Consider the following 144,179-nt stretch of genomic DNA (forward strand, 5'->3'; position numbering starts at 1 on the left):
CATCATCACCGTTATCAAATCAGTCAAAGACATTACAGGAAAAGTAAACTACATACCAATGTAGATATTCACATAATTTTAGCAAATCATCAGAATATACATGAAAAGGACGATAAATCAACAAGTGGAGTTTATCCCAGCAATACAAAGTTGGTTTAATATTTAAAAGTCAATCAATGTAACTCACCATATTAACAAATTAAAAGAAAAAGTTCTTAAGATCATCATAATACACGCAGGAAAAAAAAAAAACATTTGATAAATCCAAGATTTTCTTTATATGGTTCCTTTGAGAGTGATCCACCTTTTCTTATCTGTATAAATCACACATATAGTGCATCCTCTTGAGTTTCAGTGTCTGTTCCATTTTTTTTTTTTTTGTGAGGAAGATCAGCCCTGAGCTAACATCCATGCTAATCCTCCTCTTTTTGCTGAGGAAGACCGGCTCTGAGCTAGCATCTATTGCCAATCTTCCTCCTTTTTTTTCCCGAAAGCCCCAGTAGATAGTGGTATGTTGTAGTTGCACATCCTTCTAGTTGCTGTATGTGGGACGTGGCCTCAGCATGGCCGGAGAAGCGGTGCGTCGGTACACGCCCGGATCTGAACTGGGGCCGCCAGTAGCGTAGCATGCACACTTAACTGCTAAGCCACGGGCCCTGGCCTGTCTGTTCCTTTTGAGTGGAGTGAGAATTTAAGAAATGTGAATGTAGAATCCTTCTGGATGTTGATATTATTTTTACCATGATTTTACACTTGTCTAAACCACATTTAATTTGACAGGTTTTTTCCCTGAAATAACTCCCTTCTATTAGGTTTTTCCAAAGCATTCTATGCAGTTTCCATGGAAACAACCCCTTTCTTTTCATAAAGCTAATATAATAATCCACTAATTTGTGTAATTATAATAATAAAAACAACTCACACAGCTTTAGGATCAAATACAACTGACTCTTGGCAACATACAGCTGAACAGTAGGGAGCTAGATAGAGACTAGCCTGCTGATGCACAAGGGTACATGTGCTGTGGGCATCAAGCAAAATTGGAAGATTTTATGGCAGTGATGAAGAATATTAGTTAAACTAAGGAATTGACTAAGTAAAAGAGAACAGGTATATTGTTTTAACTGTTATAATTTTAGTGTCGATTTTTTTTAATTACTGGTGAGTTTTTGTTGTTGTTTATGATTTATTTCCTCTTTGTTGTTTATATCACATTTCTTCTTTAGGAGCTCATTTTTCTTTATGTTGGAGAAAAATAATGTGTTATATTTTGTTCGTGTGGTTTGTTTTTCAATTTTTTTTCAATGAGTGTCTCTTAGTCTTTGTATATCTGCTGAAATTTTCTTCATTACTCCCTCACTCTTGAATGACAGTTTAGCTGAAAATAGAATTCTATTTTGTGAGATATTTTACCTCAGCAGTTTGAAGACATTATGTGATTGTCTTCTGACATTTATTGTTGCCGATGAGAAGTCTGCTATCAGTCTGAATGATATTTCAAAATTAATCGCTTTTGATGCTCTTCTACCTTTTCAGTTTTTCCATGTGCACTTATTATACCATCTTGAAAAAACTCTAGATAGTTTTTTATGTGCTGAAAGTTATAAACAAGTAGAAAAACAATAATACACAAAAATTCATTACCCAGAGGTAGCTGCTGTTAATATCTTGGCAATATTTTTTCATGTTTTGTATATTATATCATAGTCAAGATCATACTGTGCATACTATTGTGTCTTGTATTTTTTTTAATGTAATAACATAAGCCTTTTCTCATATCATTACCGTCTTTTTGGAAATACAATGTTAAGGCTTAGTAGTATTCTACTGTATGGTGTGGATTAATATATGTAACCACTTTCCTATGTTTTATATTCCATTGTTTCCTGATGTTTTTGGTACATAAATAATGCCATAATAACCAACTTTGCCTGTAGGTCTCTTCATCTCTATTTCTCTTGAATAGATTCATAAAATGCGGCAAGACTACATTAAATGGTATGAATGTTTTCAATATTCTTGATATGCAGTGTCATATTGTTTCCCATAAACATTTTCCTAATTTATAGCCTCACATGTTATATGAGACTGTGTGTTCATCAGGCTTACTATCATCCTCAAAAAGATCCTTGCAATTTTTGTTACTGAAAAGGATATTGTATTGTTGTTTTCATTTGAATTCCTTTATTATAAATGAAGTACACTTTTTTCTTTATAATTATTAGATCTAGGTCCACACCTCGGGGTTGTCTTTGGGGTGGGTTCCTGGACACCCTCATATTTCAAAGGTCACTGAAGGGACCCAGGACGTATGCTCTGACTGATAATTTTTCTTTCCCTTATTTTTCTATGCATTTGTATATTTCTAAAGAGATCTGATATCCTTTTTCAATTTGCCCAATTGTTCAAAGGTCTTTCAAATTCTCAATGCTTCCAACAGAAAGTATTCCTGAATTTCAAGGAATTGGTGAAAATAGTTGCTTGTTCTTTCCAGATATAGACTATTTGGGGTATCTGCACTGATCTTTGCTTATCATACTTCACTGAGCTTTCAGAAAAAATACAGAGAAATTTATGTAATCAAAGTGGCCTTACCATCCTGGATTCCATTTATGTTGCTTCATGGTTTTAAAACATTATATAATAGATCTTGCCAATGTTTAAATAGGATAAACCATTGTGACCAATTAGGCTAGTTTGCAATTGTATGAGTCCTCTCATTGTGGTCTTTTATAATAATTGACAAAAGACTAATCTTTTAAAAATTGGTATAGAGAATCATTTTTAGTAATAGTAAGGACGGCAAACAAGTTTTATCTATTGTGTGAAATCCAATCAGTTGATACTAGCTGCCTGCTGCATAGGATTGAGAAGGATTTTGAGACTTTGTCAAGTCTCATTGGAAACGATAGTCATGATTGATTAGCAATGTCACTCACAGTTAGGGGTGTGTGTGTGTGTGATTGGAGGTTATGTACTTTTCATTCCTGAATTAGAGTTAACCAAGCTTGAAAATAACATCTCTTAAAATATACTAGTTATACATATTTCTGGATTATATATATTAAAAAGACTAGCACATTGTGTTCTGCCCATTGTGCAAGTGGCAAACAGCCATTGATGATTAAGTAGCCAGTAACTAAAGTTTTTTTTTTCGTTTTTGCAATTACTGATTATAGTTTTTATTGTTCACCTGCTCATTGCTAACTGAGTTTCTTAGGCAATATGCTATCTGACTCCCACTAGGTTCCTCTAGATGACATCTCCCGGGCACCTGGGTCACCATGGTAATGGGTGTTTGAGCTGTTTTTCAGGAATTAGAACCCCTTGTTCACTTCAGGCCGGTTGAGACCACCAACCCATCAACTGGGCCCGCACAGGTAAGTCTGATAAGTGACCTTTTGACATCAAGAGGCTAAGAACTCCACTCTCAGGTCATGCTAATGCCACCATTTTGTGAACATGGGTCCTATGAAGAGGCATGAAGTCTGACTACGCTTGTGCAGATCATCAATTACCTCACCTCTCCTCACCTCCAGTCATCTATCTCCCCATTTCAGACCACTTTGCCCCCTACCCCATAAACATCCCTGAGTCCCCACTTTTGGGGAAGCAGATTTGAGACTTGTTCTCCTATTTCCTCGCTTGGCTGCCTAGTGATTAAACTCTCTCTCTGCTGCAATATCATTGTCTCCATGTTTGGCTTTCTGGGCAACGAGCAAAAATGAACCTGATTCGGTAACAATTGCATGGCACTTAGGATATGTTCAATAAATGTTGAATGGATATGTGTACTTATACTCACAAAAAATAATCCAGAGGCCCCTTATAATAGGCAAGGTAATTCTGCATACAGGAGAATATGGATTTAAAATGGGTTCACAAATATGAGCAAGGGATATCATTGATGTTTTGATGATTTTACATTATTTTATAAGAATCACAAGGTAAAACCCCTTTAAATGTCACTTGGATCCCTAAGGATATTGAAGGGGAGGAGAATTTACCACACCAAAATATGTCTTATTGCCTTAAAGGATTATTTTGAGCTAAAGGCAATCAAAATCCAGCAGATTCAGGAAGAGCTCTTTCCCTCTACCTCAACTGCCTAAATTTACATTAGAAAGGGGGCCTGTACCAGGAAGAGAGCTATTATCAGAGATACCTTCTTACCTAAGAAGATTATCTGCATAACAGGGAAACCTTTGTTCGCCAAATATCTCCTCCCCCTTCCTGTAAATGGCTTTCCTCTCCTTTGTATCCCCAGACCCTACCACTTTCCTTAGCTCAGGATGGTAGGCAAGCCTCAATTACCTGGCTGACTTTCAGTCTCATATTTTTATGGGGCTTCTGTGCATACAAAATTAAAGTTGTTTTTCTCCTGTTAATCTGCCTTATGTCAATTTGATTATTAGACCAGTCAAAGAACATAGAAGAGAAGAAGAGAAGAAGGGAATAGTTGTTTGCCTGTACAATACTAAAGCAGCCCAACTGAGTGTGCTAAGCATGAGGTAAGTTGAAATTTCTACTCCTTTAGCATCACATATTATAAAAAATATTAAACAATATTTTCTAAATACTTATTTCATATGCAGAAATATGATTTTCTATATTTCTTTGCTTTGAAACAAGGATTAAACAAAATAGGATTGTTGCCAGTAAGGAAAAATGAAAGCAAGTTTTAAAAAGGGTATTATGCTTTTTTTCCTGTGGTGGTAGGGCAGGAAAGGAAAGAGGATGGAGAAGGTGGATTAGAGAAATAAAGCCTTTTGGAGAAATGAGATTTTTGAGTTTATTGTAAAAACTTAGCCAGGTCAGATGCCTAAGGAGAGAACTTAATGAAAGTCAGTGGAGACTTCAGTAACTGAATCCATATAAAATAATAATAATGTGGAAATTAAAATCATTTTAAGCAGTATTCTGTTGAAGAAATTATAAAACAATAAGAACCAAACATTCATCGTTCTGAGTGAGCTATAAATTTCTAGGATCGAGTATTTTCCTCTAGGCACTAACAAACTTTCAAATGAATAATGTAGAACATGAGGATGATTTGTTGATGTTTGGCCTTAATGCTTGGTAAAACTTAAAAGCAGCTACTGGTTTTTTGCATGCAGGCAGGCAACAAATTGTCTTAAAATTTAAGATATGGGGGAAAGCATTGAGGGTAAGAGTGAAACTTCTAGGTTCAAATCCTGCCTCTACCATTTAATAGCTCTGTGATCTGGGACAAGTCATTTACCTTCTTATCTGAAATTTTTCATCTGTGAACAGGGGATGTAGATATGTTACAAGGAATAAATGTGTTAACATGTAGAAAGCACTTAGAATAGTGCCTGGAACGTGGCAAATGATCTACAAATAATAGCAACACCCCCTCCTCCTCACACACACACTCCCACCCTCATATGCTTAGTCTCTGGAGCATCTTATTCTAAAATGTTCATAAATGTTGGAGGTTAGGAAGAGTGACACACATGATATGAGTAAATAAGATTGCCTCATTATTATTATTATGTTAGTATTAAGTCCATTTGACACCTAAAGAAACAAAGGCTCAGAGATGTAAGTGATTTGCCCACAGTCACACGGCTTGAAATAGCAGAGGCAGGTTCTGAAACTATATGACAGCCAAACTCAAGCTCCACACATACCACCATACTTTCTGCCTCTCTTGTCCCTCTCAATTCGCGAGAGGCTGATTATCCCTAAAGCCGTCCCTTTTCATGATGTAAATAACACTGGTGAGTAATACCCAGAGAGAAGAGAAATAAGCCGGACATTATTGGAAGTATATTTTCAGCTTTTCCTCTTCCTCTACTGCTTCCCGCTCCCAGTACTCTAATTGCTAACATACTTAAAATGCCTCTCCTAGTCTCATTGTGGCTGTTAGCAGTTGTCCTTTAGTCATGGATGCCCCCCAGATGTGTCTTCCTTCCCTGAGGTGTTGACTTACATTTGAATCTGACATTGTATCCTGCTTACTGCTGCCATCAGTGTCACAAGCGATGTTACTGTCTCTCTAGTGCTAGTAGTAGCAGCAGCAGCAACAGCTAAAACCAAAGCCTTGTTCAATTGACAATTCTCTTTTCATATGTTCAAATGCCATCTGTTTCAGTATTCAGACTCTCTTGCCTCTTCATGACAGTACCCACAACAGCAGGGAGGATGTGTCTCGAATATTCACACTGGATAAGTTGTGTAAAGAGGCTGATAAAACGCCCAGCTAAATACAGGTAACCTTCATCATTTAAGGAGTAAGAAAAACAAAACAAAACCTTTTCAGATTTAGGGAAGGAGAGCACATGGGCGGGAATCGGGAAACCTAGATTCTAGTCCTGGCTCAGTCAATAACTAGGTATGTGATCAAAGACAATCACTACCCTTTTTCCTAATACAAAATGGTTTTCCTAATGCAATTAGGTATCTCCTAATGAAAAATGGAAATCCCAATACCTGCTAACATCCTGAAAATTTTGTTGTAAGGATCCACCAGGTGAGTTGTAAAGAATTATACACCTGTAAAGTGGGACGTGTGGCTGTTGTAAAGGTGTTTATCTCTGTTCTCTAAGGACGTTTTGAGAATAGGAGAATAGTTTGCTTCTTACTACCAGCACATGCTCTGCTTTCTTCTAAAAAATTATCTTGCACGTAAAAATTGTGCCTTGAACTCTTAAGTGGAAGTTGAGGAAAAAACAGGCAACACGGAGGAACAGAAATAAGATTGATTTTCAACCAGTACTTGCTTTTTCACCAAGGATGGCTAATGCTATATTATTACCATCCAAAAATCTCCTTGGAGAAAATGCAGTTTCTCTGGGCAATTAAAAAGAGAGTTGTCAAATACAGGGGAAAAAAGAAAGGTGGAGGTAATTCAAAACGAAGCTAATTGGACTGCCTGAGTAGGCAGAAATGTAAGGTCATAGACAGAGGAACCATTTTTAAATAGGCAAAATGTGATCTTGGCTGGCCTTCTGTTATGTTAATTATGCTTCTCTGACATATTAGGTGCATTGTCCTTTAATAAAACTCTCTGAAATATACTTTGCTTTTTCTAATCCACCATGGAAATCTTACATGCTTTTATTATTAATACATATTTTTTCCTCACTAACAATAGAAGTTAAAATTGCTTGTGTATTTAAGGCAAATTTTCTGAATGATTTTCTGAGAGTAGAGCACAATTTTATTTTCATTTTCTTCAAAGCACATCTACATTCCAAAAAACAAAATACAAAACATATCAATAGCATTGGTAACAATAACAAAGGGACCAAAAATCCTGCTTTATCAGAAGTATATTCACTTTGCAATTCAGCTCTTCTCCCATCTTTTGCATCTCTCTTAGCTTTGTTCAGATCAGCACGTCCTTATAGGTTATCACCTAATTCCTTCTGAACACTCTTAATACTCTTAAAGTTAAATTCAGTGAAGCAGTCAACCACAAACCATTTATTGATTTGAAAAGACTAGATGCATTAGACTTTCTGATGATAGATGATTCATGCCCACTAAGTATCACAGTGGCTTTAACTATGAACTGTCAAAAGCAATTAAGCTCAAGTTTTACTGGACGTTTTTCATATTTTTTATTTAACACCTGCTATCAATGTATGCAAAAAAGAAAACATTCTAATTACAATGTATTTCTGAGTAAATTGAATCATAAGGATATGCTGTACAATATTATTGAAATGTAAAGTTTCAGGCTCAAGGAAATAGGTCATGCTTTTTAAAAAATAATTCTTATCTTTTATTTAACTCATCCAAAGATAAACTCTCCCCCAGTAAAATTTTCAGACTGGTTTGGATATTAGGCGGAAATATAAAACCCACGTGTAATAGTAAAAACAAAACAAATCAAAACAAAAAATAAAACAATAAAAACCCTGTTTTCCAGCTTCACCATGTCCTTCCCTACCCTGTTGATTGCTTTGAATAACATTTTTTAAATGTTTGTTTCTTCCTCTTCCTCTATCAGAAATTTAAATGTTGAAGATCTCCAGAGTTCTGTCTCCCACCCTGTTCTCTCCTAGTCTTTTTACTCTCTTCCAATTCTGCAGCATCCACCACCACTCATACAGAGTGCCTCCGAGATCCTTCTCTAATGATCAGACCTCTTTCCTGAGCTCCAGGCTCATTTCGATGAGCCTGCTGGGATGATTAGCAATTTGATTTAAGCAGAAAAAAAGAGAGTGCTTTTGGGTTAACCAAGGATGTCTGATTGCAAAGCAAAAGACATCTGGAATAATAAGAACAAGGCCAAAGGAATTTCTGAAGCTAGCAACAGCACAAACTATACAGACACCAAACAAAGGAAGCAAACGACGGAAGAAAGGCCCACTGATTTATGTGCAAAATGCATAGGATTGACACACGCGTTCAAACAACTGTAGTTTTTGTGCCTATTTCCGGGAATATTATGGGAAGTTTTGTTTGCATGGAAAGAATTCTATATAAATATATGTTATTGAGTAAAATTGTTCTTAGTAAGATAGAATTTTTGTTTATCAAATAATTGAATATATATACTTTTGAAATAAGTATATAATATTGAATATACAAATAAATATATGAAATATATCTATATAAAATATAGATATATTTACCTTGCATTAGACTATTCTTAATTTCTCTGTGGCATAAGACATTTTAATGTAAAAAAACACAGAATACCTCATTTAAATAAGTCAATAGACAATTTATAAAAATAGTTTTAAAGTAGTACGGTCTTGTACCAGGCATTGTTCTAAGTGTTTTATGTGCAGTTATTTATTTAATTTTCGTAACGATCATATGAGATGAGTATTTTTACTCTCACCCTCATTTTACTGATGAAGACATTAAGGCCCCGTAGTTTGTAAGTAATAAAGGGAGGAATAGAACTTATGTTGTCTGGTGGGAGAGTCTACACCCTTAACCATTACACTATACTGCTCTCTAATATGCAAATTCTTCCAGAGTATGAAAAAAGAGGGAAAGTTTTCCAATTTATTATTTTGAAGCTATGAAATAACATAGCAATGACAAAGATTTATTGAGCCTTTGCTCTTTGCCAGACACTGAGAATTTACATGGATTGTCTCATTTAATCCTCATCAAAAATTTATGAAACATCTATGTCTAGAAAATAGTGGGCGATCAACATGTATTTGTCAAACGAATGAAGTCAGTATTATCCTAAATTTACAGATGAGAAAATTGAGGCCTATAGAAGTTAAATAAATTTATCCATAGTGATATAGCTAATAAGTGGCGGAAATAAAATGACTCTGATTATACAATATACAAAATCAATTCACACTCACTGCAGCAGCTAGAAGGATCTTTCTGGAATACAGATCTGATCATAACAATGTTCTTCTATAAACTACTGCTTGAAAGATAAAGAAAAAAAAATCCTCTTCATAGTCTCCGAGGTTCTGGGTAATTTGGACCATGCCAACTTTTCCAGAGCCCTTTTATGTCATCCCATCTTGCTCTTTCCCCTAGAATCATTCTAACCCGCTTTCACTTATCCTTAATCACAATATTCCCTCCTTTAACATCACTTTCCATCTGTTCTGCCTTCTGTCTGGAATTCTCTTGCCACGTCCATTCACATATCTAACGGTATTCATCCTTCAGCTCTCAGCTCCAGCATTACTTCCTCCCTTGAGGATAGTTTCCCCGACCATGCCATTATAGGCCCTCCTGGCACTATTGCAATTGTGTCAGTTGTAATATGACGTTTGTGTAGGTGGGGAGGTATTGTACGTGTGTGATTATTTGACTAACACTTGTCTCTTCTAATAGACAATAAGCCCAGTCCTCAAATTTCCACTTTTTCCCACACAATGTTGATGATAATAATAACTCTTTTTATTGAGATCAAATAATTTAATAGCTGCTGTGTTATGAATGTGGCTAAGAGCTAAAATGATACAATGGAGTTAATCCACATAAAAAGATTACAACAGTGTCTAGCTCATAGTAAGCACATATAAATTTGTTAAAAACCTTATTGTAACACCTAATTTAACACACAGCAACTCTCTTAGGGAGGAGCTATTATTTTGTCCATTTGACAGACGCTGAAACTGAGCCTTTGAGAGTGGGAGTAACTTACCCAGCATTATACCCTAATAACCATTAGTTTTTTAAAAAGTTAAAATATGAAATAAGAATGCTCTAATTAAAATATAAGGAAATAAAATTCAGCAGTGTTTTAACAAAATTATATGTCATGGATATATTTATATAATCTGGAAATGTAAAGTTGGTTTAATTATTTAACGTAATATGATGCATAACTAGGACAAGGGAGAAAAATATGACTATATTGATAAATATTAAAAGACATTTAACTTTTTATTAAACCAGGAATAAGGTGATTTAAATATTAATCATTCTTTGAACTGACTAAAATATATCTTTCCAACAATAGCCGTAGTACATATAATGTTGGAACACTAAAAACGACGTCCCTATTTAAGTCGGGAATAAGGCAAGGACACATATTATGATGGCTTATTTGACATCACTTCAAAAGTTAAAGCAAACACAAGATACAATGAAAAGAAAATTTTAATTATCAGATACCTGGAAACAATATTATTATTAATTGAAGATGATTTTAGTCCTTGCCAAAACAAAACCAAGAGAATCCATTGATCCAGTATGAGAAATGAGAAATGAGTTCCACTAAGGCAGCAATTCTCAAAGTGTGGTCCCTGGACCAGCAGCATCAGCATCATTTGGGAGTTGTTAGAATGGAAATTCTCAGGTTCCATCTCAAACATACTGAATCAGAGACTCTGGGGTTGAGGATGAGAAATCTAGCTTAAGAAGCCCTCCAGGTGATTCTGGTTAATGTTTATCTCTTGAGAACCACTGATCAGAGAAACAGAAATAAAAAGTAAGGAAAACCTTCTCTAGGTCCCCCTCAATTATTAGCTAAAAATATAATGGAAAAGATCACATTCCCAATAATATAGCATTGCCAGATATAATCAAAAGGAAAAAAAAATCCTCCAGGCAGCCCAGTCATATCTGAATTTCACATAAATAACAAATAATTTTTTTAGTGTGTGTCACAAGTATTGCATAGAACATAAATTATTCATTGTTTTTCTGAAATTTAAATTTAGCTGGGTATCTTTTATTTTATCTGGCAACCCTACCAATAAAAGCAAAAAACAAAATTCCAGTTGTAAACATAACGAGAAATGTGTAGGGGCTATATGAAGAAAACTATAAACTTTACTAGAGGAAATAACAACAAAAACAACATAACACAGTTTTTGAGCACTCATTATGTGCTAGATGCTGTTCAAACTATATTCTATCCTAGAATAGAAAAAAAATAGGAAGAAATACACCAAAATGTTAGCAGGGGTTATATGTGGTGAGGATTTGTGTAATTTCAATAATTTTCCTTTGTACTTTCTGTTTTTAATTTTCTGTGAATATTTTGTATTAATTTTAGTGAGGAAAACATATTTTATCTGAAATAAAGCAAAACCATCTAAGAACAAATCAAAAAGCCTTGAATTTTATGCTATTCCAAGGTCCCTAGCAAAGCCACACATATCTGGAGCGGAGTGATCTTGATTTTAACAGACTTCTCTGTCCGACTGCATTACTGGAACCTCAAAAGTCTCAATAAATCCAACGCATGTATATTTTTAGCTTCTATTAAATGGGCCAGTCATTGTGCAGAACACACAACAGACATTTTCTCAAACTTTTCAACAATGCTGTGAGGTAGTGCTGTAATTAGACATGTTATAGATGAAAAACAAACAAATGAAAAATAAAAGCTCAAGGTGGTTAAATAACTCGACTAAGATGTAAGTGGCAAAATTGGGATTCAAACCCAATCAGGTTCTCATCAGATTCTATTCTGCTCTCAGAATTGCACTCCCATCACCTCTGGACCTGCTCCTGTTCATGTATTCTCTCTCTGGACAACTGATGCCAACATTCAGCCTGACAACCAATTGATTTTAAACATCATTCACTCTCAATTTCTCCACCCATCTCCTCCTCTCATCCCCGAATCCAGTCAGTCACCAGGTCTTATTAATTCTATTGAGATTCTCCAAATCTCTGTTCTGTTTACTTATCTCCATTACTTCTAATACTTCTGCTGCTAAGTGAAATGAATCCTTTCTCTGCTCCAGTCTGAACTTTTCCAATAACTATCTAGGTGGTTTTGCTCCTCTCCTTTCATTCTCCACACTGAAGCCAGATATCTCCAAAATGCAAACCTTATCTTTTCATTTCCCTGAACAGAACCCTTCAATGGATCCCATTGCCTAGGGAATTTAAACTCCTTAGCCAGGCATATAAGGTCCTTTGTGTTCTAATCCCTGCCAATCTCTAGGTCCTTGAGGCACCACTCTCCCACATGCAAACATGAACTTCAGCCATACCAGTTACTTGTATATCCTTGAATGCACACACCAGATCGTCAGTCCTCTTTGCCTTTACACATGTGAAGGCATACACATGTGCATTTAAAATACACATATTTTAAATATCCTTCCCTGCCCTGTCCTCTTGGAAAATGCCTCTTCATTCTTCAAGAGTTAACCCAAATGATACATTTTCCTTGGGGATTGCCCTAACCTCTTCAGGCAGAATAAGACCCCTCCTTTCATCTGTTTGCACAGTACCTACCATTTTTTTCTTGCAGAGTATAACGGAAAAAGATTAGACTTTGGAATTACAGGAGCAGGGTGTGCATCCAGAGGCTGCTGCTTTCTAAGTATACAACCTTGGGCAAATTATATCAACATGGGATGTAATGAGACTCTTCAAAAACCATTTGACCAAAATATTTGATTCGTTAGCTCCTCAACCTTAAGACTAAACATGAAATGATTCTTCACTGAGTAGATATAAAATTGTTTATTTAGGAAATTTTTTTCAGAGGTATTTTAACTTCTATTAAGTTTGCTAGACACTCATCATTCCTGAAACCTTTCTACCTAGACATTCACTTTCCTGCCTGTTTTACCTTTTTTAGCTTACAGAGATTTTTCCTTCTATTTCCCAAAATGCATTCATTCTCTTATTCCCCATGAATATATCCTTTCAACAAAGTTTTAGTGAGTACTCATTACGTACAAGACACACAAAAAAGATAGTGATAAGGACCATAAATAGAAATGAAAGAACAGTTCCCAGGTAATCTAATAGAAGAAGCCTTTACAAAATTTTAATCTGATGTATTCCAATAGAATATTAGTAAGCCAAGAAGGTTGTGTTGATATTGATCTACTCCCATAACTCAGCTTCACATCTCCCCTTGTGGCTGGTGTAAGTTCGAACTACGTGAATTCTCGGTTATTCTGTTGGAGATTTTCTTCCAGTACCCAAAGCAGTCCCCACATCAGAGGAGAGTTGCTTCAGGAGCTATCACTATATTTCCTTTCATTTTACCATGTAGAGTTTCTGGGGGCAAGTGAGGGGGTATCTAGTTCCATTACACAAACTATGACTTTTATTTCATGCATCAGTGTTTCTTTTCTTTTTTGAAGACTGAAGCATACTGATTGTTCTTTGTAGAATGTGTTTGGTAAGATAGTGAATGTCTCCATCTAAAAGTGGCCATTTCAAACCCAGTTGTGTATATAGGACACACAACCAATATTTTCTTATATTGATTAGTCATGTAATCTCATAAGCTTGTGATCATATCTCAGGTTGAGTCTTGATAATTTGCTCTGTAGTCAGACATTTATGAAGGGAAAATCACATAGTGGTAAAGAAAATGAATTTTATAGCCACTCAGACTTGGATTCAAATTTTAGCTCTGCAGCTGGAATGCCCATGGGGAGGTTACTTAACTTCTCTGATCCTCATTAAACAAAAATCTTTAACGTATGTACCTATCTCACATTATAGTCAATGAAGGTTAAGTTATTGAACCCAATGCATGACTTAATAACAATGACAATAGCTAAGGTTTATTGAGAGGTTACTATTATTACCTAATGTATAGAGGTCACTGACCTAAGTACTGCATGGGAAGATGGGAAAAAATGGGCGATTCCATGTGGGATATATCATTAAGTGGATCTAACATCTCATTTAGTAGATATATGACACGAATGCTGCTAGTCTGAGATACATTTGTGGTGTGAGATATTTAGGGTTGGGGAAGAGAATATGGAGCATCCTCAGTCTTAGAGGTAAGGGTTGATTGGAGCCACTGGAGGGCAGAGGTAGAATGTGGGAGAGGACTAAGCCTGCACCTGAGGCTTTGCTCCTGGGTTTGTGCATCTGCTTTGAGACTTCTGTGAAGGCTAGGTAAATCACTGTCATAGTAGGCAACATAAGGCCACTGATTCCTTTGGAAAAGTGACTTCCAACTGCCTAGTAACAGGGATTGTGGAGAGGGTGATTGACATCAAGGTCAAGACCAGGAGAAAGCTGAAAGCCAGGCCCTTAGCTGAATCACTGCATATGTACAGAGTACAGGAGAAGAGGAAGAAAACTAATATCCACAGGATGATTGGGCAAGGGTGGGGCAGAGGGATGAGCACAGACATGCCTGATGGAAAAACACTTGATAGAAGCTTCTGTAGTAAAATATCCTGTGAGTAAAGTATTGGAGGCATTGGAATGAACTGTTTCCAAGAGTACTTAGTGTGAGGTTGCTGCTATGTGTGCTGTTTACAGGGTAAACTAAGAACAAAATAGCCAACCCCAGGCTTCTGCCTAGTGCAAAAGCTTGCATTTGAAATGTGTAGTAAGGTATAGGGCTTGGAGAGGATGACTGACCGCCAATGCCAGTTATTTTAATAGGGACTCACTCTTCCTGGGGTAGTAGGTAGATCTCTTCACTTGGAAGGAGTATTCCAATTATGTTCTTTGTAGGGGCTACTGCTGTGAGGGCTGTAGATCAGGTAGATAAATTACAAAGCAGCCAACTTCAGTCTTCTTTTTGGAAGTTGGACTTCCAGCTGCTGCATACAGACATACACAGCCTAGGAAGGATGAGTGACAGCCAATGACAGTAAGCAGCCTTGGGAAAATGTGAGCATTTGTGTTGGAGAGTTCAATATATTACTAGGAGGTTTTATGTAGCGAGGGGTGAAAGTATTGAGTTGGTGGGTGCAGAAATAAATATAACTGATGTCTGTCTGCATTTGGATGGCAGGCTTGAAACTTCACATACCAAGAAATACACTTTCTACTTTATACAAATATACCACCTGCAAGTAATACGAGCCATTAAAAAGCAAGATAGAAAAGAGTGGCAGAACAGCTCTTTCCTTGAACTTTGTCTTTTGACGAGATTCATGACCCTTTAGAGGTAGAATGGACTCTATAAAATGTCTAGTCCCATTGCCTCAGTTTACCCACAGATGACTTGGGGCTCGAGTGAGCACAGCACAGGTGTTAAGAGCCTGGGCCCAGCAGTCCCATGCAAATCCCAGCTCTAGGACCCACAAGCTGTGTGAGCTTGAGACAGTCCCTTGAGTTCCCTGACCCTTACTCTCAACCAGGTCAAATGGACTAACAGGCCTGATCCAGTGCCCAGCGGGCACAGGCGGTAGGCTACCTTGTCCTTGGGAACCAGCAAAAAGTCTGGTCCAGGAAGCTTTGAAAGTGACCCTCAGGGAGGCATTCCTGAGCTGGAGGCAACTAAGGGATTTTGTTTATTTATGTATTTCTACCCCCCACCCCCCCTGCAAAAAAAGCTGTAGAGCTAGGTCCTCAGTCTGAGGTGTTTGGTCCTTCATGCTCTGGTTTGCCTACTGAGTGCCACAGCCATTTAGGGAGGAAGGAATTATGGGTTGCTGGGAAGGTCATGGGGCAGAGTAGGAAGCTCAGCACAGGGCATTCACATTTAAAAGGTAATGCCTTTGTTAGCACGTCCTTTGTTAAGGAACAGTAGAAACACAAGGTTGACAGTACCTCATAAAAGGGGTAGAACACATTTATAAAATCTCCTGGGTATAATTTAGGAGGAGCTAGTGGAGATGGTGAGGTGAGGTAACATCAGGCTACTCCTGAACTGCCTGAATAGGGGCTGCCTGAGGCAGTGTAGCTATCCATGCAACTGTCCCCTGAGGAAAGATTCAGATCTGGGGAGAATCAAAGCTTCTCTGAGATACTGGAGACACAAGCATCTGAAATTACAGCACTATCTCTTGGCAAGGCATGACGACCATGAGCATATATTTGCAAAAGCATTAAATAATAGATGCCAAATTCTTGACTAAAGTTCCCAATAGGTCTTGCAGTAAAGGACTTCATAAGATTGGTGAGATTATTTAGGAGTTTGCTGTTTTCATAGTAGAAGGAGGAGGTGTGAGGGATTGGTGGAATACAGAGGAAATAAAATGTGCAAAAGCCCATAAGCAGAATGAACAGTTGTGTTGAGGCCAGTTCTAGGCAGAGAGAAAGCATCAAGGAATGGAATGTTGAGAGTTTTCATGGATGGTGTGAACTACAAACTGAACTTTGAAGGGCAGGTTTGATTTGGAACACTAGAGTGTGTGTGTGGAGAGGTGGCAGCAATTGACTGAAAAAGAGCTCAAGCAAAGGTCTAGAATTCAGAATAAATATGGCTTCCTGAATGGACAGTAAGAGACCTGGGCTGATAAGAAAGATGTGGAGCAGAGAGAGTGAGAAGACAGACACTATTGCATGGACAGGATGGGGTCTGATGAGGGAGTATCTTGAAATTCATGGATGGGAAATTGAGTCTGACAGGATGGGCAATAGGAGCCATTAAAGATTTCAAACCAGGGGAACGTGATGAAAACTGCTTTGGTTGGAGAGTGAAGAGTCTCAGGTTAGTGTGGACTATTATAAGTTTATAATTGGTCTGAGATCTAAATGTATCCTAAAGGAGATTCTCAAAGGTCCCAAAATTATTTCCATTGATGCACTCAGTAGTGACATATGCATATTTATTGTTTGTTTGTTTCTTTAATGTGAAGTTTTTAAGTAGTCTTCAGGTTGTAGTTTAAAATGTATAAAGCTATAATTGAAATCATTTATGTGCATTTCAGTAACACATGAGAGACTGACCTAGGCAGAGTATAAAACTTGAAGGGTAGAGTTTTACTTAGAATTATGTAGTACTACTTGTTATGGCAATTCATCTATGTGATCAAGCCTGAGGAGCCAAGTTCATAGCCCCAGGATTGGCAGAAATTTAGGCATACAATATTATTCCTAAATATAATATAGACATTTTTATATTGTCTATATATAGACACCCCCGGCACAATGATTCCATCATCAGAACAACTCACAGAACTCAGAAGCTGTTATACTCACAGTTACAGTTTATTACAGTGAAAGGAAACAGATCAAATTAGCAAAAGGAAATGTGTGAGGGACAAAGTCCAAGAGAAACCAGGCACAAGCTTTCAGTTGTCCACGAAATAGTACTGAATTTCAGCAGTACAATGTTGCCTATGTATTATATTGTCTTTTCCACATAGTTCTGCACAAGATGAGATGTAAAATTGCAGAAGGGAGTTGTAGCATATGAAAGGTAAGCCACACCAATTTCCTGGCTGTTTTACTTTCACATATGTTGACTTCTGCTGCTCCCTCTGCTTGAGCTCTCTCTCCTTTATTTGACCAAGTTCCACTCTTTGTCTTAGGTTTTCTTCTATTGTCTTCTCTGTAACTTAGTGATTCCTACTTTGGATCTTCCACAGCACTTTTTTTAAATTTAATTATTTTATTCAGGTCATGTTGCCTGTAACATTGTGCAATTTCAGGCGTACTTTATAATATAACAGTTTCTGTATAGACTGCGTCACGTTCACCACCAATAGTCTAGTTTTTATCCATCACCATACATATGTGCCCCTTACCCCTTTCACCCTTGTTCCTACTCCCTTCGCCTCTGGTAACCACTAATCTGTTCTCCTTATCCATGTATTTGTTTATCTTCCACATATAAGTGACATTGTCTTTCTCTGTCTGGTTTATTTTGCTTGATATAATACCCTCAGGGTTCATCCATGTTGTCGCAAATGGCAGGATTTTGTCTTTTTTATGGCTGAGTAATATTCCATTGTATATATATATATATATACCACATCTTCTTTATCCATTCATCAGTTGATGGGCACTTGGGTTGCTTCCACATCTTGGCTATTGTGAACAATGCTGCAATGAACATACGGATGCATAAATCTTTTTAAATTGTTGATTTCATGTTCTTTGGATAAATACCCAGTAGTGGCATAGCTGGATGGTATGGTATTTCTATTTTTAATTTTTTGAGAAATCTCCATACTGTTTCCCATAGTGGCTGCACCAGTTTGCATTCCCACCAGCAGTGTATGAGAGTTCCCTTTTTTCCACATCCTTTTCAACATTTGTTATATTTTGTCTTGTTAATTATACCCATTCTGATGGGTGTAAGGTGATATCTTATTGTAGTTTTGATTTGCATTTCCCTAATAATTAGTGATGTTGAATATCTTTTCATGTGCCTATTGGCCATTTCTATATCTTCTTTGGAAAAATGTCTATTCATATCTTTTGTGCATTTTTTAATTGGGTTGTTTGTTTATTGTTGAGATGTATGAGTTCTTTATATACTTTGGAAATTAACTCCTTGTCAGATACATGATTTGCAAATATTTCCTCCCAGTTGGTAGATTGTGTCCTCATTTTGTTCCTGGTTTCCTTTGCCTTGCAGCAGCTTTTTAGTCTGATGTAGTCTCATTTGTTTATTTTTTCTTTTGTTTCCCTTGCCTGAGTAGACATGGTATCCGAAAAGATAATGCTAAGACCAATGTCAAAGAGTGTACTGCCTATAATTTCTTCTAGGAGTTTTATGGTTTCAGGTCTTACATTCAAGTCTTTAATCCATTTTGAGTTAATTTTTGTATATGGTGTAAGATACTGGCCTACTTTCATTCTTTTGCATGTGGCTGTCCAATTTTCCCAACATCATTTATTGAAGAGACTTTCCTCTCTCCATTGTATATTCTTGGCTCCTTTGTCAAAGATTAGCTGTCCATAGATGTGTAGTTTTATTTCTAGGTTTTCAATTGTGTTCCACTGATCTGTGTGCCACAGCACTTTAATACAAGTCTTAATCCTATTTGATATGTTGTCATTAGTTGCGCTCATATCCATTTCCCCTACTTCCTTAGTAGTTACTATCTTATTCAATTAATAATGTAATTGGCACGTAAATGATACATACTATGTACCAGATAGCATTCCAAGTGTTTTATATATAATCACTTAATCTTCACAATGACCCCATGAAGTATTGTTTCCTATTGCTGCTGTAACAAATTACCACAGAATAAATTACCACAAAATGAAACACATATTTATTAGCTCACAGTTCTGGAGGTCAGAAGTTTGAAATGGGTCTCACTGGGCTTAAATCAAGGTGTGGACAAGGCTATGTTCCTTACTGGAGGTTCTAGGGGGTAATTTGTTTCTTTGCCCTTTCCGGGTTCTAGAGACCACACACATTCCTTGGTTTGTGGGCTCCTTTCCTCCATCCTCAAAGTGAGCAATGATGGGCTGAGTCCTTCTCATGATGCCATCTCTGGTTCCTTCTCTGAGCACAGCCAAGAAAGATTCTCCACTTTTAAAGATCTACGGAGCCCACCCAACAATCCAGGACAATCTCCTCATGTCTTAAAATTCTTAACTTAATCACATATGCAACATCCCTTCTGTCATGGTAAGTAGCATATTCACCGGCTCTGGGGATTAGGACATGGACATATTTGGGGGGTCATTATTCTTCATTCTACAGATGCATAGTACTGTATAAAAGATGGGGCTCAAAAAAGTTTAGTAACTTACCAAACTACTAAATATCAAGACTGGGATTCAAACACAGTCTGGCTCCACAGACCTTCTTCTTAAGTATTACCCACCTATCAGGATCCCCTAAAGAAGACAGCACAGTATTTGGCACTCAGCAGTTGCTCATTGTGTGTTAACATAATTGATTGTAGTCTGAAGATGGTATAATAATGAGTTGGAGGTGGGAGAATAGTGAGGGAACCATAATCCTGCCCACCTACCTTCATTCTTTCCTTGATTCTCCTGTCACTAATAAGATTTATTGTAGTTTTCCAATAGATGTATGTATTTCCTTGTACTTTACCATTACAGTTTAATGTGAATTCCATTCTAACATGACTTCAAGGATTGGGGTAAGCTCAGAGTGGTTCCTGAGGAAGACTTCCAATTGTAAGCAGATCTAGACAGATACAAAAGACCTGTGTCTGTCTGGGGGATTCGCAATAGGTTGCCAACCACACAAGATCTAAAAGGCCCTTGAAAAAACAGGACACGGGCTCTGGCTCTGACTTTCCTGATGACCTCAGATAATATTGTCAGCTTTCTTGGCCTTTAACACCAGCCCAAAACCCCTGTTAGAGTATTGAAGCAGAGGACAGAAGTCTGTAAAGCCCTTGCCTATTGCAGTATGTTTTAAAATATGTATTATTCTTCAGGGTCCTTTTACCAGCCAGGATACAAGCTCTTGGGTGTCTTCTGCATAAAAGCTGCAATTAGAATATTTATGTATTTTTAGGGCAATAAAGGAATAACTGAACATCCATATCTAGAAAACACAATATTTGCATAATGAAGGCTTCTCTTTCTCTCAGTCCCTAGACAGCCTTCTTTGTGTCTTGACAGTTGCATTCCCTGGAGGTCAGTCATCACTATAAATTTAAAGTGACTTTTACGAGAACTCAATTAAGAACAAACTCAGCAGAAGTTAGTATGCATGTAATTCATGTATTTACTTGGTTACACAAGTAGCATAACAATGACTAGCAATGTGTAACTTCAGAGGATACAGTACTACATAGTTTTTAGCAATTCCAGAAACTGAGCAAATGTAAATAAAAATTAATCATAAAGTCTTTCCAGAGAAAGCATCCTGGGCCTCCTTTCCCACCTTTATTATAGGGCTTAAAGTGTGCAGGATCTCAGATCCAAAAATATTTTTTAATGATTTCCTTGAGTACCTGTGTATGGACACAAGAAGGAAACCTATTTGGCATTGAGAACTGGTGGAAGAAGTATAGTAACTATAGTTAACATATTTTCTATGGAATATTTGCATACAAAGAAATGTACTTTTAAAGTCAGTATCTATAAAACAAATCTGATTTTCTTGTTGGTTCCCATTATAAAATCAGAGAAGTAGTCTATGGGGAAAATAACCAACGAGTAAATGATTTATTGGTTTTGTTTTTGGACTTTTTTTCTTAAAAGATGAAAAAGGCATGCTCCGCACCTAGCCTTTTTCTTTAGTGTTTTCAGAATTGGCAATACTGTACAAAGATTGTTCTTCACCTCTTTTCGTCCCTCTAGCACATTTACAAAAAAATGGAGTAAAATTCAAAGCAGTCAATGTTGATATTTTTATTAGCCCAGATAGAAGAAGAGATTGAAATAATTGGCTAAGGTCAGATATGTAGATTTTAGTTAACCATTGTTTTTCCTCACTTAAGGAAAAAAAATAACACCTCTGCGAGATAACCTACTACCTCTTATGTCTAAGAATTGCTTTTTAAAAAATTAAGACTATCTGTTAAATCATTTATTAATATGTGTCTCAATATGAAACATTTTAATCTAATTAACTGTATGAAATAAAGCAAATCGTATGGAGGAATGCTGATATACAAAATTTCCAATTGAATATAAAAGTAGGAAATATCAAGAGGTTTCCCTAATATTAATGGCTTGCTGCTCCTGCTTTTTATCTTACTACGGTGATGGAATAGATTGCAACTGGAGAAGTTAAGATGAAACAGTCTGACTCCCTGAAAAACTAACCCATAAAGGAGGAGTTGTAACATCAGAAGGACTGTTGCAGAGCACTTGACCACCTACAGTCTGGCAAAGGGAAATGCAATGCCTGAATATGTGTCCTGCATATCTTTGGAAGTCAGTTGCTCCGTAATGATTGTCTCCGATTTTTATGCTGGTGTAGAATGAAAATCTTTCTCATTTCTTTTTCCAAATAAAGTCGTGAAGTATTGGAAGTCACACTTAGCATGTAGGATAAGTTAATTACTAAAATAATCATAGCATTTTAGTCTCAACTCTTCAATTTGGTGAAGTTTTTAGCTCTGAGTCTTAAGAACTTTTAGAGACATGGAGAAATAGAAGTCAGGACTCCTCACCTCCTTTTCACTATATGATGCAACTGTCTTTTAAATTTGCCTTTGGCTTGTTTGGGAGGACTAGTACAGCATCCCATTTGAGAAATAATTGGCTTTTCCCCCCCTAAGCTTATTACGAAGGAAAACCTATGAGCAATGGAGTTTCCTAAACACGGAGTTAGTGAGTGTTCAATACATATTTGTTTGATAAATGAATGCACTGGTCTAGGCACTGGGCTAACAACTGTAAGTATGGAGATGTATACAGCATAGTTCCTATTTTTTAGGAGTTTACATTATGGTGGGGAGAGAGACACATAAGCCGATAATCGTAATGAAATGTTGTAATGCCTTGCTAGAGACATAAAGAGGATGTTTCAGAAGAAATGAGGAGGAGCACTTAATCTGGATTTGGACAGAAAAGAGAGTGGTTTCTAGAGAAATTAACATAGGTGAGGCCATTAAAGTATATTAAAAGTTTACATTTTCTTGAAAAGCATCTACTTATAAATAATCTTCCTTTTGTAAAGGTGAAAAACAAGATAATTATAAAATAAAACTGAGGACATGAGTTATATTGTTGCTGCTCTTAGTTTATCTCTAAATATTATCTTTATCAAACCAAACAAGGAGGTCAAGTGTGCATTGTTGTTATTGTTGTTGTTTAGTGTGTGTGTGTGTTTTGTTTTGGGGAGCACTGTTGACACAAACCCATTCAATTATCCAATCATGATGATTTTATTAATATACTAACATATATTGATTAGTATAGTGATTGGTGAGCACACCCATACAAGCTTCTGGCCAGAAAACACATAGTGACTTGCTTTTTCACACTAACACTGTTTTCCTTTTATTGCTTCTGTTTGTATGACCACATCCTTTCACGCATGCCTTATGTCCTGTGTAACTCACTAGATCCTCACAAATATCCTTCCCTGGTTCTTCCTCTCCCTCCTAAATGACAAAAGTTGGAGTGCTCCAGAGCTTAGTGCCTGGTTCTCTTCTCTTTGCTCTCTACACTCACAACCCTGGCGATTTCAGATTTATAGATTTAACTGTCCTCTATATGCTATTGTTTTCCAAATTTACATCTGTGTATTTGACGCCCCATTTGAACTTCACACTCATATATGCAACTGCCTACTTGACATTTCCTCTTTTCCAAAAGTGAACCCTGAGTTTCTCCCCAAGAACTGCTTCTTCACCTCAGTAAATACCATTCACACAGTTGCTCAGGACAAATGTGTTGTCGTTCTTGATTACTCTCCTCAGCACTGCCCCTCTCCAGTGCATCAGCAAATCCTGTTGGCTCTAGTATCAAAACATATCCCAAATTATATTATAAACTAATCCAAAACTATAAACCAATCCAAAATTTATCACTCCTATAACCATTTCTACTGCTCGCTCACTAGTTGGAAGAATCATCATATTTTACCATAATTATTGTAATAGCCCAAACTGGGCAATTTGTGTTAATTTAGTTTTTGCAGTGGAGCAGTTAGGGTATAACAACTTTAAGGGTAGTATTGTGCAATGAGTGGCCAAGGTGGAATGGAGGACAAGACCATTGGAAGTGAGAAGGTCAAGGAACTAAGAGCCCAGGGTGTAGAAGGATCATTTATGTCAACTTTAAAATTGCCAAATTGATGACAAGCATATGGCTAGAAAGCAACATAGAGATTTAGATGCCAAAATTTAAAACTTTAAATGAATGAGAGGGAGAATCTTTGGTCCCATGTATTTCCACCTTCTTTATAACTCTTCTCTACTTATAGTTTCTGCTTTCTCATAAATCTCATAACTCTCACCTGTTCATGGGTTCTCTGTATAGCCTTTCACATTTAGCTCCTGTTAATGACCTCATTCCCTGTATTGTTTTTCAGTTCAAATTCTGAAGAACGAGAAACAGATTGGCACAGCCTCTTCCTGTTTGGGTAGTCACTTTTTTTTTCTGTGTGTGGCAGGTCACATCATAGTTTACACTTTTGTCATGTTCCTGCCTCTGATCTGATTAATTGTAGCCAGAGGGCGTACAAGGAATGATAGAGCAGGGACAAAGGGATCAGAACTACCTAGGATTGTAACATCAGCAGAAATTGGGTTGGATGGTTTCTCTTATATGCTAAGGCTTTGAAGGCACTTTGGACATGATATATAATTATTCAAGTATCCATATGGTTGTGTCAGAGACTGAAGTAGTGAAATAGCAGAAAAGAGGTAGACAGTATGGGAAAGTCATTTTACAAATTACTAGCATAGGTGTACCGTCATTTCAACAGAACAAAACAAAAGAAAAACAAACTGAGAATGTATGTGACTTTAATTAGTGCTTGATGCATCCTAGATATCAAAATGTGTTTTATTTCCTTTCTTTCATTCATTCACCCAATATTTATTAGGCAGCCACTCTTGGCTGGGTAATGGTATGCAATGAGTAGAGAGTCCATGTAAGAAAAATTAGGAATTCTATGATGTTGCCCTGACACCAATACTCTACTTGCTATCTCAAAACTCAGGCCACCTTAACTAGCTCCTAACTCATCAAGAAGGATTTGCAATGCTTTTTAAGTGATTTCCTCATATTACTCCACTTTCTCTTAATATAAAGTTGAAAGAAGGATAGAACACTTACTTCATAGCAAATTAGAAAGGCTAATTAAGTCAGGAGGCAGTGCCTTGACGATTAAAGTGGTTCCTGAGTATTAAAGTATCCAACAATTGTGGCGCGGGTGCAGTCTGCAATACCATGCCGTCAATTGAGGCACACCATAAAGCTTTAGAATTACAAAACGCCTTTGTGGAAAATTCAAGTGATACAATGAAGTGCTTGAAGGCCTTGGATTTCCAATAAAGTATTACTCTATTATCAAGTATATGGTATCTAAAAAAAATACAAAGACATATATTTGGGATGAAAATGGGATTTAAGTGGGCAGAATGAATGAAATAAGGAACCACATCATGGTACACATCGCAATGTTCAGAATGTGTGTGAGGTAAAAATCCTCTACTGCATCACTTGATCTTGAGTTATAAATTGCGGAACAAAGGGGTTTGGAGGAAGCGTCCACTGGGCATCAAACATACTCCCAGAATCTGAAAAGTTAGGTGAGATGAAGGTTGAATGTAGTCTGAGAACATTGATTTAGAGAAGTCCTATTAATACTTCCTACCTGGCTTGGTCTTGTCAGGGTTGGGGAAAACAGAGTGAGGCATGATGTGAGATCGTAGCTTGTTTACTTATTTATTTATTTGCTTGCTTACTATTTATTTATTTATTTATTGTACCAAGTTTTATGGGTTGAATTTTTCCCCCTCAAAAAAAGATATGTTGAAATCCTAACCTCTAGTACCTGTGAGTGTGACCTTATTTGGAAATAAGTACATTCTTTGCTGATGTAATTAGTTAAGATGAGATCACCTTGGAGTAGAGTGGGCCCCTAATCCAATATGACTGGTGTCCTTACAAGAAGACAGAGACACACATGGAGAATGCCATGTGACGGCAAAAGCTGAGATTGGAGTCATGCAGCTGCAAGCCAAGGAGAGCCAAAGGTTGCTGGCAAATCACCAGAAACTAGGAGAAAGGCATGAAACAGATTCTTCCCCAGAATTCTCAGAAGGAACTAACCTTGGCAAACTATGAGAAAATACATTTCTGTTGCTTTAAGACACACGGTTCGTGGTACTTTGTTATGGCAGCCCTAGGAAACTGATACACTAAGGATGAGGAAATATACAATTAAATATATGCATATACATTTATTTTTCTTTCAAACAATTCTGTGGTCGCTGGCTGCATGGTGTAGGGCAGTGGTTGGAAAGCTTTCTCTGAAAAAGGTTAGTATTTCAGGCTCTGTGGGCTGTAAGTTCTCAGCGGCATTTAGCTCTGCCATTAGAGCATAAGAGTCACAGACAATAAGTAACAAATGGGTGTGGTGGCTCTGTTCCAAACAAACCTTCTCTATAGACAGTGAAATTTGAATTTTATGTAATTTTCAACTTGCATGAAATATTAATCTTCTTTTGGTTTTATTCAACCATTTAAAAATGTAAAAGCCCTTTTTAGCTTGTGGGCTGGATTTGGCCTGTGGGTCATAGTTTACCAACCCCTAGTGTAGGAAAAGAAGATAGGTTCTGAGTCAGACAGGCCTGGCTCCACCACTTCCTAGCTGTCTAATTTTTGATATTACTTTACTTCTCTGAGTTTGAGTTTCCACCCTTGCAAACTAGAAATAATTATGGTTTCCTCAAAGGGCTATTAAAAGAATAAATTAGCTCTTAGCAGGATTGGTTTTATGGGTACCTGATCTGTGTAATCGCCTGGGGGCCCGCATTTCACTTAATTCTCTGTTGTCACCATCTTGAGATTTTTAATAATTGTGAACATGTTCAATATTTTCATTTTGCACTGGGCCCCACAAAATAAGTAGCCAGTTCCAGCTCCTAGGAGCCCAGACTAGGGCTAGGAGCCCAAAAAGAATCGCTATTTTTATTACTACACATTGTAATGTGGGAATAAGTATAGATTAATGAAAAGCTAAACTCTATCCTTGATTAAGCAGCTGTGGCTTCTTTGGGAGAGGGCAAGGATATTCTCTCACAAAACAGAAGCAGTGATTACTAGAAAGGCAGACATACTCGGAACAGATGAGCAAACTGACATGGAAAGTAAAGACATAATGCCCCAACTCTGTAACATGACAAATTAGCAGCCAAGAGGAAATGCTCCAAAGACAGCCAATTTCTGTGGGGGACCTAATTATTCTATCGTGACGAAAGTTTGTGCTCTGAAATAACTTTGGAAATGTGCTGGTTTTGCAGGAATATGTGCACAGAATGTTAAACAAATCCTTGCAGTTGATTCTTGTGGCAGCCTTTATTTTGAGCAGTGACATCAGAGCATTTATCCAAACACTTGTTTAAATAGAAATGCAAAAAGAGGTACATTGCAGTGTCTGCTGAGCAGTGTAAATCTTACATTGGTAGAAATCTGGGACTCTGAGGCTGTCTTGCCAAGGCAGCACAGGGTCTGACATACTATTAATTTCTTTGCTCCTTGTACGTGACCAAATTGGAAAACTCAGAGCTCCAAATTAATTAGATGATCACCGATTTTTTATTCCACTTTTAAGAATTACTGCCCAGGTAGAGGCAAGCACTATATGATTCAGAAATAAAGAATCCATACCATTTTTTCCTTTATATCTGGGAGAACACCCTTGTTGATGAGAAAGTTCCCTTTGACAGTTTTCCAGCATGTTTGGGTTTATGTCAAACAGCATTTCCAAATCTTTTGGCTGACGCAGGAATTCCAACTCTAGGCTCATAAGCTAAAGCCAGCTCTTCCCAGCTACTGTGGGCTGGGAAGGGCTTTAATCATGGTAGGGCTTTGATCATGAAGACACATGTAATAGGAAGTACAGGTGGTCCATCCAAAAAGCTTCTACTCAGTGACAATTCTGCCAAGGCCATACACCCACTCTGGGGAGTGGCTTCAGCCACTGATTAGTTATATCTTGTTCAGAATTAGTTAAGTAAACAAAAGCATTATAAAATAAATTATAGCATTTACTAAGCAGTTTATATTATACAGCAATGACAATTATGTACAGACCTTACTGTAGCATGGAACTGATGTAAACTTCCATCCTCCCCCAACTAAGGTATTGGTGAAGCCCTGAGTTACTTATGTGTGAAGTGTGCTGATCCTAAACTTAGATGGTTTGCTTTCTTTTGTTGTCTAGGTGGCTGGGCTGGCCCTGAGCCACTTCTCCATTTCTTGCTGATTCCCATTGGGCTGGTAACCTCCCTGTAACAGCACATATTCAAGGGTAAGTATACCAGGCCTTATATCTTCACATCCCTAGCCAAGAAAGTGGATGAGAAATACAAACCTTATTAACCAACAAGTTCAGGTATCTCTGCTCTGCTCCTCCCCGGGCCTCCTCTGATGGTGCATTGAGCCACTTTGCTGTTCATTAGCGCCTCCAATATGCACTGCTCAGGGATGGAGAGAGAAGAAGATCAAATTAGTCAATTTGGCTTCTTATTAGTATCTCTGGCAAAAGACTTGGAGGACGGTTTGCAACTAATGGCTAAAATGAGAGGAAATCATCCATGCTATTCCTACTTTGGATTCCCGAGTGAGCAGAAGGTTGGCTGATTTCCTCTTTGCTAAATAGTGTCCTGAGGGTTTGAAGGCTTTGTAAAAATGCCTGCCTTAAACTATGTCTACAATGGGAAACTAATCAGTTGGCTGGGATCAGAGAGATTTGCTAGTTAAGTTTAAAAGACAAAGTAGATTTAACTGATTCTCCCTTCCACTTAAATGACTTTTTTAAAATTTCTGTTTTGGGTTTTGTTTTATTTCATTTTTTAATATCAAAAAGGCATGGTCTTTGGGAGTAGGATGAGACTGAAAATAAACAAGTAAAAAATTAAGCAAATAAATACAGTAATTTTAGATAGCAGTAAGGGCTAGGAAGAAAATAAGGCAGGATGAAGAGTCAATGACTGGATGGGGACATGATGTTATTTTAGATAAGGTGGTCAGAGAAGACCTCATGAGGAGATGGCATTTAATCAGAGACCTGAGTGATGAGAAGGAGAAATTTTGTGAGGATCTAGCGGGAGCACCTTCCAAGCAGAGGAGTGGCAAGTATAAAAGCTCTGAGGCAGCAAATAATTTTGGCTGCAAGAGGAGCTTCCATTAGGCTTGTGTGATTGAAACATTAAACAAGGGGAAGAGTGTAAGAGACTAAATTAGAGGTGTAGACAGAGATCAGAGAACAGAGTCCTGAAGGCTCTGCTAAGGGTTTTGGGTTTGATTCTAAGTGCAGGGGGAGCCACTGTCGAGTGTTAAGCAGGGAAGAGGCATGGTCTCATTTATGGTTTATCCTGTCTGTTGTGTTGAGAACAGATAGTAGGGCAGTTAAGTGTTAAAGTTGGGGAATCAGTTAGGAGGTTGTTTAAATAAGTCAGGTGAGAGATAAAGTGACAGACTTGGACTAAGGTGGTTATGGTGACAAATGGCCTGAGAAACTGTGTGACTTTGGACAAGGAACTTAATGTCTCCGAACCTGTTTCTTCATCTGTAAAGTGAGACTTACCCACAGCCACACCCCATAGTCATTCTTGCATTGTGTACTTAAATAATATTAGTTCAAGGCCTCTTATATGTCAGGTGTTTCGCTGTTGCTTTACATTTTTTATCTTAAGTTGGCCCTCACAAGGATTCTAGAAGGTTATTAAAAGACATTATTGCCATTCTACACACAAAGAAATTGATGCGTAAAATTGCAAAGGTTTGATATCACGTGGCAAGTAAGTGGCAGATGCAGGACTTAAATCCATGTCTGTTTGCTTCAAAGCTTGTGCTCGTTCTGGTTAAGTGCTACCCAGAAGTGTGATGATGGACTGAACCTCAGAGACATGACTCTATCTTAAGGACCTACAACGTTATAATTGAGAATCCAAATAGGAAGTAAAACTCTCAAACTTTACAGAAAGCAACAAGCCCAGAGTTGCTCTTCTAATCCTCTGGAGCGCCTTCTAGGAGATGGAATAGGAAAAGGCATTCTGTTGAAGTTTGCCCAGAGTTGTCAACATTTTTTTATTTTTCCCAGTTTAATTTTAAACTGAATGTTATTAAGCAGATGGGATCCCACTAGCAGTTTAGCTTGGAAATGCAGAACGCCTAAAATGAGCTAACCCAAAGCACTCGCTGCCTATTTCATTGCCAGGATAGTATAAATATTAAGAAAATGGATTTTTAAAATGTGAGAACAGCAAAAAAAAAAAAAACCCAGAGTCAAATGATGCTAAAAATGAGGATTATATCCTTTTCAAGACAAAGGTTTCTCTATGTATAGACCTTGATGTGGAATTAAAGAGAGATAAAAACTAAGAGTGTGGAAATGTTCAATCAACCAAGTTAATCTTTATTTACAGAGAAGAAACTGAGGTTTAGCACTTTTAAGTTGCCCAACCATTCCTCCAACAGAAGTCCTCTGGTGTATATTACATATATTTTTCTTCTCTACCATATATTTCTAGCTTCTAGAAGAAAAAGGGAAGTTCTACTCATATCTACCAGAGCCTAGTGTCACACAAAATTGGGAGACTATGAAAGATCTTAAGAAATGACCTGATGCTTCCCTCTATCTCCAGACTAGCATTCAAATCATTCCAGAAAACAATCTATCTTCCCTTTCTCTTAACATCGTCCAGAGGCAGAGACTTCCTTGGGTAATATGACCTTTTGCCTCTCATGCACATCTTCACTTGCATAAATGTCTGATCCCATAATTACTTTCCGTTCTGCTGTACACTGGTGTGATGCAAGATATACCAAGAGCAATTCATAGATTGTTAATGGGCAGAGGTATGGGTCCTCGGCCCTGGGTTTCAGCTTCTTATTTGTTTGTTAGTAAAAGAGAACAGGTTGTCTGATTCAACTGCTTGACTCAGCTTTCGAAAAATAAAAGACAAGCAAAATGAAAGAATGCTTTTCCTTAAAGTAACAATCCGAAAACTAGTATTAGAAGCTGCCTTAGTGGAGATATTAAATCTACCAGAACATTTGTTGCAGGTAGCAATTTGGGCTTTTTTGGTATCCTTTTGGGGCAATAAACTTGGCAAAATGAAGACAAGTGATCATTTCAGGGCAGAAATAACATCACAGCAGAAGACTCAACGAGATTGCTTAGTTATTACATTGTGTTTTTTCTTCTAAAAATGAAATACTGTAGTTTAAAAAACTACTTAGCTGAAATTTGAAGTTGTGTTAAAGAAACATTTCATAGTTAAGTTAAATTAGTCTTCAGGGACTGAATTTTAACTAAAAGATCACAAAATTTGGTATAATACAGCATCAACACTATTGGCTAATGAAAAGGCTAATATAAAGGAAAATTATGAAATAGATGGGTTATGTAACCATTGTACATACTATCAATTCTCATCATTAACAAAGAAAAAGTTTACATCCTATAGAACCTTATAAATGCTTTCTGGAAAGGTGGATATCTAATTTGAGGATGAATTTCTGAATGATTCAAGTGTGTGAGCTTGTTCTTGAGAATACATGGCATTTATAGTGTCGTTAAAGTTGGCTTGGCTTGTTCACAGTAACTTTCTAGCTGTCAAGCAGTAAACAGGCTAGAGCAGTGAGGAGGTCCAAAGGCTGTGGTTGCCCCAGTGAACTATTTGATTCTATTATGGAGCCTGAGATCTAATTTCTGCATCTCTTAACATATACTCGGGGAAAATGAGGCCTAGAGAAGGATAAATTCAGTGCCCCTCTCTATGCTTACTCTCAATCGTATATGGATTGAATACTTCAATCTTTCTTGGTCAGGTCTAGTAGACAGAAGAGAGTTGATCAATAAGATTTGCCTAGCAGGTGTTTTTGACTATTGTCCAGCTTGTTCTAGGAAGTGGGAGGGAAAAAAAGCTGGTAGAGATGTGACAGGACAAGGCAAGGGTGGGAAAGAGAAGCATTTTTCAAAAGTAAGTGGGCAAGGTAGTATGTCCCTTGTTTTAAGTATATTGCTGAATATCCTATGTACAATGGACAAATACCTTATTTTCAAGGATGCAATGTTAAGAGGTATTTTTATTAAAAAACATTTTGCAAGTGAGTAGCTTACAGGTGAGTCAAGGAACAACTACACAAACTTCAGAACCTCAAAAGTGCCTTAATTTACAAAAATCTGTTTAAACATGCAGCATAAATTTGTAGTGCATGCTAGATATGCAATTTCTAAAAATTTAGACTTATCCTCCCCCCAAATGAAGCCACCAGTGACTGGAAAATCATAAAATAAGACCCAGTTGTCACCTCAGATATTCTTTTTCTAAGTAAAAGCAAAATCTTTAAAAAAATGTAGTCCACAAACATTTCTTTAAAAAATATTGAATTAACTCTCATTTAAAAAAGACCGCCTCAATTCTATTAAAGCTATCTTCAGCTATATTTTTTACTACTTTTGTTACTCCCAGACACCCTATAATGTGAATGGGCTAAGGACTTGAAATGATATTTCACACACAATAAAATAAAACAAAACAAATTCCAAACAAACACACACAGCATTTTATTCTTACTGATATTAAAGAAAAAACAAAGTGAAATAAAATAATAATAATAATGGTACAGTTTGAATCAGCAATTAACAAAAATAAAGTGATACAAACTGAGACTCCTGTACTTAACACAGAATTGGGTCACTCAGATTTTACTGGTAGGCAGGGAGCAAGGGTATACCCTTTTGGAAAGTAATTTAGCAATACATCAAGAACCATGCAAATAGTTTCATTTGATCCACAAATTCTGACCCTGGAAATCTGTCACAAAGAAATAATCTAACTGAAGGAACAAATATATTCTAAGACCGTAGTTCTCAACCAAAGGCAATTTTTCCCCCCAGGAGACATTTGATAATGTCTAGGAATATTTTTGTTTGTCACTATTGTGAGAATGCTAATGGCAGCTAGTGGGTAGAGGTCAGGGATGTTGCTCAACATCCTATAATGCACAGGATAGCCCCTCACAGCAAATAATTGTCAGTAGTGCCAAAGTTGGAGACCTAGCTGTAATGTGCGAATTGCAGAATTATGTATAATTAAAGACACATTGAAAACAACTTAGACGCCCCTCCCCTGACAAAGACATGGAAGTTTAGTATGTCAACGTACATCCATCCACTTGATAGACTATTATATAGACATTTAAAAGGTTACGGTGTTTCAAATAAATTTTTTTAAATGCAACAAAAATGGAACCAAAAATCTCTAGTACAGTCAATGAGGAATACTAGTGGATTATTTGGTTAGTAACAGAAGTTCATTGCCATATTTTGGATTTGTTGAAAAACAATCAGTCTTTTATTCATATAACATAGTATACTATCTCAAGGGGATCAGACATGTCTATTCAGGGCAAATGAATCAGTCATCTTCTCTCCTACTGTGATCTCTGGTCTAAAAAAACTTGCTGATTAAGTGAAAAGACAATGCATCAAATCAAGGAAAACACCCCAAGAATCTTTATATATTTTGCTGACATGAAATTTATCCCCATCAATTGCAAACTGAAAGAAGTTCATCTCATTCACTCTGTTCAAAGAACCAATTAGCAGTAACTCATCCTCAGCAGGGTTTAGGACAATCAATTTCTTGTCATCCAAGCCTGCATTTCTAGGTATTACTAGGTCAGAAAGAAAAAAAACAGGAGCAAGATAATTTGGAGTGACATCTGTATAGTACTGGAAAATAAAGATGCCCCAACTGAAAACTACTTATGCGTGTGTGCGTGTAAAGTAAAGTGAGGATGGTATTATGCTTTCTGTATTCTTAAATTGAGCATAGGCAGTGCTCAGTATGTGTGTGCTGGGGGAGCACATGAGTGCAGTTTTATCCTCTTTTTCTTCATGATAGCCCGTGCTATAGGGAAATGTTACTTTTTCAAATAATTTTTTTTTCGGTGACTGATTATGTGCTTCCCCTGCAACCAAGCTTCTCCTCTGGCCTCTATGGCACCCAGAATGCAAATGTGGAGCAAGGACACAAGGAGTAATTTTTGAAGTTCTTTGCATTAAAAGAGTGAATTTTCTAGTATTCAGTCAGAGTGAAGGAAGTACAGATGTTTTGAGATGAAGAAATAAAAAATAAAACAGTACAGTGTACTAGAAAAAAATATAAATTTTGCAGTCAGACACATCTGTGTTCAAATCCTTGCAGGAATATTTTGAGTGACCCAAGGCAAGTTACTTAACCTTTCTAGATCAAAGTCACATTGTTTCCTACCGGAAAAGTGACCTGCCCACTACAAATCCTGCTGTGGACTTGACATGTTTACTGTTTGTGATATATAAAAAGGATGTTCTTCCAAGTATAGGGTTCTAACAGTAAGATACCCTGCACACTCAATCTTTGGAAACTGTTGTGAAGAGCACAGCTGGAGTAATACGTCTAAACTTCAAATTTGACCATGGTCCTCCTTTGCTTTAAACCCTTCAGTAGCTTTCTATTATCTACGACAGCAGCTTTCAAACCTTTTCACTTTAGGACCTCTTTACATTCTTAATAATTATTGAGGACCAGAAAGAGCTTTTGTTTATGTGAGCTGTATCTATTGACATTTACCATATTAGAAATTAAAATAAAAAAAACTATAATAAACCCATTATAAGTTAAAATAAATATTTTATGAAAAATAACTATATTTTTCAAAACAAAGAAAACAAAGCAAGAAGAGTGATGTTATTTTATATTTTTTACAATTTTCTTTAATGTCTGGCTTAATAGAAGACAGCTGGATTTTCATATCTGCTCCTGCATTCATTTTGTTGCAGTATATTGTTTTGGTTGAAGTACATAAAGAAAAATCCAGCCTCCCACAGATATGCAGTTGGAAAAGGGAGGATTATTTTATTAGCTTTTTCAGGTATTTTTGGTTATTCTTCTTTGATACTACACAAAAACTAAACAAGTGGTAGTTTCTTTTTTTTGATTGTGATAACATTGGTTTATAACATTATATAAATTTCAGGTGTACATCATTATACTTCTATTTCTGCATAGATTACATCATGTTCACCCACCAAAACAAGTGGTAGTTTCTTAAAGGCTAGTTGCATTACGGACTCTTAGGTCACATCAATGAACTTTTTGTACTCTGTTTCATTAAAATTCCTTGGTCTGTCTTACACTTTGAATAGATGTTTTATCCATGCATGATTTTGTCACATCAAGCACTGGTCATTTAAAAAATTTTGGTTCACTAAGTTATGCAGGTCTTTCAAATGTTGGCACATTTCATTATAAACATCAAAAATTCACATTTGTTAATATCATCACCAATCTCATCAGAAAAGTATTCAGGTATGGGGAAGCTGTCAAGCTCACTATGGTGAGTACACATTTTCCAAAATTATAATTTTCACTAAAACTTGAATGTTATCATTGGAAACAAACATTATCAGCTGTTTTCCTTGAAGTGACAGACTCACTTTTTATTCATTCTTGAGAAAATATCTGCCAAATACCCAATCTGAATAACCAGACTGTCAGTCATTCTTTCAAATAAAAACAGTGTTTCATGGAAAAATCAGCTCGTTCAGCTCACAACCCAATCACACAAGTGCTTTTCCTAGAGACAGCCATCATACTTCAGTTTGCAGCAGAAGTGATTTATGCATACGTCCCCATTCGTCACACAGAATGTTAAAAGTTTGTGTGCTTAAGGTTGAGATTTAATAAAATTAATAATTTTTGCTGCTTTATCAAAGGCATTCCTAAGTGAAAGTGGCTTTTTCTTTCTTTCTTTCTTACTTTTTTTTACTGTGAGTACCTGACAGTGAAGAGTACAAGATGACTCGTACATTTTGTAATACACTTTGGTGCTAGTCTTGATTTGTGGCAAGATGACAGGAGTTTTACCCACCATTGCTCTTGCACCATTGGTGCAAATGTCAGCACAGAGAAAAGGCAAATGATGTCTACATATTATTTTGAAAATAGTTCTGGCTTTGCATACCCCCTGAAAATGTCTTGAGTACTCACATGTGTCTGAGGACCACACTTTGAGAAACACTCTTCTACTGGATAAATTACAAGTTTCTAAGCAGGGCATGAACAGCTTCCCATATGTGGTTTCTAGCTTTATCTCCAGCCCTGTTGCACTTTATGTGGCAATAATCCTGAAATGCCTCTAGTCCTGAATAGGCCATGCTCACTCATGTGTCTCTGCTTTCAGGCCACTTGATGCGCTGTGATACCTAATGCCTTTCTATTTGCCTTTCTAACTCCTAGTCATCATTTGAGATGTATTTCCAATGCCGGTTCCCTCACAAAGCCTTCCTTAAAATCCTCCTCTGTACTTCTTAGTACCTTCTGTACATCTCCATCACTCATATTCTCCTATCACAATAGTCTCTTTCCACTTTATTCTCCATCTTCCTTATGAGATCAGATCTTCTTGAGGGCAGAAACTTTTCATTAGTGATGGTTGTAACCCCATATTGCTCCCTTCATAGATTGGATTTTCAATAAATGATATTTGAATGGATGCAGTGATCAATGTAAATATACTCAACAAGACAAGCTTGGGAAAAAAGAAACAATCCAAATAAAACATGTTTTTGTTTAAATTTTACCATCTGCACCACAAACAGATTTTCACTTTAACATAGAATTCAACCAAATAACAAAATGACAAGATCTTCCATTTATTTGATATCTATTCAACAAACATATCAAATGTCTACTTTTTCTTGTCTCTATACCTCATGCTAGAAGAGATGAGAGCCACTGGTTATACAATAATAATTAAGCATTGCTATGATTGAAAGTAAATTGGACTTGGAATCAAATGATTTATTTTTATTCCACGTCCTTCATTTAATAACTATATGTGACCTCGGAAAAATTATTTCATGTCTCTTAGCCCCAGTTTCCTTAGCTGCAAAATGGAAATACTAGTACATATTTAAAACAGGTTATAATAATCACATGAGGGAATTTAAGTAAAAACTTCTATTACAGTTCCCAGTATAGAGTAAATGCTCAATAAACATTGATTTAAACCAATGGTCATGGCTTTTGTCCTCAAGGATGCTACAAACTGATTGTACCATCATATATGTGAACAATTATTCTTACTTAAGGCAAAATGAAGTAAAATTCAAAATAACTATGAAAGTGATATGGTTTGAGAGCACAAATTGAGAAAGTACATTGAAGAAAAATGGGGAAATTAAGTATGGTTGCTAGGGCCCTAAAATCCTTTGATACTCAAAGTGTGATCCATGGACCAGCATTGCTATCACTTAGGAGCTTGTACAGAATCATCTGACCCATCTATGACCTTTTGAATCAGAATCTACACGTTACCAGACCCCTAGGTCAATCCTTTGCACATTAAAACTTGAGAAGCACTTTTATAGAGAGACAAACCTCATGTCAATAAGATTCACTACAAAATAATTAATGTTGGGTGCAAATTTGAGCCCATTTCTTATTATTCAGAGGGCTCACTTGAATCTTTGTGAGCTTTTTGAGCACTGTACTTGGTGTTGATTTCACCCTGCTCATTTCATCTTGCATGGAAGTTAAAATCCCAAATTATCTTACTTGCCTAAATAAAGCTAAGGACCAGATAAATCTCCTTGTAAAACAAGGAAGTGAACCTTGGACTTTGGGTGCTAAACAAAATACATGTGTCATATTTCAGTCTCTTGTCAATCTTAAAAGAGAACCAGTGAAGAAGAATTCTTCCTTGCACTAGCATAAAAGACTTGGATTTCAGTGTTTGGTTAGGGATTTCATCTGTTAAAATGTTTTCTGAATATTTAATAAACACAAATGAGTATTTACCAAAGATAAGCTCTAGCATATAAATGTCCCTATATGTTAAGAAAGATAGGCACAGGAGATGAATTTTACAAAAGTTATCTATCAGTGAGGTAAGCCTTTTAAAACCTAGGAGTATTCTTTATCATTAGATATTATGGAGAATTGCAGTGGTTCTCAAGCTTTGCTTTGCATATGAACCATTTAAGGAGCAAAATAAAATCCAGATTCCAGGCAGTGCCTCACCCCTAGAAGTTATGATTCAGTAAGACTGAAATCGGATGAGGACAATTTCATCAATGTCTCCAGTTGATTGCTTGAAACCATGCTTTGAGAAATGCTGAAAGCCAACTAAGTCAGAATATTGAATCATAACACCTGGGAAATGGAAGAGCCAATATGAAATAACTGAGTATTTAGTATGCACCAGGTTAACTAAGAATATCATTACATTTCATCTTTACATTTTCATTTTATGGAGGAACTGTTATCCCCACAATACAGACTGGAAACTAGGTCACACAGTTGGAAATAGTGGAGCCAAGATATGCTCCTAAGTCTCTCTGACTCTAAGTTATGCTCTTCTCACCACGCACAATGTAAACCTTTAACCTGGGTTTGAATCTTGGTTATATAACAATTTATTTTTGCAACTATGCACAAGATACTTAATCTCCTTGAGTCTTAATTTTCTCATCTGAAAAATAGGGATAATAGAAGCTCTGTCACCATCACAGGATTGTTGTGACAATCAGAGTAATCATGGATGTGATCACAAATGTGAGTTCTTGAGCTTTTATTTCCATAAAATATGTCCCTTGGTCTTGGTTGGTCATTGAGTGGTCCAACCCTAATTTGACATCTGAGATAAGTGTAAAAGTATGTTATTTGCCTGCAGCAACAAATCAGACCAGAAGGAAAATGACAATTCTCCAGAAACCAACCCTGAAGACACAGAAATTTACAATCTGAATGACAGAGAATTCAAAATAGCTGTCATAAAGAAACTCAAAGAGCTACAAGAGAACACAGAAAAACAGTTTAATGAGCAGGGGTAAAATGAACCTTTTCACCCAAGAGATTGAAATTGTAAAAAAATAATCAAGCAACTGTAAAAAAAAAAAAACAAAACAAAAACAAAACAAAACAAAACAAAAATAATCAAGCAGAAATTCTGGATATGAAAAACACAATTAATGAAATAAAAAATAATCTAGAATCCTGAAAGAATAGAGCTGATGTTATCAAAGAAAGAATAAGTGATTTAGAGGATAAAAACATAGAAATGCTACAGGTGGAGATGGAGACAGAACTAAGATTTAAAAAAAAATGAAGGAATTCTACAAGAAATATCTGATTCAATCAGGAAAAGCAACATAAAGTTTATAGGTATTCCAGAGGGAGAAGAGAGGGAGAAAGGAGCAGAGAGCTTGATCAAAGAAATAATAGCTGAGAACTTCCCAAACCTGGCGAAGGAATCATATTTACAAATACACAAAGCTCATACAACGCCTAATTACATCAATGTTAAAAGACCTTCTCCAAGGCATATAATAGTAAAGCTGGCAAAAGTCAATGAAAAAGGAAAAATATTAAGGACAGTAAGGCAGAAGAAAATAACCTACAAAGGAACCCCAACCACGCTTTCAGCAGATTTCTCAGCAGAAACCATACAGACTAGGAGAGAATGGAATGATATATTCTAAATACTGAAAAACAAAATTTTTCAGCCAGGAATACTCTATCCAGGTAAACATTCCTTCAGATATGATGGAGAAATAAAAACTTTCCCAGATAAACAAAAGCTGAGGGAGTTCATTGCCACTAGAACTCTCCTACAAGAAATAATTAAAGATGCCCTCACTCCACAAACAAAAAGGCAAAGGCCTACAAAGCTTTGAGCAAAGAGATAATTAGACAGATAAATTTAAAAAACTGCAGCTCTCTATCAGAACAGGGAAGCAAATACTCAATAATAACTTAAACCTAAAGGGAAGGAAAGCTTCAAAAGTAACTATAAACACTTCAACTTAGTCACAAACTCACAACATTAAAAAAAGAATAACTTGTAACAACAATGACTCAGAAGGGGAAGAGGAAAGAGATGGAACCTACTTAGGTTAACAGAGATAAGAGGCTATGAGAAAATGGACTACTTCATCTATGAGCTCTTTTATACAAACCTCACGGTAACCATTAAACAAAAGATCAGAGCTACAATTCACAAAAAGAGAGAAAACCAGCAAAATGAAATGGCAGTCAGAAATACAAAGGAAGAGAAACACCAGAAACATGGAACAACCAGAAAACAAGGGATAAAGTGGCAATATTAAGCCCTCATATATCAGTAACCATTTTAAATGTAAATGAATTGAATTCTCCAATCAAAAGACACAGAGTGGCTGGATGGATTAAAAAACAAGACCCACCAATATGCTGCCTGCAGGAAACACATCTCAGCTCAAACAACAAACATAGGCTCAGAGTGAAAGGATGGAAAATAATACTCTAAGCCAATGGCAAACAAAAATACAGGTGTTGCCATACTTATATGAGACAAAGCAGCCAACAAATTAAAAAAGACAATGAGAGACAAAGAGGGGCAGTGTATAATGATAAAAGGGACATTCCACCAAGAGAACATAACACTTATTAATATATATGCAACTAAAACAGGGTCACCAAAGTACATAAAGCAACTATTAACAGACAAAAAAGAAGAAATTAACAACAACACAATAATAGTAGGGGACCTCAACACCCCACTTACACCAATGGACAGATCATCCAGACAAAAAGTCAAAAAGAAAATAGTAGATGTAAATGAAACACTTGATCAGATGGACTTCATAGATATATACAGGGCATTCTATCCAAAGGCAAGAGAATACACATTCTTCTCACAGGCACACAGATCATTCTCCAAGATAGACCATATGTTGGAAAACAAGGCAAGCCTCAATAAATTTAAAAAGAACGAAATCATCTCAAGCATCTTTTGTGACCACACTGCTATGAAACTAGAAATCAACCACAAGAAAAAAGCTGGGAAAGTCAGAAATATGTGGAGACTAAACAACATGCTGCTGAACAACGATTGCATCAATGAAGAAATCAAAGGAGAAATAAAAAATTACCTAGAGACAAATCAAAATGAAAATACAACATACCAACTCTTATGGGAAGCAGCAAAAGCGGTCATAAGAGGGAAATTCATAGCACTACAGGCCCACCTCAACAAACAAGAAAAATCTCAAATAAGTAACCTTGAACTACACCTAACAAACTAGAAAGAGAAGAACAAATAACACCCAAAGTCAGCAGGAGGGAAATAATAAAAAGCGGAGCAGAAATCAAAAAATAGAGACTAAAAAAAACAGTGGAAAGGATGAATGAAACTAAGACCTGGTTCTTTGAGAAGATAAACAAAATTGACAAATTCTTAGCCAGACTAACCAAGGAAAAAAGAAAGAAGGCTCAAATAAATAAAATTAGAACTGAAAGACAAGAAATTACAACAGATACTGCAGAAAGACAGAGGATTACAAGAGAATACTATGAAAAACTATATGCCAACAAATTGGATGACCTAGAAGAAATGGAAAAATTTTTAGACACATACAACCTCCCAAAACTGAATCAAGAAGAAATACAGGGAAGTCAAGATGGTGGCGCAAGCAGACTCTGAACTCACCTCTTCCCACGGACACAGCCAATTTACAACTACTCGTGGAAACATTACCCCTGAGACAGAACTGAAAACTGGATAAGAGGAACTCCTGCAACAAGGGACAATCCTAATTGAGGTGGAAGAGGCAGAAATTCCCTTTTGGAGAGGAAAAACACTACCTTCACAAGCTGCAGCGCCTCACAGCCGCCAGGAGAGCCCAAAGGTACACAGCCCTCCCTGGAGGCATGGGGCCCTAAGCCAGGGAGCACCCCCACTGTGGGCGTTTTGTGGACCCACCACAATGGAGATGAGTGGCATAATATCTGACTTTGCCTGCTACTAAAACATTGGGGAGTACCCCCAGAAAAGCTGGTTCAAAAGAAATTAAAACCAGCTCTTAAAGGGCCCACGCACAAAGTCATCCATTTCAGAAAGCAACCTAAAATCACCAGAAAGAAAGGTGCAGAGTGCTTTGGTGAAAAGATACTGACCTGATAGGCCATGAGTGCATCTCGGTGAGAGGTGAGACCTCTCCAGAGATTGGGACATGGGCAGCGACCATTGCTATGGCCTGGTGTGGGCGTGCTGACACAGACACCATTGGAGTTCTCCCTGGGGCCTGCTAGCCCAGGGTCTGCCCCACCCACTAGAGCACCAATTTAATCCAGCATAGCCAGGGCAGGCAGCCCACCTGAGAGACTGGCCCCACCCGACAACAAGCCCTCAGGCAACTTGTGGGCCTGCATAGATTGGTGACTGGATTCTCAGCAGCCTGGCAACTGAGCCCACTTCAGTGGGGCAGGGCATGCATAAGGAGTGGGTGGAGAGTGTGGGGCAGTGGTGGAGTGTGTGGGGTTCCCGCCGTGGAGAGACTGGGTCCACTTCAGGAGGTAGGGGCGCACACATGGGGCAGGACTGTGTTGACTGTGTGTGTGGACCTGTGGATGGCAGGGCTTATCAGCTGCAGAAGACTTGTGCTTCACAAAGACTCACATAGGGGGTTTGCCCCACCTTCCAAAGCCTGAAACAGTTGGGTGCTCCCATGCCTGAGGCCAGCCCCACACATCTGCAATCCTCAGAGAGCTGACAGGAGACCTAAAGGCTGGAGGCTTATAGCAATTGTAAGGCCCTGAGCCTAACAACCTGCCACACTGGTTGACTACTCACTTAAAAGAAATAGTGCACCACAAATGTATTAGAACTTGCAGCCAACTGTGCTGGGGCTCCCCACACCTGATAAAGAGACTGAAGGGCCCACAACAACTACAAGCAGCTGAGCATTACAACAGCAGGCCAGGAGAATAATTCTGCCTCCCTGGGCACCTGCAGGGAGAGCAAACAGGCCACAACAGAAGGACACAAGTAGCCCACATAGGGGTCACCCTGGAACATTGAGAACTGAGGGAAGCACACTGCAGGCCTCCTAAGGCATCACTTATATAAGGTCACCTATCCAAGAGTGGGAGACATAGCTGACCTACCTAATACGTAGACACAAGCACAGGGAAAGAGGCAAAATGAAGAGGCAAACAAATACATTCCAAGTAAGGGAACAGGACAAAATCCGAGAAAAGGAACTAAGTGAAACAGAAATGAGCAACCTACCCGAGAGAGAGTTCAAACAAAGAGTGTTAAGGATGCTTACTGATCTGGGGAGAAGAATAGATGAACTCAGTGAGAATGTCAACAAAGAAATGGAAGATATAAAAAAGAATCAATCAGAAATGAAGAATACAATACTGGAAATGAAAAATTCACTAGAGGGACTCAAAAGCAGAGTAGAGGATACAGAAGAACGGATCTGCGAGCTGGATGAAAGACTAGAAGAAATTACTCAAGGTGAACAGGTAAAAGAGAAAAGCATTAAAAAGAGTGAGGACAGTCTAAGGGAACTCTGGGACAACATCAAGCGCACTAACATCCATGTTATAGGTGTCCCGGAAGGAGAAGAGCGAGAGAAAGGGGCAGAGAATCCATTTCAAGAAATAATAGATGAAAACTTACCTAACATAAGGAAGGAAACAGACATCCAGGTACAGGCAGCACAGAGAGCCCCAAACAAGATAGACCCAAAGAGGCCCACACCAAGACACATCATAATCAAAATGTCCAGAATTAAAGATAAAGAGAGAATCCTAAAATCTGGAAGAGAAAGACAAGTTATGTACAAAGGAAACCCCATAAGGCTACCAGCTGATTTCTCAGTAGAAACCTTACTGGCTAGAAGAGAGTGGCACAATATATTTAAAGTGCTAAAAGGAAAAAACTTACAGCCAACAATACTCTACCCAGCAAGGTTATCCTTCAAAATGGAAGGAGAGATAAAAAATTTCCCAGACAAGCAAAAATTAAAGGAGTTTGCCAACAAGAAATCAGTGCTAAAGGAAATGTTAAAGGGACTGATTTAAGAGGAAAAAAGAACACCACGAATAGGAAAAATTATATATTTCCATGATAAGAGGGTAATGGATACAAATGGACAAAAAAGAGGTGAGATATGATATCAAAAACATAAAATGAGGGAGGAGGGGAGTTAAAGAGTAGAGCTTTCAGACAGAGGTCTAACTAATGCGAACATCAATTCTGTATAGAAGGAGAAAGGAACAGAGAAGGACTAATAAAACACAGAGAAAAAAAAGTTAAAAAATGGCAGTAAGTACATACTTATCAATAGCTATTTTAAACATCAATGGACTAAATGCTCCAATTAAAAGGCATAGGGTGGCTGATTGGATAAAACAACAAGATCCATATATATGCTGCATAAAAGAGACACACTTCAGACCTAAAGACACGCACAAACTGAAAGTGAAGGGATGGAAAAAGATACTCCACGCAAATGGCAATGAAAAGAAAGCTGGGGTAGCAGTACTCACATCAGACAAAATAGACTTTAAAACAAAAACTGTAGAAAGAGACAAAGAAGGGCATTAAATAATGATCAAGGGAACAATCCAACAAGAGGATATAATACTTGTAAATATCTACGCACCCAATGTAGGTGCACCTAAATATATAAAGCAATTATTAACAGACATAAAAAGAGAAATAGACAGTAACACAATAATAGTAGGGGACTTTAACACTCCACTTACACCAACAGATAGATCATCCAAACAGAAGATCAATAAGGAAACATTGGACTTAAACGACACCTTAGAACAGATGGACCTAGTAGATATATACAGAGCATTCCATCCAAAAACCGAAGAATACACGTTCTTTTCAAATGCACATGGAACATTCTCCAAGATTGATCACGTATTAGGCCACAAAACAAGTCTCCATAAATTTAAGAAGATTGAAATAATACCAAGCATCTTTTCTGACCACAACGGTATGAAACTAGAAATCAACTATAGGAAGAAAATCAGAAAAGCCACAAATACATGGAGATTAAACAAAATGCTACTGAACAACGACTGGGTTAACGAAGAAATCAAAGAAGAAATCAAAAAATACCTGGAGACAAATGAAAATGAAAATACGACATGCCAGAATTTATGGGATACAGCAAAAGCGGTTCTAAGAGGGAAGTTTATAGCGATACAGGCCTATCTCAACAAACAAGAAAAATCTCAAATAAACAATCTAAAAATGCACCTAAAGGAACTGGAAAAAGAAGAACAAACAAAGCCCAAAATCAGTAGAAGAAGGGAAATAATAAAAATCAGAGCAGAAATAAATGAAATAGAGACCAAAAAAACAATAGAAAAAATTAATAAAACCAAGAGCTGGTTCTTTGAAAAGATCAACAAAATAGACAAACCTTTAGCTAGACTCACCAAGAAAAAAAAGAGAGAAGGCACAAATAAGTAAAATCAGAAATGAAAGAGGAGAGGTTACAACAGACACCTCAGAAATACAAAAGATTATAAGAGAATACTATGAAAAACTATATGCCAACCAATTCGACAATCTGGAAGAAATGGATAAATTCTTAGAATCATACAACGTTCCAAAACTGGATCAAGAAGAAGTGGAGAATTTGAATAGACCAATCACCAGTAAGGAGATCGAAACAGTAATCAAAAACCTCCCCAAAAATAAAAGTCCAGGACCAGACGGCTTCCCTGGTGAATTCTACCAAACATTCAAAGAAGACTTAATACCTATCCTTCTCAAACTCTTCCAAAAAATTGAGGAGGGGGGAAACTCATTCTACGAAGCTGACATTACCCTGATACCAAAACCAGACAAGGAAACACAAAAAAAGAAAATTACAGGCCAATATCACTGATGAATATCGATGCAAAAATCCACAACAAAATACTAGCAAATCGCATACAACAATACATTAAAAAGATTATACATCATGATCAAGTGGGATTTATTTCAGGTATGCAGGGATAGTTCAACATTCGCAAATCCATCAACGTAATACACCACATTAATAAAATGAAGAATAAAAATCACATGATCATCTCAATAGATGCAGAGAAAGCATTTGGCAAGATACAGCATCCATTTATGATAAAAACTCTGAATAAAAGGGGTATAGAAAGAAAGTACCTCAACATAATAAAGGCCATATATGACAAACCCACAACTAATATCATCCTCAATGATGAAAAACTGAAACCTATCCCTCTACGAACAGATACCAGACAAGGATTCCCACTGTCACCACTCCTATTTAACATAGTACTGGAAGTCCTAGCCAAGCAATCAGGCAAGAAAAAGAAATAAAAGGGATCCAAATTGGAAAGGAAGAAGTGAAACTGTCACTATTTGCAGATGACATGATTTTATACATAGAAAACCCTAAAGAATCCACCAGAAAACTTTTAGAAGTAATAAACGTATACAGTAAAGTAGCAGGATACAAAATCAACATACAAAAATCAATTAAATTTCTATACACTAACAACGAACTAGCAGAAAGAGAAATTAAGAATACCATCCCATTTACAATTGCAACAAAAAGAATAAAATACCTAGGAATAAACTTAACCAAAGAGGTGAAAGATCTGTACACAGAAAAGTATAAAACGTTGCTGAAAGAAATTGAAGAAGACACAAAGAAATGGAAAGATATTCCGTGCTCTTGGATTGAAAGAATTAACATAGTTAAGATGTCCATACTTCCTAAAGCCATCTATAGATTCAATGCAATCCCTATCAAAGTTCCAACAATATGTTTCACAGAAATAGAACAAAGAATACTAAAATTTATATGGAACAACAAAAGACCCCGAATAGCTAAAGGAATCCTGAGGAAAAAAAAAGACAGCTGGAGGTACCACACTCCCTGATTTCAAGACATACTCTAAAGCTATAGTAAGCAAAAAACTGGCACAAAAACAGACACACAGATCAATGGAATAGAATCGAAAGCCCAGAAATAAACCCACACATCTATGGACAGCTAATCTTTGACAAAGGAGCCAAGAACATACAATGGAGAAAAGAAAGTCTCTTCAACAAATGGTGTTGGGAAAACTGGATAGCCACATGCAAAAAAATGAAAGTAAACTCTTACCTTACGCCAGACACAAAAATTAACTCCAAATGGATTAAAGATTTGAATGTAAGACCTGAAACTATGAAACTTCTAGAAGACAACAGACAGTATGCTCTTCGACATCGGTCTTAGCAACATATATTCAAGCACCATGTCTGACCGGGCAAGAGAAACAATTAAAAAAATAAACAAATGGGACTACATCAAACTAAAAATCTTCTGCACAGCAAACGAAACCATCAACAAAATGAAAAGACAACCTAACAATTGGGAGAAGATATTTGCAAGCCATACATCTGATAAGGGCTTAATCTCCAAAATATATAAAGAACTCATGCATCTCAACAACAAAAAAACTAACAACCCAATTAAAAATGCACAAAAGACCTGAACAGACATTTCTCCAAAGAAGATATACAGATGGCCAACAGACACATGAAAAGATGTTCAAAATCACTAACTATCAGGGAAATGCAAATCAAAACTACAGTGAGATATCACCTCATGCTCATCAGAATGGCTATAATTAACAAGACAGGAAACAACATGTGTTGGAGAGGATGTGGAGAGAAGGGAGCTCTCATATACTGCTGGTGGGAGTGCAAACTGGTGCAGCCACTATGGAAAAGAGTATGGAGATTCCTCAAAAAATTAAGGATAGGGGGCGGAGTCAAGATGGCGGCGTAGGCAGACTCTGAACTCACATCCTCCCGTGGACACAGCCAATTTACAACTACTCGTGGAAAAATTACCCCTGAGACAGAACTGAAAACTGGATGAGAGGAACTCCTGCAACAACGGACAATCCTAACTGGGGTGGAAGAGGCAGAGACTCCCTTCCGGAGAGGAAAAACGCCGCCATCACAAGCCGCCAGCGTCACGGCCGCCGGGAGCAGCTCACAGGTACGCAGCCTCCCTGGAGGCGCGGGGCCCTGAGCCGGGAGCGCCCGCTGTGGGCATTTTGTGGACCCAGCACAATCGACACCAGTGGCATAATATCTGACCTTGCCTGCTACTAAAGCATTGGGAGCACCCCAGAAAACCCGGTTCACAAAGAAACTAAAACTGGCTCTTAAAGGGCCCGCGCACAAACTCACCCGTTCCAGAAAGCATCCTAAAATCACCAGAAAGAAAGGTGCACACTGCTTTGGTGACAAGAGACTCACCTAATAGGCCCTGAGTGCATCTCGGTGAGGGGTGAGACCTCTCCAGGGACTGGGACATTGGCGGCGGCCATTGTTGTGGCCTGGTGTGAGCGTGCTGACACAGACACCATTGGAGTTTTCCCTGAGACCTGCTAGCCCAGGGTCTGCTCCACCCGCTAGAGCACCGATTTAATCCAGCTCAGCCATGGCAGGCAGCCCACCCTACAGACTGGCCCCACCTAACAACAAGCCCTCAGGCAACGTGTGGGCCTGCATAGATTGGTGACTGGATTTTCTGCAGCCTGGCAACTGAGCTGACTTGAGCGGGGCAGGGTGTGGGGTGGTGGCAGAGTGTGTGGGGCTCCCGCCGTGGAGAGACTGGGTCCGCTTGGGGAGGTCGGGGCGCTCACACGGGGCAGGACTGTGTTGACTGTGTGTGTGGACCTCTGGGCGGCAGGGCTTGTCAGCTGCAGAAGACTTGTGCTTCTCAAAGACCCACATAGGAGGTTTGCCCCACCTTCCAAAGCCTGAAACAATTGGGTGCTCCTGTGCCTGAGGCCAGCCCCACCCAGCTGCAATCCTCAGAGAGCTGACAAGAGACCTAATAGGCTAGAGGTTTACAGCAATTCTAAGGCCCTGAGCCTAACAACCTGCCACACTGGGGGCCTACTCACTTAAAAGAAATACTGCAACACAAATGTGGTATTAGAACTTACAGCCAACTGTGCTGGGGCTCCCCACACCTGATAAAGAGACTGAAGGGCCCACAACAACTACAAGCAGCTGAGCATTACAACAGCTGGCCAGGAGCATAACTCAGCCTCCCTGGGCGCCTATAGGGAGAGCTAACAGGCCACAATAGAAGGACACACGTAGCCCACATAGGGGCCACCCCTGGAACATTGAGAACTGAGGGAAGCACACTGGAAGCCTCCTAAGCCATCACTTACATAAGGTCACCTATCCAAGAGCAGGAGACGTAGCTGACCTACCTAATACGTAGACACAAGCACAGGGAAAGAGGCAAAATGAGGAGGCAAAAGAATACATTCCAAGTAAGGGAACAGGACAAAACCCCAGAAAAGGAACTAAGTGAAACAGAAATGAGCAACCTACCTGACAGAGAGTTCAAACTAAGAGTGTTAAGGATGCTCACTGATCTGGGGAGAAGAATAGATGAACTCAGTGAGAATGTCAACAAAGAAATGGAAGATATAAAAAAGAACCAATCAGAAATGAAGAATACAATACTGGAAATGAAAAACTCATGAGAGGGACTCAAAAGCAGAGTAGAGGATACAGAAGAACGGATCAGTGAGCTGGAAGAAAGACTAGAAGAAATTACCCAAGGTGAACAGGTAAAAGAGAAAAGAATTAAAAAGAGTGAGGACAGTCTAAGGGACCTCTGGGACAACATCAAGCGCACTAACATCCGTGTTATAGGTGTCCTGGAAGGAGAAGAGCGAGACAAGGGGGCAGAGAATCTAATTCAAGAAATAATAGATGAAAACTTCCCTAACCTAAGGAAGGAAACAGACATCCAGGTACAGGAGGCACAGAGAGCCCCAAACAAGATAAACCCAAAGAGGCCCACACCAAGACACATCATAATCAAAATGTCCAGAATTAAAGATAAAGAGAGAATCCTAAAAGCCGCAAGAGAATGTCAAGTTACATACAATGGAAACCCCATAAGGCTATCAGCTGACTTCTCAGCAGAAACCTTACAGGCTAGAAGAGAATGGCACGATATATTTAAAGTGCTAAAAGGAAAAAACTTACAGCCAAGAATACTCTACCCAGCAAGGTTATCGTTCAAAATGGAAGGAGAGATCAAAATTTTCCCAGATAAGCAAAAATTAAAGGAGTTTGTCACCAAGAAACCAGTGTTACAAGAAATGTTAAAGGGACTGATTTAAGGGGAAAAGAGAAGACCACAAATAGGAAAAATTATCTATTTCCACGATTAGAACGTAATGGATACAAATGCACAAAAAAGAGGTTAGATATGATATCAAAAACATAAAAGGAGGGAGGAGGGTAGTTAAAGAGTACAGCTTTCAGACAGAGGTCAAACTAATGTGACCATCAATTCTGTTTAGAAGAAGTAAGGAACAGAGAAGGACTACTTAAACACTGAGGAAAAAAAAATAAAAAAGTTAAAAAATGGCAGTAAGTACATACTTATCAATAGCTACTTTAAACGTCAATGGACTAAATGCCCCAATTAAAAGGCATAGGGTGGCTGACTGGATAAAAAAACAAGACCCATATATATGCTGCATACAAGAGACACACTTCAGACCTAAAGACACTCACAAACTGAAAGTGAAGGGATGGAAAAAGATACTCCACGCAAATGGCAATGAAAAGAAAGCTGGGGTAGCAGTACTCATATCAGACAAAATAGACTTTAAAACAAAAACTGTAAAACGAGACAAAGAAGGGCATTACATAATGATCAAGGGAACAATCCAACAAGAGGATATAACACTTGTAAATATCTACGCACCCAATGTAGGTGCACCTAAATATATAAAGCAATTATTAACAGACATAAAAACAGAAATAGACAGTAACACAATAATAGTAGGGGACTTTAACACTCCACTTACACCAACAGATAGATCATCCAAACAGAAGATCAATAAGGAAACATTGGACTTAAACGACACCTTAGAACAGATGGACCTAGTAGATATATACAGAGCATTCCATCCAAAAACCGAAGAATACACGTTCTTTTCAAATGCACATGGAACATTCTCCAAGATTGATCACGTATTAGGCCACAAAACAAGTCTCCATAAATTTAAGAAGATTGAAATAATACCAAGCATCTTTTCTGACCACAACGGTATGAAACTAGAAATCAACTATAGGAAGAAAATCAGAAAAGCCACAAATACATGGAGATTAAACAAAATGCTACTGAACAACGACTGGGTTAACGAAGAAATCAAAGAAGAAATCAAAAAATACCTGGAGACAAATGAAAATGAAAATACGACATGCCAGAATTTATGGGATACAGCAAAAGCGGTTCTAAGAGGGAAGTTTATAAGCGATACAGGCCTATCTCAACAAACAAGAAAAATCTCAAATAAACAATCTAAAAATGCACCTAAAGGAACTGGAAAAAGAAGAACAAACAAAGCCCAAAATCAGTAGAAGAAGGGAAATAATAAAAATCAGAGCAGAAATAAATGAAATAGAGACCAAAAACAATAGAAAAATTAATAAAACCAAGAGCTGGTTCTTTGAAAAGATCAACAAAATAGACAAACCTTTAGCTAGACTCACCAAGAAAAAAAGAGAGAAGGCACAAATAAGTAAAATCAGAAATGAAAGAGGAGAGGTTACAACAGACACCTCAGAAATACAAAAGATTATAAGAGAATACTATGAAAAACTATATGCCAACCAATTCGACAATCTGGAAGAAATGGATAAATTCTTAGAATCATACAACGTTCAAAAACTGGATCAAGAAGAAGTGGAGAATTTGAATAGACCAATCACCAGTAAGGAGATTGAAACAGTAATCAAAAACCTCCCCAAAAATAAAAGTCCAGGACCAGACGGCTTCCCTGGTGAATTCTACCAAACATTCAAAGAAGACTTAATACCTATCCTTCTCAAACTCTTCCAAAAAATTGAGGAGGGGGAAACTCATTCTCACGAAGCTGACATTACCCTGATACCAAAACCAGACAAGGACAACACAAAAAAGAAAATTACAGGCCAATATCACTGATGAACATCGATCTGAAAATCCTCAACAAAATACTAGCAAATCGCATACAACAATACGTTAAAAAGATTATACACCATGATCAAGTGGGATTTATTCCAGGGATGCAGGGATGGTTTAACATTCGCAAATCAATCAACGTAATACACCACATTAATAAAATGAAGAACAAAAATCACATGATCATCTCAATAGATGCAGAGAAAGCATTTGACAAGATACAGCATCCATTTTTGATAAAAACTCTGAATAAAATGGGTATAGAAGGAAAGTACCTCAACATAATAAAGACCATATATGACAAACCCACAGCTAATATCATCCTCAATGGTGAAAAACTGAAAGCTATCCCTCTAAGAACAGGAACCAGACAAGGATGCCCACTGTCACCACTCCTATTTAACATAGTATTGGAAGTCCTAGCCAGAGCAATCAGGCAAGAGAAAGAAATAAAAGGGATCCAAATTGGAAAGGAAGAAGTGAAACTGTCACTATTTGCAGATGACATGATTTTATATATAGAAAACCCTAAAGAATCCACCAGAAAACTTTTAGAAGTAATAAACGAATATGGTAAAGTTGCAGGATACAAAATCAACATACAAAAATCAGTTGCATTTCTGTACACTAACAACGAAGTAGCAGAAAGAGAAATTAAGAATACCATCCCATTTACAATTGCAACAAAAGAATAAAATACCTAGGAATAAATTTAACCAAAGAGGTGAAAGATCTGTACACGAAAACTATAAAACATTTCTGAAAGAAATTGAAGAAGACACAAAGAAATGGAAAGATATTCCGTGCTCTTGGATTGGAAGAATTAACATAGTTAAGATGTCCATACTTCCCAAAGCCATCTATAGATTCAATGCAATCCCTATCAAAGTTCCAACAACATTTTTCACAGAAATAGAACAAAGAATCCTAAAATTCATATGGAACAACAAAAGACCCCGAATAGCTAAAGGAATCCTGAGAAAAAAGAACAAAGCTGGAGGTATCACACTCCCTGATATCAAAATATACTACAAAGCTATAGTAACCAAAACAGCATGGTACTGGCACAAAAACAGACACACAGATCAATGGAATAGAATCGAAAGCCCAGAAATAAACCCACACATCTATGGACAGCTAATCTTTGACAAAGGAGCCAAGAACATACAATGGGAAAAGAAAGTCTCTTCAACAAATGGTGTTGGGAAAACTGGATAGCCATATGCAAAAAATGAAAGTAGATCCTTACCTTACACCATACACAAAAATTAACTCCAAATGGATTAAAGACTTGAATGTAAGACCTGAAACTGTGAAACTTCTAGAAGAAAACATAGGCAGTACGCTCTTCGACATCGGTCTTAGCAACATCTTTTCTAACACCACATCTGACCGGGCAAGAGAAACAATAGAAAAAATAAACAAATGGGACTACATCAAACTAAAAAGCTTCTGCACAGCAAAGGAAACCATCAACAAAACGAAAAGACAACCTAACAATTGGGAGAAGATATTTGCAAACCATACATCTGATAAGGGCTTAATCTCCAAAATATATAAAGAACTCATGCATCTCAACAACAAAAAAACTACCAACCCAATTAAAAAATGGGCAAAAGACCTGAACAGACATTTCTCCAGAGAGGATATACAGATGGCCGGCGAACACATGAGGGGATGTTCAAAATCACTAACTATCAGGGAAATGCAAATCAAAACTACAATGAGATATCACCTCACGCCCGTCAGAATGTCTATAATTAACAAGACAGGAAACAACATGTGTTGGAGAGGATGTGGAGAGAAGGGAACTCTCATACACTGCTGGTGGGAGTGCAAACTGGTGCAGCCACTATGGAAAACAGTATGGAGATTCCTCAAAAAATCAAGGATAGAACTACCATATGATCCAGCTATTCCACTGTTGGGTATTTATCCAAAGAACTTGAAAACACCAATTTGCAAAGGTACATGCACCCCTGTGTTCATTGCAGCCTTATTCACAATAGCCAAGACTTGGAAGCAACCTAAGTGCCCATCAAGGGACGAATGGATAAAGAAGCTGTGGTATATATACACAATGGAATACTACTCAGCCATAAGAAACGACGAAATCCAGCCATTTGTGACAACATGGATGGACATTGAGGGTATAATGCAAAGTGAAATAAGTCAGAGGGAGAAGGCCAAATACCGTATGATTTCCTTCATTAAGTAGTAGATAATAACAACAATAAACAAACACATAGGGACAGAGATTGGATTGGTGGTTACCAGAGGCTAAGGGGGGAGGGAGGAGGGTGAAAGGGATAATTCGGTACATGTGTGTGGTGATGGGTTGTAATTAGTATTTTGGTGGTGAACATGATGTAGTCCATGCAGAAATAGAAGTACAATGATGTACACCTGAAATTTTTGCAATGTTATAAACCAATGTTACTGCAATAAAAAAAAAATAATAAAAAAAAATAAAAAAAATTAAGGATAGAACTACCATATGATCCAGCTATTCCACTGTTGGGTATTTATCCAAAGAACTTGAAAACACCAATGCGTAAAGATACATGCACCCCTGTGTTCATTGCAGCGTTAATCGCAATAGCCAAGACTTGGAAGCATCCTAAGTGCCCATCAAGGGATGAATGGATAAAGATCTGGTATATATACACAATGGAATACTCCTTAGCCATAAAAAACGATGAAATCCAGCCATTTGTGACAACACGGATGGACATGGAGTGTATTGTGCAAAGTGATGGAAGTCAGAGGGAGAAGGTCAAATACCATATGATTTCCTTCATCGAGTAGAAGATAATAACAACGATAAACAAACACATAGAGACAGAGATTGGATTAGTGGTTACCAGTGAGGAAGGGGGGAGGGAGGAGGCCGAAAGTGATAATTCGGCACATGTGTGTGGTGATGGGTTGTAATTAGTATTTGGGTGGTGAACATGATGTAATCTATGCAGAAATAGAAGTATAATGATGTACACCTGAAATTTATACAATGTTATAAACCAATCTTACTGCAATAAACAAAAAATTAAAATAAAAAACTAAAAAAAAGAAGAAATATAGAATCTGAATAGACCAATCCCAAGTAAAGATATTGAAATAGTAACCAAAAACCTCCAAAAAAATAAAAGTCCAGGATCAGATGGCTTCTCTGGAGAATTTTACCAAACATTCAAAGATGATTTAATACCTATCCTTCTCAAACTATTCTAAAAAATTGAAGAAAGTGGAAGACTTCCTAAATCATTCTATGAGGCCCACATTACCCTGATACCAAAATCAGACAAGGACAACAAAAAGAAGGAAAATTACAGACCAATATCACTAATGAACATAGACACAAATATCCCCAACAAAATATCAGCAATACATTAATACATTATAATAAATAATACAGCATAATACATAATACAGCAAGACATTAAAAGGATCATACACCATAATCAAGTGAGATTTATTCCAGTGGCGCAGGGTTGGTTCAACATCCACAAACCAATGAATGTGATACATCACATTAACAAAATGAGGACCAAGGATCACATGATATCTCAACAGACCCAGATTTGACAAGATCCAACATCCATTTTTGATAAAATCTCTCAATAAAATGAGTATAGAAAGAAAGCACCTCAACATAATAAAGGCCATATATGACAGACCCACAGCCAACATACTCAATGGTGAAAATCTGAAAGCCACCCCACTGAGAAGAGGAAAAAGACAAGGGTGCCCACTCTCGCCACTGCTATTCAACATAGTACTGGAGGTTTTGGCCAGGACAATTAAGCAAGACAAAGAAAGAAAAATAATACAAATTGGAAAGGACGAAGTGAAACACTCACTGTTTGCAGCTGACATGATCCTATATATAGAAAACCCTAAAGAATCCATCAGAAAACTATTATAAATAATCAATATCTATAGGAAAGTTGCAGGGTGCAAAATCAACTTATAAAAAATAGTTGCAATTCTATACACTAACAATGAACTAAAAGAAAGAGAAGTCAAGAATACAATTCTATTTACAATTGCAACAAAAACAATAAACTATCTAGGAATAAACTTAACTGAAGAGATGAAAGAACTATGCACTGAAAATGATAAGACATTATTGAAAGAAATTAAAGAAGACATAAATAAATGGAAAGATATTCCATACTCATGGGTCAGAAGAATCAACATAGTTGATTCTACCTAAAGCAATCTACAAATTCAATACAATCCCAATCTGAATCCCAATGACATTCTTCATGGAAATAGAACAAAGAATCCTAAAATTTATATGGAACAACATAATACCCCGAATAGCCAAAGCAATCCTGAGAAAAAAGAACAAAGCTGGAGGTATCACACTCCCTGATTTGAAAATATACTACAAAGCTATAGTAATCAAAACAACATGGTACTGGCACAAAAACAGACACACAGATCAATGGAACAGAATTGAAAGCCCAGAAATAAAACCACACATCTATGAACAGCTAATCTTTGACAAAGGAGCCAAGAACATACAACAGAGAAAGAAAAGTCTCTTCGATAAATGGTGTTGGGAAAACTGGGCAGCGACATGCAAAAGAATGAATGTAGATCATTATCTTGCACCATACACAAAAATTAACTCAAAATGGATTAAAGACTTGAATGTAAGACCTGAAACCATAAAACTCCTAGAAGAGAATATAGGCAGTACACTATATGACATTGGTCTTAGCAGCATCTTTTCAAATACCATGTCTACTTGGGCAAGGGAAACAAAAGAAAAAGTTAAAAAATGGGACTACATCAGACTAAAAAACTGCAAAGCAAAGGACACCAAGAACAAAACGAAAAGCAACCCATCAACTGGGAGAAAATATTTGCAAATATTTTATCTGACAAGAGACTGATCTCCAAAACATGTAAAGAACTCATACAACTCAACAACAAAAAACCAAACAACCCAATCAAAAAATGGACAGAGCATATGAACAGACATTTTTCCAAAGAAGATATACAGATGGCCAACAGGCACAGGAAAAGATGTTCAACATCACCAATCATCAGGGAAAGGCAAATCAGAACTACAATGAGATACCACCTCACACCCGTCAGAATGGCTATGATCACCAAGACAAAAAGCAAGTGTTGGAGAAGATGTGGAGAAACAGGAACCCTCATGCACAGCTGGTGGGAATGCAAACTGGTGCAGCCACTATGGAAAACAGTATGGAGATTTCTCAAAAAATTAAAAATAGAAATACCATACGATCCAGCTGTCCCACTACAGGATATTTATCCAAAGAACTTGAAATCAATGATCCAAAGAGACTTATGCACCCCTATGTTCATCACAGCATTATTCACAATAGCCAAGATGCGGAAGCATCCCAAGTGCCCTTCTGTGGATGAATGGATAAAGAAGATGTATATATATACACAATGAAATACTACTCAGCCATAAAAAATGACAAAACCATCCCATTTGCAACAACATGGATGGATCTTGAGGGTATGATGTCAAGCGAAATAAGCCAGATAGAGAAAGACAAATACTGCATGATTTCGCTTATATGTGGAAGACAGCAAATACATGGATAAAGAGAATAGATTTGTGGTTACCAGAGGGAAGGGGGTTGGGAGGTGGATGAAAGGGGTAATGGGACACATATGTATGGTGATGGGCAATAATTATAGAGTACTAGGGGTAAGCATGATGAAGTCTATCCAGAAACTGATAAACAATAATGTACATCCAAAATTACACAATGTTGTAAACCATTATGAGCTCAATAACATTACTGGAAAAAAAAGTATGTTATTTGGTTTTGTATTGTTGCTTGCTTGTTTCTAGTGATAAATAAATGCATAATTATTCCAGAAATTTTTGAAAATATATAAGCAACGAACAGCCAAAGCACCCTTGACAAAAGAGAACAAACCTGGACTTCAAAATATGCTACAAAGCTATAGTAATCAAAACACCATGGTACTGGCAGGAAAACAGACACATAGATCAGTGGATTAGAATTGAAAGCCAAGAAATAAAACCACATATCTATGGATACCTAAACTTCAACAAAGGAGCCAAGAATATACAATGGAGAAAGGGAAATCTCTCAATAAATGGTGTTGGGAAAACTGGACAGCCACATGCAAAAGAAAGTAAGTAGACCATTATTTTACACCATTCACAAAAATTAACACAAAGTGGATTAAAGACTTGAATCTAAGACCTGAAACCATAAAACTCCTAGAAGAAAATATAGGCAGTGCACTCTTTGACATCAATTTTAGCAGTATCTTTTCACATACCATGTCTACTCAGGCAAGGGAAACAAAAGAAAAAATAAACTAATGGGACTACATCAGACTAAAAAGCTTCTGCACAGCAAAGGAAACCATCAACAAAACGAAAGGACAACTAACAATTGAGAGAAAATATTTGTAAATCATATATCAGAAGATAAGGGGTTAAAATCCAAAATATATAAAGAATACATGCAACTCAACGACAAAAAAACACTTTATAACATCATGAATACTTGTGGGAATCGGAAAGCATCTTGCTTAATCTTGTTTTTCATAAAACTGATGGACTAGTGCTTGATACAGCAGTACTGGGAATATTATATAATATAATCCCCCTCAAAATTTCCCAAAGACATTGTTTTATTAAAACCACTTATTTTTTAACCTACAACTTTAATTCTTAAAGAGTCACAGATCTTGTGTTCACAATACTCAGCATGTAGCTGAAAAGAACATAATTAGGGAAAGATACACAGCACTTGACATATCATATCTCGGGAGTTTGTTTCCCATCACCAAGTTACTGTGGAATCCTGTGGTGGATTTGAGTTTCATAAGTTTTGTTTTTGAATTTTTAATAGAATGTAATGCTTAAATATATGCAGCCATTTTAATACCATGTATTCCTAGAGACTGCGGGAAAGAGAACTGCCTCACTAAGGACACTGAATAAAGTAGTCATGGTAGTAAAGCTAAAATATGACATAAAAGCAAAGTCATAGGGGCCAGCCCGGTGGCATAGCGATTTAGAGTGTGCACTCCACTTCTGCAGCCTGAGGTTCACAGGTTCGGATCCCAGGCATGCACCAATGCACTGCTTGTCAAGCCATGCTGTGGAGGCATCCCATATAAAGTAGAAGAAGATGGGCACAGATGTTAGCCTGGGGATAATCTTCCTCAGCAAAAACAGGAGGATTCCATTGGATGTTAGCTCAGGGCTAATCTTCCTCACATACACGCACAAAAAAGCGAAAAAGCAAAGTCATGGTAAACCTTCATAACGTTTAAGATGGAAAAGTGTGCCTCAAGTTGGACGTGAAGAACACTGTGGCTGTAGTTCCACCCTTGTTTTGAATCCTGGCTGCTATCTTGAGGAGGTCACTTAACACCTTTCACCCACATTCATAAAAGAAGGATAGTGAAAGGCACTTTACATGCTCAGGATGAGAACTGCACGATGTGAGTGCAAGAGTGGATATTCAATTACACTGAGAGCAGCATTGGTGCCAAGAAAGGTTTTGGTGATCAGAACTTATCTCAGTGCTTTATAAATAGGAGAGGATAAACAAATAGTTGAGAAACCAAACAAACTAGCCAAACTCATCATTTCACTAATGAATAGTCTGTCTCAAAGGTTCACAGTACTAGATATTGCCAGATCTAGAACTCATACCTAGATTTCTCATCTCTTAGATTAGCAACTTGAATATGCAGCAAGTGAGCAATGTTTGTTGCTCATGGCTTTAGGCAGCTAGTGAATGTAGGATTCTGAGCTTTGAATCACATATATATGATATAGATTGTCATATATATATAGATTTACATTACAAACACGCACACGTTATATATATATATGTAGGCTGTTGATTCAATGTTTTTAGCAACTTTTTTTTCTAAGAGTAAAGATAGAGGATTGGGGATGAAGTGATTTCATTAGTAAACATCATAAGCAAATTCTAATTGCAATTTCTTATTAAACTACAGTGTAATTAGAATAGGACTGTCCTTTAGTTCTATAGAGCGTCTGATGTGTGTTAGAGAGCTATATAAGACTTGTATAGGTATATGAGCACCTTGCCTTTTGAAACAAGTAACAGATCAGCTTAACACAGCAGTTCTGCAGATGAACTCGTTCCCCGGGATACCACTCTTCTGTCCGTGGTTTCTGATCATGTCTCTAGTCAGCCTGCATACACAGAAAGTGAGCTCAGGGAACAGAGTGCAGCAAACAAGGCTGGCGGGCTTCTTCTTGGCTCAATCCCAACTACTGTTCCTTGTGGAGTTTTATGCCTTCCATCAGTTTTTGTGCCTCTCCACATTCAAGTACCTAGTAGCATGCATTTTTCCTTTATTTTATGGTAATTGGGATATAATTCTCTACCTGTGCTTGAGATCTCATCCCTGCCTTTCCCCTTCTTGGAACTTGTTCCATTAATCAACACAGACATATTAATTTTTCTATTTCCACTGGATCTTAACTCACATTCTAAAAATTTCTTAGATGTGGTTCCTAAAAGCAGAATCTAAAATAGAGATTCTTGTAAAAGTGATTTCTTAGAGGGATACTCCTTAGTAAACCCTTGTAAGAGAGGGAATAAAGCAGGATAAAGAAGCAGAAAGAGCACAGCAGAGATAGAGTCTGAAAAAAGTCAAGTCCAGGGCCCCCATGAGAGAAAACCCGGGAGTATAAACATTACGAGTGAACATGGTTATCTTCACTTGAAATTAAGGATCCAGCCTTTTATACCCTTCTATCATTTAGTCATTAGTTGTGGGCCCCACTCAGGAGATGTAACTTTCCAGGCAAGAGGGCTCCCTCCACTTAGAGCAGCTGGAAGGATGGGTATACCAGCAGAATAAAGGGAATTTGAGCATGACACCACAACATCTGCTACAGTCCACTCCTTGTGTCGCTGAGATCTATTTGCTTCTCATGTTAAGTTCACTCTATCTGGACACAGCTCTTCTAGCACAATTCCTGGGGAAGTTTAAAAGAAACCCGTTACTGAGACAAATTCTGAGGGTGTAACTGATATGTATCATCTCCTTCTCCACCACACATTCTGTATTTTCCTTAACTCCAGCTATCACTTCAGCTGGTCTAAGTGGTTTGCCTGGGCAGGTAACCCAGACCCTCATCTAGGAGGGGTCTGAGCCCCAGTTCCCATTCCCTATCAGGTCTGCGGTGGCTGTGCTTTCCCATTTACAGTTAAGACTGAGCATGGGAGTACAAAAAGATGCCCCCGTAGATCACCTGAATGCCGAACAGACTCCATCCTGCCTCTTTTATGTAGCAGCAATCCTACCTACTCATGATGATCAACATCAATTATTAGTGCCACTATGGTAACTTATTTTTGTACCTGCTGATATACTAACAGGAGGAATCCAAAGTGATCAGGCAGTGGCCATAGCTTTAAGTGTAGCAGGAATCTTACTATTTCTCCTGGTGAAACTGTTCCTACCCCAGAAAACAGGACCTCTACATCCACATAGCCTAGAGTTGAGACAAGGGGAAGCACAAATTCCCAAAGCTCATCACTGGGAATGATGGTGAGCACGGCCAACTTCTAATTTCCACCTCTTGGTTCCTGCACCCATGCATACTACCTATTGAGGACATATCACAATATCTTGTCTGTCGTTTTAGAGAATAACACATATTCTGAATAATAGCGTCCCATCCACAAGGGGTATCATGTCCAAGCTGGTCCCTCACCAATATCTTTTCAAAACCAATTTATTGAGGTATGATTGACATACAAAAAGTTATACATATTTAATGTATAAAACTTGATGAGTTTGGAAATAAGTATACATTTGTGGAACCATCACCACAATCTATGCCATAAACATACACACCACTTCCACAAGCTTTTTCCCCTCTTTATTTTATTATGATTATTATTATTTTATGATGAGAACACAACATAAGACCTACTCTCTTAGCAAATTTTAAAGTGTACAATGGAGTCTTGTTAACCATAGGCGCTATATTGTATAGCAGATCTCTGAGACTTATTCATCTTGCATAACTGAAACTTTGTGCCCTTTAACTAAAACCTCCCCATATTCCTCTTCCCCTAGTCCCTGGTAACCGCTATTTTCTCTCTGCTTCTATGAGTTTGACTATTTTAGATTCCTCATACAAGTGGTATCATGTAGTATTGGTCCTTCTGTGTCTGACATATTTCACTTAGCATAATGTCCTCCAGGTTCATCCATGCTTTTGCAAATGGCAGAATTTCCTTCTTTTTAAGGCTGAATAATATTCCACTGTATGCATATACCACATTTTCTTTATCCATTCATCAATCCATGGTCATTTAGATTGCTTCCGTGTCTTGGCTATTGCGAATAATGCTGCAATGAACATGAGAGTGCAGATGTCTCTTAGAGATCGTGATTTAAATTTATTTGGATGTACACCCACAAGTGGGATTGCGGGATCATATGGTGGCTCTACTTTTAGTTTTTTGAGAGACATCCATACTGTTTTCCATAGTGCCTGCACAAATTTACGTTCCCTCCAACAGTGTACAAGGTTTTCTTTTATCCACATCCTCACCAACACTTATCTTTTCTTTTTTGATAGTAGTCATCCTAACAGGTATGAAGCAAGATATCACTGAGGTTTTGATTTGCATTTCCCTGATGATTGGTCATGTTGAGAACCTTTTCATATAACTGTTGGTCATTTGTTTGTCTTCTTTGAAGAAATATCTATTCATTTCCTTTGTCTATTTTTTAGTCAGGCTTTTTTTTTTTGCTATTGAGTTGTAGGAGTTCTTTATATCCTTTTGATAATAACCCCTTATCACATATACGGTTTGAAAATATTTTCTCTCATTTCCTAGGACGCCTTTTCATTTTGTTATTTCCTTTGCTGTGAAGAAGCTTTTTAGATTCATGTAGTCCCACTTGTCTATTTTTGCTTTTGTTGACAGTGCTTTTCATGTCATATCCAAAAAATTATTATTGTCAAGACCAATGTCAAGAAGCTTTTCCCCTATGTTTTCTTCTAGGAATTTTACAGTTTAAGGTCCTACATTGAAGTCTTTAATCCATTTCGAGTTGATTTTTGTATATGGTGTGAGATAAGGGTGCAATTTCCTTCTTTTATGTGCTGATATCCCATTTACCTGACACCATTTATTGGAGAGACTATCCATGCCCCATTCTGAATTCTTTGCACCCTTGTCAAAAAGCAATTGATTGCATATGCATGGGTTTATTCTTGGGCTTTCTGCTCTGTTCCATTTGTCTATATGTCTGTTTTTATGCCAGTATCACACTGTTTTGATTACTGTAGCTTTGTAATATATTTTGAAATCAGGAAATGTGATGCTTCCCGCTTTGTTCTTCTTGATCAAATTGCTCTGGCTATTTGGGAGCATTTGTGGTTCCATACGAATTTTAGGATTCTATTTTATTTTTCTATAAAAAATGCCATTGGGATTTTGTTAAAGATTACATTGAATCTGTAGATTGCTTTAGGTAGCATGGACATTTTAATAATATTAAGTCTTCCAGTCCATGAACATGGGATGTTTTTCCATTTATTTGTGTCTGATTTAATTTCTTCCATTAGTGTTTTACAGTTTTCAGTGTACAAGTCTTGCACCTCTTGTTTAAGTTTATTCCTAAGTATTTTATTCCTTATGATGCTAATATAAATGGGATTGTTTTTCTCAGTATCTTTCTCAGATAGTTTGTTGTTGTATAGAAATATAACTGATTTTTGTATGTTGATTTTGTATCTTACAACTTTACTGAATTCTTTTACTAGTTCAAAAGTTTTTTGGTGGAGTCTATAAGGTTTTTTACATAAAGGGTCATGTCATCTGCTTGCAAAGAGAAATTATTTTACTTCTTTTCTTACTTGGATGCTTTTTATTCCTTTTTCTTGCCTAATTGCTGTGCCTAGGTCTTCCAGTACTATGTTGAATAGAATTGGTGAGAGTGGAAATACTGGCCTTGTTCCTGATCTTACAGGAAAAGCTCAGTTGAGTATGATGTTAGCTGTGGGCTTGTCATATGTGGCCTTTATTGTATTGAGGTAAATTCCTTTGATACCTAATTTGTTGACAGTTATTATGATGAAAAAGTGTTGAATTATGTCAAATGCTTTTTCTTCATCTGAGATGATCATATGATTTTTATCATTCATTCTCTTAATGTGGTGTATCACATTGCTTTATTTGCATACATTAAAATATCCTTGCATCCAGGAATAAATCCCACTTGATCATGGAGTATGAACCTTTTATGGTGCTGTTGAACTCGATTTATTAGTATTTTGTTGAGGAATTTTGCATCATATTCCTCAGGTATATAGCTCTTTAGTTTTCTTTTCTTGTAGTGTCTTTGTCTGACTTTGGTATCAGGGTGAGGCTGGCCCATAAAATATTTTTGGAAGTGTTCCCTCTTTTTCTATTTTTTGGAAGAGTTTAAGAGGATTGGTAGTAAATCTTCTTTAATTGTTTGGTAGAATTCACCTTTGAAGCCATCTAGTCCTGAGCTTTTCTTTGTTGAGAGGTTTTTGTTTACTAATTTAATCTCCTTATTTGTTGTTGGTCTGTTCAGGCTTTCTATCTCTTCCTGATTCAATCTTGGTAAGTTGTATATTTCTAGGAATTTACCTATTCTGGTTTGTCCAATATGTTGGTGTATAATTATTCACAATAATCCCTTATGAACTTCTTTATTTCTTTGGCATCAGTTGTAACATCTCCTCTCTCGTTTCTGATTTTATTTGAGTTTTCTCTCTTTTTTTCTTGGTTAGTCTAACTAAGGGTTTGTTGATTTTGTTTATTTTTACAAAAAAAACAACTTTTAATTTTTGTGTTTTTTTCTAGTATTTTTCAATTTTCTATTTCATTTATTTCTGCTCTAATGATATTATATCCTTCCTTCTGAAAACTTTGGGCTCAGTTTGCTCTTTTTCAAGTTCCTTGAAAGAAAAATTTAGGTTGTTTATTTGAGATCTATCTTCCTTCTAATTTAGGCATTTATTGCTATATTTCCCTCTTAGTACTTCTTTTGCTGTATTGCATAAGTTTTGGTATGTTGAGTTTTCCCCATTCGTCTTGAAATATCTTCTAATTTCCCTTTTGATTTATTCTTTGACCCAATGGTTGTTTAGGAGTGTGTTGTTTAATTTCCTTGTATTTGGATTTTGTAAAATTGGTGTTTCTGTGCGGGGAGGAAGCCTAGGACCTCCTATTCTGTCAACTTGCTAATGTCACTCCCCTCAGAAACATCTCTAAAAGTCAATTTGCCACTTTATTATTCTGTCAGTTTCTGGATGGTGTATTATGTAAGAGAACTAGTGGATCCCATGATCATGTGCCTACTGCTACCTACCTCCTTTGCCATAAATTAGGTCCTTTGACCCAAGGTAATGCTATGAAGTTTCCCATACTGGGATATCAGACACACTGTGAGCCCTCAGATAATGGTTTAGGTCAATACTTTGTGGACAGAAAATTCAAACCCATATCCAGAATATATATCAATTTTAGTCAGGATGAATTGCTTCACTTTTCAAGTTGAAAGTGGTTCAATGTGATCAACTTGCCACAAAGTGACAGTTATGTCCTCAAGTGTTTGTGTCATATCAGGGGCTCAATATCTTTCTCTATTGTTACCATTTCATACATTCAGCATTGGCAGTTGCTAGATAAGGATTGGTAAAAGGGAATCCATGCTGTTGGGACTATATATAGCTTCCATCTCTGTCAGTACTGTGTTAGCTGAGGACAGAAGTTAGCTGTCATCTGTCCACTTGAATGTTTAGTTTATCTAATGGAATAGATGTCCTCTGAAGTATGTTAATGTGCCAAAAAAATCTTCATCCTTGTATCCACTCCTGTAAGTCGATCCATATCTCCAATCTTCCACCTTGCTCTTTCTGGTCTACTGGTGAACCAGCTAAGCCATTTGGTTGGCCTCACAAGTCCATGGGCACCCACTCCTATGTTGGGCCACTTCTCTCTCCACATAAAGTGAATGAACAGATGCATTCCCAAAAGCTCTGCTCATTGAGACGATTTCCCATCACCACTGTATTTCAAGGCAAGCTCAAGTGGTACTGTAATACAGTAGCAGTCCATTTTCAGTTTCTACCAATGTGTCAGGTTTATTTATCTGTAATCTTTTCTTTCACCTGGACATAAGGAAATTCCCATGAGACAATAGGCATGATCTGAGTGAAAGGCATATTACAGTGGTAGGGACTTAGGCATATGTGTGTTCCATTTATTTGTATCATCTGTTCTGCTTATGCACAATCCCACTTCCTTTTATAAAGGATTTCTGGATCTGCTAGATCTTATGATATGGTATCTAGCTCATGATTGGTAGTTCTAGCCAAAGGGTCACTTGACCTGCTGTGCTCAAGTACTCCAATATAGTGAACTAATGGAATGTGCTTTGGAATAGCCAGGTGTATCCAGATTTCTGTGAACTATATTATATGATAGAGAGCAAGAGAATTAACATATCTCTGGGGTGCTTCATATTCTCCTACCTGATGAATATGAAAAGTAATATATTTTCCATATCAATACCTATATACACAATCCTGAGGCTGTTAATCTGATCTAGTAAAAATACCACATATGGCACAACAGTTGTAAGAGGGGCTACTACTTGCTTAAGTTTGCATTAGTCCAGTGTCATAGGCCATTATTATCTGGATATTTTAGGGCCCAGAATGATGAATTAAATAATGATATAATCAGGACAAACACTGCTGTATCCTCTGTGTGTCTCTAGGGTGCAATACTTGTGCATGTGTGTGTGAGAATTTTTTAAACTAGTATACATTGAAATTTACTTTTTTAATGCAGTTCTATGAATTTTAACACGTGTATAGATTTGTGTAACCATGAGCACAATCAGTATACAGAACAGTTGCATCACCCCCACAAAATCCCTCGTGTTGGCCCTTAATAATCACTCCCTTCTCACAATCATAACCATAAATCTTGGCAACCACTAATCTTCTCTGTCATTATAGTTTGTCTTTTTAAGAATGTTATACAAATGTAATCATACATTATATAACCTTTTGTGGACTAGCTTCTTGCACTCAGATTAATGCCTTTGAGATTTATCCAAGTTGCTTATACCAATCATTCTCTCCTTTTTGTTGCTTAGAGATATACCATGGAATGGGCGTTTTTTATTCACGCATATGTTGAAGGACACTTGTGTTGTTTCTAGTTTGTGGCAATTATGAATACCTCTACTATAAACATTTGTGTAGTTTGTGTGTGTGTGCACATACATTTTATTTCTTCAGGATAAATACCCAGGAATGGGATTGTTGGGTCATTATTGTAAGTGTGTTACCATTATGAGAAACTGCCAGACGTTTTCCAGAGGGGCTGTGCCATATTGCATTACCACCAGCAACCACCAGTATGATAGTTGTAACTGATCTGCATCATTGCCAGTACTTTACATTATATATATATATATATGGATATATATATATATCCATTCTAATAGGAGTGTAGGGATAGTTCATCGTAGTGTTAATTTGCATTTCTCTAAAGGATAATTATGTTGAAATATTTTCTTGTGCTTATTTGGCATTCATGTATCTTCCTTCGTGAAGTGTCTATTATGTATCATGCCCATTTTTTTAAATTAGGTTGTTTGCATTCTTACTGTTGAATTTTGAGAGTTCTTTTTATTTATAGAATTGTGGTTGCCAGGCACTGGGGGTAGGGGAAATGGAGTGATGTAGGTCAAGAGTACAAATTTTCAATTATTAGAAGACAAAAATACAATAATAGTAGTAGAATTCAGTACCCCACTTTCAGCAATGGATAGATCATCCAGACAGAAAATCAACAAGGAAATGCTGGGCTTGAGCCATCATTACTATTATTGAATTGTTATCTGTTTCTCCCTTCAAATCTGGTAGTATTTGCTTAATATACTTAGGTGATCCAATGCTGAGTGCATATATATTTACAATTGTTATATCTTCCTGATGAATTGACCCCTTTGTCATTATATAATGACCTTCTTTTTCTCTTGTTGCCATATTTTGTCTGATAGAAGTATGGCTGCCCTAACTTTCTTTTGGTTTTCATTTACATGAAATAACTTTTTCCATACCTTCGTGTTGATCCTATTTGTATCCTTAAATCTGAAGTGAGTCTCTTTCAGGCAGCATGTAGCTGGGTCTTGTATTTTTATCCATCCAGCCCCTCTGTGCCTTTTGATCGGTAAATTCAGTTTATATTTAGAGTAATCATTGATGTGAAAGGACTTATTAACGCCACCTTATTATTTGCTTTCTGGCTGTTTTGTAGTTCCAATGTTTCTTTTTTCCTCTGTTTCTGCCTACGTTTGTAAATTGATGATTTTATGTGGCAATATGCTCTGTTTTTCATTTCTTTATCTTTTGTGAGTCTACTCTAGGTTTTTGCTTTGTGGTTACCATAAGGCCTATACAAAACATCTTACAGATAAAACAGTCCATTTTAAGCTGATAACAACTTAACTTTGATCACATACAAAAGTTTTACCGTTTTACTCTCCCCTTTTTATATTTTCAGGTCACTGTTTAACTTTTTATATATTGTATACTCATTAGCAAATTATAGTGGCTAGAGTTATGTTTAATACACTTTTCCTTTAACCTTTATACTATAAAGTGCTTAACACATCATCCTATTACAGAATTAGAGTTTTCTAAATCTGACTGTATATTTACCTTTACCATTGTGTTGTATGTTTTCATATGTTTCATGTCACTAATTAGCATCTTTTCATTTCACCTTTAAAAACTACTTTCTGCATTTCTTGCAAGGCAGCTCTAGTGGTGACGGACTCCCTCAGCTTTTGTTTGTCTGGTAAAGTCTTTATTTCTCCTTCATATCTGAAGGACAACTTTGCCAGATAGAGCAAATTTTTTGGTTGGCTGTCAGATTTTTTCTTTCAACACTGTAAATATGCCATTCCACTCTCTCCTGGCCTGTACGGTTTCTACTGAGAAATCTGCTGATAACTTAATAGGTTCCTTTGTAGGTTACAATCTTTTTTCCTCTGGTTGCTTTCAGGATTCTCCTTTATCTTTTATTTTTGACATTTTCACTTATTATGTTTTGGAGAAGGTCTTTTTGCATTGAGATAATAGAGTGATCTATTAGCTTCATGAACTTGGATATCCAAGCCTCTCCCCAGGTTTGGTAATTTCTCGGATATTTCTCCCACAGATCACACAGGCTTTCTTCACTCTTTTTCATTCTTTTTACTTTATTCTCTTCTGTTTGGTTATTTCAAAATTCCTACTCTTTAGCTCACTTATTCTATCTTTCATTTGGTCTACTCTGCTATAGAAGCTCTCTTTGCATCTTTTGTTTCATTTATTAAATTCTTCAGCTCCAGAATTTCTGTTTGGTTATCTTTTGTGATTGCTATCTCTTTGTTAAATTTCTCATTTTGTTCATGTATTGTTTTCCTGATTTTGTTCAATAGTCTTTCTGTGTTTCCTTATAGCTCATTGTCTCCTCAAAACAGCTATTTTGAATTATTTATCAGCTACATTACAAAATTCCATGTCTTTCAGTTTGGTTACTGGAAGATTATTGTTAACTTTTGGTGATCGTAAGTTTCCTTGATTCTTCATATTCCTTGTAGTTTTGCATTACTGCTTTCACATTTGAAGTAGTAGACACCTCCTCAAATCTCTACTAGTTGCCTTCAGATGGGATATACTGTTCATTGGTCCTATTATATCTAGGGTTTTCTTCATCTTGAATGAATACACTTGCTCCATGTTTCTTGCCCCCTTTTATGACAGAATTCTTAAGCTTTTATGCCTTCTCCCATTCTTACAATTGAGAGTTGTTTATAATTTCTGGATACAAGTTTTTTGCTGGACATATGATTTGCAAGTATTTTCTCCCAGTCTGTTCCTCATCTTTCATTTCACCTAACAGTGTCTTTCAAGTAACAAAGTTTTAAATTTGGATTAAGTCCATTTTATCATAATTTTCTTTTATGGATTGTGCTTTTGATGTCATATTTAATGTTCTTCCTAAATGCAATTCATGATAACCTGTTTTTCTGTAAAAGTTTTATAGTTTTATATTTTACATTTAGATTTATGATCCACTTTGAGGTAATTTTTGAATAAGCTATGATGTTTAGATTGAGTATTTATTATTGTTGTTTTTATTTATTTACTCTAAAGTTGTCTAATTGATGCAACAGCATTTACTAAAAAAAGACTACTATTTCCACTAAATTACCTTTGCATCTTTGTCAAAAATCAATTGTTCATGTTAGCATGGCTTTATTTCTGTACTTTCTATTCTGTTCCATTGATCTATGTGCCAACCATCAATACCATAATGTCATGATTACTGTAGTTTTATATTAAGTCTTAAAATCAGGTAGTGTGATTTCTCCAACTTTATTCTTCTTTTTCAACATGATTTAGGTGGTTTCTTTGCATTTCAAAGGAATTTTAGAATTATCCTACTTGCATATACAAGAAAAACATTGGGCAAAGATTGAGGAATTGTAAGTTTATCGATCAATTTTTTGAGAACTGATACTTTTACAATGTTGTGTCTTCTAATCCATGACCATGACCTTTCCATTTTTTTAGATCTTCTTTAATGTCTTACAACAGCTTTTGGTAGTTTTATGCATTAAGATACTGTACATGGGGCCGGCCCCGTGGCTTAGCGGTTAAGTGCTCACGCTCAGCTGCTGGCGGCCTGGGTTCGGATCCCAGGTGCGCACCGATGCACTGCTTCTCCAGGCATGCTGAGGCTGCGTCCCACATACAGCAACTAGAAGACTGTGCAACTATGACATACAACTATACACTGGGGCTTTGGGAAAAAAAAGGAGGAGGACTGGCAATAGATGTTAGCTCAGAGCCGGTCTTCCTCAGCAAAAAGAGGAGGATTAGCATGGATGTTAGCTCAGGGCTGATCTTCCTTACAAAAAAAAAAAAAAGATACTGTACATGGTTTGCTAGTTTATACCTCTGTACCTTATTCTTTTAAAGCTATTATGAATGGTATAGTTTTATTTTTAATGTTTAGTTTCCAGTATTCATTGTTAGTATATATATTTAAGATTGATTTTGTGTGTGTGTTGATTTTATATCCTATGGCATTGCTAAACAAACTTATTAGTTTTAAGATGGTTTTCTTGTGGATTCCTTGGGATTTTTTTACATAAACAAATATATAATCTGCAAATAAGGACAGTTTTATTTCTTTTTTCCCACAATACCTCTTTCTTTTATTTATTTGTCTGACTGTATTGCACTGGATGGGATTTCCAGTATGATACTGAACAAGAATTGTGAGAATGGACATCCTTGACTGGTTCTCAATCTCAGGAGGAAAATATTCAGTCTTTATGTTTCCTACAGGATTTTTTAGATTTTTTTTTATAAGTTGAAAAATTATCCCTGTATTTCTAGTTTGTTGAACATTTTTTATCACAAACGAAAGTTGAATTTTGTCAAATAAATTTGTTGCATCAATTTTTATGATCATGTTTTTTTCTTCTTTAAACTATAATTATGGTGGATTACATTGATTGATTTTTAAATATGCCAGTTTTGCATTCCTGGAATAAACATCATTTGTCATGGTGTTTTATTCTTTATATAAATTGCTGTGTTGATTTGCTAATATTTTTGAGGATTTTGCATCCTAGTTTGTGAGCAGTACTGGACTTTAGTTTCCTTTTCTTATATTGTATTTGTCTGGTTTTGGTATCAGAGAAATTCTGGCTTCATATGAATTGGAGAGTATTCTCTTCTTTTCTATTTTTTGACATAGATAGTGTAGAATTGGCATTATACATTTCCCAAATGTTTCCTAGAATTCTCCAGTGAGATCATTGGCGCTGTGACAGTTCGTTCTTGAGAGGGTTTTAACTATAAATTTATTTAATAGTTATACAACCATTCAGTTTATCTATTTCAAATTGAATGAGTTTTGGTAATTAGTAGTTTTCAAGGATTACATCCATTTCTTCAAATGTATTGAATTTTTCTGTGTGGAATTGTGTCTAGTATTAATAGTCTTATTAATGTCTGAAGGATCTGTAATTGTAATTCCACTTTTATTCTTCATATTGGTAATTCATGTCTTTTTTTTTCTTTGTCATTCTTCCTTGAAGTTTAGCAATTTTATTGATCTTTTCATATAACCAGCCTTTGGTTTTATTGATTTTTCTTATTGTTTTTGTTTTCTCTTTTATTGACATATTTGCTTTTACCTGTATAATTTCCTTTCTTTGCTTGCTTTGGGATTATTTTGTTTTTCTTTTTCTAGTTTCTTAAGGTAGAAACTTAAATTGTTGGTTTGAACCCTCTTCTCTTTTCTAATACAGGATTTGATGCTTTAGACCTTTTCTAAGCTTTTGTTAGTTGTCTCTCACAAATTTTGATATTTTCATTTTCATTCAGTACAAAATATTTTCTAAAATCTTAAGACTTTGTCTTTTTGCAATATATTATTTAGAAATGTGTTATTTTCAAATTGTTTGACATTTTTCTTGTTATTTTTTTGTTACTGATCTCTAGTCTTATTCTATTCTGATCAGACTTTGCATGAATTTAACTTTTTTAAATTAGTTGTGTTTTTTGGTGACACAAGATATAATGTATCTTGGTGAATGTTCCTTTTGTACTTGAAAAGAATGTGTATTCCACTGCTTAAAAAATATTTTAAATTGCTGATTACGTAAATTTTCAATCTATACAAAGTATACAGAATAAACCTCATAAAAAAACATAACTCCATAAACCTATTACCAAGCTTCAATAATTATCTACATACTGCCTTTCTTGCTTTATCTATTACCCCATGAACTCCATCCCCCCTACTCACGTATTTTTCACAATAATTTTCTATGTGAAATTCACATATATTAATATTTACAAAATTTAACTGAAAATTTGTTTCAAATGGATATGCTTATGTAGCACACAGCTTTCTAACTGTACAGAAATGTCAGACTTCCCAAAATTGTCTCATGTTCCTTTTCAATCAATCCTTCTGGCCCCAAGAGAAACCACTGTTCTGAAATTTTTCACCTTAGACTAGTGTTGATTGTTCTAGAATTTCAAATAAATCCATTTATATTATATTATGCTTTTGTATTTAGCTTTTCCCACTCAGGGTTATGAATGTGATATTTGTCCATGGTGTTGATTGAAAGAGTAGTCTATTCCTCTTTATTGCTAAGTACTATTCTATTATATGAATATATTACAAATTTTTATTCATTTTCTGTTGATATGCATTTAAGTTGTATCTAGTTTTTGGCTATTGTTAATAAATCTCATAAAGTTTATTTTTCTTTACAAAATTTCTTCTTGAATATTCTAATTTTTCCTGGATAAATTGAAATTGCTGGGTTGAAGGACAGGTGTAGCTTTAACTTTATAAGAAATTGCCAAAACTTTTCCCAAAGTGTTTTAAGATTTTGTATTCACACTAACAATGTGAGAGAATTTCAATTATCTCCATTCTTGTCAACATTTGGTGTTGTCATCTTTTGAATTCATGCCATTTTACTGAGTATATAATAGTGTGCAGTTTTAATGTGCATTTCCATGGTGATTAATGATGTTGGGTATTTTTTCATGTGCTTATTAGAAATTCATATATCATCCTTCGTGTAGTAACTCTTCAAGTATTTTACCTATTTTTGAGGGGTTTTTTGGCTTTTTATTATTGAGTTGTAAGATTTCTTTATATAGTCTGAATACAAGTCCTTAGTCAAACATGATTTGTGAATATTTTCTCCTAGTCTGTGGCTTGCCTTTTCATTTTCTTAATGGCATCTTTTGATGAACAGGAGTTTTTGAGTTTGAAGAGGCTAATTGGTCTTTCTGTTTCCTTCGCTTATCGATTTCCTTATCCTGCCTAATAAATCTTTGTCAACTCCAGGTCATAAATATATTCTTTTATCTTTTGTTCTAAAAGCTTTATAACTTTGGCTTTTACATTTAGATATATGAGCCATCTAGAATTAAATTTTGTTTGTGTGTGTGAAGAAGATTAACCCTGAGCTAACATCCATTTCCAGTCCTCCTCCTTTTGCTGAGGAAGATTGGCCCTGGGCTAACATTCATGCCCATTTTCCTCTACTTTATATGGGACGCCACTACAGCATGGCTTGACAAGCAGTGCATCGGTCCACGCCCAGGATCCAAACCTGTGAACCCCACGCCACCGAAGCGGAGTGGGCAAACTTAACTGCTATGCTACCAGGCCGACTCCTAGAATTACTTTTTGTGTGTGATAGGAGATAGGGTCAAGGTTCATTTTTTTATATGGATATACAATTATTTCAGAATCATTTGCTAAAAATACTTTCCTTTCTATATCAAATTGCCTTGATGCCTCTGCCAAAAATCAATTGACCACATATGTGTGGGTCTATTTCTAGGCTCTTCGTTTGCATTGCATTTATGCCATTCTCCATTGTTTCATTTGCCGTAGATTTGGAACAAGACATTTCAATAAGGTAGTACTTCTGCTTTGTTATTTTTCTTAAAAATATATATATTTGGGGTACTTTAAGTGCTTTGAATTTCAGTATGAATTTTAGAATAAGATTTTTCAATTCAATAAAAAAAAAAATGGTGAGAGTGACCATTTTGACCTTGTTCCTGATTTTAGGAGGAATGGATGAATCACCATTGATTATATTAGCTGTAAGTTGCTCATACATGTTTTTTTACTAACTCAGGTAGTTCTCATTTATTTCTATTTTGCTCAGTGTGTTTTTTTTTAATCATACATGCTCATTGCATTTTGTTAGATACATTTTCTGAAAGTAAAGAGATGATCATATGGTTTTGCTTCTTTATTCTGTTAATGGAAAGGATTATATTGACTGATTTTTGAAATTTAAACCCACCTTGTACTTCTTGGATAAATCCCAATTGGTCACGATGTGTTATGCTTTTTATATGTTAATAAATGATTTGCTAATACAGATCTTCCTTGACTCACAATGGAGTTACATCTCAATAAACTCATCATAAGTAGAAAATATTGTAAGTCAAAAATGCATTTAATACACCTAACCTACTGAACATCGTGGCTTAGCCTAGCCTAACTTAAACGTGCTCAGAGTGTTTACATTAGCATACAGTTGGGCAAAATCATCTAAGAAAGTCTATTTTGTAATAAAGTGTTGAAAGCTCATGTAATTTATTGAATACTGCACTGAAAATGAAAAACAGAATGATTGTAAGTGTATCGGTTGTCTACCCTCATGATTGTGTGGCTGACTGGGAGCTGCAGCTCACTGCCGCTGCCCAGCATCACCAGAGTATCATACTGCATATCACTAGCCCAGGAAAAGATCTAAATTCAAAATTTGAGGTACAGTTTCTACTGAATGCATATCGCTTTCGCACATGGTAAAGTCAAAGAATTGTAAGTCAGATCACCATAAGTCAGAGACCATTTGTATCTTGTTAAATATTTTACATCTATAGTCATGAAAGTTTATAGTTTTTGTTGTTGTTGTTGTTGTTCTTATAACTTTTTCTGCCTTTTTTCTTGGCGTTAACATTGTAAAATAATTTGGGAAGTATTCCTTCCTCTTCTACTTTCTGAATAAGTTTATATGTGATTGATATTAAGTCTTCCTTAAATGTTTCATACCATTTACCAACAAATTCTTCTGGTACGTGAGTTTTCCTTATGGGAAGATTTTTAATTAAAAAGTTTTTATACATATACAGCTAATGAGGTTTTTATTCCTCCTTTTTTTCTTAATTGTAATTTCATACTGTATTAATTTTAAGAGATGAACAACTTTTTATGACTTTATTAAGATATATTTCATGCCTTTACATTCATCCACCCAATTAAAGAGTACGGTGCAGTGGCATCTAGTATAGTCATAGAATTGTGCAACTATTGCCACAACATAATTTTTTAACATTTTCAACACCCTTAAAAGAAATATTGAAACATTATCTGTCAATCACCATTTCCACTCCCCCTGCCCTCCATCCCACCTTAGCAACCAGTAATCTATTTTCAGTCTCTCTGGCTTTGCCTGTTCTGGATATTCCATATAAATTGAATCACACAAATGTGTCCTTTGTGTGGCTTTGCTTACTTAGTGTAATGTTTTCAAGGTTCATCCATGTTGTAGAACGTATCAGTGCTTTATTCCTTTTTATAGCTAAAAATATTCCATTCTATGTGTATACCACATTTTATCTATTCATCTGTTCATGGACGTGTGGACTGTTTCCACTATTTAGATATTATGAATAATGGTGCTATGAACGTTTGTGCCCAAGTTTTAGTGTGGACATATGTTTTATTTCTCTTGGGTATATACCTAGGAGTGGAATTGCTAGGTTATATGGTAATGCTATGTTTAATCTTTTGAACAGAAGCTAGACTGTTTTCCAAAGCAGCTGCACCATTTTATATTCCCATCAGCATTGTATGAAACTTCTAATTACTCCACATCATTGCTAAACACTTGTTATTATCTATTGTGAAGTGGTATCTCATTGTGGTTTTGATTTGCATTTCCCTAATGACTAATGATGTTGAGCATCTTTTCATGTGCTTGTTGGCCATTTGTATACATTATTTGGCAAAATGTCTATTTAAATCCTCTGCCTACTTTTTAATTGGGTTGTTTGTCTTTTGTTGTTGAGTTGTAAGAGCTCATTGTAGATTCTGGACACTATAACTTTATCTAATATGTAACTTGCAAATATTTTATCTCATTTTACAGTTCTCTTTTCACTTGATGCACCGTTTTTAATTTTGCTGAAGTTCAATTTACATATTTTGTTGCTGCTGTTGTTGTTGCTGCTCATGCTTTTGGTGTCATAGCTGAAAATCCATTGTCAAATCCAAAGTCATGAAGATACACTCTTATGTTTTCTTCTAAGGGTCTTAGAGTTTTACCTCTTATATCTAGGCCTGTGCTCTACTTTAAGGTAATTTTTCTACGCTGTGAGGTTAGTGTCTAATTTTATTCTTCTCATGTAGATATAGAGCAGTTGTCCCAGCACCATTCGTTGAAGAGACTATTATTTATTCCTTAATAAAAATTAAATGACTATAGGTCAATGGATGTTTTTAGGACTGTTAACTCTATTCCATTGATTTATACACCTATCTTTATGCCAGTAACACACTGTTTTGATTACTGTAGTATTGTAGTCAGTTTTGAAATAGGAAATTGTGTGTCCTCTACCCTTGTTCTTCTTTCTAAATATTATTTTGGCTACTTGAGATTCCTTGCAATTCCACATGAATTTCTCCATTTCTGCAAATTTTGGCAGTTGCAATTTTGATAGAGATTGCATTGATTCTGTAGATCATTTTGGGGAGTATTTCTATACTAGCAATATTAGGTATTCTAATCCATGATCTTAGGGTGTCTTTCCATTTATTTATGTCTATAATTTCTTTAAGCAATGTTTGTAGTTTTCAGTGTATAAGTCTTTACCTCCTCGGTTAAATTTATTCCTAAATATTTTATCCTTTTTGATGCTATTGTAAATGAAATTATTATTTTTTAAGTTTCCTTTTGGGCTTGCTCATTGTTAGTGCATAGATAGACAACTGCTTTTTACATGTTGACCTTGTATCTTTCAAATTTGCTCAATTTGTTTATTAGCTGTAATGTTTTTTGGGTTCTTTAGGATTTTCTATATATAAGACAATGTCCTCTGTGAATAGACATACTTTTACTTGTTACTTTCCAATTTAGATGCCTATTATTTCTTCCTCTTTCCTAATTTCTCTGGCTAGAACTTCCAGTGCAGTGTTGAATAGAAATGGCAACAGCAGGCATTCCTGTCTTGATCCTGATTTTAGAAGGAAAGCTTTCAGTCTTTCACATTTGAGTATGACATTATCTATGGGTTTTTCATAAATACCTTGTTATAGACTGAATATTTGTGCCTTCCGAAATTCATATCTTGAAATTTTAACCTTCAATGTTATGATGTTAGAAAGTGGAGACTTTGGTAGGTAATTAGGTCATGACAATGGAGCCCTCATGCATGGGATTAGCCATTATAAAAAAAACCCTAGAGAGCTCTCTAGTCTTCTTTCCATCATGTGAAGACACAGCAAGAAGACTGTCTGTGGCTATGAAGGAGGAAGCTGTCTCTCATCAGAGACACCAAATCTGCCAGCACCTTGACCTTGGGCTTCCCAGCTTCCAGAACTGTGAGAAATAAATGTTTGTTATTTACGCCACCCAGTCTATGGTATTTTTGTTATAGCAGCCAAATTAAAACGTACCTTTTATCATGTTTAAAAAGTTCCCTTCTATTCTGAGGGTTTAGTTTTGTTAAGTTTTTTTTTTCACTGATTTATTTTTAACCTTGCATCAATTAAGATGGTTAGGTGGACTGTTTATTTTATGAATGTCATGTATTATATTCATTCATTCTTTTATGTTGAATCATTCTTATATCTGGGATACATCCCACTTGGTCATGGTATATAATCCTTTTAATATACTCCCAGATCTTACTTTCTAAGATTTTGTTGAGGATTTTTGCATCTATATTCGTAAGAAATAATTGGTGGGGCTGACCCCACGGCATAGTGGTTAAAGTTTGGCGTGCTCTGCTTTGGCGGCCCGGATTCATGGGTTCGAATCCAGGAGCAGACCTACACCACTCATCAAGCCACGCTGTGGTGGCAACCCACATACAAAATAGAGGAAGATTGGCACAGATGTTAGCTTAGGGCTAATCTTCCCCAAGCAAAAAAGATGAAGACTGGCAATGGATGTTAGCTCAGGGTTAATCTTCCTCAGCAAAAAAAAAGAAAGAAAGAAAGAAATAATTGGTATTAACTTTGTTTTCTTGTAATGTTTTTATTTGGCTTTGGTATCAGGGCAATGTTGGCATGATAGTTCAATCGTCTTCTGTGTTTTGTAAGTATTTGAGAGGATTTGTGTTAATTCTGCCTTAAATATTTGGTGGGAATCATCTTTGAAACATCTAGTCCTGGGCTTTTTTTTTTTTTTGTGAGGAAGGTCAGCCCTGGGCTAACATCCATGTTAATCCTCCTCTTTTCGCTGAGGAAGACCAGCTCTGAGCTAACATCTATTGCCAATCCTCCTCCTTCTTTTCCCCAAAGCCCCAGTAGATAGTTGTATGTCATAGTTGCACATCCTTCTAGTTGCTATACGTGGGACACAGCCTCAGCATGGCCAGAGAAGCGGTGCATCAGTGTGCACCCGGGATCCAAATCCGGGCCGCCAGTAGCGGAGCACGTGCACTTAACCACTAAGCCACGGGGCCGGCCCCCAGGCTTATTTTTGTTGGGAGGTTTTAGATTACTGATTCTATCTCTTTACTTGGTTTCAGTTTGTTCAGATTTTCTATTTCTTCTTTGGTTAGTTTCAGTAGTTTGTGTCTTTCTAGTAATTTTTCCATTTCATCTAAGTTATTTAATTTATTGATGGACAATTGTTCATAGCATCTTGTTACAATACTTTCTGTTTCTGTAAGGTTGGTAGTGAGTTCCCCACTTTGCCTTCTTTTTTTTTTTTTTTTTGGTGAGGAAGACTGGCTCTGAGATAACATCCATTGCCAATCCTCCTCTTTTTTGCTGAGGAAGATTAGCTCTAAGCTAACATCTGTGCCCATCTTCCTCTATTTTGTATATGGGATGCCGCACAGCTTGATGATCACTGTGTAGGTCTGTGCCTGGCATCCGAACCTGCGAACCCTGGGCCACCGAAGTGGCGTGCATGAACTTAATCACTACACCACCAGGCTGGCCCCAGTTCCCCACTTTTATTTCTCATTTTATTGAGTCTTCTCTTTCTTTTTTCCCTGATCAGTCAGGCTAAAATTATTTAGATTTTGTTGTTCTTTTCAAATAACCAATTTTTTGTTTCATCGAGTCTCTCTTTGTTTTTCTATTATCTATTTCATTTATCATCACTCTAATCTTTATTATTTCCTCACTTTTACTAGCTTTGAGATTAGCCTGCACTTCTTTTCTTAGTTCCTTAAGATATACAGTTTGGTTACTTGTTTGAGATCTTTATTCTTTTCTATTGTAGGTTTTTACAGCCATAAATTTCCCTTTGAGCATGGTTTTTGCTGTATTCTATAAGTTTTGGTATGGTGTGTTTTATTTTCTTTCATCTCAAATTATCTTCTAATTACACTTATGATTTCTCCTTTGACTCATTGATTATCTATTAAAAGTGAAAGTAGGATTGGTGGTTACCAGAGGGGAAGAGGGGAGGTAGGAGGGCGAAAGGGATAATTCAGCACGTGTGTGGTGATGGGTTGTAATTAGTATTTGGGTGGTGAACATGATGTAATCTATGCAGAAATAGAAGTATAATGATGTACACCTGAAATTTATACAATGTTATAAACCAATGTTACTGCAATAAACAAAGAAAAAAAAAGAAAGTAGGCATACTTTTCTTGTTTTTGAACTTAGGAGAAAAGTTGACCTAGTAGACTATGTTAGATGCAGGTTTTTTAATAGATGCCCATTTTGCAGACTGAGAAAATATCCCTTTGTTCCTAGTTTGCTAAGCATATTTTTTAAACTATAAATGTATAATGATGCATGTGAAATATTTTTAATGCATTTATTGATATGATCTTATCTATTTTTCAATTAATGTGGTGAATTATATTGCGATTTTTGAATTTTAAATCAACCTTGCATTCTTGCATTCCCTCTTGATTATCATGTTTTACCCTTATTGCCAGCTTTGATTTGCTAATATTTTATTAAGATTTTATGTCTCTACATTTATCAAAGATATTGGTCAATAGTTTCTTTCTTGTAAAATATTTGTCAATTTTTGGCATAAATTTATACTTGCTTCATGAAAGTAGTTGGGAAGTGCTCCCTCCTCCATTTTCTGAAAGATTGTATGATATATCAGTATTCCTTCTTCACTAAATGTTTGATAAAAATCACCAGTTAAATTATCTTGGTCTGGAATTTTTTGTGATGTTGGGGCAAAGGTTTTTGACAATTAACTTAATTTCCTTAATAAATAAAGGGTACTTTAGATTTTCTATTTTTTGAGGCAACTCTAAGTTATCTTCAAGTAATTTTTTGTTTTATCTAAGGCGTTAAATTTACCAACATATTTTTCATAATAGCTCCTTACTATGTTTTTAACATCTGCAGAACCTGTTATGATATCCTGCTTTAATTTCTGATATTTCACTTATTTGCTCTCTATCTCTATCATCATCTCTATCTCTCTCTCTCATTGTCTTCCTAGTAATACCAAGTGTGTTAATATTTTCAAAGAACCAACTTTTTAGTTTTGTTAATTTTCTCCATTGTTCGTGTTCTAGTTCATTGATTTCTGCCCTTGTCTTTATCATTTCTTTCCTTCTACTTAATTTGGGTTTATTTTTCTCTTTTTTCTAGTTTCTTGAGGAAGACGGTAGACTATTGATTTGAGAGCTTCCTTTTTTTTGTAATATAAAAATTTAAAGCTAGAATTCTTCTCTACAAACAACTTTATTTGCAGTTCCCCAAGTTGACATGCTATATTTTTATTTTCATGCAGTTCAAATATTTTCTCTAATTTCCTTCGTGATTTATCTTTATTGTTTTTTTCCTCACATAGTTATATTTTGGGTAGAGGGCATAATCTATAAGAAGTCTCTCTTTTGGCACTTTAATACTCATTTTATGGACTCTTATATGGTCTGTGAGAACATTTTATCTATACCTGAAAACAGTCTATCCACTAATTCCAAAATCTGCAGAATTACCATGGGTCATATATTCCTGCCTCTCTGCATGTCTACTAATTGTTATTGTATACTAGACATTACAGTTTAAACAATATAGACACTTTGAATTCTGTCGTCTTCTTTTGAAGATTGTTGATTTTTCTTCTTTCAGGCGGTTAAATTACTGACTGGTCACCTTCGCCTTATAGAAGCTTTGTTTTACACTTTCTTAGGGTTGGTCTGTGAAAATCTAAGGTTTTTACCAAGCCATTCTAACCTTTTTGGACTTGAACTCCAAACTGTTATGCCTGCAGCAAGCAATCACTAAATTTTCTGCTTGGGTTTTTCAGCCTTCCAACTGTAGCTTTCCATTGACTTTTCCCTATGCAAACACAGTTCACGGTTCAACCAAACATTTGAAGGGAGTTCATATGCATATTTTGGAGCAACTCTCACTTTGGCTTCCTCCTTTCTGGAATATCCCTCCTCCTTAATTTCTATTAACTCTGGCAATTACATGCTCCCTTTTCTGACACTTAAAGCCAATAAGATGATGATTTTCTGCTTAAGTGCTTGCATCCCTCTTCTATGAAGACTGAGGAGTGCCATAAGGGAAAAGTCCTATCATCATGAATCACACCCAGTGCACTCTCCTTCTTTCAAAGGCTTAATCCCCTTCAATTTCTGTCTGTTTTCAGTCTTAGTCTAGTGCCCTCTAAATAGTGCTATTTTAAAAAATTTTTCCTGAGTTTATAAGTATTATCTGTGGGAGGATTATTCCGAAACAAACTACTCTGCCATTACCAGAACCAGAACTAAAGATATATATTTTTAAATGAAAATACTAGACACTCAACCCTTGAGAAACTTCCACTTAAAAAACCTAACTAAACATCATTTGATTATCACTATGAGCAGTACACTGTTACTAATGAACAATCTTTATAAAATGTATAAATTTATTTTGTAAAGATGGTTTCAATAAGTTAATTATACATATACATCAGACAGAATTATTGTGAAAAATCCAATAAAAAGTGCAATTAAGCATCTAAATTATACATTTAATCATAGTTTTAAATTGCACAAAACTGATTTGCATATATTTTCATTTGAAAAATGTTTAATGTAAGATGAATATTGCACTTCTTTGTAGTCTCAACTTTATTAGTTATTTATGCAGCAGCAATGGCAATGCATCATTTTATCAAGTTTATTTTTGCTGAACCTACAGTTTATTGAAAATCTAGTTCTTTCCTTTCTTAAATCCTCAGTGCTGAAATTCAGGAAGTTCTTTACTTTTTTTGAAAGTTGTATTCACCCAAAAGGCACCTGTAGGCCTAGTGTGATGTATGTTTTGTTTATTCAGGGAGGTGTTGCTCATAAGAATGACTGCCAGGGACTTTGAGGTTCTTGTTATGGCTTTATTGGTTTGGAAAACCCTTGTAAATCACCAGCTCTGTTTTTCCTCTGTCATATGAAAGTCAGATAAGCAACAACATTCTTAATATTCTGAGGACTGACTTGGGAGCCATAAAACTTAAGTGAAACCTTTTTTCACACAACCTTTAAAATAAGCCTTAAACTCATTTTTGCCCCCCAATTAAAATACAATGCACAGATAATGGGCATTTATGTATTCAAGCTATTGTTTAGGTTGAAGATTCTCATCACAGTGGTAAAGCTACACTTATTCTATTTTTCATAAATATTAATAACATCACAGACCAGTTTTTGATTATGCTTAGTTTTGGAATAAGCTGCTGAACTGTCTTCCAAAGTAGCTGTATTAATTTGCCTTCCCACCAACAATTACTGAGAGTTCCTTTTGCTCTACATCCTTGTCAGCATTTGGTGTTTTCAGTGTTTTGGATTTTAGCCATTTGAATAGGTGTGTAGTGGTACCTCACTGTTGTTTTAACTTGCAGTTCCCTAATGACATATGATTTTGAGCATCTTCACAAGTGTGTACCAAAACTATGGACTAAGAGAAAATATTTGCAAATAAAATATGCAACAAAAGACCTATATCCAGAATACAAAGAGTCCTCAAAATTGAAAAATTAGAGAACAATCTAATTTTTAAATAGGCAAAAACATATCAATACATACTTCAGTAAAGTTGACATATGTATGTTAAATAAGCACATGAAGAATTCCTCTACATCATTAGCCATTAGAGAAATGCAAATTAAATTCATGATTCAAAGAGAAAAAAAATGATATATTGAACTTCCTCAGTATTAAAAAATATTTCTTTCCCAGGGCTGACAACAGAGAAAGGCTGGATTCTCTGAAGTCCTGCGTACTAGGGGGGGATGTTCACTCAATCCTCCTTAAGATCATCATACTTACTCCTGACAAGACCTGCATCCCCTCCCATCTGCTGGTCAAGGTCACCATCTTCCTAAGATGCCAGAAAAAGAAGTCAAGGAGATGCAGAGGGTTGTTTTTACCTGATGTCCTTGCATGGAGCCTCTCACGGCTGACACGAAGGGTGGGTTTCTGCTAGGTTCTGTTTGTCTGTGGTGAGAGGTCCCCTCTGTCTTCCCTCTGGGTCCTCACCTTGATGCATGGCAGAGCCCGGGTCTCCTCCCTCTGCTGAACTGACGCCATACCCCTCAGAAAAAGGCTCATTTCCCTCAGGCTCACAAGATGGAAGTCCAGAAACAACACATCCAGGGACCCTATCTCGGGTTTTTTGAGGCTGACATCAGGGGCAAGGTGGGACTGAGGTTCCCTGTACCTGTGGTAGGAAGTCCCTTTTGTTCTTCCTCAGAGGCCCCACCTTGAAACCTAGGAGAGCCTGAGACTCCTCCCTCTCCTCACGTGAGTCACGCTTCCTCAGGTGATCCCGAGCTTCCCTCAGACTGCCTTGATGGGGTCAGGAAACATCACATCTTGGGACCCCGACCCCAACTTCTTGGGCTAACAGCAAGGTCAAGTGAGGCTGGGGCTCTTTCATCTGAGGTTAGAGGTCCCCTCAGTCCTTCCTCAATGTCCTCCTCTTGATGACTTTCTGGGATCAGGGAAAAAATGGCCTGGAATTAGGCAAAGAGGTCTAAAAAATAACAACAAAAATGATTTAAAAAAGTAATAAACCAAACATCTCCAATATTTAAAAATTTTATTTTTCTGAGAAAGACATGCTTAAGAGCAAAGCTGAGCTACATACTGGAAAACATCTTTGCAAATCAACTAAGGATCTGTATCCAGAATACATAAAAGGCTCTCAAAATTAAAAAAAAAAATTAGAGAAAAAAATTTTTAAATGGCCAGAATATGCTTCACTAAAATTAACATACACATGTAAAATAAACCCATGAAACAATTTTCTACATCATTAACCATTAGAGAAAAGCAAATGAAAAGCACAGTAAGATGCAACTTACTTTGGAGACCCAAATAAAAAATAATACTGACGTTACTAAGTGCTAGTTAGGATGAAAAACAACTTGAACTCTCATGCATTGTCCCTGTGAATGTAAAGTTGAGCAGTCACTGTGGGAAATGACTTTGTAATTTCTTGTATGCATTTACACTTATCATTTGACTCAACAATCTCATACCTGGATAAAGGAAAAACTTATGTTCACACAAAAATCTATACATGATTGTCTATAATAGCTCTATTCATCCTTGACAAAAGCTGGAAATTATCCAATGTCCTTACATAGGCGAATGGATAAACAAACCGAGGTACATCCATATGATCGAATACTACTCAGCAGCAAAAAGGGAGACTACTGACACACAGAACAATTTGGAAGACTCTCAGAAACTGTTTGCTGAGTGCAAGAAGCCAGCATCAACAAGTTATATATTCTATTACTTCAATTATATGACATTCTTTGAAACATATAACTATAGATGTGGAGAACAGACTAGTGGTTGTCAAGGTCAGGTGTAAGGAGAGGAAATGAGTGTAAAGAGAACATGGAAAGGGTTATTTTTGGGGGGGAAGTTATGGAACTGTTCAGTATCCTGATTATGGTGGTGGTTACACAAATCTATACAGGGGCGAAAATCATAGTACCGTACACTGAAAAAAAGTGTTATTGTTTGCTATTTAAAAAAATAAAATTAAAATAGAAAAAAACGACAGCTGGATAATTATAATATTGTCGGAAAAAAATTGACTTCGTAAGAAGGAAAGTTACCAAGGATAAATAGAAGATATTATATAGTGATAAGAGAGTCAATTATATTTGGAGACATCAACATTCGTCTTTGAGTAAATAATCAAATAATTAGAAAACAAAACTTGAAAAAGAATATCAACCAAATTGATCTAATTGGCATTTACAAAACACTCCAACAGCAAATGTACATTCTTTTCAAGGGCACTCAGAACATTCACACAGATAGGCCATATAACAACACTCAACAAATTTAAAAGAATTGAAATTATGTAAAATATTTTTCTACCCATAATGAAATTAAATCAAAGAATAGAAGTAAAGAGATATGCATAAAGTCACCAAATTTTTGTAAATTAAACAACATATTTTTGCCAACTTTGTTTCAAAGAAATTATTGAGAGAAATTAGGAAATATTTTCAATGGAATGAAAATAAAAACAGGACACATCAAAACTTAGGGATTCAGCTAAAGTTGTGCTTAGAGGTAAACTTATGCCATTAAATGTGTTTATTTGGGCCAGCCCCGTGGCTTAGCAGTTAAGTGCGCGCGCTCTGCTGCTGGTGGCCCGGGTTCGGATCCTGGGATCACACCGACGCACCGCTTCTCCGGCCATGCTGAGGCTGCGTCCCACATACAGCAACTAGAAGGATGTGCAACTGTGACATACAACTATCTACTGGGGCGTTGGGGGAAAAATAAATAAATAAAATCTTTAAAAAAAATGTGTTTATTTGGCATAAAGGAAAGACTCAAATCAATATTCTAATCTTCCACATAAGAAAGTATAAAAAGAAAAATAAATTCAGCCCAAGTCATGCAGAAGGATGGGAATAATACAGATAAGAGCAGAAATCAGTGAAACTGAATTTAGAAAAACAATGACTATCAGTGGAAACAACACTGGTTCTTTGAAAAGATCAGAGAAGCTAAAATATCTGCTGTCAGTCTGAGAAATTATAACAAAAAAATGTTGTTGAGAAGCAATGGCATAGGACACAACTAAAAGTACAGGAAACTGTATATATAGAGAAAGAGACATATCACACAAGAACTTACAGAAAGTGCAACCATGACAAGAACACATAATATAATCAAGTTCTTGGCAGTGCCAGAAAACCAGGCAGCAAAATTGGGATTCAGCGCATTGGGTATATTTGGGTACCCACAGATAGATGCCTGTGCAGAAGCATGATAAAATCCATGTCTGAGGAAGGCCCTCCTAGCAGTTGTACTCAGGGGAAGCCTAGAATTCTGCAGTTGGATGTGGTGCCCACTACCTTGGGGGTGGGAGGAAGAAAGGGTGCTGAGCTGGTAGGACTCTGGGATTACAGTCCTCACTTCAATCAGACTGCTTTGCCTTCCTCATGTTCAGGGATCAGATTTCTTTTGAAGGCTCCCATTGGAATGAGAGGTCCCACTTCTAAAATCTTGACAATGTCCACCAGTCATATATAGTAAGGATTGTGGAGAACTGGCCTCCAGGTACTCTGGCCCAAGTTTGCCTCCAGCCTTTTGCTCTATTTGCCATGAGGAACTTTAGCTACCGCAGAGCTGGCAGCTTCCTAAAACAGACACACTAGATTAGAGGAGTAAGTGTCTGGGTATTGGTGTGTGTAAGCTCAGACTTGGACAAAGGATGCCAAGAGCAGAGCCTTAAAAGTGATCTGAAATAGCAGATGTGTGATTGAACACTCATACTATATCACTCTACATATAATATGAGCCACAAATAAACAGGCATATATATGTGTATATATGTGAGTGTGTGTATATGTTATATAGATAAATAGATAGATATACATTAAGTGTATATATATACATATTATATACTTATATATATAAGTGTATATATATACATATTATATACTTATATATATAAGTGATACACATAAAAAAATATCTCACCCAGAAATCCACCAGAGAAAGTTTTCTTGTGTTTCCTTAAACCAGGTGAGTACTGTTTCCCTATAAGGCCTTCTCTGGATTTATTAACCTTTGTGTGATTTTAGCTGCTGCCTGTGTTTGCAGGAGAGGGAAGGACATCCTATAGCATGTAGACCACTATCTATACAACAAATGACCTCTACTCATGCAGCCTAATCCAGTCTCCAGCCCAAGCCCTCTCCTCATAGTCCAACCCATGTTTCCTACTGCCCACTGGACAGCCACATCCGGACAACCCACTCAACCTCGCCATCTACATGGCCCACACTGACCTCATCCGCCACACCCTTCCTCATCCCTACCCCCAACTCACATCGCCACCAACTCTTCCTTCTTTATCCTCAGTCTCAGGTAGGAGGAACAGCTTCTACTAGTCAGCAACCTTCAGAACTCAGAATCATTATACACTCTCTGCCACAATTTCACAGAATTTCCCTAAAATCTGTCTCCTCACCTTCTCCCACCCACTGCCTGAATTAAGTGCCTTGTCATTTTCTTTTGCTTTGTTTACTTGGTGTTTTTAACTCATTATGTGTTCAATAAATAATTGTTGAATCAATAAATGAAAGAATGAATCAATCAATCAAAATGCCAGAGGGTCACATTCAATGATTCAAAATGCGGAGCGTGTTCCCTGCCCAGGCCTTCTGCCTGCGTGGAAGAAACCCAAAGTGCTACAGCTGCTCATGGAACTTCAGAATTCCCATGGGAAACTCTCACTGCGAGTGTCATGTTGGACATCTCCTCCCTCTGTGCAAACACCGTCTTAGAGGTGGAGATGCTCTCAACAGGATAGTACATGGTGCTTTCTGCATTGGACCTCACGCATCCCCTCACCCCCGTTCAGTTTAACAACGAAGAGCACCGTCTCCACGGGGTTCCGTCCACCCTGCAAATGTCTGCACCGTGGGCCAATCCTCTATCCCAGACGGTATCTGGTGGCAATGTAGACCAGCAGTCTCGGCCACAGGACACCCGCCCTCCAGTGTGCCGACAGCTCAGAATCCATGGCAGGCAGCCTGAGCCAGGGACGCCATCTGGATCTATTTCAAGGCATGTCCACACCCCGCCCTTTATCTGCAGAGTCACTGAGGTGATTAGTCCCAGGGCATTGCCCCTCCAATTCCTCCCTCCTTGCAGCTGCACAGCCACTCCCTTCCACTGCTCACTGCTGCCCCTGGCCTGTCTCAATTGTCAGACATCAGTCCCCAACCCCACTCACTCACACAGCCCTAGTCTCTATGGAGGGGTCCACTGTTCACAGGGGAAACATCCCAGCCTCCAGCAGGCATCAAGACAGCTCCCAGCCCTGGGACACTGGCACGGGTGCACTGCACCGCGAGAGTACTCAAGAGTGTTGCTCACCCGAATGACGCAGGGGAGCAGCTATGCTCCTCCTGACAGGACACGGGGGCGACTCTAAGGTAGGAGGCAGTGTCTGGCGTGCCGCTGGCCCACTCCTCCAGTTGACCTTTTACTCGAGTAGACCACACTGAGACTCCCAGCTGGTGATGAGGATTCCGAGATTTCCCAAGCCTGTTCATGTAAATTGTCCAGTACCTCCTACCCCGATTCCCCACTAACTCTCCTTCTGGACTCTTCTCCCTCCGTTGAACTCGGGACTCAAAGCCCTGACCACCAGCCTTCCCGGGGCTCTCTGGACTTGGTTTTGCATGTGGTCTCTCTCGTGGACTCTGGCAATTGCTCTTCCCAGGATGCTCTCAGAGCCTTTCACCCACTGAGGGTGTCCTGTCTGGTCCCCTTCCCTGGTTCCTGGTCATTGTGGCTAAATTCTTGCTTCTCAAAGTAAGGGGAAATGTCCTGCTGACATTTCAGAATTCTAAATCCTGCACAGGGGAGGCCCTTCCCTCAGGACATCACTGCAGAAATCTGGCATTATATGGGTGAGGGAGTAAGTTACTTTTCTGCTTAACCTAAAGAGAAAATGAGAGACCAAATTAAAATAACATTGACACAATATTTTTTCACTCATAATTTTGACCAAAATTTAAAATATTGGTAAAATTATATGTTTATGACAGTGAAGGATATTCACTTACAGTAATTTGTGAGACAATATATGGGAATACAATTTCGGCAATGTTTATAAAAATTTAAAATGTTTATACCCTTTGCACATTAACCTAACTTCTATGTTATGTCTTTCTTATTAGAAAGCATATACATTTTCCCAAGAATTCATGTAAAAGATCTTGATTTCAGTTCTATTAATCATCATAGCCAATGGGAAAGAACTTATGCATCCATCAGGAGGAGAAGTATTTAATTATGGCACATATGTACTTTAGAATTCCAGGGAGTAAGTGCTGTCATGGAAAGATCTTGCATTCACTTTATTAAGCGGCAAAGGTAAGTGAAAGGTTAGTATATCATCATTACCAAGTATGTTAAAAGAAAATATATTTTTACAATATATTTTACAATACATTTTTGATACATATATCTGAAAAAGCCTAGAATAAGCTTTAAAGCAATACACAGCAGATTGTTAATTGTGGTTACCTCTGATAATGGGGCTGAATTATGTAGGAACTTTGTAAAGGGGAGAATTGTGACTGATTTGTATTTTTAGAATTTTTTACAACAAGAATATAATAACTACTACCTTTGTAAGTAAAATATTTAAATAAGCCTAAAACCAGAAATAGCAGCTGTGTATTAATCAATTAAAGTAACTTCTAGCTGATGCAATAGACAAAACCTGAAATATAAGTGGCTTAACACAACAAAGTTTTTGTTATGGTTGTTCACATAAACTCTCATGTGGGCTGGCAGGGACTCTCCACTCTCAGGTGACCCAGGAATCCAGGCTGCTTCCGTCTTGTAGCTCCACTATCTCAACACGGGGTCTCCATGTTTGCTGCTGAATGGCCGAGGAAGCATGGAAAGGGCATACTGGCTCCCGCCTAACTACAAGTGGACCACCCGGGAAGGACAGTAAGACAAGAGGTAGATGAGCTCTTGTAGTCTCTCCCATAAATGGTCACATAGTAGGTGTTCAATAAAAAGCAACTATTATATTTTGTTATGACAACAACTCTCCTCATTTCTTGAAGGAGTTTCTAAGAAGACCAAATTTGCCTTGAAATTCACCAACATTTTCATGAGCCTGCTTTGTGACAGGTGATTTTAAATACAGGACCACATCTAGTTTTCAAAGGATCCTGTAAATCTTAGAAAAGAGAACTCACCCTTCTTCACTCAATAGCACTTTTGTGCACTGCTCTTTGCAATAACCTCTATAATCTCAGCAGACTGAGAATTTTCCCTTTCCTTCTGATGCATGGTCAAAATCTTAATTTATGAGCCTCTGCTACCTTCCACATGACTGAACATTTCTGAACACTTGCACAGGTGCCTTTTGGCACACTGCAAACTAGGATTTTCTTGTGGGGCAGGTACACAGACAAGGGGCAATGGAAGGATGGTTGTTTTAGTCAGCTTGGGCTGCTATAACAAGATACCATAGACTGGGTGATTTAAATAACAGAAACTTATTTCTCACAGTTTTGGGGTCTGCAAAGTTCAAGATCATGGTGCTGGCAGATTCAGTGTCTGGTGAGGACCTTCTTCCTGGTTTGCAGACAGCCATCTTCTCGTTTCGTGGCCACATGGCCAGGACAGAGCTCTAGTCTCTTTCTCTTTTTATAAGGACACTTAATCTCATCATGGAAGCTCCACTCTCATGACCTCATCGAAACCTAATTACTTCCTAAAGGCCCCACCTCCTAATACTACCCCATTGGGGGTTAGGGTTTCACCATATGAATTTGGGAGGGACACAAACATGTAGTCCGTAACGATTGTTTTTTCTTTTCTAATCAGAGCTAGCATGTCCGTTAAGGAACCATTCTTCACCTCCTAGAAGGACTCCAAGGATTTTAAGAATTCAGCCTCCGCAGATGTCTGCTTACACAGAGATTTCCTTGCTTTATCTTGCTTTATCTACCTTTTATGAGGGAGGCTTTGGTATTAAACGACACGAGTAAGCTCATTCATCTGTGTATGTGTTCAGTGGCCAATTTAAAAACAAAAAACATCCCATTAAAATTCTACTGCAAATATCAGGGTGGTTTCAAAAATAATCTATCTTGCTTCAGTTACATCCCAGTAACAAGTGGATTGTGTGCCAAATAAGACTTTACTCACAAGCCCATTAGGAAAACACTTTGAGAGTTTGTTAAATACACCTAGGGGGAATGACCGTGTATTAGCTTCCCAGGGCTGCTGTAACAAACTTGCTAGTTTAAAACAATAGAAATTTACTCTTTCATAGTTCTGCAGGTCACTAGTCCAAAATAAAGGTGTCAGCAGGTTGGTTCCTTCTGGAGACTTTGAGGGAGAGCTCCATCCACGGCTCTGTCTTAGCTTCTGGTGATTGCTAGCAATCCTCACCATTCTTTGCCTTGTAAACGCATCACTCCAATCTCTCCCTCCATTCTTCATATCCCCTTCCTTTATGTGTGTCTGTGTGTGTCAAATCTCCCTCTCTTTTCTCTTATATGCACACTATTCATTGTATTTAGGGCGCACCCTAAATCCAAGATAATCTCAAGATTCCTAACGTAATTACATCCGCAAAGGTGTATTTCCAAATAAGGGCACATACACAGATACTGGAAATTATGACTTGGACATATCTTTTGGGGGGTCACCATTCAACTCACTATAGATCAGTCTAAACAACACTGTCCAAATTGAACTTTTAAGTCGAAGGAGCTGTTGCTTTCAGGGCTCCAGAATGACGGATGGGACAGCCAGGGAACTTCTGCAGGGAGTAGGAATGTTCTGTTAGGGGGAAAACAGGTGGTCCTGGGTTGTCCACTGGGAGCAGGGCACACCCTTCAGAGGAGGAGACAGTGAAGAGTTGGTCAGCAGGCCAGGTTCCAGCATTAGACAGGAGGGCACACTGGGGAAGATCAGGGGGAGGGTGCTATAATTTGGGAAATTGCTAGGACTGAAGACAAATACCAGCACATGGGCAGAGTCAGCTATTAAGGTATCCTAGGGCTCAGAAGAAGAGGGCCCTAGACAAATAAACTCAGACAATCCCCAAATTATGTTTTATTCTCAGTTCCCTTCCTTCTTTAGGCCTGCTTTTAGAATCTTGTCACATGGTCCTTCTTTTTGTCCCCTGAGAGACATTATGGAGTACTGAGAAGAGAAATGGAGTAAGAGACAGAAGACCTGCCTCAGGCTAGAAGTGGGAACAACGTGGGCCCCAGTTGAATTCAGACCAGGGTTCTAGTCCCAGCCCTGTCACTTACTAGCAGTATAATCTTGGGTAAATTACCAAGCACTATGAGCCTTAGATTCCTCATCTGTAAAATGCGTTTGATGAGCCCTGTCTTGTAGGACTGCTGGAAAGTATGTAAAGTAAGAAAAGCATCTGGCACAGTGCCTGGCACTTACTGGATCCTTAATGAATGGCAGTTATTTCTAATGTTATTTTGTCCCCAGACCCTACTGCTCTCTCCTCTGGGATTTTGTTCTTATCCAGGACATCTCAGAAAATATGCAGCTCAACTAGGAGACAGACTATCAAATCAGGTAAAAATGCAGCTTCACAAATAAAACTCATTAAATTCTTCCTCTTAGAGGATATATTAATCTGGGTATGGGTTAATCTTCCCCAGCTGATATAACTCCAAGTTTCTAGAATTTAAGTCAAAGACCAACTTCTTCCTTCCCTTCCAGTTGCTCATTCATCCAAAATACTATTTTCATTCATTTCACTGCCACCAAAACCTAGACCTTGCTTCCATGTGGCTTAATTACACTCAAGATAACCTATCTTTCATGTCATTTTAATGGAACAGACTCTGGCTCTCTCAGGCATGGAAAAGAGTGCCAGCCTAGTGGCTTCTCGGTATACTTCAAGGGAGTAGCAGCCTATTCTCAAGCAATCATTGCAGATATGTGTACAGAACACCTGTTTCATGCACTGGGACAAGAGTTCAGGACACCTTCTGTACCTGCTCCAGGTGGGGAGTTCTCTCTGGTTTATCCACGATCCAAAAGTAGCTACTAAGCAGTTTTCCATTCCAGGCTTTTCTCTCACCTTTACAAGATATCATCTGAGTCTGGCCCCTGCCACCACCCACAGCTTAACTTATGATTAACTCCCATAGAAGGAATTGCAGTTTCCCAAAGCCCCAAACTGCCTTGGCTCAGGGCATTTCCACTTGACTGCTCACATCTGGAGTCCCACCTCCTCACTCCTTGTTTTCACTTGTTCTTTAGGTAATAGAGGACATCACACCATCTTCCTGATATGACTGCTGCTCCCAGCATCTACCATTCTAGGGGTAGGGTGTGTGTCTTGCTTATCCTAGTATTTCCACGATTAACACAGTGCTTTCCAAAGAGAAAATATCCAATTAATGCTTGGTGAATAAATGAGTACAGTGAACAGGATCTTTCATTTATTAAGATGAATTCAGATTTCTCCTAACTTTCTCGAATAAGCCAAGCAAATCCAGGTACATATCTTTTAATTTTACAGAACAATAGGCTAAAATGTTTAAGGAAATCCAAAAATTAACCACTCTTTACATTTTTTCTCTATTTTCTGCTGAGTTCTTTCATATTTCCAAGGAAATTCCAATTTCATGTTATCTTGTTCCAGGTCACAAAAGGAGATGGAAATTTCTCCCATTTGTTTTACAAAATATCAAAACTCTTATTCTTAAACCTGACTAAAAGTAATAAATGTGTGGCCAATGTCATTCATAAACTTAGCTTCTAAAGCTAATAAATCTATTAAAAGGAACAGCATTTAAAATATATATATATATAAAAGATAAACCTTCAAGTCACCCACACAGAACAGGAACACAAAGTTGTTGTACACTGTGTTTTCCCAGCCTGACCCCAACCCTCTTCTACTTAGAATTTTGACTGCCCTTTTCAAAGAGAGTGAAGATTTGGGTTCATTCTTCAGTTGGGGCAGGAGAAGCTGCTGACCAACGCTGTGCAATGAACATGGCAGTAGGACTATCCATGGGGCCAATTCTGGGCCGAGCTCTCTCTTCCTCATCTCTTAAAGCCTCTTCATACCAGCAGGAGAAGGAAATTGGGTCAGTCCCTTCGATCTTGGCCAAAAATTCCAGAACTTTCATCTTGCTGGTTTCAACATGGGCCCTTGGACCCCACAGGAATTCATAGCGTGCAGGATCACTATTAGGCACCTGCCGGTGCTCCAGGTAATTCTCCTGCACCCAATCTCTGGTAATGAGCTTCCTGGGCTCCCCATAAATGAAGTGCTCCCTCCCAGCATACACTCCCATCGTATTCAGGAAATCCCAGATGTCTTCCTCAGGGGCACAGTTGCCCTCTATGAAGATCACACCCAGGATGATTAACAGGAGGCCGTTTTTAGGCATGCTCTGGTTGTCACTAAGCATCTCATCATGGGTGAGGTCCAGTGAGTTGACAAGGACATAGGAGTGGATGGTGGGGTCCACTTCCTTCACGTCAAGGCCAGAGATCACCTCCAAGCACTTAGAAGCTTTCTTGAAGATCAGAGAAAATCGTTTCTTGTACCTTTTGATGACAATCTTCAGCATTTCTGCCTTTGTGATGGGCTCTTTCAATCGATACTTGAGGATCATGAAATGCACCAAATCAGTCACCCTCTCATCTAGCAGGTCCCTGGGCCAGATTCAGTATCTGCTGAGGTCTGCAGGGAGCTTGTATCCTCCTCTTCTTGGCTGCTGAAGCCGTCATCTGATATGCACCATGACGTGGAGGAGAAGGAGCAGGAGCTCTGAGGACTCTGAGGAAGACTCAATGTCACAGAAGCAGGCTCCTCCCCCTTTTCCTCCTCCTCCTCCTTCCCCTCCTCCTCCTCCTTCCCCTCCTCCTCCTCCTTCCCCTCCTCCTCCTTCTCCTCCTTCTTCTCCTCCCCCTCTTCCTCCTCCTCCTCCTTTCCCTTGTCCTCCTCCTTCCCCTCCTCCTTCTCCTTCCCTTCCTCCTCCTCCTCCACTGAGATACATGGGATCACAGGAGAAGAAGGGGGGGAAGAGGAGGTGGAGGGGTAGGAGAAGGTGAAAGAGCATGAGGAAATGGAGGAGATATCATCCTCCTCCTCAGCTGTGGGATCCTGTGCTACCACCAGGTCCTGTATCTCATTTTGGGCCCAAAAGTCTGGCTCAAATGTGAGGCATGGACGCTTTGGAGAGTGAGACATGATGATTCTTGTTGGAGGCAGCAGGTGGAACTGTGAGCAGGATGGTGACAGATGGGATCCCACGGGCCTAGGGGAGAGAGGGAGAGGGTCAGCAGCCTCAGCAGAGAAACACACCCTTGGCAGCTCTGACAAAGGCCAACTTACAGGTCTCCTCTTTAGGGGGTGCTCTAGGGCCTCACAGAGCTCCTGTCTTCCTGGACAGTTTGTCCCCTAGGAACCTGAAGGAGGATGTGAGAAAGCTCCTCAGGGTGCAGCCGGCCAGCACAGCCCAAGGCTTCCACGGCTGACTGTGGGCCGGTGGGATAAGGCACTGCGGGGTCCCTCCTGTGCTGGCGTGGGTGGAGTCCTTGGTAGACATTCAGGGTGTGTACCTCACCCTTGCCTCCTAGCACTGCCTGGACCTCCTCTGTTCTGCTGACCTGAGGACATGGGCCTCATACCAAGGCCCTCACCTGATGGTTCCTGGAGCCCCTGACAGGTGAGGAGGGGCCAGGCTCTGTGAGGTCGCCACTGCTCCGGAGTGGATAGTCCCTTCTGTGCTCACTAAGTTTCTCACCTTTCCCCTAACAAGGCCCACCCCACCCCACCCCCACCTCTGCTAGCCTTAGCCAATGAGGAGGAAATGAAGGGCGACACATTCGACCACACTTACTCAGGGCCTCCCAGGGTGACAACAAGGGCTGGCCAAAGTCTGTTGGGATCCCTCTCTCCTAGCTGAGGGTTACACTCATTGCTCACATTGATGTCTGGTAGGGCCTGGGACTCCTCCCTCTGCTGTCCTGAGCCCAGCTCCTTCAAAACAAGCCCTCGCCTCCCCGAGACCACCAAGAAGGAAGTGAGAACGCACCATATCTGGCCACTATGCGCCAGGGCCTCCCAGAGCTGAGAAGCAAGGGCAGGGTAGGGCTGGGTATGCCTTCAGTTTTGGGTGGCGGTGTGCCCTCAGTCCTCACTCAGGGTCCTTACTTTAAACCGTGGCAGAGTCTGGGACTCCTCCCTCTGCTGATCTGATGCGGCACCCTTAAGACTGCTGCCTCCTCAGAATGAGGCCCTGACCTCCCTGAGAACCCCTGGACAAAAGGAAGGAGGCACCACATCTTGCCACTCCTGTTAGCTCCTTCCAGTGCCAAAAGCAAGGGCTGGCCCCACCTGTTCTGTGGTGGGGCTAGCCTCAATCCTCCCTCATTGTACTCATCGTTACTCCTGGCAGGGCCTGGGCCACCCCCTGCTGACTGGACGTCACCACCTCAGACCATGACCTCACCTCTCTGAGACATCTCATTCACCCTAGCAGAAAGGGAGGGCATACCATATCCAGCCAGCCCTGCCTGGGTCCTCCCAGGGCTGAGAACAAGAGACAGTCAGTCTCTGTGGGGTCTCTTCTTTCTGGGGGTCGGTGGGGGAGTACCTTTGGTCCTCACCAAGGATCCTTACCTTGACACCTGGTAGAGCTTGGGACTCCTCCCTCTTCTGACCTGATGTGGCTCCCTCAGCTAATCTGCCTTCACACTCAGACCAAGGCCTTCACCTCCCTGAGACACTCAAGACAAAAGTAAAGAGACATCACATCTAGCCACCCCTGCCCGGCATCTCCCAGGGCTGACACAGGGGCTGAACCCCATCTCTTCTGGGATGGGGGTTCCCGCCGTCCTCCCTTAAGGTATTCTTTACTCCTAGCAGGGCCTGAGCTCACCGCCTCTGGTCACCTGAAATCACCCTCTCAGATCAAGGCCTCACCTCCCAGAGACACCTCCACCCACACCATGCAGGAAGCGAGGGCAGACCACATCTGGGCATTTCTGCCCAGATCCTCCCAGGATAGACAGTGGGGACAGGGTGGAGTTTCTGTGAGGCCCCTTCTGTCTGGGTTGCGGGGGTACCCTTAGTCCTCCTTCAAGGTCCTTACCTTATCTTGACTCCTCACAGATCCTGGGACTCCTCCCTCTGCTGATGTCACCAGCTCAGACCAAGGCCTTCACCTCCCTGGGACACTCCAGACAAAAGTAAAAAGACACCAAATCCAGCCACCTCTGCCTGGGGTCTGTTCTGGCATGGGGAATACACTCAGTCCTCCCTCAAGGTATTCATCTGTACTTCTGGCAAAGCCTGGCCCACCCTCTGCTGACCTGGAGTCTCTCCCTCCAGCCAAGACCTCACTTCCCTGCGACACTCCATCCCCTTGACTCCTGGTAGAGCATGTGGCAGAAATGAGAGTTCCTCCCATCTGGCCACCCCTGCTCAGATCCTCCCAGGGCCTTCTGGCCTCACCAAGCGTGCTTAACTCGACTCCCGGCAGAGCCTGCGACTCCTCCCTCTTCTGAACTGATGTGGCTCCCCCTCTGACTGTCGCCTCCTCGGACCAAGGCCCTCACCTCCCCCAGACAAAAGTAAGGAAATGCCACATCTGGCCAGCCTCGCTTGTGGTCTCCTGGGGTTGACAGGAGGGGCAGGGCGGGACTGGGGCCCCCTCTCTCTAGGAGCGGAGTGTCTTCAGGGCAGAATGAGGCCACAGCTACCCGGGGTGGGAGGTCCTCTCAATCCTCCCTCACAGTCCTCTCCTTGATGCCTGGCAGGGCCTGGGACTGTACCTCCTATTAACCTGAGGTCACAGCCCTCAGGAAAAGCCTCACCTCCCTCAGACTCCCGAAGTGGAAGTCAGGAAACACCACGCTTGGCAACCCTGCTGTGTGGCCTCCCAGGGCTGACAGCGGGGACAAGCTCAGCCGAGACCCTCTCTATGGGGCGACAGGTCCCTGACCCCGCCCCCAGAGCCCCCATCTTGCCATCTGGCAGCGTGCGGTGCTCCTCCCTCTGCTGAACTCAGGCCACCCCCCTCAGACCCAAGTCCTCACCTCCCCGACACCCCCTCCCCAGAAGAAGGTGAGGGGGCCGCATGCAGTCACCACGCCCCGTCCTCCCCTGTTGACAGCAAGGGCAGAGAAGCTCTGGGCCCCATCGGCTCCGGGGCAGCGGGCGCCCTCAGTCCTCACACTGACGCTGGGTAGGGCCCGGGACTCCTCCCTCTCCGGACCTGAGTCCTCGCCCTCAGAAAAGCCTCCCGTCCCTCAGCCTCCCAGCATGGAAGTCCGGATACACCACAACCCGGGCCCCGCCTGGGGCTTCCCGGGGAGGACAACAGGGGCGGGGGAGGGGCCGGCCCCCTCTCTCGGGCGAGAGCGCCACTGCGGCCCGGCCTCAACGCCTGGCAGGGCCTGTGACCCGTCCCTCTCCCGCCCCGAGACCCCCACGTGGAAGTCGGGCCCCACCGTCTCGGGGAGCCCCGCCCGGGCTTGCTCGGGGCCCGCAGCCGGGGCACGCCAGGGCCGCCGCGCCCCTCGTGCAGGGAGGTCTCCCCGTGGGCAGCGCCTGGGACGCCCCTCCGCTGACCGGAGTCGGGCCCGTCAGACCCCCAAATGGACGTCACGGCCGCCACAGCGCACCCCCTGTGCTTGGGGGGTCTGGGACTGACAGCAGAGGCAGGGCTCGGCCCTCTCTCTGCGGCGGGAAGTCTCCCCCTCCTGCCGCAGGGTCCTCACCTCGCAGCCGGGCAGAGCCTGGACGGCCTCTCGACCGACCTGCGTCGCCCCTCAGACAAAGCCTCGCGCGCCTCAGACTCGCGAGACGCCACATCCGGGAACCCCGCCCGGGGCCTCCCAGGGATGACTGCAGGGGCACGGCGGGGCTGGAGTCCCTCCGTCTGCAGTGGGCGGTGCCTCCACGCCTCCCTCAGGGTCCTCTCCTTGATGATTGGCCAGGCCTAGGGCTCCTCCCTCTGCTGCTCTGAAGCCCCACCCCTCAGACTCCCGAGATCCAAGTCAGGAAAGGGAACATCCGGGAACCCTGCCTGGCCTTCCCAGGGGAGGCAGTAAGGGCGAGGCGGGGGGCGTGGAGGGGCTCCCCTCACTCCTCCGTCAGGCTCCTCGCCTTCTGCCGGGCAACGCCTGGGACTCCTCCCTTCGCTGACCTGAATCGGGGCCCCTCACACGAAGCCTCACGTCCGTCAGACCCCCAAATGGATGTCACGAGACGCCACAGCGGACCCCCTGTGCTTGGGGGGGGGTCCGGGACTGACAGCACAGGCAGGGCTCGGCCCTCCCTCTGCACTGGGAAGCCTCCCCCTCCTGCCTCAGGGTCCTCGCCTTGCAGCCTGGCAGAGCCTGGGCTCCTCTCGCCCCACCTAAGACGACACCCCTCAGAGAAAGCGTCCTGTCCCCCAGACTCCCGAGATGAAAGTCCCCACATGCCACCTCTGGGAACCCTGCCTTGGGGCAGCCAGGGATGAGTGAAGAGGCCGGGGGTCGGGGGGGGGGGCGCTGGTTTGGTAGAGTCTCTCTATCTGCGGTGAGCGGTGCCTCCACATCTTCCTCGGGGTCCTCACCTTGATGATTGGCCAGGCCTAGGGCTCCTCCCTCTGCTGATGTGCTCCTTGATGTGGAGGAGGAGGAGGAGGAGCAGGAGGAGAAGGAGCACGAGCTCTGAGGACTCTGGGGAGGACTCGATGTTGCAGTAGCAGGCATTTCTTCCTCCTCTTCCTCTGGGGTGCCCTGGGATCACAGGAGAGGAAGGGGAGGAAGAGGAGGAGGGGTAGGAGAAGTTGAAAAAGCAGGAGGAAATGGAGGAGGTCACCTCCTCCTCCTCAGCTGTGGGAACATGTGCTACCACCAGGCCCTGTATCTCACTTTGGGCCTGAAAGTCTGACTCAAATGTGAAATGTGCACTCTTTGGAGAGAGACATGACTCTTGTTAGAGGCAGCAGGTGGAAGTGTGAGCAGGATGGTGGCAGATGGGATCCCACGGGCCTAGGGGAGAGAGGGAGAGGGTCAGCAGCCTCAGCAGAGAAACACACCCTTGGCAGCTCTGACAAAGGCCAACTTACAGGTCTCCTCTTTAGGGCGTGCTCTAGGGCCTCACAGAGCTCCTGTGTTCCTGGACAGTTTGTCCCCTAGGAACCTGTAGGAGGATGTGAGAAAGCTCCCCAGGTTGTAACCAGCTAAGTAAGCCTAGGATTCCTGGGCTAACTGCAGGCAGGTAGGGTCAGTCACTGTGGAATCCCCTCTGTTCTGGCATGGGTAGATCCCTTAGTAGACATTTAGCATCCACACCTTGACTCCTAGAACTGCTTGGGCCTTGTCTGCTTTGCCGACCTGAGGCCACATGCTTGAGATCAAGGCCCTCAGCACTCGGTTCCTGGAGCCCCTGTAAGAGGAATCGAGGGGTCACCTCAGGATGCAGACAGCAACCAGAGCCTCCTGTGTTCTAGGATGGGAGGTACTCTCAAGCCAACATTCCCATTTCCCTGAGGCTCCAAAGAGGGTGTGAAGAAGCAGGATTCCCTGCCTGAAGGCCCTTCCTGGGGCCTCCCAGAGCTGAAAGCAGGGATGGGTTTCTGAGAGTCTCCTCTGTCTGAGGTGAATGATCCCCTCTGTCCTTCTTCAGGGTCCTCTTCTTGATGCCTGGTTGAGTGTGTTATTCTTCCCTCTACTAACCTGAGGCCACAACCCTCAGAGAGAGCCTCACCGCCCTCAGACTCCCGAGATAGAAGTCTGGATACACCACATCTGGCTTCCCTGCCTGGGGCCTCACAAGGCTGAAAGCAGGGATAGAGTAGGTCTGGGTCTCCCTCTGTGTGGGGTGGGAGGTCCCTGACCCCCTCCAGATGGAAGACTGGAAAACTTACCCCCATTACACACAGCTAACCCTGCCTCAACTTCCCAGGCTGAGAGCAGGTTGGGGCTAGATTCTGTGGAGCTCCGAGTGTTCTAGGATGGCAAGTGCCTTTAGTCTCTCTCAAGGTATATGTATTTACGCCTGTCAGGGCCTGAGCTCTTGCTTCCACAGAGCTAATGACAAATCCCTCAGGCCAAGACTTCCTTCTCCATGTGATGCAGGAAGAGGAAAGTGGGTGGGTCTGCCTGACACTCTTTCCTGGGGCATCTAAGGGCTGACAGCTGGGGGCACAGCAGTGCTAGGCACGGCTCTGTCTGTGTTAGGGTTCCCCTGAGTCCTCTCTCAGAGTCCTCATCTTGAATCCTGGCGCTGCTTGGGTCCTCCGTCGTCGTCGTCGTGGTGTCCCTGTCGTCCGTCCGTCCGTCATCGTCCTTGTGTCTGCCCCCCCCCCCCCGCACTGGAGTCCTGCCTCCTCAGACCAAAGTACTCACTTCCTTGAGCTAATCAGGCAGCAGTGAGAGTCTACCACATGCATATACCTTGCCTCAGGGCCTCTGAGAGCTGTCAGCACTGGCAGGGTGGGGCTGAGGCCCCATTAGTCCTTGGTGTTAGTTCCATCAGTCCTCACTCAGAGTCCATACCTTGACTCCTGGTTGAGCTTGGGCCTCCTCCCTCTACTGACCTGACTTTACTCCCTCAGACCAAAGCCCTCACCTCTCTTGGATCCCCTAGAGGTAATCAGGGGATGTCACTTATGGCCACCATGTCCCAGGGCCTACCAGGGCTGATATCAGGGTCAGGGCTGGATTCTGTGGCGCCTTCGTTTGTTCTACAGTAGGCAGTGCCCTCTGTCCTCCCTCAAGATACTGATATTTAAACCCAGCAGGGCCTTAGCTGCCCCACTGTCTACTAACTTAGTGTAGCCCCCTCAGACCAAGGTCTCACCTCTCTGAGATACCACCCATCACTGTGATAGAAGTGAGAGAACACCACATCTGGCCACCATAGGTCCATGCATGGCTGACAGCAGCTGCAGGGCAAGGTGTCTGTGGGCACTCTATCTGGGGTGAAAAATCCCATTAGACATCCTTAAGGTCATCATATTTATACCCAACAAGGTCTGCATTCCCTCCCTCTGCTGTGAAGAAGTATACCTCAGGCTAAGACACTCATCTCCTTTGTCAAGGTGAGTTCTATGAAGGAGGATGTAGGGGACTTCCTACCCAAAATAGAGGGGCTCCCAGGCCTGCTATGTCCCTGCTTTCACAAGAAATGGGTGTCAGAGATATGGAGGAGGTGGCCTCCGCACAGGGCTTCTCAGAGATGACACTAGAGTGAGTTTCTGTGAGGTCCCTCTGACTATGCTGAGAGGTCTCTTCTGTCCTTCCTTTAGGTCTTCACAAAGCTACCTGGCAAGTCCTGCAACTCCTCACTGTACTTAACCCAAAGAGTCACCGTTCAGAGAATGCCTCATGTCTCTCAGACTCCCAAAGTGGAAGACATGAAATTTATTCAGGGACCCTCCCTGGGGCCTCCAAGACTGCAGGAGCAAGGCAGGACTGTGTTACCCTCTATATGGTGAGAGGTCCCCTCACACCTTCCTCAGAATCCTTACCTTAAAGCCTTGCAAGGCCCAGGACTCCTCCCTTTGTTGACCTAACTCAGGCCCCCTGAAATGAAGCTGTGCTTCCCTCGGACTCCTAAGATAGAGATCAGGAACCAAGATGGAAGCCAGAAGACATCACATCTTGTTACCTCTATTCTGTGGTCCCCTCGGTGTTCTAGGTTGGTAAATACCCTGAGTCTTATTCGAGGTTTTCATACTTGCTCCAGACAGGGCCTGAACCATCTCTCTCTGCTGACCTGAAGTCATCTCCCTCAGGCCAAAGTTCCCATTTTCCTGAAACTCCCAAAGAGGAAGAGAAGAGAGCAGGAGCTTCTGCACGTCAACCTTGCCCAGAGCCTCCCAGGACTGACAGCATGAGCAGCTATCTGTTGCTCCTCCTCTGTCTAAGGTGGGAAGTCCACTCAGTCCTTACACACAGTCCTCCCGGTGACTCCTGGCAGGGCCTGGGTCCCTCACTCACTTGGCCTCAAGGCAGGCCCCTTTGAACAAGGCCCTCACCTCTCTTTAATCCCCTAACCATAAGTTAGAAGACCTAACATCCAGTCACCATGACTGAAGGCCTCTCAGAGTTGACAACATGTGGGGAGCCGGATTCAGTGGGGCCTCCTCTACGTGGGGTAGGAGTCTCTGCAGTCAACCCTCAGAATCCTCATCTTGTTGACTGGCAGATCACGGGGCTCCTCTATTCTTCCAAAGATTACAGTGTGACACAAATAAAAAAGGATCATTTACTGTGGAGAAACTTGACAAACACTCCCTCATCAAGCTAACATCATTACTGATAAATCATGTTGATAGTATGCACCGTGTATACAATGTAATGAGAATGGCCCTTCACCTCTCTGGTCTTCCTCCCCAAAAGCATAATCCACGTATGATAATGAGAAAAACATTAGACAAATCCCAACTTGGGGACATTCTGCAAAATACCTGACCCAAACTCCTAAAATCGGTCAAGGTCCTCAAAAACAAGGAAAGTCTCAGAAATTGGTACAGCCAAGAGGAGTCTTTATATATCTATATCTATATCTGTTATATCTATATCTATATCTGTTATATATATATATATCTCTCTCTCTTTACATATGATCACTGAAAGTAATAGGGTATCCCAGAGGGAATGCTGGAATAGAAAAAGAAATGTGGTGAATGTAAGGAAATCTGAATAAAGCGTGGACTTTGTAAATAACGATGTATCAATATTGGTTCATCACTTGTAACAAATGTACCATACTAATGTAATATGTCAATAATATGGGGAGCTGAGATTGGGACATATGTGAAATTTCTTCACTACTGTCGCAATTTTCCTGTAAATCTAAAACTATTCTAAAATGAAGATTTAAAAACATAAAAATATAGCAAACTAGATAAAGGATATGTATGAAAAACCTATAGCAAACATCATATCTTTTGAGGGAAAGTTGAAAGCTTTTACTTTGAACTTGGGAAGTAAATTAGGGTTCCTGCTATCACCATTTCTATTCAATCTTGTAACAGAGGTGGCAGCCAGCGCAGTAATGCAAAGCAGAAGTAACAAAAGGGAAAGGGATCAGAAAGTAAGAAAGAAAGCTTTCAAGATAAACAGATGATTAGACTGTGTATGACAAAAATTTTAAAAAATCAAAAACTAAGCTATTCAATCCCTAAAGTGTATATAAGTTTGCTAGGCATAAGATCAATATACAAAAAAATGAACTTTGTTTTCTGCCAGCAACAAGTGTATGAAAATGAAAGTAAACAAATTATAACTTGTAATCTATAATACCAAAACATTAAGTATCTTAGAATAAATTTAACTAGAAAAATTAAGAACTTTACAGAAAAAATATAAAAATGTTGTTTGGATATATTAATGAAGCCCTACATATATATAAAATAAAATACCCTCATGGATGTGAAAATTCAATACTGTAAACATGTTACTTCTCACGAAAAAGAAAAGGCAGATTATCTGCAATCCAAAATTTAAAAAAGCAAAGGGTTTTTGTATGTGAATGCATGTGTACATGACACAATGGATGATTCTAAAATATAAAGGCATGTAAAGGGTTAAGCAGAGTCAGGAAAACTTTGTCTTGAGAAAAGTAGAAGAGAAGAGTAATTACTCTACCAACTAGTATGAAGTACAAAAAAGCTACAGTAACGAAGAGTTTGCAGTGTGGTTGCAGGGACTGACAAGGAGACCAATGGAACTGAATCCAGAATCCAGGAAACACATACACACACACACACATATGTACCCTTAATTTATGAAAGAGTTGCAACTGCAGAGCAGGGGGACAGTCTTTCAATCGATTTTTAATTTTAATAAATTACATTGAAACAACTGTGTCCATATAGAAAACCACACACAACTCCAACCCTCCTTCACACTAGACACAAAAAGCAAGGACAAGGAGATTGAAGCCCTGCTTTAAAAAGTTTATTATGAACAATTTCAGACATACGTTAAGAGTATATAGAAAAGCAAAATGAACCGTTGTACAGTCTATCGTTTGGAGAGACAGCGGTGTGGGTCAATTAGGGCAAAGGTAAGGCTGAGGAGTAAGGACTGAAGGAGGCTGGGACAAGGTCAAGTCAGTAACAGAAGGAATGGAGATGATATAAGTGGAGGAGGAAGAGAGGAAATGGCAGCTCCTTCTGTCCCCTTGTCTCAGCCATAGATGGCCTTGCTACTTTCATGGACCTTCGCTTTCAAAGAGTGAGATCTGGAACTTAGTGGTTGCCTGGGAGAATGCTGCCGTGGCCGGTGATCTCTTCATTCCACCTCCTAATGTGATCAGTCTCCCTGCTAACTTCTGGAGTGCTGCAGATCCAAGAACTATAACCTGGACAGAACTGTCCCAGAAAATCATGATCAAGTGATGTTGATGTTCGGTTGACTATGGACACCATGAGCCGGCCCAGAAGGCCTTTACTAACTCAGAGCCAGTGCCATGTTGTCCACATGTGACAGGAGCACAGGCCTCCCTTCCTCCCTCCCCAGGAGCACAGGCCTCCCTTCCTCCCTCCCCATGTGGAAAAGAGCATCTGCTGGAAGGAGGACCTTGAGTATCTCGGCCTCTCCCCCTTATTTGCTCAGGTGATGGTGTCTGCCAGATACTGCTGTTTAGCAGAAGGACCCTCCTGTAGACCCCCTCATACTAGAGCTTGGGGGCGCTTAACGGAGCAAAGGAAAAACCTCTCTCCTTGCTGAGGTCAGGGGCATTCTGAGCGGAGAGGAGACAGAAAGCTGGGCATAATTCTGAGCTAATTCCACAACAAGTGAGGAGCTTCCAGTGACGCCAGCAGGAAGGTCTCCTCTTCCAGCACGTAAACAATCAACCTGGAATTGCCTTAAAGAAGTCTCTCCACCATCAAAATGGGATTTAGGACTCATCCTTGGAAAGGCTTCAATCTGACAGTCTATTCCTGAATGAGCATGGGTGTCACCCATAAATGGGACCACACGATCAAGCGGGAGTGCCTCGCAGGAGGAAGAGTATCATCTTGGTCGTGTCACCAACCCATGGGTAGTTGCTTATCCAGAACTGTCCCTACCCCCAACCTCTATTCCACATACTTCCTTTCAGCTACTGTCACTCTTGACAGGACCCTCAGCAAAATTCAGGAACCCTGAGATTCCACAAGAGGTTTCCTTTGGCTTTGTCACTGATTTCACTGAAGGCTTGGGTCATCTCCAGATCCACTCTGCCCAGGACCCACTCAGTTGTTCAGGAGTTGACATTCTTCCTCAGCTTGGCTGTCTGTGCCTCAGCTGCAGGTAGGCTCTCCCTAGAGACAATGAGGTATGAGACCTCCCCGGTGAGGGTGGGAAAGCTCAGACGGGAAAGCTCTGCTCCCAGATGCAGACATCTGGTGGCTGAGCTCCAGCTCTGGCCTCCACGTCCTTGGGGATTATCCTCCCAGAGTCTTTCCTCTGAGGTCCCAGGAAGGGAACAGTCCTTATGAGAAATGAAAGAAAAATGACAACCTATCCCTTTCCTTCCCGATATCAGAAGTAAGACTGCTGTTCAGGAGAGAATGACAGTAATATTTCCGTGTGAGTCGGTGGGATTGTCGGGAACCTCTTTAGGGAGTGAACACAATCATTCTGCAAACATCCCCTGGGTGACTCCCATTCAGTCTGTCTGCCTCCGTTTAGATTCAGCCCTCAGTGAACGTGGTGGTTCTGCCAGAGTAGGTTTACCACAGTCGCCATGAATGAGATGGGGCAGGCACAGGGGAGAGTGCACTCCCAGATTTCAAGGAAGAAGAAACTTTTGTGTGTGTCTGAGAATTTATAAACTATACATGAAATCTGACAACAATTTATACAAAGTAAAGCATGGCTCCATTTGTCTTTTGTCAGTACCAAGAACTACAAAATTTTTATTGACACTATTGATGCTTCTCTTTCCCTTAACCCTCATGCAAGCCATCACCAGTTTCTGTCCCCTCAACCTCCAAAATCCATTCCAAATCCCTTCACTTCAGCCCATCTCCATTACTACAGCTGTGGGTGAAGCTACCATCACCTCTTACCTTGGCTAAGGCGAATGCTGCGTCCCTGGTATCTCTCCTTCCACACTTGCCCTTGTAAAATCTTTTCCCTTCTCTGCAGCCAGGGATTCTTTTAAAAATCCAATCCCTGATTGATTTTTTTTAAATCATGTATCCGAGTTCACTAGGATGTGAAGTTTAACAAATGCATAGAGTCCTATCTCTACCACCTAAGGATCATACAGAACCCTTCCACCAGCCTAAAATTCCCCTGTGTATCCCCTTGTAGTCAATCATCACTCCCCGTGCAAGCTCCTAGAAATGATGATGTGTTTTCTGTATCTATCCTTTTGCCTTTTCCAGAACAGCATATGAATAGCATCAGACAATGCTGTCTTCTAAAGTGGCTGTACTATTTTTTATTAAAACCAGCAGTGAATGAGAGTTCATGTTGCTCTATATCCTTGTCAGCATTTGGTTTGATTTTAGCCATTCTAACGTGTCTAGTAGTATCTTATTGCTGTTTTACTTTGTAATTCCCTAATGACGTATGATTTTGAGGAACTTTTCATATGCTTATTTGCAATCTGTATATATTCTTTGGGGGGGTGTGTGCTTGGATCTTTGGCACATTTTTAAATTGGGTTGTTTGTATTCTTATTATTGAGTTTTGAGGGTTCTGTGTATATTTCGCATACATGTCCTTAATCAGATATTTGTTTTGCAAAGCTTTAATCTCTGTTTCTCATTTGTCCTTTCATTCTCTTAACAGTGTATTTCACAAAGCAAAAGTTTTAAATTTTAATGATGTTCAACTTATCAATTTTTTTCCTTCATGAATGCTACTTTTGGGGTTGTATCTAAAAAGTTGTCACCAAAACCAGTGTCACCTATGTTTTCTCTTATGCTATCTTCTATGTGTTTAATAGTTTTGTGTTTTATATTTAGGTCTTTGATCCATTTTGTATTAATTTTTGTGAAAGGTGTAAGGTCTGTGTCTAGCTTTTTTCTTTTTTCTTTTTTTTTTTTTTTGCACATGGATGTCCATTTGTTCCAGCATCATTTGTTGAAAAGACTATTCTTTCTTAATTGACATGCCTTTGCTCCTTTGTCAAAGGTCACTTGACTACATTTGTGTGTCTATTTCTGGGCTTTCAATTGAGTTTCCTTGATTTACTTGTCTATTCTTTCATCAATATCACACTGTCTTGATACTGTAATTTTAGAGTAAGTCTTCGACTAATGTCAGTCTACTGACTTTGTTCTTCTCCTTCACTTTTGTGTTGGCTATTCTGAGTCCTTTGCCTCTCCACATAAACTGTAGAATCAGTTTGTCAATATCCACAAACTAACTTGCTGGGATTTTTATTAAGATTGCATGAAATCTATAGATCAAGTTGGGAAGAACTGATATCTTAACAATATTGAGTCTTCCTTCCATGGATATGGAATATTATTCCATTTATTTAGATTTCCTTAGATTTAATTCATCAAAGTTTTATAGGTTTCCTCATATAGATGTTGCACTTATTTTGTAAGGTTTCTAAAACAATTTTTAAAACTAAAATAAAATTGGAAGAATCATACTGCTCAATTTTAAGATTCACTGTAAGGCTACAGCAACCAAGACAGAGTGGTATTGATTAAGGATAGATGTATATTTTAATGGAACAAAACAGAGTCCAGAAGGAGACCCCAGTATGGCCCATGGAGTTTTTACAAAGGTCTAAAGACAATTGAATTGAGAAATGTTAATGTTTTGAATAAATGATACTAGAACAATGAGACACCAGTATGCAAAAAAAAAAAAAAAAATCTACCTGAACCTCACACTTTATGTAAAAATAAACATAAAATGGATCATAGAACCAAATGGTAAATTAAAAGCTATGAAACCTTTAAAAGAAAACATAGGGGAAATTTTATGACCTGGAGTTAGGCAAAGGTGTCTTAAACATGACATCAAGGATTCTTTATAAAGAAAAAACAGATATATTGGACTTCCTCAGTATTAAAAAATATCCCCTTTCCAAGGCTGACAGCAAAGAAAGGCTGGATTCTGTGAGGTTCCATGTGTACTAGGATGGGAGGTCTCCACAGTCCTCTTCAAGGTAATCATATTTACTCTTGACAGAAATTGTATCCCCTCCCTTCTGCTTACCTGGGATGGCCCCTCAGGCCACAGCCACCCTCTCCCTGAGATACCAGAAAAGGAAGTCAGGGGGATAAAGAAGGTTGTCTCTGTCTGATATCCAAGAACAGGGCCTCTCAGGGCTAACATTAGGGGCGAGTTTCAGTTAGGTTCTGTCTGTCTATGCTGAGAGGTCCTCTCTGTCCTTCCTCTGGGTCCTCTCCTTAACACATGGCAGAGTCTAGGACTCCTCCCTCTGCTGCACTGAGGCTGTTCCCCTTAGAAAAGCCTCACCTCCCTCAGGATCCCAAGAGAAAAGTCCATAAACACCACACCTAGGTGCCGTGACCTGGGGCTTTTCAGGGCTGACAGCAGGGACAGGATGGGGTTGGGGCCACCTCTACCTGTGGTGGGAGGCACCTCAATCCTTCCTTAGTGTCCTCCCCTTGATGATTGTCCAGAATCAGAAAAAAAATGGCAATTTTTTTAAATTTAAAATTCCTTAAAAGAAAACATAGGGAAAAATCTTATGATCTGGAATTAGGCAAAAAGTCTCAAAAATGACACCAAAACATGAAGCAAAAAGAAAAAAAAATGATATATCAGACATCCTCAATATTAAAAAATTTCACTGAGAAAGACACTTTTAAGAGTAGAAAAAGACAAGCTACAGACTGGAAAAAATATTTGCAAATCATATATTCAACAAAGGACCTGTATCCCGAATATATAAAGGGCTCTCAAAATTCAGAAAATTAGAAAACAAACAACCCAATTTAAAAAACTGGCAAAATACATCAATGGACACTTCACTAAAATTGACACACAAATGTTAAATAAGCACATGAAAAATTCTCCTACATCATTAGCCATTGGAGAAAAGTGCAGTATGATGCAACATACTTTTGAGAACTGTTGAAAAATGTACTGACACTACTAAGTGCTAGCAAGGCTGAAGAACAAATTGAATACTCATGCATCACCCTTGTGAATTTAAAATTGTGTAGTCGCCATGGGAAATGACTTGGCAATTTCTTATAAATGTATACTTACCATTTGATTTAGCAATCCTATTCCCAGGAGAAATAAAAACTTATGTTCACACAAAAACCTACACACGAATGTTTATAGTAGCTCTATTCGTATTTGTCAAAAGCTGGAAACAACTCAAATTTCCTTCCATGAATAAATGGATTAACAAATTGAGGTGCATCCATACAATGGAATACTATAGACTAGCAAAAAGGAATAAACTATTGACACGCATAGCAATTTGGTGAGTTCCCTGTGCATCACTTTTGTGGTCAACCACAGCCCCACCCAAGACCCTAGCAACTATGATTTGTTTTCTGTATCTATCTTCTTACCTTTTCCAGAGTGTCATATGAAGACTTTCTTCTAAACTTCAGACACAACATATTTAAAGCAATTTATCTCATAGCTTGTTAAAATCTGATCTAAACAGTAGACTATTTCTTCTCTTGGGTATATCATTTCTTTTATAATGCAATGTCTCCACTTTATTTACCTGCATGAATATAAAATGTAAAATCAAGCCATCTAAAGAGATTCATACTGTTGTCCTATACTATACATAGGTCATATAATTTCATTCTATAAATTAATTTAACAAAATAATAATATTTTATATCTGTATTTTTCTCTTGGTTGTATTTTGAGACTATGCTAATGGTATGTTCTTAGCAGCCAGGAAACTTAATCTTTATCTTGAAATTCTAGCAAATCTGGCTTGGGTAAAGGTTTTTCCCAACTGTGTAGTTTTCTCTTATATATTCTATTATTTATTTCACGCAATACTCACTTGTTAAATAAATTTAATTGCTAGAATAAAATTGTATGCTCCATCTTTTAAGATATATTAAAAATATATCTTACATAGGAGTGACGTCAGCATCATGGCGGAGTGAGCTTTCCCGTGAACTCTTCCCCCGACAAGATACAACAAAAGGAACAGTCACAGACCAACAACGGAATCCCAGACAGTGAAAAGCTAGAGCGGAAAGATCCACACTGCCGCACATCTGAGAGTGGAACGTGCTGGGCCTCCGGAGGAAGTGGGGAGAGGTAAGGAGAACTCCTCTCCCTCCCCATCAGATCAGCGATCCCGGTCTGCGTGGCTCCCAGAGAGGGGGGAGGGGCGGCCCTTGGCGGGCAAACCGTAGCTCTTCGGACTCTCTCAGCCAGTGGGAAACTCCCGCACAGAGGACTCAGAAGAGCCACAGGGCTACCATCAACATCTTAGCACCCCAGAGAGCAGATAAAGAGGGGCAAACGAGAAGCCTCCCACGTCAAGGACCCAGAGGGCAAAAGAGAGAGCTCCCCCTTCCCCGCAAACCGGACCCTGCAGCTCAACCGACCAGACCAGACCTAGCGATCCGTGGCAGACCAGACCAAGAGATCCGTGACAGACCAGACCAAGCGATCCGCGGCAGACCTGATCAAACAACCGGACCCGTGGATCGCAGCGGGGGGAAAAAAAAAAAACTGCGGATCGCAGCAGAAAAACCGGGGCAGAGCGCAGGGGGCTTAGACTACACAGCCCTTTACCACCAGACAGTGGCGGCAGGTGGAAATTGCAACCAGAGATTTCCAGGATGAGGAAAAACAAAACCAACACAGGAACCACAATGCAAAAATATATGAAAGCACCAGACCAGAAACAAAATGACAAGCACCCAGAAATCAACCCCGAAGACACAGAAATCCATAATCTAAATGACAGAGATTTCAAAATAGCTATCATAAAAACACTCAACGAAATAGGAGACAACACAGACAAACAATTCAATGAGATTAGGAGTTTCTTCACAAAAGAGATTGAAATCATAAAGAAAAACCAATCAGTGCTGATGGAGATGAAGAACACAATGGAGGAGATAAAGGAGAATCTGGAATCTTTAAAGAACAGAGCTGACAATATGGAGGAAAGAATTAGCACTTTAGAGGATAGGAATACAGATATACTCCAGATGGAAGAGGAGAGAGAACTAAGACTAAAAAGAAATGAAGAAAGACTCTGAGAAATATCTGACTCTATTAGAAAATGTAACATAAGAATTACAGGTATTCCTGAGGGAGAAGAGAGGGAAAGAGGAACAGAGAGCCTATTCAAGGAAATAATAGCTGAAAATTTCCCAAATCTGGGGAAGGAGCAGGAAATACCAGTAAGCGAAGCCAACAGGTCACCTATATATATTAACAGACAAAGGCCTTCATCACGACACCTAGTGGTATGGCTAGCCAGGGTCAATGACAAAGAAACAATATTAAGGGCAGCTAGACAAAAACAAAAAATAACGTACAAAGGAACTCCCATCAGGCTCTCAGCAGATTTCTCAACAGAAACGTTACAGGCTAGAAGAGACTGGAATGATATATTCAAAATACTGAAAGACAAAAACTTTCAGCCAAAAATACTCTATCCAGCAAAAATATCCTTCAAATATGATGGAGAAATAGTAACTCTCCCTGATAAACAAAAGCTAAGGGAGTTCATGGCCACGAGACTCCCACTACAAGAAATACTCAAGAAGGCCCTCAGGCCTGAAAAAAAGAAGAGAAAGGGAACACAAAGCTGGGAGCAAGGAGAAAAGTAGGTAGACAAACTCAGAAAAATAGTAGATCTTTACCGGAATAGGTTAGCAACCACCTAAATACTAAATTCAAAGATCAAAGGAAGAAACTCACCAAAAATAAATTTAACCTCATCACTGTAAACACACAGCCACAACACAAGATAGAATAAGGTATAATAAGAACAACTTAGAAGGGGAAGAGGAAAGTGATTGAATTGACTTAGTATAAGGAAATAGGAGGCCATCAGATAATGGACTATCTCATACACAAGATTTTTTGCCCAACCCTTAAGGTAACCACTAAACAAATAATTAAGACAAAACCACATATGATAAACAAAGAGAAAACTAGAAGAGTCATAAGACAGAACAACCAAACTGAATTGGCAGTCCGAAACAAATGGGACAAGAAACAAAGGAAATGCAAAAGAACCAGAAAATAAGTGACAAAACAGCAACATTAAGCCCTCATATATCAATAATTACCCTAAATGTAAATAGATTGAACTCTCCAATCAAAAGATACAGAGTGGCAGGATGGATTAAAAAGCAAGACCCAACAATATGCTGCCTTCAGGAAACACATCTTAGCACTAAAGACAAGCACAGGCTCAGAGTGAAAGGATGGAAGACAATACTCCAAGCTAATGGCAAACAAAAGAAAGCAGGTGTTGCCGTACTCATATCAGACAAAGTAGACTTCAAGATAAAACAGGTTAAGAAAGACAAAGAAGGGAAATATATAATGATAAAAGGGACACTCCATCAAGAAGACATATCACTTATAAATATATATGCACCCAACATAGGAGCACCAATGCACCTAAAGCAACTATTAACAAACCTAAAAGGAGACATCAACAACAACACAATAATAGTAGGGGATTTTAACACCCCACTTACATCAATGGATAGATCATCCAGACAAAAAGTCAATAAAGAAATAGTAGACTTAAATGAAAAACTGGACGAGATGGACCTAGTAGACATATACAGAGCACTCCATCCAAAAACAGCTGACTACACATTCTTCTCAAGCGTGCATGGAACATTCTCTAGGATAGACCATATGTTGGGAAACAAAGCAAGCCTCAATAAATTTAAGAAGATTGAAATCATAAGAAGCATCTTTTCAGACCATAAGGCTATGAAACTGGAAATGAACCATGAAAAAAAAACTGAGAAAGTGACAAAAACGTGGAGATTAAACAACATGCTACTGAACCACCAATGGATCATTGATGAAATTAAAGGAGAAATCAAAAACTATCTGGAAACAAACGAAAATGATAATATGCCATATCAAACCATATGGGATGCAGCAAAAGTGGTCCTGAGAGGGAAACTCATAGCGATACAAGCCCACCTTAACAAACAAGAAAAAGCCCTAATAGGCAACCTTAAATTACACCTAACAGAACTCGAAAAAGAAGAACAAACAAAGCCCAAAGCCAGCAGAAGGAGAGAAATAATAAAAATCAGAGCAGAAATAAATGAAATTGAGACCAAAAAAACAGTAGAAAGGATTAATGAAACAAAGAGTTGGTTCTTCGAGAAGATAAACAAAATCGACAAACCCTTAGCCAGGCTTACTAAGAAAAAAAGAGAAAAGGCTCAAGTAAATAAAATTAGAAATGAAAGAGGAGAAATTACAATGGATACCACGGAAATACAGAGGATTATAAGAGAATACTATGAGAAATTATATGCCAACAAATTGGACAATCTAGAAGAAATGGATAAATTCTTAGACTTATACAACCTCCCAAAATTGAACCAAGAAGAAATGGAGAATCTGAATAGACCAAGAACAAGTAAAGAGATTGAAATTGTAATCAAAAACCTCCCAAAAAATAAAAGTCCAGGACCAGATGGCTTCTCCAGTGAATTTTACCAAACATTCAAAGAAGATTTAATACCCATCCTTCTCAAACTATTCCAAAAAATAGAGGAAGATGGAACACTTCCTAAATCATTCTATGAGGCCAACATCACCCTGATACCAAAACCAGACAAAGACAATACAAAGAAAGAAAATTACAGGCCAATATCGCTGATGAACATTGATGCAAAAATCCTCAACAAAATATTGGCAAACCGAATACAACAATACATTAAAAAGATCATACACCATGATCAAGTGGGATTTATACCAGGGAAGCAGGGATGGTTCAACATCCGCAAATCAATCAACGTGACACATCACATCAACAAATCAAAGAATAAAAACCACATGATCATCTCAATAGATGTAGAGAAGGCATTTGACAAGATACAACATCCATTTATGATTAAAAAAACTCTCAATAAAATGGGAATAGAAGGAAAGTACCTCAACATAATAAAGGCCATATATGACAAACCCACAGCCAACATCATACTCAATGGGGAAAGACTGAAAGCCATTCCTCTGAGAACAGGAACGAGGCAGGGCTGCCCACTCTCACCACTCCTGTTCAACATAGTACTGGAGGTTTTGGCCAGAGCAATTAGGCAAGAAAAAGGAATAAAAGGAATCCAAATAGGTAACGAAGAAGTGAAACTCTCACTATTTGCAGATGACATGATTGTATATATAGAAAACCCTAAAGAATCTGTTGGAAAACTATTAGAAACAATCAACAACTACAGCAAAGTTGCAGGGTACAAAATCAATCTACCAAAATCAGTTGCATTTCTGTATGCTAAAAATGAACTGACAGAAAGAGAGCTCAAAAACATAATACCATTTACAATTGCATCCAAAAGAATAAAATACCTAGGAATAAATCTTACCAAGGAGGTGAAGGACCTATACAATGAGAACTACAAGACATTATTGAAAGAAATCCATGATGACATAAAGAAATGGAAAGATATCCCATGCACGTGGATTGGAAGAATAAACATAGTTAAAATATCTATATTACCTAAAGCAATCTACAGATTCAATGGAATCCCAATCAGAATCCCAATGACATTCTTCACAGAAATAGAAAAAAGAATACTAAAATTTATATGGGGCAACAAAATACCCCGAATAGCTAAAGAAATCCTAAGAAAAAGAACAAAGCAGGAGGCATCACAATTCCTGACTTCAAAACATACTACAAAGCAATAGTAATCAAAACAGCATGGTACTGGTACAAAAACAGACACACAGATCAATGGAACAGAATTGAAAGCCCAGAAATAAAACCACACATATACGGACAGCTAATTTTCGACAAAGGTGCTAAGAACATGCAATGGAGAAAGGAAAGTCTCTTCAATAAATGGTGTTGGGAAAACTGGACAGCCACATGCAGAAGAATGAAAGTGGACCATGTGCTATCGCCATTCACAAAAATTGACTCAAAATGGATCAAAGACCTGAAGGTGAGACCTGAAACTATAAAACTCATAGAAGAAAATATAGGCAACACACTATTTGACATTGGTTTTAAAGGAATCTTTTCGGATGACATGCCTACCCAGACTAGGGAAACTAAAGAAAAAATAAACAAGTGGGACTTTATCAGATTAAAGAGCTTTTATAAGACAAATGAAACCAGAATCAAGATGAACAGACAACTAACCAGCTGGGAGAGAATATTTGCAAAACATACATCTGACAAGGGGTTGATCTCCATAATATATAAAGAACTCACACAACTGAACAACAAAAAAACAAACAACCCGATCAAAAAATGGGTAGAGGAAATGAACAGACACTTCTCCAAGGAAGATATGCAGATGGCCAATAGGCACATGAAAAGATGTTCAACATCACTAATCATCAGGGAAATGCAAATCAAAACAACACTAAGATATCACCTCATGCCCGTTAGAATGGCTATAATCACCAAGACAAAAAACAACAAATGTTGGAGAGGTTGTGGAGAAACAGGAACCCTCCTACACAGCTGGTGGGAATGCAGATTGGTGCAGCCTCTATGGAAAACGGTATGGAGATTCCTCAAAGAATTAAAAATAGAGATACCCTATGATCCAGCCATCCCACTACTGGGAATCTATCCAACGCACCTGAAATCAACAATCCAAAGAGGCTTATGCACCCCTATGTTCATTGCAGCATTATTCACCATAGCCAAGAAGTGGAAGCAACCTAAATGTCCCTCGACTGACGATTGGATTAAGAAATTGTGGTATATATATACAATGGAATGCTACTCAGCCATAAAAAAAGACAAAATCGTCCCATTTGCAACAACATGGATGGGCCTGGAGCGTATTATGTTAAGTGAAATAAGCCGGAAAGAGAAAGACAAACGCTGTATGATCTCACTCATATGTGGAATATAAACCAACACATGGACAGAGAAAACTGGACTGTGGTTACCAGGGGCAGTGGGGGTGGGGGGTGGGCACAAGGGGTGAAGGGAGTCATATATATGGTGATGGACAAACAAAAATGTACAACCCAAAATTTCACAATGTTAGAAACCATTAAAACATCAATAAAAAAAATATTTCACGATTGAAAAAAATATATATATATATATATATCTTACATAAAAACAAGTGGCTGCATATTTTTCATTCCAACCAGCAATGAATGAGAGTTATTTTTGCTCCACATTCTCTCCTACATCGATATTTTCAGATTTTCGTATTTTATCTATTGCAATTAGTAGGTAGTTGAATCTCATCAAAGTTTTATTTGCATTTCCCTAATGACAAATGATGTTGAGCATCATTTCAAATGTTTTTGTGATCTGTACATCCTCTTTGGTGAAGTGTCTTTTCAAATCATTTACATATTTTTTAATTAATATATTTTATTTCTCAGAGTTTTGTTAGGTTTACCAAAATATTGATCAGAAAATACAGAGGGTTCCCACATACCCACTCCCATCTCCCACAACTTCCCCTATTATTTACATCTAGTAGTATTGTAACACGCGTTAAAATTGATGAACTAATATTGATACATTATTGTGAACTAAGGTCCACAGTTTACATCAGGGTTGACTCTTTGTATTGTACATTCTATAGGACTTAAAAAATGCATAATGTCATGTATCCATCACTACAGTATCACACAGATAGTTTCACCACCCTAAAACTCCTGTGTGCTCCACCTAGTCATTCCTCCATCCCTCCAGCCCTGGTAAGCACCGATCTTTTTACTGTCTCCATAGTTGTGCCTGTTCCAGAATATTATATATTTGGGATGGTACAGTATATAGCCTTTTTTTCACATTTAAAAAAACACCTTTTTTTAAAAATTTTTGAAAACAGACAAAATAGAGATAGTAGTAGTGGACTCCCATATACCCATTACCCAGACTCTGCAATTTCAAGATTTTGATAGCACCTTAATTGTATAATCTCAAGACCATTTCAATTCAGTGGATCTAGAAACCCTGGATGGTCTTAGAAATACTAAAATCTGTAGATATCTTTGCTAATCACATCTATCCCCAACATTCAATCTGGGCAGATCACATCCATACATCCCTCCTTCAAATACAAGTTTCAAAGATATTTTTGCACCTTTACAAATAAACATTTTAAAATTATGCTAAAGTATATATAACAAAATTTACCATTTTAACCATTTTTAAAGGTACAGTTCTGTGGCATTAAGTACATTCACATTGTGCAACCATAGACACCATCTATCTCTACAACTTTTCTATCTTCCCAAACTGAAACTCTGTCCCCATTAAACACTAACTCCCCATTCCCCTGCCCTTAACACTTGCAACCATTGTACTCTCTGTCTCTATGAATTTGACTATGCTAGGTACTTCATATAACAGGTATCATACAGAATTTGTCCTACTGTGATTGGTTTTTCTCACTTAGCATAAGGTCTTCAAGGTGCATCTATGTTGTACCATGTATCAAAATTTCCTTCATTTTTAAGGCTGAATAAATATTCTGTGGTATGTATATACCATATTTCGTTTACACATTTTTCTGTTGATGGACATTGGAGTTGTTTCTACCTGTTTGCTTTTGGGCATAATGCTGTTATGTACATAGGTATACAAATATCTTTTTGAGTCACTGTTTCTAACTCTTTGCGGTATATACCCAGAAGTGGAATTATTGGGTCATATGGTAATTTTATGTTTAATTTTTTGTGGAACCACCATACTGTATTCCACAGGGGCTATACCATTTTACATATTTTTCCATTTGTTTTGAGCAGGGGGAAGGAGAGTACCAACTAGTCTTGCTTTGGACCACCTAGTTCAGTGTCGTTGCTGTGGTGGAGGAAGCTCAGTTTGCCACTGGACCCTGCTGACACTACCCTGGGAGGGAAATTAGAGCACCTCCTACTTCTGCAGGCTGAGGGATGGAAGATCAGCTCTCTGCTGGGACATGTACATCACTCTGCAGGGGAATTGTGGCCTGCTTCTGCCAGGAAGGAGATGGAAGGCTAACTCCCTACTAAGACTTGACAACATTACCTGCAGCAGGGGATTGGAGCGCCATGAGCTTCAGCTAGGCAGGGAATGGAAATAAAACCTCCAGTCCTCCCTGATGAAACAACGAAGGGGTGATAGTGGTGGTGGAGAGTGGGTAGATGTTTAGGTTTTTCTGGTTGTGTTTGGCTGAAGTAGAGCAGGTATTGCGAAAAGGTTTTCTCATGTAAGGCCAACCTTTTCCCAGTCTTTAGCTATGGACAACAGGCTCTTCTTGGAAGTTTCCTTTTTTTTTTTGTCTTCTCTTGTTGACAGTTCTGGGTTGGAGGTCTCTGCAGTTCCCTCTCCAGGATATATGGGAGGCAATAGGAAAACCCAAATAACTCACTGTCAGGTGGTTCCTCAAGTCCCAAGTTCCCTCAGCAGTCCACATTCTTCTTTCCACCTTTCAGAGTCTTCCTATGCTTGTTTGGTTAGTTATGCCCAGGTGTTTTTCCAGTTTTATTGAGAAATAATTGACATATAACATTATATTAGTTTAAGGGGTACAATATAATGATTTGATATATGTATATATCATGAAATGATCACCACAAGTTTTGTTAACATACATCACCTCACATAGTTATATTTTTTTCTTGTGATGAGAACTTTTAAGATATACTCTCTCAGCAACTTTAAAATATACAATATAGTGTTATTAACTATAGTCACCATGCTGTACATTACACCCCCAGGACGTATTTATCTTATAACTGGAAGTTTGTAATTTTTGACCATCTTCACCCATTTCACCCACCCCCACCCCCTGCCTCTGGCAACCATCAATCTGTTCTCTATCTCCATGTGTTTTTTTTTTTTTTTTTCAGATTCCACATATAAGTGAGATCATACAGTATTTATCTTTCTCTGTCTGACATTTCACCTAGCATAGAGCCCTCAAGTTTCATCTATGTTGCTGAAAATGGCAAGATTTCCTTCTTTTTATGGCTGAATAATATTCCATTTTATATATACCATATTCTCTTCATCCATTCTTCTGTTGATGTGCCCTTAGGTTATTTCCGTATCTTGGCTATTGTGAATAATGCTAAAATGAACATACGGGTGCAGATATCTCTTCAAGATAGTGATTTCATTTCCTTCAGATATATACTCAGAAGTGGAATTGCTGGTTCATATGGTAGCTATGTTTTTAATTTTTTAAGGGACCTCCATACTGTTTTCCATAGTGGCTGCACAAATTACAATCCCACCAACAGTGCACAAGGGTTCCCTTTTCTTCACATCCTCACCAACACTTGTTATCTTTTGTCTTTTTGAATAATAGTCATCTTAACAGGTGTGAGGTGATATCTCATTGTGGTTTTGATTTGCATCTCCCTGATGATGAGAGGTGTTAATCACTTTTTCATGTAACTGTTGGTCAATTGTATGTCTTCTTTGGAAAAATGACTATTCACTTCCTCTGTCCATTCTTAAATCAGATCGTTTGGTTTTTTGCTATTGAGATATATGAGTTCTTTATATATTTTGGATATTAACCCCTCATCAGATAAATTATTTGCAAATATTTTCTCCCATTCAATAGGTTGCCTTTTTATTTTCTTGATTGTTTCCTTTGCTGTGCAGAAGCTTTTTAGTTTGATGGAGTCTCACTTGTTTATTTTTGATTTTATTGTCTTTGCTCTTGGTGTCAAATCTAAAAAAGCATTGCCAAGACCAATGTCAAGGAGCTTACTCTCCTTGTTTTCTTCTAGGAGTTTTACAGTTTCAGGTTTTATGTTTAAGTTTTTAATCCATTTTGAGCTGATTTTTGTAAGTGGTGTAAGATAGGGTCGAGTTTCGTTCTTTTGCTTGTAGCTGTCCTGTTTTCCCACCACCATTTATTTATTCTCTATTGTATATTCTTGGCTCCTTGTCATAAATTAATTGACTATATATGTGTAGTTTTATTTCTGGGCTCTTGATTCTGTTCCATTGGTATACGTGTTTGTTTTTATGCCAATACCATACTGTTTTGATTACCATAACTTTGTAATATAGTTTGAAATCAGGCAGTGTGATGCCTCCAGCTTTGTTCTTCTTTCTCAAGATTGCTTTGGCTATTCAGGGTCTTTTGTGGTTCCATACAAATTTTAGGATTGCTTTTTCTATTCTTGCAAAAAATACCATTAGATTTTTGATAGGGATTGCACTGAATCTGTAGATTGCTTTGGATAATATGAACATTTTAACAATATTAATTTTTCCAGTCAACCTTCTTCTTTCCACCTTTCAGACTCTTCCAATGCTTGTTTGGTTAGTTGTGTCCAGAGTTTTTCAATTATAAGGCAGAGGATCTGGGAAGAATGGGACTACTCCATTTTGTTGGAGTCAGAACTGTTTTGGGATATATGTTTAACACAGATGACTGACAAAGCATTAATATCTATAATGTCTAAGACCTCCTGCTAATGTTGAGATAAAAAATAGCTAACAGGAAGAAAAAGGAATCAATGGATATGTATAGGCTATTTGCAGAAGGGCAAATCTAAACAGTATGCAAACATGCTCAAATTCATTAGTAGTCAGGGAAATGCAAATTAAAGCAAAATGAATATCACTTTACACTCATCAAACTGGCAAAAATCAAATAGTCAATAATGCCTGCTCTTGGTGGGAATGTAGTCAAAAGGAGACTCTCATAATACAGTGGACATTTAATACACTAAAGCATTTTTGTAAATCTATCTGATAGTACTTGTTAATATAAAAGAATACATCCTTCACTTTGTAAACTCATTCTTTGACTCTAACTCATAGATATAAAAGATCTAGGATTCACTAGGATGCCCTTGAATGTTTTATTGCAAAAAAAATCTTTAAAAACACAAAGTGAACGCTCATCCATTTGGAAGTGGTCATATGACTTGCATGACAGCATACCGTGGAATATTATGCAGCCATTAAAAATAATGAAGTAGAGTTATACCAGGCGACTGGAAATAATTTCCACAATGTATTCTAAACTGAGAAACCATGAATGCAGGAAAGCGTGTACAATAGTATTTAGATTTTTTAAATAAACCAAAAAAGACCCCACCAGACTCCAAATTTATGTGTGAATGTACATAAGTTTGTGGGTAGACATACGTAAATGTATGCAAACTCATATGTACATAGAGCTGTCCATCTGTGTGTGTGTGTGTGTGTGTGTATCAACATGAATGAAAACATGCAAGAATACAGGCATACCTCATTTTATTTCACATCACTTTATTGTGCTTCGCAGATATTGCATTTTCTACAAATTGAAGGTTTGTGGCAACCCTGCCTCGAGCAAGTCTATCGGCACCATTTTTCGAACAGCATTTGCTAATTTCATGTCGCTGTGTCACATTTTGGTAATTCCTGCAATATTTCACACTTTTTCATTATGATTATATTTGTTACGTTATATCAGTGATCAAGGATATATCAGTGATATTTGATGTTTCTATTGCAATTGTTTTGGGGGAGCCACAAACCGTGCCCATATAAGATGGTGAACTTAATTAATAAATGTTGTGTGTGTTCTGACTGCTCCACTGACCAGTGTTCCCTTGTCTCTCTCCCTCTCCTCAGGGACCCCTATTCCTTGAGACACAACAGTATTAAAATTAGACCAATTAATAACTTTACAATGGCCTCTAAGTGTTCAAGTGAAAGGAAGAGTTGCACGTCTCTTATGTTAAATCAAAAGCCAGAAATGATTAAGCTTAGTTAGGAAGGCATGTTGAAAGCTGAGATAGGCCAAAAGCTAGGCCTCTTGTACCAAACAGTTAGCAACGTTGTGAATTCAAAGGAAAAGTTCTTGAAGGAAATTGAAAATGCTACTCCAGTGAACACACGAATGACAAGAAAGTGAAACAGCCTTATTGCTGATATGGAGAAAGTTTTAGTGGTCTGGATAAAAGATCAAACCAGACACAACATTCCCTTAAGCCAAAGCCTAATCCAGAGCAAGGTCCTAATAACTCTCTTCAACTCTGTGAAGGCTGGGAGAGGTGAGGAAGCTGCAGGAGAAAAGTTTGAAGCTAGGAGAGGTTGGTTCATGAGGTTTAAGGAAAGAAGCTCTCTCCCTAACATAAAACTGCAAGATGAAGCAGCAAGTGCTGATGTAGAAGCTGCAGCAAGTTAACCAGAAGATCTAGCTAAGATAATTAATGAAGGTGGCTACACTAAGCAACAGATTTTCAATGTAGACAAAACAGGCTTCTATTGGAAGAAGATGCCATGTAGGACTTTCATAGCTTGAGAGGAGAAGTCAATGCCTGGCTTCAAAGTGTCAAAGGACAGGCTGACGCTCTTGTTAGGGGCCAGTGCAGCTGGTGGCTTTAAGTTGAAGCCAATGCTCATTTACCACTCTGAAAATCCTAGGGCCCTTAAGAATTATGCTATATTTACTCTGTCTATTCTCTACAAATGGAACAACAAAGCCTTGATGATAGCACACCTGTTTACAACAGGGTTTATTAAATATTTTAAGTTTACTGTTGAGACTTACTGCTCAGAAAAAAAGATTCCTTTCAAAATATGACTGCTCATTCACAATGCACCTGGTCACCCAAGAGCTCTGATGGAGACGTACAATGAGATGAATGCTGTTTTCATGCCTGCTAACACAACATCCATTCTGCAGGCTATGGATCAAGGAGTCACTGAAGAACTACATCTGGTAAGGCTATAACCGCCATAGATAGTGATTCCACTCATGGATCTGGGCAAAGTATATTGAAAACCTCCGGAAAGGATCTACCGTTCTAGATGCCATTAAGAACATTCGTGGTTCATGGGAAGAGGCCAACATATCGACATTAGCAGGAGTTTGGAAGAAGTTGATTCCAATCCTCATAGATGACTTTGAGAGATTCAAGACTTCAGTGAAGGAAATAACTGTAGATGTGGTGGAAATAGTGAGAGAACTAGATTCAGAAGTGGAGCCTGAAGATGTGACTGAGTTGCTGCAATCTCATGATCTAACTTTAACGGATGAGGAGTTGCTTCTTATGGATGAGCAAAGAAAGTGGTTTCTTGACATGGAATCTACTCCTGGTGAAGATGCTGTAAAGATTGTTGAAATGACAACAAACGATTCAGAATATGACATAAACTTAGTCGATAGAGCAACAGAGCGGTTTGAGAGGATTGACTCCTATTTTGAAAGAAGTTTTACTGTGGGCAAAATGCTATCAAACAGCATCACACGCCACAGAGAAATCATTCATGAAAGGAAGAGTCAATCAATGTGGTAAACTTCATTGTTGTCTGATTTTAAGAAATTTCCACAGCCACCCCACCCTTCAGCAACCACCACCCTGACCAGTCAGCAACCATCAACATCGAGGCAAGACGCCCCCGCCAGCAAAAAGATTACAACTTGCTGAAGGCTCAGATGATGGTTAGCAGTTTTTGGCAATAAAGTATTTTTTAATTAAGGTATGTACATTATTTTTTTAGACATAATCTATTGCACAGTTAAGGGGCTACAGTATGGTGTAAACATAACTTTTATATGTACTGGAAAACCAAAAAATGTGTGTGACTCTCTTTATTATGATATTAGCTTTATTGTGGTGGGCTGGAAACATACCCACAATATCTCTGAGGTGTGCCTGTATATGTTAGATTTTTAATATGGGCCTCCGTGGTGTGTGTGCATGTATCTCACAAATCCATACACACACACATTTGCTAACATAGGTTACCAGGCAGGTGATAACTGAATTGGGGGAATGGGAAGCCGACAACATAAAGAAGAAGAACAAAAACATAGCACACAGTACATGTGAATATGAGTGCAGACAATGCGTTTCTGAAAAATTATATATGTAAATAAAACAAATTTATAAAAAAGAATATATAAAATGGATTGCTTGTAAGAAGTGAGATATTAGAGATTGTCGATTATATGAGAAGTCCACCTACATAAGACATTTCCCTCATTTCAAGTCAGAAGTAAAACAAAATGAGCCTTCTTGTCACCGTTAGTGATAAACTTTTGTGAATTTGAGCAAATGATTGATTGCTAGAATTACGTAAACTAATGTTTTTCAGACAAGGACAAGCCTGAGCCTTCTTTGCTGAAGGACCATCACATAATCCTCGTCAGTTGTGAATATAGATTCTTTAATCTTACAGGAAATAAAAGCTGCATGCATTTTGACATTTTCTGATGACAACAGACTTTAATACAATTGTTCCTTTTTCTGTATTAAGTAATATTACCAAGAAATATCCAGACTAGCCTATACGCTTCCCTGAAAGAACCTAAATATTTGAATGCATGAAGTGTAACTGTCACTCAAAATGGATAATGAATACCCTTGCTAGATTTAATACTTCTAAACTAATACTTCCCCCCTTAGAGTAGTCACCAAGTATGTATTCATTTGTTAATCACACTTTATTATTTTCAGGATATATATGCTAAGAATCTACTATGTGCCAGATTCTGTTCTGGTTGCTCAGGACACAGCAGTGAAAAACCCCCAACTCTTTTGGACTATATGTTATAATGGAGACTCATACAATTAACACACAAGCCAGATAGTTTCAGAGCTGTAAGTATTATGAAGAAAACCAAGGCAAGTAAATAGAGGGTGATGGAGTGAGGGTGGGGCCTGTTTCAAGTAGGGTGTCAAGGAAAGCCTCTCTGAGTGGGTGACATTGAGCAGGGGCTTGAAAGAAGTGGGGAAAGAGCCATCTGAAGTCTAGGGGGAGAGCACTTCAGGCAGAGAGAACAGCAAGGATAAAAGCCCTGAGGCAGGAACAAGCTGGAAACAGTCTAGGAGCTGCAAAAAGCCTTGTAGGGTAGAGAGCCAGCAATAGGGAGGGAGGGGGAGGGGAGGATTCAGGAGATAAGCAAGAACCAGAACAGGCAGCGATTTGTAGGACGTGGACACAATTTGCGTTATATTCCCGTTGTGATAGGAAGCCACCAGAGACTCTCGAAAGGGGAAATGAACTAGACTTCTATTTTGAATTCGTCATTTGGGATTCCCTTCAGATCTTGCATCACATTTGCAGTAATATTTCCACTGGTAAAAAAATATTTGTACTTTGAGGATGAATTTCATTTTTAAAAACTATTTTATGCTTAAAGCTACTGAATAAAGTTGGCTAACACCCCAGGTATTACTATTTGGTGGATAAATGTGTTTTACTTTAAAACAAGGAGAAGAGTTTTCTAGTGTGACTATTGTATCGCACTCTAGCAGAAATGTCCAATTAAAGTCACTTTGACAGTTACTGGATGTTTTCTAAGTGACAGACAGTGTGCTATCATACATTGCAGAAAAGAAGGTACATAAGGCACAAAATACACAAATACCTAAAACATAGGTCAGAATCCAAGTGCTATAGGAGAAGTACCAGTGGCTAGACATTTTCTGAAGAGAAAGAAGTTAGAGCTTCAGGGGGGCAAGAGGAATCATGAAAGGTTCTGTGGTGAGACAGGTGTTTGGCATAAGTCTTTAAGGTAGGAAGTATCTTGAGAGGAGAAAATGGGAATTGCATGAAGATAGGTATGAAGGATAAAGAATAGTCTCAGTGCCCGAATTATAACGTTAGGGAAAAGAAGAGAAGTGCAGTTGGTAAGGTGAAGGACCTTTAATAGTATGTCAAGTGATCTATTTTTAGTTTCTTAGGCAATAAGAAATCATTGATTGTTTTTAAGTAAGAGCATGGCACAATTGGGATGCTGCTTGGAAAGATAAATATGACAGTTGTGTAAAAGGGATTAAAGCCAGGAGAGCCCAGATAGGAGGCTGATGTTGTAGATGAGGCAAGAGGAAGCATGGGCCTGAACTAGCGTGGTGTTAGCAAGAACAGGCAGGAGGCAGAAGTGGCAAAAGATATCACAGCCGCTGATAATCGGATCAGCAGGAGGGAAGGAAAGGAAGCTCTCAAATGACTTTAAAATTTGGACTTGGATGAGATTTCAATCTGTAATAGTCAAGAGAGTCTCAGCATAAATAGGTCTGTAGTGAAGGCCTCTGTTATTCAGGGGGAGAAGTTGGCTTCAGTTTGGGACTCAATGTCTCTGATGACAGCAGAACATCTACTATCTTTGCTATATTCTCTCTCTGGAGACTGAACCTGCAGTGTGTAATAGAACAGTTATGAGCATGGGCCCTTTACCCAGAATACACCAGTTTGAATCCTAGCTCAGAAACTTACCAGCTCCATGATCTTGGGAAAGTGTGCCGGCCTCTCTGCACTGCAATTTCTGTATCTGTAAAATTGAGAAAATAATAGTATATATCTCAACGGTTGTTGTAAGGATTAAATGCTTACACACAGACACATACATACATATATACACGCCTATGTGTAAACCATATATCATATAGGATATACAGTTTATATGTAATGTCACATATTAACTTTATATATAATATATGCTATATATTAATTATATACAAAGATTCCATCCTCACATGAAACCTCTGAGAGTTATATATTTTATAAGATATGATGTAGTGTTGATAGACTATATATATAAAAATATAATAATTATATATTTTACATATATGTGTCTGTGTGTGTGTGTGTATATATATATACTTATATGTGTTATAAGACGCACAAATAGGAAAGGGAGAAAGAAAAGCTGGCATTAAGGGGTAGAGAAAGAACAGTGAGAGAAAGGAGTAGAAACTGCTGAGGAGAGCAATGCAAAATATCTCAGACAATTCCAGGCAAATGAAGAGAAAGTAAAGGATGCTGGATTTGGAAATTAGAAAGTCCTTGGTGACTTCAATAGAACAGTAGAATGGTGTGGATAGGAGTCAGATTTCCAAAAGAAAATGAGGAGATCTGCACTGAGAAAGTAGAGAAAAGAAAGCACAGTTTACCTTTTCATGAGTTTGACCCTGGGAATGTAGATGAATCAGAGGATATTTTGTATTATTTTGAAAAAGAGAGAGTTGAGCATTATTTTTGGAAGAGAGGAAGGACCTAGTGACATAAGAAAAATTGAAGAAAAGAAGAGAAGGAGTAGAGGGAGAGGGGACAAAGAGAGAAGAACAGAACAAAATCAGACATAATACTTAAACTTGGAAAGTGAGATAAGAGGAAATTCCTCAAAGGTAGAGGTGAAGAAGGAGAGGAGAGGGGTCTGATTACTAGAATCTGAAAGGGAGGTGGTCTGGAGGCATCAGAGGAATGATGGATGTTTGGCAACCACAGCTGAGGACAGAGGAGGAATACTCAAAGAGATAAAACTAAAGACTACCCAAGCGACAGTAGGGAGTCAATTCCTACTTGATACTAGAAGGTCTAAAAAGTTTTCGGCACAAAAACCAAACAAAGAAGCATCATTGGAATGAGTGTGCATCTTTCCAAGAACACTGCTTTGGGAAGGATCACTTACTTTAATGTCCAGTTTTTCAAATTATGTTTGGACAAAGTTACATTGCTTTTTATTTTCACCACATACTAGAGAAAGTCATAGAATATCAGAGCTATAAGGAAACAGATACTTCTCTTTAATCATTCTAGTGAAAGTCCTTGCATCCTGCTAGTGAAGAGGACAAACTCTAGAGAAGGAGTACTTATCCTGGGGTCTGTGGATGGAATTCAAAGAGTCCATAAACTTGGATGAGGAAAAAAATATATACGTCTTTATTTTCACTAACTCTCATGTGAAATTCAGCATTTTCTTCCACAATGAATGTAGGCAACAAAGCACAGTCACATTAGCAGTACGTGTGCCTTTGTTATCAATAGAAATCATATTTTCTTATCACCTTAGAGTTATTACAGATATCCCAAACGTCGTTTACATTCATCATTACTTTGAAACTGTGATAGTTATTAGAATTTTCCCTTGTTACTTAAAGCATTATAAAAGTAGCACATGTTACTATATCCTATATTCATTTTTCAATAGGTTGATAACTTCAGTATATTCAGTTTCCTTTGAAATTCAATATTTCATTTTAAGTACTTAAAAATATTATTCTGAGAGGGGGTCCATAGGCTTCACCAGACCCCCACAGGCATCATGGCATAGGAAAAAGTGAGAGGCCCAGAACTTACTATTCAGACAGACCTGGCTGGGAGTCCTGGTTCTTCTTCTTCCTTACTATGTGAGGTTGGGCAAGTTCCCTTAACTCCATTCAGCCTTTCTTTATCTCATTTTACTCAGATGTTCAACAGATGGCATCATCATTACGGTTTTACCTCTTAGATTTGTTCAGAGGCTTCCATGGGAGTCTATATATTAAGTGCCTCATACATAGTAAATGCTCAAGGGTTGTTGCTATTAATTTTCATTGATAGTGGTTCTCAAATGTTGCTCCACAGATCGCTGGCTGGCTTCAGACACAAGTGGGGTGTGCATGTAACATACAGCTTCCTCTTCTCCAGCCTTGAATTCCTGAATCAGAATACGATTTTAATATAATTACTTACCCATACTTAAACGCATGAGGGTGAATAGACTTTCTCTCTTTTTCGAGGTAGAATGGGGAACATTGCCCAACTGCCATTGTCACTGGGACTATGGGCCCATTTTCCACATCCAAAGAGGTACTCTTTGGTATGTAGATCTGCTTTCCTTGGAATTACAAGTATTTGCTGAGTTCCCAATATAGGCCAAGGAGGGAGAAGAGTAGAGAGTAATCAGAAGGTTAGGTGGATATATGGAAGCTGGACAGATATGTGGAGAATTGGAGTGGTCTAGCTGTCCTGTAATCTGGGATAGAACTCTAAAGATAGTCTACAATAGAAAGCACCTTTGTTCAGCTCATAAACTCTCACCTGTAGGCAAACAACTTGTGAACTTTCGCCACTGGTTACAGTTAAGCAGATAGAGATTCCTCTGGTGGATTCTATTTCTGTTTTATTATTTAGCCCAAGAGTTCTTAACTTGGAAACTTTGGGCTGATTTTAGCACATATAAATGTTCTGTGATCCCCCAAAATGGTATGCAAAATTCAGTGCACTAGTGGTTGCCTGGCTGGCTTGCTTGAGATTCTCCAAGGGACTCCTGACTCAGAATGTTCGGGACCACTGGAAAGATCCATTGAAGTTCTATCAGGGCCAGAGTCTTTACATTTGCATTCACTTGTCTTCTCTCTCCCTGGCATAGATGTAATAGTAATGAGAGCCAAATTGTAGTATAATTTTATTTTAAAACTGCTCCCTCAGTTGGTGGTATTCAGTGGATTGAGAATTAAGGTATAGGAGAGGACTCCATCCTCTTTTTCAAATACACTGAAATTTCCACTCTGTAAAGAAAGTTTTTGCAACTTTAGTGGAAACACTTTGAAATATTGTAGAAAGGACTTCTAAATTATACAGCACTAAATTTGCTTCACCTCTGGCCACGATCAGCTCTCTTCAGGCACTGCAACTCCTTCACAAAGATGTGCTCCATTGTCTAACATCATAGTGTATATTATTTTTCCCCTCTCTTATTTCTGAAAAACCAAAGCCAACTAACAAAAATGGATTCATCCAGCTATAAGATCAAAAGGTCACTGGTGCATCTCTCAGAAATTCTGGGCCAAGGGCCAAGCCTGATGTCCAGCTCTATCACATCTGGGACCACTAGAACCCTCTCCACAGTGCTATATTGAGCTCTCATCGATATTGTTATTGGTCCAGATGGTCTTTTAGAGGTTTGAAAGCCATCCACTGATGTTCCAGTACCTGACTTGGATGCACTGTCTGCCTTTTCCTTCATCTTCTCCCATAGTTCTATTTCAAATATGCTTATAGAAAACATTCAAGCCATAAATGGAAGAATAGAAAGAAAGATACTACCCCAAAGCCTTCTCTTCCTTGCATATGGATTTTAGAGGATAAAATAAATCCTAAAATTAACTATTTTCAATTTATCTACTGGTTTTATACATGGTTCATGAAATTGATATGGGACTTAAAAGCATCAGCTTCATGTTGCTAGTTACACTTTGTACCTGTGTGGTTGAAAGTCAAATCACCTTGAGATTATGAGTTACAGAATATATTAGGAACCAGGCATTTTGCTAGCTTTCAGATGAGGGATTGATTTTTCAAACATTCACCAAGATGAAACTTGCTATTCATTTAGTCTTAGTCCACATATATTGGTAATATCAACACTAATGATAGTGCCTTGCACACATTATGAGCTTAATAAAAAGCTGTTAAATGAAAAGTAGGACTAAGTTGAATTCACTAGGAATGGCTCTTACACTAAGCCCTTCCCCAAAAAGAAAGAGTACTTCCCTCAGGGATTTTTTAAAAATTTTGTTCTACATAGGTAACTTGGTTTATATAGTAATATTTTTTTAAAGCATGTTAGGACTTCATTATGGCTCTGAAGGATCTAGGAAAATGTCCAGTTCTTGAGTATAATCTCAGTTCTCAATTGTTTTTCATTAATTAAATATTTATTAAATTAATATTTGGGGAACAAATTAATGGATCAATGGATGAATGATTATTAATCACCAATATCTGATTGGCAGGATGTTCTAGAAACAAGAGTTCCCAACTGAGAGGTATTAAATCAACCCTCCCATCAACTGTGAGAAGGTCATTCCATCTCCATGATCCTCAGCTTCTGCATCTTTAACCTGAGAACATTGTGCCTAATTAAATGAGGAAAAAGTGCACAGGGCACAGCAGTAGCTAACATACGGACCTTCCCTCCAAAAATCTGTCTTATGGTCACAGACCTCTCACCCTGTCTAGCTAGTTTCAATCATACATTGTTGGATTGGGGGATAGTTGATTACAGAATGTTACTTGTCTTGTCATCTAGGAAATTTGTACATATGCCCCTGACAGTGAGAGCACTCAAAATCTAGATGTTCCTTAACTCTGGTCTTCTGGAATGCTATCGCTTGGTTCTTGAATGTCTGAAAGGTTCAACTAGGGTAAAGGAGGAAACAGGCTCCCAAATATACCTTTGAATAACTCCTATGTGGACACAAGATAAAATACTTTTAAGTGTTTTACATGATCTATGTGATCTTGCCCCTGCCTACCTCTTAAGCCACATATCTTTCTCACTTACTATGATCTAGCCCTTGGTGCTTTTAATTTCTCAAAAGAACACAGCTCTTTCCCGATTTAGACCTTGTGCATGTGCAGAATCTTCTAATTGAAACTTTCATCATATGGGTAACTCCTACTCAGATTTAATGTCTTAGCTTTAAATCACTACCACAGATACGGCTTCCCTGACCACCCCCATCCATTTAACTTAGGCCTGGCATGCTTATCTCTTACGATTCCCTGTACTTTCTCTTCATAGGACTTACCACAAGTGGTAAGCATCCATATGCTTGTGTGACTACTCATTAAATATCTATCTCCCTTCCTGAGCTATAAATTCCATGAAGTCAGGGAGCAAAATTGTTTTATTCACCCGGCATCTACCACAGGGCTTGGAACAGAATTGGTTTACAATAATTATTTGTTGAGTTAATGAGTGAATAAATAATATATCTCATGGAAAGTAGATTCAAAAGCCACTATCACTTTGTATATAGGGTTCAACTACATATAAAACCAAAGTCAGAAACATCCTCATTGTGGGATGGGAGTGTGATACTAATATAAACTGGAGCCCTCATGGTTCACATCTGGACTAGTCTTGTAGCTAAATAAACTTAGTCCAGTGGACAAAACAAAATGAATCATTTACTTGTATTTTTCAGAAAACATAAAAGGGGTCCAATTCACAATAACCCTTTTCACTCATTCATTTACCTCTACTCATCTCTTACTTCTCAAATCCTTGTCTCAAAACCCTCACAAAAACCTAGACTGCATGACTCTTTTCCTTTACTCCTTTCTTCCTACAACACTTTTCATGTGTATCTCCTAATCTTCTAAATTCTTCATATAAATGCCCATAAATCATTCTACAAAGACAAGTCTCTCAGAAAAAAAGGAGAGAAAGAAGTTTAGCAGAAAAGACAATTTTCTTCAGTAGGAGGAGCTCAAAGGACGTCCCTGCTGTAGAAAATCAAAAGTAAATAAGTAGATAAGAGGCAACATCAAAAACATTATGAAAATCTGACTTCCAGATGGAGGACAGATAACCAAAAATGGGTTGAATTAAATCTTTTCACAAGATGTGCACAATCTGCCCAAAAAAATATGGGCTGGAAGTTGGTTTGCCAATAGACATTTGCTCCAAAGTGCCCACATTTCTCTAATGGCTTTGGTGTCTTATAACGTTGTGTGCATACCTAAGACAAAGGGAGTACATACGTTTTTTTCCTGTTATTATTATTTATTATTGCAGTAACATTGGGTTATAACATTACATAAATTTCAGGTGTACATTATTATATTTTCATTTCTGTGTAGATTACATCATGTTCACCACCCAAAGACTAATTACCATCCATCATCACACACACGTGCCTAATCAACCCTTTCATCCTCCTCCCTCCCCCCTTCCCCCCTGGTAACCACCAATACAATCTCTGTCTCTATGTGGTTGTTTCTTGTTGTTTTTATCTTCTGTTTATGAGTGAGATCACATGGTATTTTACTTTCTTCCTCTGAATTATTTCACTTATCGTAATACCCTCAAGGTCCATCCATGTTGTCACGAATGGCCAGATTTCATCTTTTTTTATGGCCGAGTAGTACTCCATTCTGTATACACCACATCTTCTTTATCCATTTGTCCATTGATGGGCATCTAGGTTGCTTCCAAGTCTTGGCTATTGTGAATAACACTGCAATGATCACAGGGGTGCATATATCTTTACACATTTGTGTTTTCATGTTCTTTGGATAAATACCCAGCAGTGGAATAGCTGGATCGTATGGTAGTTCTATCCTTGATTTTTTGAGGAATATCCATACTGTTTTCCATAGTGGCTGCACCAGTTTGCAATCCCACCAGCAGCCTATGAGAGTTCCCTTCTCTCCACATCCTCTCCAACACTTCTTGTTTCCTGTCTTGTTAATTATAGCCAATCTGATGGGCGTGAGGTGATATCTCATTGTAGTTTTGATTTGCATTTCCCTGATAGTTAATGATGTTGAACATCTTTTCATGTGTCTGTTGGCCATCTGTATATCTTCTTTCGAGAATTGTCTGTTCAGGTATTTTTTAATTGGGTTGTTAGTTTTTTTGTTGTTGAGATGTATGAGTTCTTTATATATTTTGGAGATTAACTCCTTATCAGATGTATGGTTTGCAAATTTCTTCTCCCAATTGTTAGGTTGTCTTTTTGTTTTGTTGATGGTTTCTTTTGCTGTGCAGAAGCTTTCTAGTTTGATGTAGTCCCATTTGTTTATTTTTTCTATTGTTTCTCCTGACCAGTCAGACATGGTACTTGAAAATATGCTGCTAAGACCAATGTCAAGAGCATGCTCCTTATGTTTTCTTCTAGAAGTTGCATGATTTCAGGTCTTACATTCAAGTCTTTAATCCATTTGGAGTTAATTTTTGTGTATGGTGTAAGATAATGCTCTACTTGCATTCTTTTTTCATGTGGCTGTCCAATTTTCCCAACACCATTTATTGAAGAGACTTTCCTTTCTGCATTGTACATTCTTGGCTCCCTTGTCAAAAATTAGCTGTCCATGGATGTATGGCTTTATTTCTGGGCTCTGAATTCTGTTCCATTGATCTGTCTATTTTTGTGCCAGTACCATGCTGTTTTGGTTACTGTAGCTTTGTAGTATATTTTGAAATCTGGGAGTGTGATACCTGCAGCTTTGTTCTTTTTTCTCAGGATTCCTTTGGCTATTCGGGTTATTTTGTTGTTCCATATAAATTTTAGGATTCTTTGCTTTATTTCTGTGGAAAATGTTGTTGGGACTTTGATAGGGATTGCATTGAATCTGTAGATTGCTTTAAGAAGCATGGACATCTTAACTATGTTAATTGTTCCAATTCAAGAGCACAGAATATCTTTCCACTTCTTTGTGTCTTCTTCAATTTCTTTCAACAATGTTTTATAGTTTTCAGTGTACAGATCTTTCACCTCTTTGGTTAAGTTTATTCCTATGTATTTTATTATTTTGTTGCAATTGTAAATGGGATTGTATTCTTGATTTCCCTTTCTGCTGCTTCGTTGTTAGTATATAGAAACGCAACTGATTTTTATATGTTGATACTGTTTCCTGCAACTTTCCTATATTCATTTATTATTTCTAAAAGTTTTTTGATGGATTCTTTAGGGTTAGGGTTTTCCATATATAAAATCATGTTGTCTGCATATAGTGACAGTTTCGCTTATTCCTTTCCAACTGGATCCCTTTTATTTCTTTTTCTTGCCTGATTGCTCTGGCTAGGACTTCCAATACTATGTTAAACAGGACTGGTGAGAGTGGGCATCCTTGTCTGGTTCCTGTTCTTAGAGGGATAGCTTTCAATGTTTCACCATTGAGGATGATACTAGCTATGGGTTTGTCATATATGGCCTTTAGTATGTTGAGGTACTTTCCTTCTATACCCATTTTATTCAGTTTTTATCATAAATGGATGCTGTATCTTATTCTTCATTTTGTTAATGTGGTGTATCACATTGATTGATTTGCAGATGATGAACCATCCCTGCATCCCAGGAATAAATCCCACTTGATCATGGTGTATGATCTTTTTAATGTATTGTTGTATTCAATGTGCTAGTATTTTGTTGAGGATTTTTGTATGGATGTTCATCACTGGTATTGGCCTGTAATTTTCTTTTTCCGTGTTGTCCTTGTCTGGTTTTGGTATCAGGATGATGTTGGCTTCGTAGAATGAGTTAGGAAGCTTCATCTCCTCTTCAATTGTTTGGAAGAGTTTGAGAAGGATAGGTATTAAGTCTTCTTTGAATGTTTGGTAGAATTCACCAGGGAAGCTGTCTGGTCCTGGACTTCTACTTTTTGGGATGTTTTTGATTACTGTTTCGATCTCATTACTGGTGATTGGTCTATTCAAATTCTCTATTTCTTCTTGGTTCAGTTTTGGAATGTTGTATGATTCTAAGAATTTATCCATTTCTTCTGGATTATACAATTTGTTAGTGTATAGCTTTTCATAGTATTCTCTTATAACCTTTTGTGTTTCTGAAGTGTCCTTTGTAATTTCTCCTCTTTCACTTCTAATTTTATTTATTTTAGCCTTCTCTCTTTTTTCTTGGAGAGTCTAGCTAAAGGTTTGTCAATTTTCTTTATCTTTTCAAAGAACCTTGTTCTTAGTTTCACTGTTTTTTTCTATTGTTTTTTTTAGTCTCTATTTCATTTATTTCTGCTCTGATTTTTATTATATCGTTCCTTCTGCTGATTTTAGGCTTTGTTCTTCTTTCTCCAGTTTCTTTAGGTGCACTGTTAGTTTGTTTATTTGACATTTTTCTTGTTTGTTAAGGTAGGCCTGTATTGCTATAAACTTCGCTCTTAGAATCTCTTTTGATGTATCCCATTAATTTTTGTGTGTCATATTTTCATTTTCATTTGTCTCCAGGTATTTTTTTTATTTCTCCTTTGATTTCTTCATTGGCCCAATCGTTGTTCAGTAGCATTTTATTTAATCTCCACATATTTGTGGCTTTCCCGATTTTCTTCCTGTAGTTAACTTCTAGGTTCATACTGTTGTGGTCAGAAAAGATGCTTGGTATTATTTCAATCTTCTTAAATTTATTGATACTTCTTTTGTGGCCTAGTATGTGATCTATCCTGGAGAATGTTCCATGTGCAATTCAAAAAAATGTGTATTCTGTGGTCTTTGAACAGCATGTTCTGTATATATGTACTAAGTCCATCTGGTTTAATGTGTCATTTAAGGCCAATGTTTCCTTATTGATCTTCTGTTTGGATGATCTATCCATTGGTGTAAGTGGAGTGTTAAAGTCCCCAACTATTATTGTGTTACCGTCTATCTCTTATGTCTGTTATAATTGTTTTATATATTTAGGTGCTCCTATGTTGGGTGCATAGATATTTACAAGTGTTATATCCTCTTGTTGGATTGTTCCCTTTATCATTATGTAGTGCACTTCTTTGTCTCTTGCTACAGTTTTTGTTTTAAAGTGTGTTTTGTCTGACATAAGTATTGCTACTCAAGCTTTCTTTTCATTGCCATTCATGTAGAGTATCTTTTTCCATCCCTTCACTTTCATTTTGTGAGTGTCTTTAGGTCTGAAGTGTGTCTCTTGTATGCAACATATATATGGGTCTTGTTTTTTTGTCCAATAAGCCATGCTATGCCTTTTGATTGGAGCATTTAGTCCATTGACATTTAAAGTAGTTATTGATAAGTATGTACTTATTGCCATTTTGTTACTTTTTTTCTGGGTATTTTAGTAGTTCTTCTCTGTTCCTTTCTTCTTCTCTTGCTCTCTTCCCTTGTGGTTTGATGGCTCTCTTTAGTATTATATTTGGGTTCCTTTCTCTGAATTTTTTGTGTATTGATTATAGGTTTCTGGTTTGTGATTACCATGAGGTTCATATATAATAACCTACATATATAGCAATCTATATTAAATTTATGGTCTCTTTAATTTGACCTCTTTTTAAAAGCTCTACTCTTTTACTTCCCTCTTCCCACATTTTATGTTTTTGATATCATATCTAACCTCTTTTTTGTGTGTGTATATCCGTCACCCTCTTTCATGGAAATAGATAATTTTAGTATTTTTGTCTTTTGACCTACATATTATCTTGATAGGTGGTTGATCTGCTACCTTTACTGTATATTTGCCTTTACCAGATATTTTCATATTCCTATTTGTGGTCTTCTCTTTCCTAGTTAAATAAGTCCCTTCAGAAATTCTTGTAAGGTTGGTTTCTTGGTAACAAACCCCTTTAGTTTTTGGTTGCCTGGGAAATTTTTTCTCTCTCCTTCCATTCTGAATGATAACCTTGCCAGGTAGAGTATTCCTGGCTGTAGATTTTTTCCTTTCAGCACTTTAAATATATCATGCCACTCCCTTCTAGCCTATAATGTTTCTGCTGAGAAACATTATAGCCTATGGGGTGATACCCTATGGGGTTTCCTTTGTATGCAACTTGTTGCCTTTCTCTTGCAGCTTTTAGGATTCTCTCTTTCTCTATTTTTTTTTTTGTGAGGAAAATTAGCCCTGAGCTAACATCCATTGGCAATCCTCCTCTTTTTGCTAAGGAAGATTGGCCTTCGGCTAACATCCATGCCCATCTTCCTCTACGTTATATGTGGGATGTCTACCACAGCATGGCTTGATAAGCAGTGCGCAGGTCTGTGCCCAGGATCTGAACCTGCAAACCCTGGGCCACCGAAGTAGAGCAAACAAACTTAATCACTCTGCCACCAGGCTGACCCCTCTCTTTATCTTTAATTCTTGACATTTTAATTATTATGTGTCTTGGTGTGGGCCTATTTGGGTTTTTCTTGTTTGGTGCTTTCTGTGCTTCCTGTACCTGGATGTCTGTTTTCTTCCTTAGGTTAGGAAAGTTTTCAGCTAATATTTCTTCAAATAGATTCTCTTCCCCTTTGTCTCTCTCTTCTCCTTCTAGAACACCTATAATATGGATGTTAGTCTACTTGATGTTGTCCCAGAGGTCCCTTAGACTGTCCTCATTCTTTTTAATTACTTTTTCTCTTATCTGTTCAGATTGAGTGATTTCCTCTAGTCTTTCATCCAGCTCACTGATCTGTTCTTCTGTATCATCTACTCTGCTATTGGGTCCCTCTAGAGAATTTTTCATTTCCAGTATTATAGTCTTCATTTCTGATTGGTTCTTTTTAATATTTTCTAATTCTTTGTTGAAGTTCTCACTGAGTTCATCAATTCTTCTCCCAAGATGAGTGAGCGTCCTTATGACTTTTTGTTTGAACACTTTGTCAGGTAGATTATTTATTTATGTTTCATTTAGTTCTTTTCCTGGAGTTTTGTCCTGTTCAATTACTTGGAATGTATTCCTTTGTGTCCTCATTTTGCCTCTTTCTCTGTGCTTATATCTACATATTAGGTAGGTTAGCTATGTCTCTCAATCTTGGAGAGGTGGCCTTTTGTAGGAGATGCCTTATGAGGCCCAGAAGTGTGCTTCCCTCTCATCACCAGTTCCAAATGTTCCAGGAGTGTCCCTTGTGTGTGCTATGTGTGTCCCTCTGTTGTGGTAGGGTTGCTCTTGCTGCAGGTGCCCAGGGAGGCTAGGCTGTCCCCCTGGCGGGCTGGTTGTAATAGTTAGCTGAGTGTGGCTGCTATGGTCCCTTCAGTCACTTTATCAGGCATGGGGAGTCCAAGCACAGTTGGCTACCAGGTCTAATAGCACATTCCTGTTGTAGTTTTTCTGTTAAGTGAGTAGGCCCCCAGCGTGGCTGGATGTTAGTCTCAGGGGCTTACAATTGCTGTAGGCCTCTGGCCTATAAGACTTTAGTTAGCTCTCTCAGGATTGCAGGTGGGTTGAGCTGGCCCCAGGCACAGGAGCACCCAGTTGTTTCAGGCTTTGGAAGGTGGGGCCAATCCCTTATATGGCTGTTTGAGAAGCACAAGTCTTCTGCAGCTGACAAGCCCCACCACCCACAGGGCCACACACCCTGTCAACACAGTCCTGCCCCATGCATGTGCCCCAACCCACTGAAGTGGACCCAGTAGCCCCACTGTGGAGACCCCACACACCCCACCAATGCCCCATACACTCCGCCCACTCCTCACACACGCCCTGACCCACAGAGGTGGACCCACTCCCCAGGCTGCAGAGATTCTAGGGGCCTAGAATCTAGAGATTCATAGATTCTATGTGGGGCCACAAGTTGCCTGAGGGCTTATTGTTAGGTGGGGCCAGTCCCAAGGGCAGGCTGCCTGCCCTGGCTCAGCCAGATTAAATCAGTGCTCTAGCTGTGGGGCAGACCCTGGGTTAACAGGCTACAGGAAGAACTACAATGGCATGAGCCAGCGTCTGTGTTAGCATGCCTGCACTAGGTCACAGTAATGTCTGCCACCAATGTCTCATTCCCTGGAGATGTCTCACCTTTCAATGAGATGCACCCAGAACCTATCAAGTGAGTCTCTTTTCATCAAAGGACTGCACCTTTCCTCCTGGTGATTTTAGGTTTCTTTCCAAAATGGGTGAATTTTTGCATGAGCCCTTTAAGAGCAGGCTTTTTTCCCTTTATGTCCAATAGCTTTTCTGGGGATATTCCTTGCTGTTGTTAGTAGCCAGCAAAGCCAGATATTATGACACTTGTCTCGGTTGTGCTGAGTCCAAAAGCTACTTACAGTGGTAACGCTCCCCTGCTCAGATCCCGTGCTCCTCCAAGGAAGGCTTTGTACCTTAGGATTGCTCCTGGCTGGCTGTGAAGCACTGTGGCACATGAAGGTGGCTTTTTTTTATCTCCAGAAAGGAATTTCCAACTCTTCCATCTCAGTCAGCAGTGTCCCTTGTTGTGGGGGTTCTTTTTATCCAGTTTTAAGTTCTCTCTCAGGAGTAATTGTTCCAAGAGTAGTTGTAAAGTTGTTGTGTCCATGGGAGGAGATGAGTTCAGAGTCTGCCTATACCACCATCTTGACACCATCCTTCAGGAGTATATACTCTTAATAAGTGTCCTTGGAAGACAGTGTGATGCAATGGAAATTGACTTGGGTTTTGGAGACATATTGACCAGAATCCTAGCTTTTTTCACTTATCTTCAAAAACTTGGGCAAGAAATTTAACCTCTGTTTCCTCCTTTTTAAAATTGCCATCATGCCACCTACCTTAAGAGTCGCCTTTAAAGTTACAAATAATACATGGATATCAGAATAGACTTATAATAGTAAAGAGATTGATTTAGTAATTTAAAAAATGCCACAAAGAAAAGCTAAGGCCTGGATGGCTTCACTGGTAAATTCTACTATAGGTTTAAAGAAGAATTAACATCAATCTTTTAGAAAATATTCCAAAAAGTAGAAAAGTACAAAATACTGCACGACTCATTCTGTGAAGACAGTATTACCCTGATGCTAAAACTAGACAAAAACATCACATAAAAAAAAAAAAAACTACAGAGCAATACCTCATAAAAATATAGATGCAAACGCCCTCAAAAAGTACTAGTAAACAAAATCAGCAGTACATAAAAATAATAATACATCATGACCAAGTGAAATTTACCCCGGGAAATGAAGGTTGGCTTAACATCCAAAAACAAATTAATGTAATGCACCACATTAATAGAATAAAGAACACAGAACACATCATCATCTCAAGAGATGCAGAAAAAGCATTTGATCTAATCTAACACGTTTTCAGGATATCCATTACCAGGCCTGGACTGTGGCAGTGACTAAGAAAGTCCATCCAGAGAAACCTATGCACATCTTCAGAATGTGGTATGTTGGAGTAGTTGTTTATTTCAGATTACGTGATATATCAAAAATTGAGTGAAGTATGCCCAATGAAGTGTTCTGTAAGTTAATGAAATTATGATGTGAATAAAACTTAGGAAATCCAATTACATTGTTTTGGATTTAAACAGGTGAAAGAGTGTAAGAAGTTCTGCTCTCTTCTAGTGCAATAACCTCAGAAACCCAAGAGTATGTTAGAGCACAGTTGGGAATTACTGGAGTGGAGGATGCCCAACATAATGCCTTTTTCCTAAATTCCATGATTCTACAATTCATCCAGTATATGATACAACTATGTGAGATTTTATTCAGGTATTCTCATCTATGGCAAATTACCATTTGTTAAGTGTATGCTATATAGTGCAGTGTAGTAATCTCTTTTATTATTTTTTATTCTACTTAATCCCATAAAGCCAATGAGTCAGGTACCATTATCATTGTCTTATGAATGAGGAAAATGAGGCTCCAATTTGTCCAAAGGAAGTGAACTCCAGCTTCCTGTGAAATGAGGGTAATATGACCTACTTCAGAGGAATAATTAAAGATAGCAACAGCATAAGTTGTCCATAATTTAACAGAATAGCTTATGGAAAGAAACAAATGTCAAATCATGTATAAAGTCAATAGAAAAACTTAAGTACACAGACCTAGACTCCTGCTTTCCCAGGTCACTAATACACTCATTTCTGTGTTAAAGTATTTTTGAACCAGGGTAGAATGAAGACACTGTAAAAGTATATTATGAGATGTAATCAGTGTTGTTATGGTCTTGGGGCAGAGCAATACTAGAGAAGGCAAGATAAATCAGTAAAGGAGGAGCTGTGGGCTAAGTGAGGTGTTACAAGAGGAGCTATGGGCTAAGTGAGGTGTTACAAGCCTTCTGAGATTGTAGGCAGTTTAAGTGGATATACTATTAAATATTTTCATCTCATTTTCCTGCCAGGATCACATAAGAAGACAAGACTGCTAAAAAAAAAGAGGGGGAGGGAGGGGTCCCAGTACTCAGTACTGCCCAGGGTAGAGATTTGCATATATTAGAAACTCACTTATTGTTCGTTCCCATCACTCTGTTTCCATCATAGGTTAGGGAGTTAGATGCATAATGAAGCATGAAAAAAAGCTGTTGTAGATTTCTGAATTGAGGAATACATTATCTCATCAGTTGGAAAAGGAGCAGAAAGTAACCAGAACACATTCATGAAAGAACTAGTGAGGGAACAAGAAGGATTTAAAAATATCTTGGAACTGGCTATTGATTAAGCAGGGTAAATCTGAATCTGAAAATGGAATAAGGGCCAAGGACCATCAAAAAGGTGGAAATGGACTTACCTATTATGCACTAGGAGATATCTGTCCTCTCTGTGTCTTAGCGTTTAGTATGATAACTGAAACATAAGAAGTTTTCAATATATGATGTCAGGCACGGTTACAGATGCTTTAAATTTGTCGTTTAATTTAGTTTTCCCTACATCCCTATCATATATGTATTTTCATAGCCACCTTACAGTCGAGGAAACTAAAGTGTAGAAAAGATTCTTGGTCATGCAGCTAGTTAGCAGTAGGGACCAGGATTTGATCATAAATAGGACTGACCATAAATGCTTTTTCAACTAAACAATTCTACCTTTCAGAGCTTTTTCTATCCCTATAAAAGCTTAATACAACAACAACAAAATAAGTAACTCTCACACATTAACTAATTCTACTAGTTTCTCAAAAGTAATACAATGTAATAACATAGCATTCACTTAATAAGAGTCATGTGTCTAACCTGTAAATTTGTTAATTTTTAAAAGTTAGCTCATAGAAAATGATTGTTAATAGAGATATATTCACTTGGATACACTTTTCCCTCAAGCATAATTTAAGTTTTGTCAATATACAAATTCTCTTATTGGAAATATAACTAGAGCTGAAATGATGGTATTTGGAAACTTTCATTCAACAAAACTAAAAGTTTAATATTGGCATATAAGAATTTAAAGATAAGTTTTGCTTTTATTTTTGGGATTTTTTTTTTTTTTGTCTATCCATCATAAAAACTTTTCTCATTTATCACCATAAACATAGTTATACAAAACCAAAATCTGTATGCAAGTTTTGTGCTCAAAAGAAAATAAACTTTTCAGCTTCAGTTAAATTTAGTTTTTATTTGTGTCTAAATCAAATTATAAGTACATTTACAAAATGTCCTTGGCACTAAATGTGAAATCTGAGAAAATTATTTTCAAGATCTCCTACAAATCATCACTTTACATTATTCAGAGCTAAATTAAACTAAGTATAAAAAAGCACCTTAAACTACCTTTTTATATTACTCAAAATGTTGATGCAGAGAGCTTGCAGAGGAAATATCAATGAAAAAAATATTGCATCAGTAAACATATACTATGGCCTAGAATGGGTAGAAATGTTAGCACTTTTAAAAAA

General features: G+C 38.6%; 2 long non-coding RNA genes and 1 pseudogene across 4 annotated transcripts; 2 read left to right on the forward strand and 1 right to left on the reverse strand.

The window, feature by feature from the left end:
* Nucleotides 1-4,294: 4,294 nt before the first annotated feature.
* Nucleotides 4,295-87,230, forward strand: LOC147911739 (uncharacterized). Its single transcript, XR_015550614.1, has 3 exons — nucleotides 4,295-4,511; nucleotides 27,884-27,970; nucleotides 83,571-87,230. It is a non-coding gene; the product is annotated as an uncharacterized LOC147911739 (long non-coding RNA).
* A 2,345-nt stretch (nucleotides 87,231-89,575) lies between these two features.
* Nucleotides 89,576-104,168, forward strand: LOC147911740 (uncharacterized). Of its 2 annotated transcripts, XR_015550610.1 has the most exons (5): nucleotides 89,578-89,762; nucleotides 90,189-90,362; nucleotides 95,994-96,082; nucleotides 97,531-97,991; nucleotides 102,665-104,168. It is a non-coding gene; the product is annotated as an uncharacterized LOC147911740 (long non-coding RNA). The 2 variants fall into 2 exon arrangements; XR_015550609.1 differs by lacking the exon at nucleotides 102,665-104,168 and having other exon boundaries at nucleotides 89,576-89,762; nucleotides 97,531-98,300.
* On the reverse strand, nucleotides 93,823-98,299 carry LOC101390117 (melanoma-associated antigen 10-like; annotated as a pseudogene). Its single transcript, XR_015550608.1, has 4 exons — nucleotides 97,511-98,299; nucleotides 97,039-97,136; nucleotides 95,749-95,822; nucleotides 93,823-95,671 (listed from the first exon to the last, which is right to left on the reverse strand). The product of XR_015550608.1 is annotated as a melanoma-associated antigen 10-like (transcript).
* Nucleotides 104,169-144,179: the final 40,011 nt, after the last annotated feature.

The sequence above is a fragment of the Ceratotherium simum genome, chromosome X (assembly GCF_057802395.1).
Source record: "Ceratotherium simum simum isolate JZ-2026a chromosome X, ASM5780239v1, whole genome shotgun sequence".
NCBI classification, from domain to species: domain Eukaryota; kingdom Metazoa; phylum Chordata; class Mammalia; order Perissodactyla; family Rhinocerotidae; genus Ceratotherium; species Ceratotherium simum.